Source organism: Podarcis gaigeae (genome assembly GCF_964106915.1).
Source record: "Podarcis gaigeae genome assembly, chromosome: Z".
NCBI lineage: Eukaryota > Metazoa > Chordata > Lepidosauria > Squamata > Lacertidae > Podarcis > Podarcis gaigeae.
Window position 1 is genome coordinate 29,763,265 of NC_139691.1, and position 144,179 is coordinate 29,907,443.

Genomic DNA, 144,179 nt, shown 5'->3' on the forward strand with positions numbered 1-144,179 from the left:
GGGGCTGTGCACATGCGCACACGCTGATGCGACCTCAGTTCATCCAGTGGCAAACCATATGCAAAAACTCTGTCCTCCAATTTGGGAAAGCCTGTTTGTAATCATCACACCAAATTGGGCAAAGTCTTACCAAAGTCACATTTTGATTCAACATCTTAATTCAAAATGGTGTCTGGTGTCCAAAATACAGATGAAGACCATCTTCGGAACATTGTGTTGAGCTGGGGAGCAATACCTTAAGAGTCACCCAAATCAGTGAGTGCAGTTGATCACACAAAACTGGAATATGATGTCCATACAGATGTATTCACATCAGACCCTCCAGGTGTCCCTATTTCTGATTTGATCCCAGAATGTCTTTCTTTTCCTTAGGATGTCCCTATTTGCATTGGAGAAATGTTGGAGGGGATGGAGTTATCCCATCCCCGAGCTGTCTGAAGGCAATCCTGTATAATGAATGTTTTTTATGTTTAATGTTTTATTGTGTTTTTATGTATGATGGAAGTTGTTCAGAGTTCTGTGGCAACCCAATAAGATGTATGGGGTATAAATAGTAAAATTATTATTATGGAATGGCCCATCCCTGTTTTCATCAGTGAAATGTTGGAGGGTATGTCACACCAGTGCATTTATTGTTTGTTAGTTTGTTAGTTTGTTGGTGTGTGTGTATCTCCAAACAATAAAATCATAAAAAGTAATTTAAAAAAAAGAGTTAAAAGCAAAAAAGAAACTAAAAACAAACCTCCATAAGCCTGGCAGAATAGAAAAGTTTTCAACATGCTTTTAAAAGTTGGCACAGAAAGTGGCCACTGAATCTCCATTGGTAGGGTGTTCCACAGAACTGGGCCAATGGCACTGCAGCCTCAAGTTATTGTTGCGTGTCGAGGTCCCCAATACACCCCAAAGGAAAACACAATTGACACTTTAAAAAAAAAAATTGGCATAATTTTGGCCACAACTTTATTCAAATACAGCAATGTGAGTGGTTGCTTAGGCATTGGTAGCACTAACTGCCCCCGCACGGGGACAGCTCTGACATTCTCACCCCCCGCGAAGTCAGGAAGGGTAAGTCACCTGGGGAGAGAGACGGGACTGGGAACCATGCCTCACCTCTCCCCAGCATGCTCCCAGGGGCGTGCGTGGCCCTAGCCCCTTGCCAGGGGGTTTCGGACAAAAGCATGGGGGAGCTCCTGGGTTCCTTTAATGGTAAAACCCTTCAGCAGCAGCAGCATTTTGGAGGGGCAGGCACAGCCGAATCCATACCCCTCCACCACCAGCAGCATTTTGGGGGCCAGGCACAGCCGAATCCATACCCCTCCAGCAACCAATTCCAGACCAATGCCTAACCGCAAACCTTACAATTTGCTACGCGGTAGGCGAAAACCAAGTGGCACACACTAATCAGCCAAATGGCAAAATTCCTACTGGGTCCCTGCCCCAAAGCAGACGACCCCATGACAGGCAATAGCAAGGCCAAGCAAACAGCCTAACATTAGGGAAGGGAGGGCGGGTGATCCGAAGCACGCAGCGAAAGAAGACGTCCGTTGCTGCGTGCCTTGTATTTAGCAAATAGGGCTGTCAATCACTAAATGCCAACATCTAAATTTCCCCAGCAACAGCCCGCCCCTGCTTACGAGTTGGCCAAACCATCTGCCCAGAAACAGCAAGGTGTCTTGGAATCCTCAACCGCAACATGTGCTCTCCGTGATGGAGAAGACACCTTGTCAAACAAGCCCCAGCTACTCAGGGAATGACCAAAAACATTCCTGCAAGTGATCTCAGCGAATGAGCTGGAAAATAAGGGTTGCGGCAATCCTTGGGGTACCCTGGGCCCATGTTCTCCAGGGCTTGAAAATAAACACAAGGAGAAAGCTTGATGGGGGATATCAGGCACAAGCATCTATCACCACCCGATTTTCAATCTGTTGCACCAAAAAATAGGCAAAGTCACACCAATGTCATATTTTAGTCTGCCACCTTGATTCAAAATGGTGCCCAGCATCCAAACATAGGTGTAGGCTACTGCCTGCATCTGATATGACATGAGGCAGATTCCCATGTACATATCCTCCACTCCTGCAACACTCCAGGTGGGATTGGCCACACACACACCAGGCCAAAGCTCTGCCAAACCTCCTTCTTTTGAGGAGATGTGTGTGGTGCTTGGAGGAGTTTAATACCAATGGCTGGCAGGCCATAGAGCTTTTTGGTCCTCATGCACACTGTTGCTACTGTATGGAAAGAGCTCTCCTAGCTTTGGGGAAAGCTGTTGTTCCTTGCAGTGACAATGACACTGCCTCTTCAATGAGGCTGTTTCTTTTCCAAGGTGCTAATCAAGTGAGATCAAGGCATTCTTTGCCACAGCTCCGTTGCTAAGTGATGATCACACTTTTGGGGCTCACCTTTCAAGACTTTGGAATTCAAACTATCATATTCTAACAACTGTGCCCAGGAAGAGGTATTCTGCACACAGTGTAAATTCCTTTGTGAATTTATCACATATGTTAACATTTCTCTTAATTTTTGCATCCTTGCTTCCTCTTCTTTTTCCTTTCCTTTCTAATGTTTCCACTCTGTGGATTTTGGAGGAGGTGGGGTGAGGGTGATTAAGCCACAATGCATTTAAAGAATGGTATAAATTAACTGAGGAGCTATGTTCAGGGTTGGCTCCAGCTTTGAATGGGTCCACACTCAGCAAAGTGCCTACTGATAAGGCCCTTACTTCACCATTTCCCCCTCCCCGCACCAGTCTATTTGGCACAGTGTTCCACAATGAGGGATGCGGGCAGCGGTGTGGTCTAAACAACTGAGCCTTTTGGGCTTGCCAATCGCAAGGTCAGCAAATCCGCGTGACGGGGTGAGCTCCTGTTGCTGTTTCCCAGCTCCTGCCTAACTAGCAGTTCGAAAGCACACCAGCGCGAATACATAAATAGGTATCACTGCGACAGGAAGCTAAATGGCATTTCTGTGCGCTCTGGTTTCCATCACGGTCCTCTGTGTGCCAGAAACAGTTTAGTCACGTTGGCCACATGACCTAGAAAGCTGTCTGTGGACAAACGCTGGCTCCCTTGGCTTGAAAGTAGAGATGGGCGCCACACCCCATAGTCACCTTTTACTAGACTTAACCATCCAGGGGTCCTTTACCTTTACCCACAATGAGGGTTCCTACATCAAGTGAATTGTGGAGAATTCATATAGATTATCCTGACTAATATCATACATATAATTAACTAGTGCATAACCTGACTGTCACAAGTTTATGAGTCTTCAAGGGCAGCCCCACAAAGACCAAATTGCCGGGAAATTACCAGAGCATGGAGTACCATGGCCAAGTCATCTCTGTCCCAAAGGGGCCTCCAAACACTTGTCTAGCCAGTTTGAGAGAGATTCAAGTGATAGGCTAAAAAGAAACACTGAAATCATTGCATCATAATGTCCTATCAGCTGATGTGACAATATAATGTACCAGATAAACTGATGACTTGTACTTTGCAACTTCCTGACCAAAACATCCAGCTGAAGGGGAAAAAATCAATGGAGCATCTAGATTGGCAAGTACTCACCAAAAACTCTTCATACCCAAGTAGCTCCCATAAACATTCCTAACAAGTGACTATTAGATTTATTTATTTGATTTAATTGCCACCCTTCACCATAAGATCTTGCAGCAGTTCACAAGATAAAAATACATGGTAAAAGCAAAAATAAATAGTTAAAACAACAAAACAATAACATACCCCTTCCACAAACACATTTAAAAGACAGTAGAATATTATTCAGACAATGGCCTGGATGAAAAGGAATGTTTTTGCATGATGCCTAAAGATATAATAATCATAATCATAATTTATTATTTATACCCCGCCCATCTGGCTGCGTTTCCCCAGCCACTCTGGGCGGCTTCCAACAAAACACTAAAATACAATAATCTATTAAACATTAAAAGCTTCCCTAAACAGGGCTGCCTTTAGATGTCTTCTAAAAGTTTGGTAGTTATTTTTCTCTTTGACATCTGATGGGAGGACATTCCACAGGCGGGTGCCACTACCCAGAAGGCCCTCTGCCTGGTTCCCTGTAACTTGGCTTCACACAGCGAGGGAACCGCTAGAAGGCCCTCAGTGCTGGACCTCAGTGTCTGGGCAGAACGATGGAGGTGGAGACACTTCTTCAGGTATACTGGGCCAAGGCCGTTTAGGCTTTAAAGGTCAGCACCTACACTTTGAATTGTGCTGGAAAACGTACTGGGAGCCATATATATCAAAGGTGCCAGATGAACCTCCCTGGGGAGAACATTCCACAAATTGGGAGCCACTGCAGAAAAGGCCCGTTCCTGTTTTGCCACCCTCCAGACCGCTTGTGGAGGAGGCACACGAAGAAGGACTCAGATTATGAATGCAGAGTCTGAGTCGGTTCATATCCTCTCTCTTGATTTTCACTTATTGCTAAGTATCGATTCTCAGAACAATTCAGCTAATCATTCACCACCTCACAACTTATGGCCAATGTAGTAATCCTACATTGGCCATAGGTTGTGAGGTGGTGAATGATTAGCTGAATTGTTCTGAGAACCTTCTGGAGGCCCCCAGGCAGTCAAAATCTCAAGGACCCCCTGACAGTGATGTAGGTTTCTGAGTCAATAGGGGTTTCTCTTCCAAATTCTTTCAAGATCAAGTCAATATTATTTGGATCTGTTGTCACAGGAACCCTAAAAGGCATGGGGGGCCATAGGTCAGTGGCTACTTTGCCTATTTGTTAATCTGGCACTGGCTATGGCTTACCACCTGCTTCCATAGTTTCACATAAAATTTTGGCTTCAGCTCATGCTAGGAAGCAAGTTTCCCCAAAGCATTTTTAAAGACTACTGAACATAGAGATTGCTGTGCATATGGGACCCAATCCAGCACTTTTCAGTCTCATTGATTCTAATGAAAATATTTAAGCACATGATTAACTCTTCCATTCAAACCCATGCTTTTTTAAAAGTGCTTAACTTTAAAGGCAGCATTACCTCAGAGAAATAATTTTGCTTCCCCACGCATTACAAGCTTGCTCCTAGAGATGCGAGATTGTAGCTCAGTCTCTTTTGCATGTCTAGGCCAAATGATCTGGTAGCAGGTGATGGGAAGATTATCTGCCTGAGATGCTGGGCAACCGCTGCCAGTCAGAGTACACAACACTGAACTACAAAAGGCAATAGTCTAGCTTGGTTAAAGGTACATTCTAAGAGTATGCCTGGGACGTGGGTGGCGCTGTGGGTTAAACCACAGAGCCTAGGACTTGCTGATCAGATGGTCGGCGGTTCGAATCCCCGCGACGGGGTGAGCTACCGTTGCTCGGTCCCTGCTCCTGCCCACCTAGCAGTTCAAAAGTGCAAGTAGATAAATAGGTACCACTCCAGCGGGAAGGTAAACAGCGTTTCCATGCACTGCTCTGGTTCGCCAGAAGTGGCTTAGTCATACTGGCCACATGACCCGGAAGCTGTACGCTGGCTCCCTCAGCCAATAAAGCGAGATGAGCACCACAACCCCAGAGTCGGTCACGACTGGACCTAATGGTCAGGGGTCCCTTTACCTTTACCTTTAAGAGTATGTTTGTCCTTTTCAGGACAGAATTGCTTGTCTGAAGTAAACAAGCAACTACCCCACATGTGCCTACTCAACTCCTTCAGTGAACAGAACTGGCACTACAGTGGTACCTTGGTTCTTAAACTTAATCCATTCCAGAAGTCCGTTCCAAAACCAAAGAGTTCCAAAACCAAGGTGCACTTTGCCATAGAAAGTAATTGAAAATGGATCAGTCCGTTCCAGACTTTTAAAAACAACCCCTAAAACAGCAATTTAACATGAATTTTACTATATAATGAGGCCATTGATCCATAAAATGAAAGCAATAATCAATGTACTGTACTATAAAATAAATAAGACAGTATTGTAGATGATAAAAATTAAGATTCCCCCCCCTCACCTGCACTGCTGATAGTCATTGTTTGGATAGGCGGCTTTTATCCATTTCTGCAGTCACACAATCAATCAATCAATCAATCAATCAATCAATCAGTAGCTGAACCGGGTTCCACACAGTCAAAAAAACAAATTAACCAAAAAAGCCTCAAAAACAAAAATGCAAAATAAATAGCAAAATCAAAAGCGCCAGACTTAATCCATTTCAGAAGTCCTTTTGACTTCTGAAATGTTTGAAAACCAAGGTGCAGCTTCTGATTGGTGCAGGAGCTCCGGAAACAATAGCTGACAGCTGAATCAGATGTTCGGCTTCTGAAAAACTGTCTTCGAAGGATTTAACTTCAACCAGCTCCCACAGAGCCATCTAGCCACAGCTTCCAAACATCTGGTCAATGTGTCTGGGGCTGATGACAGCCAGCCCAAAACTCTGATCAACTGGGCAAGAGGGCGCATAAAGATGCTAAATTTAATTTACCATCCTCCAGTCCTTATGCTTTAAGGGAAGTGCTTACAACTATGGAGATAAGCAAGCAAGGAAAAGAGAAGTTCCATATTACTGTGGTGCTTCTGTTTCCTTATATATATATATCCATAAAGCTATGTGTGGAAATTCAGGTAATATATTCATTGCCAGTCTTGCTTCATTCAGATATTACAGATAAACTATGCATTAAACTGATCTGTGAAAGTAGAATAAACGTTATCGTGGAGATGAGCTCATATGGCCTTTGTTATAATTTCATGATGGTTCAAGGAGGGGAAATGGAGAGAGAGGGCAAAAGAAAAAAGTGTGACAGAAAGAGAGAAAATAAAGTGCCAAACCCACTATTGGCTCAGTTCCCATCCACCCCTGGCATGTGCCGTCTAATAGGTTACCCCCAAGAAAGGACAGGAGAGAAATTTAAGACTGCATTTTCCCTAATTCATCCTTTTTGAAATAATAACCAACCAAAACTCATCCATCCTTCAAAATCAGCACTACTCCAAATTTTACAATACGGTTCTCCAAGTGACTACAGTGGTACCTTGGGATGCGAATGGGATCCATCCCAGAGCCCCATTCGCATCCTGAACAGAACGTAAGACGCGACTGCACGTCTGCACTTGCGGCGTTTTGCCACTTCTGCGCATGACGTCATTTTGAACGTCTGCACATGCGTGAGCGGCAAAACCCAGAAGTAACACGCTCCGTTACTTCCAGGTCGCTGTGGAGCGCAACCCGAAAATGCTTATCCTGAAGCGTAATTATCCCGAGGTATGACTGTAATGTGTAAAAGAAAGAAAAGCATATACTATGGTGAAGGGTGCACAGAGATGTATACATTGGTGATAATGACACAATGTTGTGTTGAGGAACATTGTTTTGTAAAAGTGTATATGTTAGGCAAAACGGGATAGAAATAATGTGTATATTAGGAGAAATCCACACTAAAATGATCATTTTTCATGAGGACTTTAAAAAAACAACATTGCAAACTTATGAAGAACTGACCTTAAAACTGGGAAAACAAGAAACTGAGAGAAACCAAAACTGACAGATTTGGTCATACCTCCTCCCAAGGCAAAAGTGAAACACAGCATTAGTGCTGGCCACATGCAAGAATTTCTAAATAGTGCATATGTCGCATTTCTAGATCTAGATTTCCTTTTTCTGGATCCCATTATTCTACCAATAATTATCATATTTACATTGAAAAAATATATTCAGCAATATTTTCTTGACTAGAAAAGATGTTGGCTATTCATAGGCAGAAATGTATTGTCATGTTTCCACATTTTGGGATCCCCACCACACCCTTTCTTCTGTCCCCAGCAATGATGATGAATTCTATGAAACCAAACCAGAAGAGTTTGTGGGTGATGTAGTAGAGACACAAAAGAATGAAGACCCGGAAGGTGGTGAAAAAGAGGAGTATGTTGATGATGAAATGGACTCTGGCTCAGAACATCCCAATGGAAATGATGAGGAACAGCCTGCCACCGAAGAATACACATCCAAGGAAGCTGATAGTCCACAACAAATAACCCAGAAAGCATGTATGTTCCACAATCCCACCTGTTCATCAATAGACAGACTTGGGGGCCTGCAAGAAGCAGTTTGCATAGTTCCCTTCTCACTTGGTGGTGAAGCTGGGTAGCACAACACCTCCCCTCTCACCAAGTTCGTGAGAGGGGAAGCATTCCACAGAGCTGTGCCACCAGTACCTCTCAGCTCATAGGGACAGGGGAAACTTGTAGTAAAGTTGGGCAGCAGAACGCTGTGCCGCTCTGCCACCACAGAAGCCTCCCTTACCTGGGTTGCTTCTGTGGCAGTGGTGGGGCAGGATGCTGGCAGGAGTGCTGCTGCTTCCATTTCTCCCACCTGAGGCAGCTGCCACACCTCGTCGCATGGGTGGGCTGGCTTGGGTCCACTCGGTGCCAAAAGATTCTCAGTCTGCTACATTCATAGCAGGGCACATTTCAGCCGTCTCAGAGTCAGAGGTTTCTACACTACCACCCACAGATCTCCCTCTATTCTCCATCCATAGTAAGCAAGAGGCATTATGACAGTTCAGCCAGGCAAAGGCACTCAGTGTGGATCAACAAGGGTGGATCAATGAAGTGTTTGACCTAGGGGATCTCATGGGCCTGATAGAGAGGCTTGGAGGGGCCTGAGTTTCTCTACCTTTGTTTTAGATGCTCAAGCAAGCCATTTTCATTCAACCTCATTTTCCTCCCGCCCCCAATCTTCAACATGTTCTAAACCAGTCGTCCCCAATTACCTAAGTACTGTGGACCCCCTGTTTTTCAAAAGCCAAGCCATGGACCTCTACTTTTGAAAATGTTGATATCTATGTGATGGTCTTCCAGGCCACGCTGCCATGCAAATCACATTATCTGTGTGACAGCACAGCACCCAAAATTGTGTGTGGGTTGCATGGACCCCCAGGGTCTACGGACCACCAATTGGGAACCACTGCTTTCAACATTCCATACATCATGTAGGGAAATTTATGTTCAATCCTGGTTGTGTCATTTCAAATAAATATGTTTCTGCAGGCTTGCAGACTCCTCTCCAGGTATTCATTAATCACTACATTGACTGACCACATATCTTTGCTCTGCTGATAGGAGGGACCACCAAGATGGCTGTTATACAAAACAGGCGTAAGCTGCAACTAAATGTTGTAGTGTTTTCCAAAAGAAGTGTGTTCCTGTTCAGAGCTTCTGCAAGCCTGAACCAACAGTCTTCTGGTGACATTCAGGCTTCTTTGAAGTGGGAGGGGAGTTTCTCCAGCAAGGCACAGCCTCATAGAGCTCACCTATCTGTAAAGACTTATTTCCCTAGTCATGTTCCTATGATTTCTTAGTCCTAGATTCCATTTTTGGTGAGCTGCCCCCAAAGTCCTTGATCAAGATCAAACTTCTGTTTCCAAAGCCTCCACATCCTCTACAAAGACCACAAACAAAGCCATTGTTTTTCACTGAAGTAAGTGAACAATGATATATGTTCAAGATTTGTGTGGTGAATTTGTGGGATCAGAGATTTGCAAAGGATCAAGGTAAAGGGACCCCTGACCATTAGGTCCAGTCGCAGACGACTCTGGGGTTGCGGCGCTCATCTCGCTTTACTGGCTGAGGGAGCCGGTGTACAGCTTCCGGGTCATGTGGCCAGCATGACTAAGACACATCTGGCAAAACCAGAGCAGCACACGGAAACACTGTTTGCCTTCCCACCGGAGCGGTACCTATTTATCTACTTGCACTGCATGCTTTCAAACTGCTAGGTTGGCAGGAGCAGGGACTGAGCAATGGGAGCTCACCCCGTCATGGGGATTCAAAGTGCTGACCTTCTGATCTGCAAGCCCTGGGCTCTGTGGTTTAGACCACAGCACCACCCTTAAAGGGTACATAAGTACAATTTTCAAACCCTTGGAGTTGCCCCTGTTTCAGAATTTTAGCATCCTTGTATGAGATCTGCAGGGGACACAGATAAATAAGAAACCAGAAGCAAGGAAGAAAGCTGTTTTATTTTCAGATGTGAGATGAAATTTTGCAGTGGATTACGTATTTGTTTTAAACAAGTTAAAAAATTATGTTATGTATGTGTTATAATTTATTGCAACAGTGGGGCACCCAGGGCCAATTTTGGCTTGCCAGGGGTTCCAGTTTTTGCAAACTACATCTTCTTGTCAACCAACTGACACCTGATCGGTAATGACAGCTAATGAGCAGGACGGTGTGGTTCAATTCTTTGTTGGCTGACAACAATAGTTCCACATGCTGCATGCAGCCAACACAGCAGGATTTAACCCTAACACTCATGAGCTAATGATTGGGCCCAGAGTGGCTTACAAATCAATAAAAATAACATACAGTGCTACCTCGGGTTACAGACGCTTCAGGTTACAGGCTCTGCTAACCCAGAAATAGTACCTCGGGTTAAGAACTTTGCTTCAGGATGAGAACAGAAATCACACGACGGTGGCACGGTGCGATTAGCTAAAGTGGTGCCTCAGGTTAAGAACAGTTTCAGGTTAAGAACGGACCTCCAGAACGAATTAAGTTCTTAACCTGAGGTACCACTGTAGTCACAAAAGGAAAAGGAGATGGGGAAGGCAGGAGTAGGAAGGTCATCTGGCTTTTGTTTTCTGTAAGTAAATTTTGGTGTAAGAATGTATCGCAGCCTCTTTTCTTCTGTTGTTAATTTTAAGGTTTCCATCGCTGTTGATGAAAGAAGACAGGATACCACCATGGATGCTCTTATAAAGGATGAGAAACAAGAAATTTTGAAAAATCATTATGTTCGCATTGGAGGCATGCTGGTTATGCCTGTACCTGTAGATGGTCCGCTCTTCACTGATGAGGAAAAGTGATTGGGAGTCAAGTGACCACCTAGAAAAGCAAGAGCTGCACAACTACATCTTAGATAATAAAGTCAAAAAAGACCCAAAATGTTGTCCTCCAGCAAGCAGTATGGCAACACTCATAATTATTTGCTGAAAAATGTGACCACAAATCAGAAATAGTCCAGCCAACTTCACACGTATTGGGACATCATGGTTTCCTCGTATAGGAACAAGCCATCGTGAACTTTGGGCTCATATACTAGATGCCCCTCTTTTCTTTCACATGCCAGAAAAGGGGTTTGAAAGCTCCACTTCTGGTTTTAAGCTAAACATATCTAACCTCAAGGAACTGTGATTTGTTCAAGCAGTGGTATAAGGACAAGACAGGATCTATAGTCACAGTGTGAACCTGGCTTATTGCCATTAACCATGGTGCTATACTCGGCCTCCTTCTTTGAGCAGTTAGAACTTCCAGCAGCAGTGCTTTCCTTAGAAAGGAAAGATCAATGGAGACTTAAGGTGTTTTGTAACCTTTGGGTTTGTGTACAAATACACATGTAGAGTATAGATGGAGGCAGACAGCATAGGTGTCATGACCCTGGAGTCCAGAAGTGGCAGTACACTTAGTCAGAGGCCACAGTGTCACCCAGTAAGGAGTCAAGCTGGTGGTCTGGGGCCCACTGAACCTGAGGTTAGCAGGGAGAAGCCCACTGAACCAGATGCTACACCCCCAATAACTAAAGCCAAGACATCCATTGGTACCTTCCCCTGATCTCAGGGAACTGAGTACCACCCACACAACCTTTCCAGGAGGTCATTCAAATACTGCTATTTTTAGGCCAATGAGATGGCCTTTTAAGAGGCTCTAGGGGCCCAAAGAGGGATGGAGATGATGAGAGGTGACCGGAAGTTAGAAGCTCAAAAGCCAGCCTCAGGTTCAGTGGTCCTCTAATCACCAACATCAGAACCAGAAACCTGGTCTGGCTCTGTAAGCAGTGACATTATAGGCAGTGTTTGCTGGTGCCTGGTGGGGCAGAAGGCAGAGAGGCCAATGGAAGGTGGAGGCAATGGCAGACTGAGCCAGCTAATTCTCATTTTGCCCTCATTCTCCTTCCTACAAAGGTATGCAAGGACCACACTGAGACTAAGTAGGCAAAAATGAAAGTCAGACCCACTCTTTTGGCTAGAAGTAAGTCAGGGGGGATGCAGGTGGAGCTGTGGGTTAAACCACAGAGCCTAGGACTTGCCGATCAGAAGGTTGGCAGTTTGAATCCCCGCAACAGGGTGAGCTCCTGTTGCTCGGTCCCTGCTCCTGCCAACCTAGCAGTTCGAAAGCACACAGTGCAAGTAGATAAATAGGTACCGCTCCGGCGGGAAGGTAAACAGCGTTTCTGTGCGCTGCTCTGGTTCGCCAGAAGTGGCTTAGTCATGCTGGCCACATGACCCGGAAGCTGTACGCCAGCTCCCTCAGCCAGTAAAGCAAGATGAGTGCCACAACCCCAGAGTCGTCCGCAACTGGACCTAATGGTTAGGGGTCACTTTACCTTTACCTTCAAGTCAGGGGGGGGGGCAAGAACTGGCTGAGGAAGAATTAAGGTTGGTAAGCCAACCTCCACAGACTGCAACCTCTGACTCAGGTCCTAACCAATTCAATTCTCTTCTAACCCCCTTCAGAACAAATAGCTCACTAGGAACTCTCCATGTTGCTGTGACCACCAATCTATCTTTTGGCTTGATTCTGTGGGCTCCTCTGCAGTAAAAAAGCAGGACAACAGTGCTCCCACAAATGAAGCTACTACATCAAATCCCCAGAAAGGCACTCCAGCACCAGAGCTAGGCATAATCCCTTACTTCTCTTCAAGGGACATTTTATAGGGATGAGAGCATGCTGGCAACTTGAGGGAATGCACGTGAAAGTCACAGGTGGGACTGGGTGTCCTGCTCTACAGCACAGCACAAGGAAAGGATCAAACTGAGTGTGAGGCTGGGTGGAATTCAGGCTGGAAACAAGTCAAAGCAAAGTTCAGGCAGGATTCTAGAAACACAGAACTGTTGAGCTGCTCCAGCAATGAACAAGCTGAAACAGCCCTTTTATAACAGTAGGAGCAAACACAACCTGCACCTGTGATTCAAGCTGCTGCTTGACTGAAAGGGTCCCAGCCTTCTCCAGTAATCTCCTAGTGTGATGGGATAATGTTAGGTCTTCCTAGGTATTCTGCAGTAGAGTGAGCAGACATTGAGAGGCAGCAGTTGCCTTCATTAAGGCATCTGTATGGCCACCATGGGAAACAGGATATTGAACCTGAAGGAACTTTGTCTGATCCATCAGGCCAATTACTTTCCTACAACAGCCAGAGACCATCCACCTATATAGCACAGCATAACCTTTTGGCAGTAACCCAACCAACTTCCTATCCCAGTCATTCAAGTTAAAACTTGCAGCAAATCACCCAGGTCCAAAACCCATCTGCAGGATCCCATGACTTGCAATTTAATGAAGGCAATGTGCTGTTGTCCTTTGGAGAGCTGCAACAGATGTTCTAGTAAACCACCACACAATATCAAGACCAAGAGTCACAAGGAAAAAGGAGTGTAAGTAAGATTTAACTTGAACTACCTCTTAGCATGGTATCTGGGTTGTACCAAATGGAATCTCAACCTTCCCCTTCATTCATTTTCTCTGTCTCTTTATGACATCAGCAGCAGCATCTCCTGCTCAGGCTTCTTCAGGATGACTTCACAATATGAATCATCAGCAAAAAGGGAAGGAAATGCCTGAAACAGAAAAATGAATTCCCCCGGTCTGGCTAGAAGGAACAAGCTGGTGAGGTGAAATAATCTTGCACTTCGGGGCATCGTTCTGAAATGTGGATAATCTCTACATGGAAACACCAATAAAATCTAGACAAGGTGTCAGTCCACATGGAGTTTATTATTCCCATGTATAGTGCCCAGTTCAGTATACAGGTGTTCAAAGAGCACAGGTTGATGTAAGGAGCACAGAAAGGTGTGCATTGGCCTGGTCACTATGCCCTTGGAGGTTCCAGCTCTACTCTGAACTTTCAACATGGAAGTTTGAAAAAGTATTCTTTGGGTGTTCAATTGAACATGCAGGGACTCCTCCCCACAATTGGAAAGCCCAATTGTGGGGAGGATTCTAAGCTCATTCAGATTAACATGCAAACCACCCCCCTCTGGACCTTCTGCCCAATGCATGAAAACCTGAAGCTGTAGCCAATGAGAATGTTATGGGTGGGACTAGCATGCACATCACTAATCTTCTCTCAATGTCTTTTCAGGCAAAAACATGCAAAGAACTGGAAAGTCCGTTCAGAGAGAGCCAGTACCCACCACCTTCCAGCCAAAACTCACTATCTTCCAGCCAATGCCCAGAACATTCCAGCCAATGCCCAGAATGTTCCAGCCAAGAGTTTAGAGCAGACACCCAAGGCAGACCAGCAGGTCAGGTAAGCCAAGTTATCTTCCAGCCCCAGGCACAGCTGTTAACAGGGTGTTTTGCACAATCTCGCAAAACAACTCCAAGATCATTACCATCTCCACATTTCCTCCTGCAGGAGGAAATGAAAGGAGTGAATATGTGAATGCATTTGAAGGGTTGGATCATCATCATCAACAACAACAACTATGACAATTACAGCAATAGGTCTACAGTTCCTAGGAAGGAGAGTTAACCTTTTCACCCATGTTGCAATCTCAGTGAAAATCCTCTCCACTCCAAAGCTCTAATCACTCTAATGCCTTCAATGCCCTTGGCAGCTTCCCTTCTGGATTAAGTAGCAATTACAGGAGGTAAAACTTCAACAGTACCACAGCAGTGGGTGAAGGGTTACCCTCCCTGTCTGCAAATCTTAGACCTGAATCTGATCACATGCCTCTTCTCATGGCTATTCTTTTGCACATGCTTTTTAAAAATAATCATGTTAAATAGATTTGGGTGAATGGGGCTCTGCCTCGATCTGCTTCCTCTTTGTTCAAGGGGTGACTTTGACTGTCATAGACTCTGGTTCCACCTACTGTTAGGCTTTGTGCCTTCTCCCTGTCAGTCTTGATGGGCAGCAATTACCACTAAGGCTGATGGGAATTGTAGTCTAACATCTGGAGGGCACCATGTTTCCAATCCTTGGGTAGGTAATTATGCAAATTTATAGACTTTTCCACTGTATAAAGCCATTGAAGCAGTATATATGATCAAACAGAACAAAACACCAAAATGCAAGCTCTAAAAGCAATAAAATCAATTCAACAAGCTCTCAAAACAACAAAAGCATACCAGCAAACTCCAGGAAAAAAAATAATCAGATGTAAAATTGATATTCCATAAGTGACTGGGTGCACTGCAGATAAAGCCTTCCTAAGCAAAAATTTCTTCAGTAGTTGACTAAACATTATCACGCTATGCACCTGTCTAGACAGACAGATAGAAAGAAAGAGATATTGTTTGCCTGTCTGCTAACACATTTAGGAGCTTGATGCTTTATAATATGTCTCTTCTGTACTATATATTTAAAGTATTATCATACAACTTTCAGCAATGATGCATTCCCCCAAAGAATCCTAGGAACTGTAATTTGCTAAGGATGCTAAGAGGTGTTAGGAGGTTCCTATTCCCTTCACACGGCTAAAGTTCTCTGAGTTCTCTGGGATGAGGAATTGACTGGTGAACCACTCTGAGAACTAGAGTCCCCAAGAGTCTTCAGGGGAAGCTAAGCTGTTTAAAGTGGCATGCTACTGTGTTAAATGAAGAGTGCTAATGGGACCAGAGTGGATACAGAAAAAATAGAATGAGGTAAGGAAGATGCAAATCAGAAAGGTCAGGTACTAGCTCTTTCATACTGTTACAAGTGTAGTTGTTGCTGCAGGCACTTATGGGAGGAGAAAAACCAGATCGTATTTTATCTCAGCCAGGGCAAGGAAAGAAACTTTGCTGTCTCACTCTGAAGTACAGTGGTACCTCGGGTTAAGAAGTTAATTCGTTCTGGAGGTCCATTCTTCACCCGAAACTGTTCTTAACCTGAGATACCACTTTAGCTAATGGGGCCTCCCGCTGCTGCTGCACCACCGCCTGATTTCTGTTCTCATCCAGAAGCAAAGTTCTTAACCCAAGGCAATATTTCTGAGTTAGCAGAGTCTGTAACCTGAAGCGTCTGTAACCTGAAGTGTCTGTAACCCAAATTACCACTGTAGTCAGGAAAAAATGGCTCTAAAAAAACCAAAACCAACCATCCTTTCTTGAGCAAAACTGGCCCTGAATTGTTGTCAAAGTATAATCTGCCCAAGAAATGAAGAGTTGTTATAGATCATGGGTATGCAAACTAAGGCCCAGGGGCCGGATCCGGCCCAATCGCCTTCTAAATCCAGTCTGCGGGCGGTCCAGGAATCAGCATGTTTTTACATGAGTAGAATTTGTGCTTTTATTTAAAATGCATCTCTGGGTTATTTGTAGGGCATAGGAATTCATTCATTTATTCATTTTTTCAAAATATAGTCCAGCCCCCTGCAAGGTCTGAGGGACAGTGGACCGGCCCCCTGATGAAAAAGTTTGCTGACCCCTGTAATAGATCTAGTATAAGGTGTTTCACACATGACATTTTTTTTCAAAGGGCACCAAAGTTTTTGGGTTGTTGTTGATTTTTTGGTGCAAGGATGGGGGAGCAATGCCCCATTCCCAATGCTTTTTGTGCAACGACCCCCATCATCCATGATTATCATCCATGCTTTCTGAGAGAGTTGGAATCCAACAGCATTTGGAGCCCCCCCCCCATTCTCTTTCAGATGCACATGCAAATCCTCCTCCTCTGGACCTTCTGCCCAATACTTGAGGCTGCTGGGAATGTTAATGGGTTTGGGACTAGCATGCACATCCCTAATCCTCTCTCAATGTCTTTTCAGTCAAACACCTGCAAACAACCAGAAAGTTCATTCAGAGGGAACTAATACTCGCCACCTTCCAGCCAAGACTCACCACCTTCCAGCCAATGTCCAGAATGTTCCAGCCAACGCCAAACACCTTCCAGCCAAGAACTTAGAGCAGACATCCGAGGTAGACCAGCATGTCAGGTAATCTAAGTTATGCTCCAGCCCCAATTACAGCTGTTAACAGGGCACAAATTCACAAAGCAATTCCAGGATCATTTCCTTCTCCCCCATCACATTCAGTTTGCTGCCCACCCCCCACCCACCCCAATCTGCACCTTTACTTACAGAAAGTCATAGGGTGGTTCTGGCTGCCATTGACTCTGGCGCCACCTACTGTTGGCCTCCGTGCCTTCTGTCCTGCCAGTCCCAATAGGCAGCAATGACCACTGCCCCAAAGGATATGAACTCAGCTTCCTCAACCTGCTTGCCTTGAACTGGGAAAGCCATTGTGTTGCACATTTTGATCTATGCACTGGGTATAGAAATATTTATCCGAAGAAAGAAGTGATGCTGGATAGAGACGAGTGGAGTTTCCAGATTTATCTATTTAAAAGGCAATGCATGTGCATTCATGTGCAACCTGCTCCCACCTGCAATCCATTCAGGGTCGGGCAGAAAAACTGATTTTGCAGGAACTACTTCGGGGATTTTTATTTTTATTTTTGAGCAGACCAGAACCAGAACCAGAGCCAGGTACAAAATGGTGACTCATAGGGTGGAGTGAATTACCTGCATCACCCGATGGGCCAGATGTTGGAGATGAGCTTCATAAACAGGCACACATTTAAAACAAGGCCCCTACATTTTCCCACGACATTTTCAGCGGGTTAGTAAAAGTGAATCCTGCACAAAACTTCTCCCCACCCCCCTCCAGGGCCATGTGATTAATCATACTCAATGGCCACCATTGAGAACAGCATGCTGGACTAGATGTGCCACTGGCCTGATCCTGCATACTCTTATTGTGGTCTTAGTAATGTATGCCAGAGGAAGCTTTGCAACTCAAATAATTGCTCCTACCTCTGTTTCAAGGATCCAGCTCATTACCCTCATCTCCTTGATGCAATATTAAGTTGCCACATTTTGCAGGTCTCCCACTCAAGCTTATTCAAAAGGCTTTCAACCACAGTTGTAATAAATCCTCTAAACAGTCCAGCTTATTCTTCAATTTTGTTTCTTTTCACTGGGCTAGGTCCATAAATTAAATCTTTCTCTTCCATGCCTGTTTTGGATGAATGGTTTAATTAACAAGGGAAGAAATGAAACAAGGCAACAAAAAGAGAGAGAAAAGACAGACGCCTTTTCAAATGTTTTAAAAGCTGTTGAGAAAAATCATTTCAAAGTTTTAGGGGGGGGTGCGGGAAGAATTATGAAAGTAACAAAAATCATTCTTCAGCTATTTCTATCAATTCTGCTGGTCCCACCAGAGTTGTAATCCTCCATCCTAACTTTGCTCCCCCGCCCAAACAAAATATGCTGATGAATGCAGTGGAAATAAGAGAAGATGAAAATGGGAAATATAGTATTTTATTACAGGGGTTGGAAACCTCAGGCCTGGGGGATCAAATGTGGCCCTACAAGCATTTCTATTTGGCCCTTGAGACTCTCCTCAGGCCACATCCCTCACCACCTCTTCTTCATACTCTCCTTGAGCATTTTTGCCTGGCTAGAATGCATCCTGGAACTCTGATATTGTCTCTTCCTTGCCTGGATGGTACAGAGAGAGAGGCCGGTGAGTGTGAAGAAAGGAGCCCATTGTACAGTGGCAAGATTCACATTTGTTACTCCCTTTGGTCATTCCCACCACTAACATGTGTCACCTGCAGGGTTGATGACGATGAAATGTTTCCTTTGCCTTGAAAGAAGTTCCCTGCAGCTGTTCTATATAGTGGTGCCTCGCAAGACGAAAAGAATCCGTTCTGCGAGTCTCTTCGTCTAGCGGTTTTTTCGTCTTGCGAACGCTATTAGCACTATTAGGGGCTTTAAGCGGCTTTTAGAGGCTTTTAGCGGCTTATCGTCTTAGCGGATAAGCGGCTTAGAAAAAGGGGGGAGGGGAAAAACCCCGCAGGAACTCGCAAGACATTTTCGTCTTGCGAAGCAAGCCCATAGGAAATTCGTTTTGCGAAGCACCTCCAAAACGGAAAACTCTTTCGTCTAGCGAGTTTTCCATCTTGCGAGGCATTCGTCTTGCAGGGCACCACTGTAACTATCTAACAATGCAACCTTCCCAGCATACATTATATATTAGCTGGCAAGTGTCCCTATTTTCCAGGGATGTCCCTGATTTAGAGAAGCCATCTTGGTTTCTGATTTGATCCCGGAATGTCCCGCTTTTCCTTAGGATGTCCCATAGGATTTTCATTGGAGAAATGTTGGAGGGTTTGGAGATACAGTATCCAAGCCTTGAGCTGCCTAAAGGCAATTCTGTATAATGAAGGTTTTTTAAAAATATATATATATGTTTTTATATATGTTGAGAGCTGCCCAGAGTGCTGGGCAACCCAACAAGATGTGTCGGGTATAAATAGTAAAATTATCATTATGGAATGGGACGTCTATATTTTCATTGGAGAAATGTTGGAGGGTATGTATTAGGCCCCATCACCCTGTAACCACTTGAAGTCATCATGGACTTCCCCCAATGAATCCTGGGAACTGTAGTTTGTTAGGGGTCTGAGGGTTGTTAGGAGACCCCAGTTCCCCTCATAGGGCTACAGTTTGCCAAGTGGTTTAACAGCCAGTCCCTCTTCCCAGGAAACTCTGGGGATTGTATGTAGCTCTGTGAGAAGAATATGGGTTTCCTAACAGCTGTCAGCACAGCCGGGGGTGGGGGGGTCAGCTTCTCAGTCTCAATGCTGCCACTAGCAGGGGGAGGAAGATGGGAGCAAAGTTTCAAGCACCAGATTAATTTCCTCCTGAGGAGAGAGCAAGAGACTTATGCTGCTTTGTAATATCCATTTACAAATATAAGGTTGAGCGGCGGGGTGTGTGTGTTGACTATCAGAATAGATGGTACTTATCTGTATCATAGAGGGACGCGGGTGGTGCTGTGAGTTAAACCACAGAGCCTAGGGCTTGCCGATCAGAAGGTTGGCGGTTCGAATCCCTGCGATGGGGTGAGCTCCCGTTGCTCGGTCCCATCTCCTGCCTATCTAGCAGTTCGAAAGCACGGCCAAGTGCAAGTAGATAAATAGGTACCACTCCGGTGGGAAGGTAAACGGCATTTCCGTGCACTGCTCTGGAAGCTGTACATTGGCTCCCTCGGCCAATAAAGCGAGATGAGTGCCGCAACCCCAGAGTCGTTCGCGACTGGACCTAATGGTCAGGGGTCCCTTTACCTTTACCTATCTGCATCATAGTGTCAGTTCCTCAAAAGCAAACCACATTGAAACTCCTCCTTTCAGCCAGCTGCAAATAAATAAATAAATAAATCTCAGTGTTCCAGGTCCCAACTAATTGAGGCATGCTTGATAGCTAGCAGTAACCAATCATCAATGGCCATTTTAGAAAGCATCTCCTAGCCATGAGTGCTCCTTAAAAAAAAAAAACAGCTTTAGCTATCAGCTGAACAAATGCCTAGAGGGGAAAAAAAATCCGTCCTCATTGCATGACCATAACATTATTAAATATTTCTCCAGCTAATAGTATCGCAGTAGTAAATATGAACGAGACCTTGCAGCCTTCAATTGTATTTTCATTTCAAATGGCCAATAGGTGCTTGTTTTGTTTCCACTTATCTAAATGACTCATGCCCAGACACACTGATGTTCTGGAATATGTACACCAAATAAGTAATTTCTTCTCTATTCGATTTGCCGCAGGCTCCAAGGTATCCAAAGGGATTTTGCATACAACCAGGTCTTTAGAATAAATCCCACCTGACTTCTGTTTTGGTTACCAGGATGAGTGTTGAAACGGTAGATAATTAGGATGACGGGGGTGAGGGGTTGAGGTGGCAGACAGAATTCATAAACTGCTACTACAGAAAAGAGAAGATCTCACTGAACCTTTGTAGAGATAAGCACTCATTTATTTGACTTTTCATAGACATCTGAAGGCAGCCCTGTTTCAGGAAGCTTTTAATGTTTGACGTTTTCTTGTGTTCTTTTATATTTTGTTGGAAGTCACTCAGATTGGCTGAGGTAACCCAGTCAGATGAGTGGGATATAAGAAATAAATTATAACAATATTATTGTTTAGGAACGTAACTCAATCATTCTATATCTATTCAGTTCCCAAATGAAGGTTGTTCTAAGGTAGGCTTCCTCAACCTCGGCCCTCCAGATGTTTTTGGCCTACAACTCCCATGATCCCTAGCTAGCAGGACCAGTGGTCAGGGATGCTGCGAATTGTAGTCTCAGAACATCTGGAGGGCCGAGGTTGAGGAAGCCAGTTCTAAGGCATACACTTATGGCAGTTTAAAAGCATGCCAGTGCAAGTATATAAATAGGTACCGCTGCAGCGGAAAGGTAAACGGCGTTTCCATGCACTCTGGCTTCTGTCATGGTGTACCAGAAGCGGTTTAGTCATGCTGGCCACATTACCCAGAAAGCTGTCTGTGGACAAACTCCGGCTCCCTTGGCCTGAAAGCAAGATGAGCGCCACATCCCACAGTTGACTTAACTGTCCAGGGCTCCTTTACCTTAACCTTTTTACCTTGTACCTTTTAATAATAATAATATTTTAAAACTGAAAAAAGGATAATGTCTTTAGAATTGGTAAAACAGTCTATATGACAATGCCTCTCTCTGTTGTTGTTTTTCTCTTGTAGTAAATATAGAGGATCTCCACTTTATGAAAAATACATTCCAGGTATGAAGGTGAACTTCCGATCAGAGAGTTTGCTGTGCAGGGGAGGGCACACACTTAAGAAATGTTCTTATTGTGTTATCTTGTAGGATAGAGAGGGAGTGGTAAAGAAATTCTGACTATTTAGATGAGTACAGTGGTACCTCGGGTTAAGAACTTAATTCGTTCTGGAGGTCTGTTCTTAACCTGAAGCACCACTTTAGCTAATGGGGCCTCCTGCTGCCGCTGTGCCGCTACTGCATGATTTCTGTTCTCATCCTGAAGCAAAGTTCTTAACCCGAGGTAATATTTCTTGGTTAGCAGAGTCTGTAACCTGAAGCGTATGTAACCCAAGGTACCACTGTATTCCCCAGTGCCCTCCAGATCTTTTGGACTACATCTTTCATCTTCCTTCGAAATTAGCTCACTGACTTGGGCTGCTGCAAGTTGTAGTCCAACAGCATTGAGACCAGACTCATTAAGACACACAGCCCACCCTACCAATATCTCCAGCTGACTGTCAACACTTGTATTTATTCTCAAGAGCCCAGTGAAGATTTATGGAAATGAGCCGTTTATTATTTCCCACTTGTAGTTTAGGGAAATGAATCTGGCATTTCCTCACAGCATTCAATGAATATGGGATTTAAAGCAAAGGTGGGAAACTGTTTCAACCCAGCAGTAGGTGGAGCCAGACTCTCAGATTAATGCACCAAAACACACATTTAACCTGAAAGATCCAATCTTGCTAGACCAGCCTTTCTCAACCTGTGGGTCGCCAGATGTTGTTGAACTACAACTCCCATCACCTCTAGCTAGCAAGGCCAGAGCTCAGGGATGATGGGAGTTGTAGTCCAACAACTTCTGGGGACCCACAGGTTGAGAACCGCTGTGCTAGACAGACCTGCACAGGTGTATAACCCGCACGTGTCCCATTTTTCTCCATGAGAGCATGGTGGCCAGAGGGGGTTGTTTTGGTTGTTTTAATTGTTAATGATTTATTTTTGCCTTTACCTTGCATTTTTATCTTGTGAGTCGCCCTTAGATCTTGCAATGAAGGGCGGAATATGTAAGTCTGATAAATAAATAATAAAATAAATAATATTTGGGGAATGGTTCCTGTTCTTATGTTAGCTGCATTGTTTTATGCTTTCAGGGTGTCCCATGATCATTTTATAAAGTAGCTGTATTCTGCATTATAAATCAAAACGCTGCTAGGAATTGTTACCTTCTGCTTCTCCGATGCATTTCTTAGCAATAAAAAATTCAGTGCGGGATAAGCAAACTCTTATTCAGAAAGTGTGGCCCAGAGAAGAAAGTTTGAGAAACTCTGCAATAGAGGATTAGACAATTCAGTGTGAGAAAGCTACCAATGGCACTACTAGCCATTATGACTATGTTGCGCCTGCACGGTTGGAGGCAATATGCCTCTGAATGGCAGTTGCTCACAGTGCTAGTTCCTCACAAGTGAGGAGAGGGCTGCTGCGCTCAGGTCCTGCCTTTGGGCTCCACATAAGTTGGCCACTGAGATTAAGATGGTGGTCTAGATCACAACTGACCTGATTCAGTAGGGCTATTCTTATGCTGTCCTTTTAAGCAGCTGTTAAGAACTGAACTCATAGGTGAATTCATTGAAACCACTCTTTACCATTGTGTTGTTGGGTTCCCCCCTCCCTCAAACGTCTTTCTTATTTCTATCTATATTTCAGATATCGAGTGCTATAATGCCATACTAAAGCCACGTGTCAGCCTAAGCTTTCCTCTGGACTTTCCAAAGCCAGTAAGACCTGGTACCAAAACAAGATCAAGGCCTTCTGCTTTAAAGGTAAGCAGAATTCCTCCAGGCAATTAATAAGACAATAATTTTTAATAAAGTGCAATATTAGGAGGGGGCAATGCATTGAAATTGATAAAGACAAAACTCTATTTTATTTTAGTTTAGTTTAGTATTTTAGAAGTTGTCAAAGCCATATGGGTATATTGGTTTCAATATAAAAGATGTGTCATATCTGCTACAACATAGTTGAGGAACCTTTGCTCTTATGGATGTTGTTGGACTACAACTCCTGTCATCCATGACCAATGACCATGCTGGCTAAGTCTGATAGGAGCAGGACCTGAAGGGCCAAAGGTGCCCAGCCATTAAGGGAGTGATCTACAAAAAACCCTGAAAGGTACAAAACTGCCAACAGAATAGCATGGTGAAATCTGCTTACAGAGCCAGGAAGTTCAATGGAAAACCCACCTGGCCTGTGACATTTCAATGTACCGTATTTTTTGCTCTATAAGACTCACTTTTTCCCTCCTAAAAATTAAGGGGAAATGTGTGCGCGTCTTATGGAGCGAATGCAGGCTGCACAGCTATCCCTGAAGCCAGAACAGCATGAGGGATTGCTGCTTTCACTGCATAGTGATCCCTCTTGTTGTTCTGGCTTCTGAGATTCAGATTTTTTTTCTTCTTGTTTTCCTCCTCCAAAAACTAGGTGCGTCTTGTGGTCTGGTGCGTCTTATAGAGCGAAATATACGGCATATATTTTATATTCTGCTAACTGGATGTTTTGACATGTGCTTTTTTGTGAGAATGCACTGCATCGTGGGCATTGTAGTCCACAGTAGCTGTATAAAAAATGATTACAATTAGAACTACACTCACATTATAGAAGCCCAGGTGGATTGTGTGCATCCTTTCAATCCTTAGCAATGGCCTTCCATGTTGGAGAAACTCAACAAAGATCCAAGCTGGTGAAGAGGACACCAGAAGGGTAACTTGCCACATTTTGAACTAAGTGAAGCAACACATACTGTATTACAATCAAAAAGTCCAGAGCCAAAGATTCTTCCTTGGGCCTCCAATATATGAAAGTCTCCCTGCTTCCCTATAGTTCCTCTTGTATGCTGTGATCAGCAGAGGGTAACCTCTTGGTAGTTCCATCACCTTCAGAGGTTTGTGGGGGACCCTAAGAGAAGGCCTTTCTTGTGGCAGCCGCAAAACTGTGGAAGACCCTCCCTACAAAAGTGCATCTGGCACCTTTATTGTACAGCTTCTGGCAAATGCTGAAGAAACACCTCTTTAACCCTGGCTTTTGACACGTAAGGTGTATAATTTTAGGGCCAACTTTATTTTTGTGATTCCAAGTTATTTTAAATTGTTTTTGATATTGCATTTTAATTTGTAACCCACCCTGGAACCTTAGGGTGAAGGGTGGCATAACATCACCACCTGCACCACTCTACCCATTTGCCCTCTCACTCTTGTTGGCTCTTGTCCTATCTACAATGGCCTAACATACGGTAAGTTTATGGGTCCAAGTCACATGAGATCACCAACTTTGCTGCCAGATTTATACTGAACACACACATGTCAACTGTGCCAATTCTCTAAGGTCAGCTCTCATTCTCCCTTTCCACTGATATAACACTGGCTTTTAGGGATGCTTTGTTAAAATATTGTTTGTGTGATTTGCTAGATAAAAACAGTGGTTAAATCCCCATACCCCTGGTCTATGGAAGTTAAATCTCTAAGTTATGGAGATGGGTGCATCTTGCCCCTAATGTACATCCGTACTGATGCACACCCATAAGCAGTAAGGTGCCATGTTCTGCATTGTCTGCCACTTCTCATGCTGATGAAGCTCATTTTTATAACAGATTGTACAGCAGTTATGAGAGGTTTTCTGAAGCATATCTTTAGCCAAAAGAACAAAAGAATGAACATCTTGGTTTTCTTGAAGCCCCAGATGTGCCACTGCAAATTAATGAATGCAGTATAGCTTTGTGCAGCTAGAGTTTTCTACCATGAGAAATGAAGGAGGTGTGAATGTGGCCGTGGAACAAGAGATATTCAGTATGAGAGAGTTGGAGGGTCTGCAGCTGTCCATAGATTCTCTCCTTATCTCAATCCCACTCTCTCTATGTCACAATTACTAACATGCAATTTGATTGTTGCCTTTCAGCGAGTCAACGTACCGCTAGCACCGGCACATGTGCAAGTAGACTTTAAGATCCCCACCACTGAACCACCCAAGCCAATTGCTCCAGGTGAATCTGATGAACCATCTCTAGAACCATCTCTAGAACCAAGCCAGAACCAAGCCTTAGAGAACTCTGAGAAAGCAGATCCAAGCAAGTCAGAGGAGAAACAGAAATTCTGGCACAAGTTGCCTTGTTGGAAGAAAAAGAAGGCCCCTGTATCAGACACTAAGGAACATACAGGTGATCATACCAAGGTAGATGCAGCTGATAATATAACAGTTACACCTGAAAATGAAGAAAAATCACACCACAGCAGTGTATCACCCCAGACCATTGTGGAATCACCATCACCACCACCAAAATCACCACCACCCATTTCCCCTTCAGCAACTAAACCTAGGAAAAGAATGAAAGATAAGAAAGATACCACACTGATGGTATCTCCATCAGACATAACCCCTCAAACATCTGCTGCGCCATCACCAAATGATGATGGGGAACAGTCAAAATCACCCAAAGGGATTTTGAAATCATCTGTGGAAAAAATGCAGCCTGGAAAATCTGTTTCCATCCATACACCACAAGAGATAAACAGCACCAAGCCTCCTCCAAAGCATTCAATGACTCATTTTAGAAGTAAGGAAATTTCACCTGTGACTAATGACAGTCCAACCTCTGAGAGAACACCAGCCACTGATGAAACAGAGCTGAGTTCTGCACCTACCACATCGCTCAAATCTCAGAGGCGCACACCTCTGTTTGCCAGAGCTTTTAAGCCACCACTAAATGTTTCCAGGAAACGTTTTGGAAAGGGAAAAGAAGAAGGCAAAGTTTCCACTGCTGCAGCTTCAGAAACACCTTTGCCTGAGTCTACTAATTCTGGAGATCAAGAAATTTCACCTCTGACATCTCAGCCGCCATTGGAGAAAACAGTGCCCACATCACCACCTGGCATGGTGCCTCCTGATTCAGCGCCCAGATCACCACCCAGAAATTTGTCATCACCACCAGAAGATCAATTGAACACAGAGGCAGCTTCTGCTCTCACTACCTCTCTCAGATCTCAGAAGCGGGCACGTATGTTTGCCAGAGCAAGTACACCATCCCAGAATGTTGCCACTACTCATTTCAGAAGTGAGGAAATGTCACCTACAGCTGACAGCAGCTTGCCTCGCCCAACGCCTGGGAAAACACCACTCAAATCACCCACCACTTCTCCCAAAGATACTGAGAAACAAACAGCGGTGCACAAATCTTTCTTCACCACAATTCCAACAGGATCTCTGGAGGAGGCGAAAGCTGCACGCCTAGTAAGTTGTTTCTCTTTTTCTTCAAATCTCATGAAAACGCAAGTCTGAAATGTTGGTGTAATAAGGTCAAATAGTTGGTGTAAGGCAGTCAAATATTATACCATAGGGAAGAGGTAATATTGGGTGCACCGCAATCAGATCTTCAATACAGGTAGTCTAAAGTTTAAAAAGCTGCAACATTGCTTGTAAATTACAAGTGCTCATTGGCCGAAGCATTAGAAAACAGGAGCAAATGTATTCATACTAAGCAAACTAGTAGAATCCTACCTATCTTGCTCATTCTTACATCTGGCATTCTTGTGAAATAGCTTAGCTATATAAAAGTTTCCTTAGAGAGACACTCCAGCATGAAATGGCTGAAACAGGAGTTTGTTTCTATGGATGCAATGAAGGGATTGAGCACCTCAAGCCTGAAATGGCAATGTGTGCACACCCCCTCAGCCTCTCTATCTGGCCCTCAGGATTTTCCCTAAGCCACACTCCGAAACTGCTGTGCTGCTGTGTACCCTCCTTAAGTCATTTTGCCTGGCTTGACTACATCCTTGAACTCTGATGATGCCTTGTCCCAAGCATACACAACTCACAATGAGGACATGTGATTGGATGTTTGGTTCTTTAGTGTCAAAGCACTCAACTACATCAGCTTCTAAGGTGCAAAAAATATGTGCACTGCTCCTGCTAAATAGCTAGCTAGGCATCTCCTTCATAAGGCTTGCGCTCTGACCCAGATATCTGGAGCAACAATGCAAACATGCCCCTTTCAGCACACATACCCACACTTGTGATGCCAGCGGCTGGTGACCTCCTGTACTACAGCTCCCGCTGCTCCTGTTCCTTTAAACCCCTCCTTGTCCTTGGAGACAGCAAGGGAAGAAGCAGAGGAGATTCTAATGGCCTAGCTGTCTCTGCCTCTGTCTCTTCCACCTCTGTGCCTTCCTGTAACTCTTCCCTGCCTCCTTTTCTCCCATTTCTGACTCTTCTTCTTCCCTCTGCCACATGGGTGGTACAGAACTCCACAAATCACTGGCCTCTTCCCCTTGATCATCCTTCCTGCTCCCCTGGCTCCTCTGCCCACCCTTCAGACTCCTGCCTGCACCTGCCATGCTTCTTGCTTATCTGGGTGGAGAACAGAGATGGGTGTGTGAGTACGTGTATATTAGTAGACAAAGGTAACATTTACATATATATTTTTCTCTGCCCACTTTTGTTTCTGGCCCCATCTGCTACCTGAAAGTGGCCCTCCGAAGGCACTACTCTCAGATAACTGTGTGCAGAAATGCATTCTTGTATGTGTATAAGGTGGCAAAACTTGCATGTTTCTTTCTGCAGAATAATTTGTAATTCTTCTTGTTGTTATTAATTCCATTCTCATGCCTTCTATCTTCCTCATTCCAGCCTGGAGCAAAATGGGTTCAAAAATTCCTTCAATAAAATGAAAGGAGGAATGATTTTTTCAGTTCTACCACAACACTTCTCTGGGGATTTTTTATGCAGCAGCTGGTATCAATGAATAGCTCTTCCTTTTATTAAAAGCTAACAAATAAAACATATCCACCAACAACCTGTGAGTAGTGAGTTTATTGGCATAACTTGGTAATTGCCTTGTTCATGCTCAGTCTGTAGATTCAAGCCCTGCATTGGGCAAAAGATTGCAATATGCATTGCAAAGCATTGGCCTAGATCAGTGTTTCCCAACCTTGGGCCTCCAACTGTTTTTGAACTACAATTCCCATCATCCCTGACCACTGGTCTTGCTAGCTAGGGATGATGGGAGTTGTAGGCCAAAAACATCTGGAGGCCCAAGGTTGGGAAACACTGGCCTAGATGACCCTTGGGGTCACTTCCTACTCTAAGATTCTGCATCTGATACCAGAATCCTCAGAGGAAGGCAGCCCTAAAGTTGCAGGACCATGGACAGCTCCAAGTAAACAGCTTGCACTCACAAAGGTCAAGAGTAGACTGAGTCTTTAAAAAAAAAAACAATGTGTTTGGTTCCTTGCCTTTTCCCAGCAGACATAGCATATGAGGTTGGGTGTTGCCACTGCAGCTTGCCAGGGCAAGGCAGGTTGGTGGTAAAGGCAGCCAGCTGCAACTTCGGATATTGGAATGTAGCTTTTGAGGTTTCTGCCCAAATCAGCCACTTCTGCACCATTCCCTGTGTACAGCATGTCTTTGTAGGAACTATGGTGCAAATCACTTCATGCTCCCGAAGTGGATCCTTTGAATCAATGTGTCAGATGGAGAAATGGTTGTGTGAACTGCTTTCCCCCCGGAATGCTGGTGTCACATCATGGGCATATTTTTCTCACTCTGATACAGTCTGCCAACTTAACAACACATTTCTCTGCAAGTTCTGGCTTTTTAGCAAAGACCAGTCATTACAACGTGTACTAGAGCAGTACTCCAATTTGGCCAAGTACACCAACAGAACAGACTGACAGAAATGTGGTGTCAAGATAGGCATATAGGAAATAAATGCAGTGTGTCCATCCTGGCTTTGGGACAAATGTGACAATATAGCTCCAGCAGTTAATGTGATTGAACACATTTTTAGTCTTGGGAGGTGGTGGTGGTTGGTTTCAACAACTCCAGCAATGCAGAAACCTCTTTGTAAATCAAACTCAGGATTTCCCTCCATGATGTTTGGAAAGGATATCATCACCTTAAGAAACAGAGGCTAGATCCAGACACATCAAAAAAGCGATTCAGTTAAACATGTTGTAGACTTCTTAAAGGGAAATCCCGTTGGCGAAAGATGGGAATCCACAGTGCCATCTGGTATCACAGTGTTATAACACATATAAAGTGTTTTTGGGTTTTTTCTTTATCAATGTGGCTGTGGCATAGAATCAGTTTGTAATGAGCCCTGCAAGAGAGCAAAATGCAGCAGACCAGGAGACAGTGCAAACATTCTTGAAATGCACACTATTTGGAACAGAGGTGGATGGTGCCCCTTGGGACTAGTAGGGCAGAAGGCAAGGGGACTAACAGTGATAGTCAGAGTCACCCCCCTGGTTGGTTTAAGGAGGGAGACTGGCTGGCTGAGGGCAGACTGAGCTTGCTGGGCCAGTGCCTCATTTACACTAATGGACCAGTCCACACTGGCTGGGGGAGGGGGCGGAGGCAAGGTACATGTGTAAAGTTATGTATGTTGTGGAAATAAGTGGATAGGACAAAGTTTTTTCTACTCACCTTCCACACTGTGAAACAATGGAATTTGCTCCCATAATGGCCAGCAGCCAGGGCAGCTTTAGTGGGGAGAGGTAGACATTTTCATGGAGGAAAGGCTGTGGGTTGCTACTAGCCATGATGGCAAGGTCCTTCTACCATTATTGTACTGAAAAGATTTCTAAAAACCATATTGATTAAGGGGTTGGAGCACCTTCCTTATGCACAACAACAATTATAACATCTGGAGCTCTTTCATTTAGAAAATGTGTAAGTAATAGTGTGGTGGGGGGGCAAGACATAATAGAGGAGTAAAAAAAGTAACCATGATGGGAGAAAGTGTATAGAGGGGTGTTTTCCCCACCCCCTCATAACACTAGATCTCTGTGGCATCCAATGAAGCAGAGTTTCAGAAGATTCAGCAGGCTGCCTCATAATACGATCGAAAGTCTGGCAGTGCAAAGCCACCTCTGCCTTTAGTATCTATCAAAATTTTATACTTGATTCTTCACTCCCCCTCCCCCCAGACAAATCTTGAAATATCTCTTTGCCATTCCCTAAAGCAGCTAGTGCTATTTGTTACTGGTATTGTTTGGAATAAGAACAAAGGTAAGATATTCATCTTTAAGGCTGAGATCCTTCCTAAAAATGATAGTTTCACCTTCCCCCATATTTCCAAATCTTTTTAAATGAGTTTCAGAAGATTCAGGGCAGACCAAAGGAAATACTTCATGCAGTACATAGTTAAAGTATGAAATTCCCTCCTGCAAGATGCAGCTAGACACTTTGGACACATGGAGACACATGGAGAATTAGGCTATACATGGCTTGGAGAATTAGGCTATAAATGGCTAAGGGGAAAAAAGTTAAGGACCCCTGGATGGTTAAGTCCAGTCAAAGGTGACTATGGGGTTGCGGCACTCATCTCACTTTCAGGCTGAGGTAGCTGGTGATTGTCCACAGACAGCTTTCTAGGTCATGTGGCCAGCATAACTAAACCGCTTCTGGAGCAACAGAACACCATGACGGAAACCAGAGTGCACGGAAACGCCGTTTACCAGTACCTATTTATCTACTTGCACTGGTATGCTTTTGAACTGCTAGGTTGGCAGGAGGTGGGACAGAGTAACAGGAGCTCACCCTGTCCCGGACTTGCCAGTCAGAAGGTCGGTGGTTCGAATCCCCACGATGGGGTGAGCTCCCGTTGCTTGGTCCCTGTGCCTGCCAACCTAGCAGTTCAAAAGCACGTAAAAGTGCAAGTAGATAAATAGGTACCGCTCCAGCGGGAAGGTAAATGGCATTTCCGTATGCTGCTCTGGTTCGCCAGAAGCGGCTTAGTCATGCTGGCCACATGACCCAGAAGCTGTATGCCAGCTCCCTCGGCCAATAAAACGAGATGAGCGCCGCAACCCCAGAGTCAGCCATGACTGGACCTAATGGTCAGGGGTCCTCTTTACCTTTTACCTTTAAGCCTCATGGTGCTGTGGGTCTATGTATCTGGTTGTTATCCAGGTGGCTTGGGTTTTGAGCCACCCAGGGACAGCTGTGGGCAAGATTCTTACATAGCAGGCAGTTGGACAAGATGACCCTCAGTGTCCCTTCCAATTCTACAATACTATGAAATTTATGAAAAGTCCCTTTTTTGGACTTTTATTATATCCGTGCCCCCCACCCTGCTGAAACCCTGCTCCATAATTCATTGAGTTACCTTAAAAGAATTAAATACCCAACTGCTCAAGGCTCAGAATGTGTTTGTAGAAGTGATGCAAAGTAATAAATGACAACAAATTCTTAAATATTAATTTGGCCTCCAGCACTTAACAGAATGCTTTGCATGAATTAATCTGAGACAAAGCTTGCATCAGTTTCGGTAAGGAATTTGCTAGGAACTTCCAGCTACTACGAATCTTTCAAAAGATGCTAGTTTGAAGTTCTATAACAGCATACTTCAATTCAGTCATGACCCCCCGCTTGACACATTAAAAAAAAAAACTTCCAAAGAGAAATTTCATAATTTCCTGGGAAATCATGAAAGTTTAACAAATTACTACAGAGCTTATTCCTAATTTTTGTATATGGTAATTTAGAGAATAAATGAAGGATATAAGGCTGAACCTCTGTTTTTCCACACAGAAGCACTTTTAAAAGTTAGGTCACATCTGTACTATAAATTTAAACCATTAGTTTTGGCTCCTCCAAATGATCCTTGGAACTTTAAGGGCCTCTTCCAAGGGACCTCTTGAGGATATAGCTTTGGAGAGCAATAGGGGTCTCCTAAAGCTATGGTTTTCCCGGTAGTGATGTATGGAAGTGAGAGCTGGAACATTAAGAAGGCTGATCGCCGAAGAATTGATGCTTTTGAATTATGGTGCTGGAGGAGACTCTTGAGAGTCCCATGGACTGCAAGAAGATCAAACCTCTCCATTCTGAAGGAAATCAGCCCTGAGTGCTCACTGGAAGGACAGATCCTAAAGCTGAGGCTCCAATACTTTGGCCACCTCATGAGAAGAGAAGACTCGCCGGAAAAGACCCTGATATTGGGAAAGATGGAGGGCACAAGGAGAAGGGGATGACAGAGGACGAGATAGTTGGATAGTGTTCTCGAAGCTACCAGCATGAGTTTGACCAAACTGCGGGAGGCAGTGGAAGACTGGAGTGCCTGGCGTGCTCTGGTCCAGGGGGCCACAAAGAGTCGGACACGACTAAACAACAACAACTCTCAGCACCTTTATAATTCCCAGGATTATTTCGGGGAAGTCATCACTGTCAAAGTGGTATAATAGTACTTTAAAGAAATGATAGTGATATGGCCTTAGACTGTATTGTAGTAAGGAACAGCAAATTTTCTTTTCTTGAGGTGGTTGCCTATTTCTGCCTTATAGTATGATCCACCGCTGGCAAAGCATGAATCACCTTTACTCGTGTAACATATGAAAGGGAATAATCTCCCTCCTCAAATAGCTAGCCAGACAAGGAGGCAGGAGCAGAGCTGTGACGGATTATCCATGTTCACTGTCTCTTCCGCAGTTAGCAGCAAAGCAGCTTCAGCAGCTGCAATGCTAAGCCTCATTTTCTAACAGGAAAAAGTATCTGGATCTTTCCTCATCCTTCATTTTGGAGGGGTGGGGTTGGAATAAGTGTCTTTCACCCCTCCCTCAGTGGTGTTTTCCCATTGTTTGAGAACTAATGATTAAAAGGGTATAGAAATTCAGGAGTGGGACTTAAAATAAGGTTACCCGAGTGACTTGCAGCAATCAGTAATAGAAAAGTTCCTGCCCTCAAGTATACAGTCCAAAAAGCCAAGGCACAAGAGAAAAAGGGTTTCGAAGGCAGGAAGAACAGTGCAAACTCGGACACTGCTTCTCACTAGCTAAGTTATTGTAAGTGTTCTTTCCAATAGGATTTGGTGGAAACAAGGCCATTGCTGGCGCTCCGTCATGGGCCAATGGATTATTTACCCCCATGCCATGATGACCTTTCTGGGAGACAGGGGAACAGCTTTCCAGTGGCCCTTGGTCCCCTGGCTGAGACCAGAGCATGCTGTCCTTCAGCTCTGCAGTCCTAGGACAACTGTCCATTGGACTCTGCTAGTCTGCTAGGGGAGGGGAGGGGAAACTAAACTGCCTGTATAGGAATACAAGAATCTGCTTTATCAGTTCATCTAACTTTATCAGTTTGTCTAACTCTGTATTAGGACACGGGTGGTGCTGTGGGTTAAACCACAGAGCCTAGGACTTGCTGATCAGAAGGTCGGTGGTTCAAATCCCCGTGATGGGGTGAGCTCCCATTGCTCGGTCCCTGCTCCTGCCAACCTAGCAGTTCAAAAGCACATCAAAGTGCAAGTAGATAAATAGGTACCACTCTGGCGGGAAGGTAAACGGCATTTCTGTGCACTGCTCTGGTTCGCCGGAAGCTGTATGCCGGCTCCCCTTGGCCAATAAAGCGAGATGAGCCCCGCAATCCCAGAGTCGGTCATGACTGGACCTAATGGTCCCTTTACATTTACTAACTCTTTATTATCTACACTGACAAGCAGTGTTTCACCAGAGTTTCAATCAGGGGAGATTCCAAGCACTGCCTGCCTGAGAATGAACCTCGGACCTTTTGTGTGTAAATCAGATGTTATTCCACTGAGCTATGACACCCCTTTAAGAGAAGCTGCTGGTCCTCTGGCCAATGGATGGGGGCAGGAGAGTCTCCCCTTTGCAATAAAGCTGCTTTTTTCCCCTTGGAGGACGTGGGTGCAGCCTCCCAACCACCTATAGGTACTAGGTTATGACACAGTCCATAGTGGGCTGACCAGAAAATGTAGCTCACATGGCTAAAGTGTGATCCTAAGCATACTTACCTGGGTGTAAACACATTGAACACAGTGGGTCTTACTTTTTAGCAAACATGCCTAGGATTGCATTGTGTGTCAACTCTTTCAAACTGATGGAAAAGTTACATTTTTATTTGCAAAAAAGGTGTAATTTTATTACATTTTTGAAAATAAAGAAAAGAAAGATGGTTAATACCCAGTAACAGCAGTGTTTTCTCTTATGTAAACTTCTTTCAAAGCAGTTATTTCATTTATATAACCATGTATGTTCAAAAAGGAAAGTAAAAAAGGATATAACACATACACACACACCACTGGGGGACTGGTTTATTATTATTATTATTATTATTGTTAATAATAATAATAATAATAATAATAATAATAATAATAATAATAATGCAATTAGCCACTGTAAACTGTTCTATTTTTTATTTTCATTGAATCTTTACTTAAAACATTCATTTATTGTTTTTATTATTATTTTAAGTATCTGTTTGGTTTTGGAAAGATGTTGGCTGGCCCAGTTTCAGACTGAAAATAAGAGTGAATAATCAAATGCTACTTTATAATGCCCTAGGGACTAATCCTGCTCTAGTTAAAATAGAGCAAGAATCATATAGAATGGAGAATGGCTCCATCTTCTGACCAAAGAAAAGAGTATGAAGAGGAAAAATACAGGGAAATTTCAGCATGAGCAAAAATATAGTGGAACAGTTTTCATATTATCTCTCTGGAACAGTTAATCTGATTTGGAGATCCACCTTGACTGGGGAGGGTTAGCCTCCATTGCTTCATGCTATTGACAAAATGAGCCTATGTGTGCTTACTTGAAAGTAAATCTCAATAGTTCAATGGGGCTTAGTTGATTGAAGAATTGTATTTCTATGGTGTTTTCCATTCAAATGAATGCTAAAGCTGCTTACAAAGAATAAATAACAGTACCAGAACAGAACATCGCAAATACATCATAAATCATATAATATAATTAACAAATCATCAGTTAAACAATTACAATCTATAAAATACTATTTAAAAACCGACAACTAAAGATAAAACAAAAGTCACCATTACAGTAATAATAATAATAATAATAATAATAATAATAATAATAATAATAATAAATTTTATTTATATCCCGCCCTCCCCAGCCGAAGCCGGGCTCAGGGCGGCTAACAACAATAAAACAGTACAAAAGTACAGCAAAAACAACACTCTAAAATCATTCATTATAAAATTAATTAAATTCAAGCCACTGGCCACCATTGGGCCAGAGCTCCATGAAGATTGTCGAAGGAGGGAGTCAGGCTGTGCCCTGGCCAAAGGCCTGGTGGAACAGCTCTGTCTTGCAGACCCTGCAGAAAGATGTCAAGTCCCGCAGGGCCCTAGTCTCTTGTGACAGAGTGTTCCACCAGGTCGGAGCCACAGCCGAAAAAGCCCTGGCTCTAGTTGAGGCCAGCCTAACTTCTCTGTGGCCTGGGACCTTCAAGATGTTTTTATTTGAAGACCGTAAGTTTCTCTGTGGGGCATACCAGGAGAGGCGGTCCCATAGGTACGAGGGTCCTAGGCTGTATAGGGCTTTAAAGGTTAAAACCAGCACCTTAAACCTGATCCTGTACTCCACCGGGAGCCAGTGCAGCTGGTATAGCACCGGGTGAATGTGATCTTGCAGCGAGGACCCCGTAAGGAGTCTCGCTGCAGCATTCTGCACCCGCTGGAGTATTAAAAAATCAGTGTAATGCTGCTTGTAATGCTGTTTTACATCATTTCCCTTTTCTGATTATCAGTCTCTTGTAATGATTGCTGCCTAAGGGGTGGGGGTGGGGTGGGGGGTGGGAAACAGAGCCCCACTTTTTGGGAAGCTGCATTGTGTTGGGAAACTGGTAACTGTTCAGAACTGGGTAATCAAGAGCAAGGGCAGAAAGAAAACAAATCGAGATCTCCTGGTAGACATCTGGTTGATTTGCAGTCAATCATCAAGAGTTTCTGATTTCCCTGATTGATTGGCATCTTGTCCCTCTGAACCTCTGCATCCCCCGCCTGCAAATTAGGACAAGTAGTGAAGATTGCTGACACAGCTTAGGTTTAAGAGAGAGAAAATGCTTGCCTATTTTAATAAATGTTTTAACCTTCCACCTTCTTCTGGCCAATGGAACTCAATGGAAGGCAGATTATACAGCAAACATTTAGAATAAAAATTAAAAGACAGTAAAAACACAATACAGCGGGCAGGGGTGGGTAGAGCTTTGTATATCCAAGGATCACATTTCCCTTTGGGGACAGTATACCAGTAGTGGGTGGAGCTGGAGACAAAAGTAGTGCCTATGTGTACATAGGCACATACTCTCTTCTTTGTGCAGACACAAACATCCATTCATATTTCCTTCCATACATTTCATACTCTTCCCCATCTTTCTCCCACCTCCTCTCTTCCATCCCTAGCTGCCTCCCATCCTCACTGCACAGTTGAGCTTTTCACAAAGGCTTTTCAAAAGCCTAACTATTGCATTTGGGGAGGGGGGGGAATCTGTGTTATGGGGCAACATATAAATGACGTATTAGTCAATCAATGTTTATTGTGCTAGTCAAAGGCAATGACACAAGCAAAAGAACAAACAGTTTCAGACTCAAAATATAAATCAAGGCACTGGCTGAAACAAACAGAATCATCAGCTTCTGGTGAGACTATAACCAGGGGGTCTCCACTGCTATATACAAAATGTATTTCGGATTTAGACCTCTGAATACCCTTTACAGTTCACAGCTATTTTGTCCAAATCCTTCTACCTAATCTCCTTAGCCACCAACGCAAAAAGGGTCACTCTATGTGTCACTAATGTGTTGGAATCACTCAGTAACCACAGAACGCACTCAATTGTGGGATGATTGCTTCCTTGAACAAACAAAGGTTTAAAAAAGCTTGGGGGGCGTGTATAAGGGGCAGTATAACAAATAATGAATAATATCTTCCACCTCCAATTACCTGCATATACAAAATCTATCTGTGTATGGAATCTTTTTGTAACAACCAACCAGCACTGCCGAGGGCATTGCTTGAAAGCGCAACTCAATAAAGGGGGATATTAATGATACAGGCAGGGGTTTTGACAAGTAACTGGCTCTAAAATGCTCCATTTTCAGTATAGAGGAACATGGGGAACATTGAGATGATATAATTGCTTCTAAGTTCCCTGGTATGGAGGCTGAGACCCTACCTGCCTGCGGGCTTTCTCACCAGAGTGGTGCATGCTCTAGTTATCTCCCGCTTGGACTACTGCAATGCACTCTACGTGGGGCTACTTTTGAAGGTGACCAGGAAACTGCAGTTAATCCAGAAAGCAGCAGCTAAACTGGTGACTGGGAGTGGCTGCCGGGGCCATATAACACCAGTCCTGAGAGATCTGCATTGGCTCCCAGTACATTTCTGAGCACAATTCAAAGTGTTGGTGCTCACCTTTAAAGCCCTAAACGGCCTCGGCCCAGTATATCTGAAGGAGTGTCTCCACCCCCATCATTCAGTCCGGACACTGAGATCCAACGCCAAGGGCCTTCTGGCAGTTCCCTCATTGCAAGAAGTGAAGTTACTGGGAACCAGACAGAGGGCCTTCTCGTTAGTGGCGCCCGCCCTGTGGAACGACCTCCCATCAGATGTGAAAGAAATAAGCAGCTATCTTATCTTTAAAAGATATCTGAAGGCAGCCCTGTTTAGGGAAGTTTTTAATATTTAATACTGTATTGTTTTTAACACTAGATTCGGAGCTGCCCAGAGTGGCTGGGGAAACTCGGCCAGATGGGCGGGGTATAAATAATAAATTTATTATTATTATTATTATTATTATTATTATTATTATTATTATTCAGGAGTCTAACTAGTGACACCAATCCCTGCAGTCCTGCAGGCAACAGTAACCAAGACTGCTTTGAATGTTTAGTTTCCCCCAATGTATGTTTAAATTAATGAAATCATTTCATTAATTTAAGACTTCTTCCATAATCTGCTTTCTTGTTCTTGAGCAGTTTCTTATAATCTGCTCTAGCATTACTCCGTTTTTCCATTGATTTTGCTACAGATTTCTTCTAGAAAGCCTTGATAAACTTTGCCAGAACTTTCATAACATCTTTACATTGTGCATCAAAACAACTGTATTGAACCATCTGAGTATATTGTTTGAAGTTTTTGAATTTAATAACCTGGGTCTGCTGCAATTTGTGGGAAGGTGTCCACCAGAACTGACAATTCACTTTCAAAGCTCTTGCACAGAATCATCATGCGATCACTAGATAATATCTTTTGAGCGTTATTGCTTAAATTGAGTGACCATTTCAATCTTTTCACACCCAAAAGCTCTCCAGAAACACCTCTTGCCTGGGGAAGACATTTTATTAAGGGAGCTAATAAAGGGAAGTGATTACTTTTGTTTGTTGTTGATCACTTGTTTGTTTGTTCTTGCACTTCAAATATTTTCACATAAGAAAATAATGAGGGTGGTACTCTAATATAATCAGCAACACTTCCACTGTTTAGATAGCTAGAATAGATCAGTTGGTAGAGCATGAGTCTCTTAATCTCTGGATTATGGGTTCAGGCTTCACCTTTAGCAAAATATTCCTGCATTGCGGAGAGTTAGACTAGATGGCCTTGGGGTCCCTTCTAACTCTACAATTATATGATTCTAACTATATGAAGAATGGGACGCGGGTGGCACTGTGGGTTAAACCACAGAGCCTAGGGCTTGCCAATCAGAAGGGCATCGGTTCGAATCCCCGGGACCGGGTGAGCTCCCATTGCTCGGTCCCTGCTCCTGCCAACCTAGCAGTTCAAAAGCACGTCAAAGTACAAGTAGATAAATAGGTACCGCTCCGGCGGGAAGGTAAACAATGTTTCCGTGCACTGCTCTGGTTCGCCAGAAGCGGCTTAGTCATGCTGGCCACATGACCCGGAAGCTGCACGCCGGCTCCCTCAGCCAATAAAGCAAGATGAGCGCCACAACCCCAGTTGGTCACAACTGGACCTAATGGTCAGGGGTCCCTTTACCTTTACCTATATGAAAGAATGTAAACTGACGATCTGAGGGTTCCATGAAGAATGTTCAAATCATGAATAAAAACCCTATCCAGCAGTTTCATACCCTGCGGATTGTATTTCTTGTCCAGGAAGTAGTGTGGTAAAAGAAAAATGCCCCCCAGCTCTAAACATAAGGGGAGTACGGCTCCTTCTGAAGCCCCTCCTGCAAACAAAGTAAGGAAAGGCATCTAAAACCACGAGAACATAAACACAGCCCTTCTGGATCAGATCAAAGACCCACCAAGTCCAGTAGCCAACTAGATGCCTTTGAGAAGTCCATAAGCAGGACCTGTGAGCAACATCATTCTCCCTACTCGCTTTCCCCAGCAACTGGCATTCAGAGGCATATTTCCTCCAACAGTGGAGGCAGAGCACAGCCATTGACAACCTAATCCACCATTTGCCTAACCCCCTTATAAAGCAATCCAAGTTGGGGGTCATTGCTACATCTCATGGTATTGTCAGAGAACTTATTGAAATTATAGCATGAAAATTGAAACGTGTGTTGGAAGGGTTTAGCAAGCGAAGGTTGGAATGTGAAGGCTGTTTTTGCAAAAGAACCATGAGAGAAGAACAAAGCAGCACGTAAGCAAGAGGAAGGAGATAAGGATGAAGGCCATTGCTATTTCAGAAGGCGGTTGAGCTATGCTGTGTGACTTAGCTGGCCAGAACAGTTGTTGTGTAGGAATGCTTAAAGTTTAACTATTGCTATGCCTTTTACATGAGGTGGCACTTTCTGCTCTAGGTGGTTAAATGGTGTCCACTGCAATGCTAAATAAACACCTTGTTTTGCTAACCTCTGGAGTCTGGATTTTATTGGCCATTCCGGCCCGAACCTGCAAGGTACTGGCTACTGAAACCCAATATTTCCCCATTAGTAGAACATTCCATAGTTTAACTACATGCTGTGTGAAAAACTATTTATTTTTGTCTGTCCTGAACCTTCCAACAATCAGCTTCATTAGGTGACCCTAGACATGAAAACTAGTGATCTTTCTCTATTTAAAAACATTATGTGAGACTTATTGCATATTTAAAATGGTTCTACAGTGGTACCTCGCAAGACGAAATTAATTCGTTCTGCAAGTTTTTTCGTCTTGCGAGTTTTTCGTCTTGCGAAGCACGGATTCCAACCCAAAATCCAAAAAACCCAAAAAAAGTTTTAAAAGTTTAACTTACCAAATGGCTGCAAAAGAAGTTTTGGAAAAGCTTCAAAAATCACCAAAGTCTTCAAAAACCTCAAAAAAGGCTCAAAAAAGGAAACAAACTTGCAAGACGTTTTTGTCTTGCGAAGCAAGCCCATAGGGAAATTCATCTTGCGAAGCAACTCAAAAAACGAAAAAATCTTTCGTCTTGCGAGTTTTTCATCTTACGAGGCAGTCATCTTACGAGGTACCACTGTACACATCTGACTTTTTTAAAAAAAATGAAATTGCAGTATACAAGTAACTTTATAAAGAAAGAAGAGCCCTTGCAAAAGGGTCTGTTTTTCATCTTGCATACTGTCATTGGAAGCAGGTTGGAGGTGCTTAATAAACAAGGAGTGGCACATTTTCCTGGTTCTGGTGTGCTCTGATCTGCTTGCAGTTATGATTAAGATGATGAAGAAGATGCACCCTTTGGAAGACCAGGAAGAAGTGCCATTGGAAGGAATTGATTTTGCATGGCAAGCAAGATAGGGCCCATGAGCTATGGGTGCACCGTACACAATAGCTTTCATTTCTTTTCGTTAACACAGCTGTGAAAATTGGCTTGGAATCTCTTTTACCTCCAATCCTTTAATATCAAGATATGGCATGGTTAGAGTGTTGCTCTAGGACCCGAGAGGCCAAGGTTCAATTCCCCATTCGGCCATGAAGCTCACTGGGTAACCTAGGGCCAGTCACTGTGTTTTGAGGATAAAATGGTGAGTAGAACCACAGCGGGTGGCGCTGTGGGTTAAACCACAGAGCCTAGGGCTTGGCGATCAGAAGGTCTGCAGTTCGAATCCCCGCAACAGGGTGAGTTCTCGTTGCCAACCTAGCAGTTCGAAAGCACGCAGTGCAAGTAGATAAATAGGTACCACTCTGGCGGGAAGGTAAATGGCATTTTTGTGCGCTGCTCTGGTTCGCCAGAAGTGGCTTAGTCATGCTGGCCACATGACCCGGAACCTGTATGCCGGCTCCCTCGGCCAATAAAGTGAGATGAGCGCCGCAGCCCCAGAGTCGGCCACGACTGGACCTAACGGTCACGGGTCCCTTTACCTTTAGAACCATGTATGCCACTGTTCCTTGCAGGAAGGGGGGCATATAAATGTAATTTTAAAAATTGCTTTTTAAAGAAAAAAGCATGTCAATACCTGTGCAAAGTGAAAAGCTGCCTAGTATATATTTTTATAAGCAGAACCAATGTATGTTGTGAGTTGGTGGCAGAATAAGATCTGGAGGTTGTGATGTTACTTTTTTGAAAATCTTCATGGTTTTGAAATATTATTTTGACTTATTATTTGCCATGAAGCATAACTGTTACTGGCACTGCTCTTGAACAATAAACGAACCAAGGGCATTCTAGAGCATTCACTTGGGGCAATGGTTCACATTTTAGTTTTAAAATACCAATTGCTGCCAATGTATCTTTGCTTCCCCCTATCTGCTTATTCAGGTGTTGCTCTCCCCCTTCCCTCCATCCCCTTCTATGTATGTCAAAGGGACTATTAATAGGCTTCAGAACTGCCAGAACAAGGACATCCAAATTTGATTCTCATGGGAGAGGAAATAACTGCTCCAGCTTGATGCAGATGGTGAGGTTTATTCCAATGCCACACATTGGGTTTTTGCAAAGTGTTGCAAAAGTGACTTTAAACACACACAGAGAAAGAGAGCAGTGTTCTAGATCTAAACCAATGTGCACGTAATTCTGCAAGTCAAGGCTGGTCCAAGACATTTTTCTATCTGAAAGGACAAGACAACCCACCCCCCACTTCTATATAGGAATTCACAAGGCCAGTAATTGAATATTACTTCAAAACTGGCAATAATATGCTTTCCTCTGCCATATCCAAGAGCAGCAGACTAAGGTGTGCAGAACACGTTGTGTGACAAATAAATTATCTTCCAACCATGCACATCTGCAGGAACCCCCACACCCATCCCATGAACCATGGAACTTAAGAACATAAGAAGAGCCCTGCTGGAACAGGCCAGTGGCCCATCTAATCCAGCATCCTGATCTCACAGTGGTCAACCAGGTGTCCATGGGAAACCCACAAGCGGGACCTGAGGTCAAGTGATTCTGTGCATGGCATCCAAGACACGCATTCCATTCCCACGAGGACCTATGCTAGTGCAATGGAATCCCCCCCCCCATGTGTGCCCTGCACTCCCCCAAGATCTGTTCTGCAGGGAAGAGGGAACCCCCATAACAAATTTAGAGGAACATGGGTGAGGGAGGAGAGGGAGTTCTATTGTGCAAGGGGATGTCACTATGCTAACATAACTAGTTACCTAGAGCTGCACTCGATGCAACCACTACCTTCCTTCCTTCCTTCCTTCCTTCCTTCCTTCCTTCCTTCCTTCCTTCCTTCCTTCCTTCCTTCCCTTTTCAAGCAGGTTTCTAGCATTTGTAGAACCCAAGATACGAGACAAAATGTAGACAGTATTCTTCTCATTTTTTGTGAGGTTAGCCTGCTCCCCACTCAGTATTTTACTTTGTGTCCCCCCACTCCTTCCCGGGGGGGGGGGGGATCCTATGCACACTTGTGTCCAACACCTTGCAGCTGCTCCCTGCTTCCCATCTCAAGCAGCTACTTCACTCTTCCTTATAGTAGGGCTGACCCTGCAGAAGATTTCATCGACCTTCACATGATCCCCAACACCTGTGGAGGAAGGGCCAGAAGGCTGAGTGCATTCCTTAAAAAATAAATGAAAAAAAATAAAGGAGCCCCATTTAATTGTTATAGAAAGAAGTGGGAATTGAAACAAATGAGTTCTGAATGGAAAGTTTTATTTCATTTCAGTTGAAGCCCTCCTAGAACAGCCCATACAAGTCACAGAAGGGTTACAAGAGGATTGAAGAGAGCAAGAACACAGTGTCATTTTTAGATTACTTATAAAATGGTGACCCCTTGCTATGCCTTATTATTATTATTATTGAAATCTGATGAGTTGGGAGATAGTATTAAAATGCATAACCATTTCATGCCATCCAATAGGATGGAAAACATAGAACTTACAAGCAGAAGAAGAACTGGATCTCCTATGGAAAGCAATAAGAAACATAAAGGATATGCCTCTTTTAAAACTCCTTCTAAAGCAGGAAATCTTTCTCTAATATATCTGCAGTATTGACTTTTTGATGCTTTCAAGGAATAGGGGGAAGTCTGGATGTATCTTCAATACCAAAGCTACAGGCAGCAGAACACTGGCTAGCCCCCCCCCCCCCCCTGAAAATAATAGCAAATACAAACGGCACTAATGGAAACAAAATGAAATAGTTCCAAAGTTATGAAAAAGAACAAAAAGGAAACAAATAAAACATTCAATACTGGAAAAAACCGAGTAACCCTCCCCAAAAAGACCATTGTACTATGTGAAAGTGAGCAGTAAGCCAATGCACATATGCAGATGTCAGATCTCACAGGCATGTTCTATCACTCACTCAGCATTTGCTGCGTTTGTCACAGGTGTTCTCCAAAAATTGGATCAGGGTCAAGTCATCCTACTGCTACTGACACATGCAAGTGTGAACATGTACATGCAGCAGGTCTTCACACCAGTTCTTGTATGCAAAAATGCTTCCACGTGGCCTGGAACCCTGAGTGTCTGGGGCTCCAGATCAAGAGGATAAATCTTTGCACAATACATGAAGGCCCTGTCCTTGCAGATGTTTGTACCGTACGTATAGAAAACAGTCGGGGGATAACGACTATTTATTGGGCATGTAGGGGAAGAGCTACCTATTCTGGCCCAGTTCCCCTCTCATGTGTTGGGAGCATGCATGTGGCATTCTTCTGAAGAGGGTCAAACATGGACTTGTTCCTCTTTATGTCAAGCATCCACACCTGTTAACATGAAGTTGCACTTGTTCCAGTCACCCTGTTTTTGTAGCACTCAAACCCAATGTTCTGTGCCTGGGGGAAAGGAAACACTTTACACAGACATTCATTGTGATTTGAGGTACGTAAAGTAGGAGCCTGCTTCATAACCTTTCTCAGCCTCTGAGGCCCTTCCCAGTGTTGCCAGAGTGATATTGGATGGTGGGGACGAGAGGATGGACTTTTTCCAGTGTGTATTTTGTTTACAGCATTTATATCCTGATCTTTAGCCAAGAAGGCTGTCAGTGTGGCTTCCAAAAATCTGTCCTAATAGGGTTTGTACCCATATCTCTATACTATACTCATCTACTGTATTTTATATTGCTGATTTTATACTTTGGCACCATCTTGAGTTGGATTGTGTCTTGAAAGACAGGGTATAAGTTTTATTATAAATATGTGTTGGCACAGGAAACTTATCAAATACTGCTGTACCTTAGTGAGGAACCACCACTACCTGATGAGCTTAAAGGGTTTGCTTTTTTAAAACTTATAAGTCCTTTGAAACTGTATAATTCCAACACTGGTGCTAACTATGGGGGGGGGGGCGCAATTAAATGACATCTCTCTCTCTCCCTTCTCCTCTGAGAAGCACATATGAAGCCAATAGTGTGAATGACACTCTTTTTATGAAAAGGCTTACAGTCCCAAGAGGACCAGTACAGGTATATGCTATGATTAAGCCCTATAAAAATAAATTAGGGCAGGGGTTGCCAACAATTTTTGCGTCACTGAGCACATTTGAAATTTTGAGAACAGCAGTGACACCAGTTGTACAATGGTGCCACAGGGGTGTGGCATAAGGCAAAATGGCTAGTGTAGAGGCATGTCCTAACACAAAACATCTACCACATCTAAAAGAGCAGAAAAAAATAGACCTTTGAAATCTGCTCTAGGGTTGTGGAACTTTATGGAGCACATTAGAGGGGGTGGGCATGGGAAGAGGAGGAAAGGGAAGTATTGTCTGAGTGGAACTCTGATTGTGTAGAATTGGATTTTATGTTAGGAAGAACTGGTGCTGGCAACATGCTCCCAGAATACGACACCTATTCCTGTGTGACAAAAATTTAAGAGGGCTGAAGAGAAGACGTAAATGTCAGCAATGCAGGCTTTGGCACAATCTTTACCTTACTCTTACCTCTGAACACACACACACACACACACACACACACTATTCCACAGCATGTGCACAATCTTAGTGGGGCCTCTTACAATTGAGAGGAATTTAAGTTCAAGTAACTGTAGGAGCTTTGATGAAAAACTAAGAAGATTCAAAACTAAAAATGATCAAAATTGTTTCACTTGGCAAACCTTATGAGCGAGTGTGAGTGTGTGCATTATAAAATATATCTTGTACCCATGGACCCTTAAATTTAAAGATGTTCCTCACAAAATTTCAACGGAAGCAATAACAAAAACACAGATTTCTATGCTGTCTTTGGCATATGTCATGATTCAGAGAGAGAAAGCATACACTGTCTTTAGCAGCATGGATGCAAAGAACAACATACTATGTAATACAATACCGGCTACATCCTTAAGTAGAATGTAATACAACACAAACTTTAATGTCAATATATACAGAGCCTTAAAAGAAAACTTTTTTTTAAAAAAGGAAGACAACCTGAACAAAATAAATACAATATGATACAAATCCACAATGTTTTGAGAAATGAATGTTATAACGTTAACAACAGGGTTGAAGTGGGTAGGACTTTTTTGTGACTTTAAATCTGTAAGAAAATGCTGTACCCTCAAATAGCATGTATTTAAACACTGCATAATTTGCTGTCACATGGTGCTTTTTCCAGGTTTTGAAATTCACAGCCAGGCACATGCCCAAACAGGTTCAAAAATGTAAACTAGGCAATGGTCTGGTTCCGACATAACACTGAAGACTACCTAGGTTAATTAACCATAGGTTCCCATTATGTCTGAAAGGGGGAAGCTATAGTTACAAAGCTCAGGACAAACCAAGAGCTTCAAACCTTGTTCCAATTTTAGGACCTATAGTTTACCACTTTAGATGTAAGAGGAAACTATGACTAACTCAAGTATGAAGAGGAAGGAAGCAAAGAAAGGGCAGTGAGGACAAGGCCCATGCATATCTTGGCTTTATACACAGAGTTGTGTTATGTCTGAATCAAACCATTCAGTGCAAGAATGCCAAAGTGCTTGGGACGGTGGAAGAATGCAGCATAAGTAAAAGTCAATTGCAACCACAGTTTTCCCACACCCCTTTTAATATGAACATTTCCATCCTAGAAAAGGGATACCGCTTCTGCTCATTTCTTCAGCAATTTAACTCAGCACAAATTTTCAGTTTAATAAAACATTTCTGAAGAGGGTATTCAGGAACTATATCTGGAAGAACTGCCCATTTGTAATTTAAAACTGCATTTACTTACATGAACCCCCCTCCCCAAAAAAGATGGCTTTTGACTTAAATTTGTTTTTTTAAATTCACCTATTAGTTTCAGCTACTCAGTATCTCTACTTCCACTGCAAGTCTATATTAACACAGATAACTAATTTTATAATTATCCTCTAGCAATACTGCAGAGTGGGAGCAACCATCCCTCAATCCTCATAGGAGACAAGGAGCTAAAAACCACTGAGACCTTTCCCTGTTTAAGTTGTGCTAAAATGAAGGCAACTCTGCAAGGATTCTAATGCATCTGCACAACAACTGCTATTAAGTTCAAAGGGTGTGCATAGTAGAGTTTTCTAGCGGGTTCATAAACTTAGCCATTGTGTAATTGGAAGACCCTTCCCTTGTTGTCTAACACAGATTGGGATCATACTGCCAAGTGCAGAATGAATACATATCTGTACAGGCACAACCACCACTTTCCACCAGCAGGACTATTCTAAATATGGGCAAAATTGGTTTGCCAAAAAATATAGCTCCTATTGGACCACATACTAAAAGTAATCCCTGTATTTAATGCTAATGTATTTAAATGACGTATTTACAACAAAATTAACTAGTGGCTTTAAAAAAAATGACAAAGAGTGCCCATTTTCAATAGGGCAGATTCAACAAGTACTATAATATAATATCTGGACTTTGAAACACATATAATTTGGTTTACTGAAGCCGTCTTGAAATCACACAGGTTATTTCTCTTTATATAATGCATCTGAATACAAGTGTGTGGATCCTTTGCTGCCCCATCAATTGACACAGCTGTGCCTGTAGACTTTTCATGCTACGCTACTGTGTACTTGCCAGGAAACTGTTTCTGGCTTCCTACTTTTTCAGGGCTTCCTCCCTGCCCCAAAGTCAAGGTAGAAAATCAAAGAGGCCATGTGCTGCAAGTTGCACCAGCATTACCCAATCTTTCAGGGTACCACTACCCTAAAAGGAGATCGTCCTAAGCAAGCAGCTTTGCCATGAAGATGTCAGTCACTGTTTTTTTCATGCAGTTTACCAAAGCAAGAGGCAAGAAAAGTGGGCCACAGCTTGGAGAAAGACAAATGTGATTAAACAATACACTGATTTTCCAACAGGTATTTGGGCATGGAGAGCCTCACAGAACCCAAACGATGGGCTGTGATATCATGATAATTTTGTCACATGTCTATGATTTCTTCAGGTGCAGCCTATGCACATGCACCCCAAAGGTAATTTTCCAAATTTGCATTGCATTTTAGCAATGTGCAATAATATTTCAAGATTCCACCTATATATTCAAATTGGAGGAGACAGTATGTTAATCACTCAGCAGTGGTGCTCTGAATGCAGTAGTCCTCGCATTGGGAGCTCCAATTAAGCATAGGTAGATTTTTAAAGAATATTTCATGAGAAGCAACACTTTAGATGACAACCAGGACACAGTTGGTGATAGAAAACTCTATGGGGAGGGTGGGAATCTAATCACACAGGCACAATGGAGTCTCAGAGCACATAATCAAGACCATCCAACTGGGATTAGTTGACTCATAGAATGGTTACACAACAGCCAATTCACACTAGTCAGTGGTCCTCATGAATGCTTGCAAATGTACAGGGCCACATTTGAGCTTTGGGTTAGGAGATGCCATTTATATGAACAGACAGCTCCACACAAGGGGCTGTGTTGCAATTTCTACAATGACAGCAGCTCTAGAAATGGGGTTGCTGCAAGTGTGGATGTCAAAACATCCACACTTTGTTTGCCACACAAAGGTGGCAGTTCATTCAAATTTCATCTCCGCATAGAGGTCCTTGTAAAGGTGCCACTACCTAGTGCAAACCAGCTCTAAAATTCATTCTGAGAGCTAAAAGTCAGGATGCTAATCCACTTTAGCATATGGCAACCTATGGTATGATCATTCAGTGTAGGGCTATCACTGTGGATGTTCTGTATGTGCTGATGGCACACACACAGAAATAATTTAGTATCTTTCAAATTGCCTGTCATGAGTCTCTGAATAAGGCACTTCACTCTTTCGGCATAAAAACAAAAAATGAAAACAGAACAGCTTTGCTTGAATCAAAGAAGTGGTCCATTTAGCATGGAACCCTATTCTGGTTTTATAAGGAAGTGCACACTAAATCCTATACTCCATTCCCTGGTATCCACTCTTCTGCCTTTTGGTGGTGAGGATGAAGGGCAACAATACATTTGGCTGAATGCCCTGATCCCCAATCCTAATTGACCGCGATGTTTCTAACTTCCATTACTGCTTTCCCTAGAGAGAATTATCCATGTTCTAGCCATCTTGCAGGAAAACAAACAAAAGTCTGGTGGCACCATAAAAAGAAACGCATTGTGGCAACTTGCATGGATCACAGTCCATAAAATACAAGTGATGTAACATCACTTTTCAAATCTGTTCCACATTACTTTTGAGGGGGCGGGGAGGTTTAAGAGGGACAATGCCAGTACCCAGGGCTTTTTTTCAGCCGGAACTCACTGCAACTCAGTTCTGGCACCTCTCAGGTGCGCTCCATTGCCATTAGAAGTGAACAAGGGAGGCATTCATGGTGAATTCTGGCATCTCTTTTTCTAGAAAAACAGCACTGTCAATGTCTAGTTTTCCATTGCACAGAAGGCACTCTTGTCTTCTCCTACTCTATTATATTCTGTGCTTTATGCTATGTAAGCATAATTACAAACGTGAATAATTTTGTCCTAACAAACAATTCCATCTGCCACCCTCTTCTTTCAACATAGCTGGATGCTTCTATTACCTTACAGTCTCCCACAGATTTAGCTCATTTGGTATTACCAACAAACCAGCATTTGTTCATAGCAGCTAGCACAGAATAAGGAAGTTCTGAGCTCAAATCCCCATTCAACCATGGACCATGAGCGAGTCACTATTTCTCAGCTGGTTAATCTCACATGGTTTTTATGTTTCAACTCTAGTTCAAAGGATCTGTTGTGAAAGGTCCCTGCCCAGGACCCAGGAGAAAGTCATCCTGTCAGAATAGACAACACTGGGCTATGTTTGCTGACAAGGTATAAGGCAGTTATATAGATTTGGGGAAAGGGAAGGACACACCAAACACACTATCCAAAATTCTTTGGAAGAGTGGGACTTTAAACTGTAAAATGTTAAGTCACACTTTCACTGATGAAATAAATGAGGGATCTATAATCCTCTTTACTCATATAATTTTATGCTCATAAACTAGGGTATATTATTGTAATGATTTATTGAATTTAGAAACTGCATTCTATTTCAGGTGTTCAGCTCCAGCTGCTCTGTTATTCCCAACAGAAGCATCAACAAAAATGATATGATCTCCCAGCATATTTAACAATATGTAAATAGTTAAAACTAGTTAAGTTCTTCATATTTAGTCACATGGAATGGAGTTTCTTTTCCCTGACTGCATTAGTGGTTATTTCAAGAACTCACAATAAAAAAGGTGATCATATATTATCAACATGAGGGTTTTTATTGGGGGAAGGTTCCATCTGATCTCATCTTGCAACATCTCAGAAGCATATTCTGTGGCCAAATATTGTGAGATCATTATAAAGTCTAGGCTAAGGCTTACTGAAATGTGCTTCTTTTAAAATTCACATCTTTGGGGTAACATACACCAGTTTGTAAATCCAATGTGGGCTAACATGTTCAGCTGCTGACCTTATGCTTAAGATTGGTTATGGCCACAACAGCAAGAAACTGCAGACTTTTCTCTACTTTTTCCATTGAGACAAATTCTCCAGAACAGATTAAAAAAAATATTTAGAACACATTTCAAAGTTTAGATCTGATCCAGGACTTCGAAGAGCTTAAAATGGATATTCATCTTTGAAATGTTTATAAAGGGTCTGAAAAAAACCGATGTACTAATTTCCTACAGAAAGTATGAATAAATTTTAAAACATTATGAAATGTGAATATGTGGTTTTTTTTAATAAAAAAAATCAGTATCTTATAATTCATGGTGAAATAACATCTAACGGTGGAAAGGGAAGGAAACAAGAAGAGAACACAGTGGACTATCAAGGCAGCTTCAATTGCCTGTCAAGAGTAATAATGGTAATTCTATAGGTTCTTGCTCTAGAGGGCTTGTATTTAAAACCTCAGTGCAGAAACAATTATCAGCCCTTCTACAGTAAATGAAAGGGCACAGCCCATGTTTTGCAAATGTATACAGTACTGACAATGGAACACACCTAATCCCTTATCACAGAATGATAATATTGTTGGAGGGGGGCTCATCTAGATCACCTCACAGTCCTAGATATTCTATACCTAATTGTCTTATTCTATTCCTAAAGCATACCCAAAATGCCTACTCACCCTTTTCTTCAAAGCCTCTGAGGATGGAGATGTCACATGTATGTTAAAAATATAGTAGGCTTTATCATTCTAACCACCAACACCTCACAGCAGTCTTACACAAAAGCACTCCCAGGCTGACCAATCCTACAGTTCTAGTGATGGCTTTCACACTACGAATGAAGTGCAGGTTCATGGCTGATTCCCTTTGTTCATTTTCTTCAGTTGCCTGTTACCAGGCATACTTGGGGCTTCCATTTTAGCGTACATGAGTTTTGCACCGGCACATCCTTTTCAGTTATCCTTATCTTGCTGTACCAATGAGTTAAGTGAATGGAGTCCATTGGTAAAGTGACCAATTTACAAAACTAGAGCACATAAGTTTGATTTTGTTTCGTTATTTTACAATAGGGCCAGATAGCAAAAATACTAAAACACTGACTATTTTCTTTCAATTTTAAATTTACAACTTGAGCAGTGTTGATGGTCCCCTAAACCATTTATTTATAAACTGGGAAAAACTATACAGTATTTAAAAGTATTAACATAATGCAACAGATCTTTGAAAAGGACCGTGTACAGAAAACTCTTCATGATCATTATGATGTACCCTGATGCTTTGTTTCAATGAATCACTGACACTTCCTACAAAATGTGTGATGAATCCCACTGAACCTGTGGATATCTTCTTTTTCTTCAACAGAATTCAAGTAGTGTAGGAGGAACTTGTATATGCCTTTTAAATCACAGGCCAGGCAGATACAGAGCCACTTATTGAATTTTTTCTCTTGCTCCACTTTGGTTAAGTGCCCCGGTGGAACTATAAGTCGGTTGATGTTAGCTTTTTCATGCTCCGTCGTTGAGCTAAGCTTGAAGCTGCAACAGGCTCCAACACAGGCTGAAATGTCTTGTTATTCAGTGCAGAATAGGTGGCAGCCATGGCACCCTAAAAGATAATGAAATTAAAATAGATCATGATACCCTCATGAAGAATAACAAAACCAAAACCCCAATCTCCCACAGGTAACAACAGATTAATTAGTTCCAGTTTTACCTTTACTAGATGAGGTGCGTCTTGCCTGTTTAGCTGGTAATGTGGCAACTGGTCCCTACATGCTATCCACGAATGCTTAAGAACTTGCTCTGCAGTATATCGCTGATGTGGATCTACATGCAGCATATGAGATAGCAAATCCTAAAGCAAATTGGACAGATACAACTGTTACAACCAAATCTAAGCAGTGAGAGATTGGACCCTTTTGGTCTTATCAATCATATAATGACATTCAAGTGATCTTTCTTCTGAAGCAGTTAACACTCATACAAAGAGAGAAGCCCAAATGAAAAAGAGCACCATGTGTGCATCAGAGCCCACATGGGTCTCTGAATTTTCCTCAGAGATTTAAACATATAGTAAATTCCAAAAAAGCAATAGAGCATGTTCTAAATTTTAATTTTGTATAAAACAGTCTCATGTTGCTTTATGTTGCTTTTGGCCAACACTCATAACCCACTTAGGCATGCTGCAGATGTAATATTTCCATCTCTTACAGAGAACATTCTATGTGAACTATTAAAAGTCTCAACTGCATTTCATAAAGTCAGTAGAATAGTTTCCGAAGTAGTAAATTATACATGTTATCGACTTTTAAATAATTATTGATCAAAGGTGCTATATGTGATGAATATATATACTGTTTGCATTTATTCTATCCTATGGGTGACATCAAATGTTAGTCATACACTGAGTGGAACCACTGACGTCAATTGACTTACGTCCATTTATTTTAATAGGTCTATTCAAAGTTTGATTTAGTTTAATGTCACCCTATGCTTTTAAATGTGACCTTTCATACAGTTTTAAAATTCCACTACTTACCTATAAATCTAAGCTAAACAAGAACTTCTGATTTCAGAGATAAGGTACAGTAAAAGTCTCAGACATCAAATGCCATAGGAAAACAGGATAATTGAATGTCAAAATAAATAGGCTCATAATTTACATACCATCTATTCATATATATAGAAATTTAATGAGTTTTTAAATAATTAAAGCTCATGCAACACAAATTCTACAACAGCGGCTTGGGTTTGAGTTTCGTAAATAACAAAACAGGTTGCTTTTTCTACCTCCGATAAATACCTTAGGAGCCAAAAGTGACAGAGACCAAAGTGATGCTTTCAGTTCTGCTTCAATACAAAATTACCTTTCAAATGCTTACAGAAAAAGGCCTTAAAGATAAGTTTGCTGTTGATGTCATGGTTTGAATTACTGATCCTATCCAAAAATGTTATTCTGATGTTTCACACAGTTACCTGTATTTTATAAATTATAAGATAAAATACATTTACACCTTTGCTGCGTCTGAAACAGTGTCCCAGTTGCCTCCACTTAAAGAAAAATTCCCACTGCCTATTCGTAACAGGATTTCCTCAGGGGTATCATTGGGACCATTGGCAAAAGGAGTATACCTGGGTTCCAAAGCAAAAGAACAAGATTAGAATAATACAATAATTTTAGCAGACCTCACTGAAGCCTATTGACTATGAGGTGTCAAATTTCATGTAGGATGGCACTTACTTCACCTGTGCTAGACTATAGAGAAATAGTTACAGCCACATAAAAAACACCTGTGTGATATAGCGGTTGGTGTGCTGACTAGGACCAGGGAGACCACTCAGAGATAAAGCTCACTGCATGATCTTGGCCAGTCACTATCTCTCAACCTAACCTACCTCACAGGCTTGTTGTGATGGTAAAACATAGAGAGGGAAAAGTGTGTAGGTTTCAAGATAGGAGTTGGAAGCAAGTCCGCAAAAACTTACAAGGTGTCTGTGAAGTTAACTCTTTATTCAAAGAAACAAAACAGGGCAGGCCTAGCGATCATAGCAACTCTTCCCAGTAGGTCTTGCCCCAATTAGGCCGTTACGAGGACTGAAGGTCCTCACCTTCCACTGCTCTCTAAAGGTTCCCCCTCCCTTGGATCCTTCCCTAGGAACCTGAAGCTCCTTCATTTTGTCTCTCTTTGCTCTGCCCTATTCATCCCTCTTCATGTTCTGAGAGACCAGGGAGGAGGGGAGCTGGTCACAGCAGCAGGAGGAAACATATTGGCTTCTTCAGCAGCCTGTTTCCACTCTGCCTCTTGGTCTCCCTCCTCACCAGCCTACGCTTCTGCTTCTGGACTGCTCTCTGCCACAGCCTCTTCCTGCTCACTAAACCCTATTAGCTCTTCAGCTTCTGAAACCTCATCTTCCCAATCTGCTCCCTCTTCTACTACTTATCATTGTCCTGCCACCCATCCCATGGCGCTGAGCCTTCTTTCCCTGGGGGACCCCCAGCTTGTGCCTCCCACCACTCTTCCTGCATCCAGCCAGTCCATGACAGTACAACACCTTGAGCTCCTAGGAGAAAAGGTGGGATATAAATGTAATATTATAATAATAATAAAACATTCAGTGCAATGATTAAATGAAAAACACTTCTTACCCAGCCAACATTGTATAAAGAAGGACACCCAAGCTCCAGATATCACAAGCAGCATCATATCCCTGTCTCATGAGAACCTAATGAAATAGAGAAGAATAAACAGTTCAATTTTTCTGTCATGAAAAGACTATAATTTGAAAGTCCCAAGTAACAGCTTAAAAGAAAATCTCAAAAACATGCTAGTTACAGTAGCTATGATTTCAGAAATGTTCCGGTTAAAGATGACAACAGTTAATATTGAAAATTGGTTTCTATGCATCTGCTTTAACACTGTTAAAAGAACAAAACGTATTCTTAACATATTTATTTTGCAAAGCTTTGTTAACTGCCTTGAGCTATGAGAACAGCTCTCTATAAATGTAATAAGTAAGCAATTTGATAAAAAAGTAACAAAACAATTAACCTTTTGCAATTAGAAGATACAAGGCAAATAGATAATATAATGTAACTTCTTTCTTGAGATGTCACAAGAGCATGTGCAAATAATGTACAAGAAATTAAGCATACCTCTGGCGCTACAAAGTTGGCAGTGTAGCAGGGGGTTAAAAGAAGCCCATTCTCCCCCCGAAGTTGTTTTGCAAAACCAAAATCACAGATCCTGATGGAGTCAGCATTATTTGAGTCATCCATATATAAAATGTTACTGGGTTTAAGGTCTCGATGCACCACCTTAAAAATACACAAATGTTAAACTGAAAACTGAAAAAAGCAGGAAATGATCATTTGGAGCTTTTTCAAAAAAAATTTAAAGAAAGAGACAAATACTTCAGATGCAGAATCAATACAACACGCATGTGGGCCCAATATGGGTAATTTAATTAGATACTATTCATAGCATAAATGCAACTTAACCAGGCTGCTGATTTAGACTGCAATCTTAAGAACACGGGATAAGGAATAAACCCTACTGAGATTGATGAAATTTATTTTTGAGTAAGCATGCTTTCATTAATTTTTTAAGAACTGATGCTTGCTTTTCCATCATGAAAGCAGATCCAGATTTTAGTCACTAGTGAAAAAAGAAAAACTACACATTTTTCTTTTGCCTACAGATTTCAGAATAAATTACTATTGTAAATTTACTTTTACGTTATTGCTTACCTAATCAAACTCTTGATCACAATATCCTACAGTCCTGTTTACTATGTACAGTACTGCCTAGTTTAAAGTTCATCCACAATATTAACAACATATTAGAATGTATACGAATGTAATTATTATACAATAATCAAAATGGACATAACTTACTCCTTGACAATGAAGGTAGTCAACTGTTTTAGTGATCGTAAACAATACAGCACTTGCTTCCCGTTCTGAGAAATATTTTTGTCTGAGTATACGATCCAGTAGTTCACCTCCCTTCATTAATTCTGTGACAAGGTAGATATATTTACCATCATCATACACCTGTGGAAATTAAATGCATATGAGTAATGTAAATATTCCCAGGCACCTGATTACTTGAGAAAAGTGAATCAGAGTCATATAATATATTCAACTAAGTTTAACTTAGCATAGACCTACTAAAGTTCATATCCCTAACAGTCATGCTTATTAATTTCAATGTATCTACTCTGAGTAAAATGACCCAAAAAAATCTGAATTACAAAGTCAAATTCCAGTATAGGAAGGGCATCCCTTCCCTGGCAGGAAACAAGATCATGCAGCCCAGGCAGCAGGATTTAATCTCCACTCAGCACCAGATGAGCAGAGATAGAAGATCAGCCCAAGACTAGATGATTTAAAAGGGAAAGGGGAGACTTGCAAAGGCTTTTGCAAGGCTCCTCTGCTTCCAAATACCAAATTGTGTGCCAAACATTCAGGCAGCATTTTGCAAGCAAAGGCAGGGTGCAAGAGAACTCCTCTCCATTGCATTTGCATGCAAAATGCACCTTTCTTTCTCCCCTCCCAGTTTATTGATGTGGAAGAGAAAAGTGGATCCTGTCTTAAAGCACACTTTGGAGCACCCACCCCATCCTTTAAAGGAGGTGGTCACTACTTCAAAGGGTGCTTTGCAGCTTTAAGATAGAATGCTAGAGTGTTTACCTTTGCAAGTCTTTGTGCATTTTTCTTTTAAAACTTCAACAGTGGCTTGAAGGAGAAGTGAAAGACAACGTGCAAAGCTGCACAAGAGATTTTGACAGGTGGGTATTTCTGTCCACCTTTCATTATTATTATTTATCCAATTTATATACCACCCATCATCTGAAGATCAGAATGTGGTTTACAAAAACCACTAAAAATCATAACATAATAACAAACGCACTCCTCATACCCTGTTTAAAAGGCCATAGGTGGTTTAATTAGGCAAAGGCATAGGGACATAGAAATATTTTTGCCTGGCACCTAAAGATATGCAACGAAGGCACCAGGCAAGCCTTCCTGGGGAGAGCACTCCAGAAGCAGGAAGCCACCGCACAAAAGGCCCCCTTCTCATGTTGCTGCCCTCCGGACCTCTTTCAGAGGCAGCACAGGAAGTAGGGCCTGATATGATGATTGCAGGGTCTGGGTTGGTTCCTATGTAGAGAGGTGGTCTTTGAGACATTGCAGTCCTAAGGCTTTATAGGTCAAAACCAGCACTTAGAATTGGGCCTGGAAATGAAATGGTAGCCAGTTTAGTTGATCCAGGATGGATGTTATATGCTCAAACTGCCTTGCCCAGTGAGCATATTGCTGACAATGTACTCCAAAATTCTGAATGACCCTACTCAGCAGTTTCATGTGGATGTTAAAAAGCATTGAGGGGGATTGAACCCTGAGGAACCCCACATTCCAGGCTCCAGAGGAGTGAAGAGCACTCCCCAAGCATCTCCTCTGGAAATGACCATCCAAGTAGGACCAAAACCACTGGGTGCTACCCAGCCATAATTTTGACAGCAGCTCCAAAAGGGTATCATGGTCGATGATATCTAAAGCCACTAAGAGGCTGAGAAGAATTAACAAGGACAAATTTCCCCTGTCTCTCTCCTGAAAGATGTCATCATGCAAGGTGACCCAAGCAATTTCTGTCCCACAATTCCGACTGAAATGGATCTAGAAAATCAGATTTTCTAAGAAACCAGGTGATTGGCAGGTGCTCACCTGTCAAATAAGGCCCTGAGTGGCCTGGTAAGAATCTGTCTTCTAGAACCAAAAATATTATCCATCCCTAGTTCTAGCAGATTCAAATGCACATTTACTAAGGCCACATTGGTGTTTCATTTCACTATCTGTGTGAGTCCATAAACCAAATGAAACCACGTGCAAATGAATTCCAGGCAATGCTAACATACTACCAATTCCCACAGAGATTACATCATTTCATATGCAGGAAGGTGCACAGATATATGTGCAGACCTCTATGTATGTCTGTGGGGTTTAGCAAAAAGGCACAGTCTCCCCTACAGCAATAGTCACATGGGCAACTGAACACATGGCATAGCATTACAGTGGAACCTCCACTTAGAGACATAATCCATCCCGGAGGTCCGTCCACTGGTCAAAATGGGATGCTAGAAGAGGTGTCTTGTGCGCTTTCGCGCGTGCGCAGGCGGTGGCCGCTTCTGCACATGCGCAAATGGCAGAAGCCACTTCTGCACCTGCGTGAATTGTGGCAAACCCAGTGTTTACTTCCGGGTTTGCCGCAGACGCAACTTGGAACGTCCGTGAGACAAGGCATATGTAAGTCTAGGTTCCACTGTACATTCAATTATGGTAATGGGCTTTTAATGAGGCACAGTGAAATATTTTCCTGAAAATTATTAAAGAGGTTGAACTTTCTATATTCTAGTGAAGAATAGCAAGAACATGTTTTACTAAATCCATGTTTACAGACAGTATGCTTTTTCAGAAACCAAGAAGAATACATACATCTTTTAAAGTAATAATGTTAGGATGCTGTCCATAGCGCATCAGAATCTCGATTTCTTCAGAGGGATCTCTTTTACTTTTGTCAATTATCTGGAAAAATTAAACGGCATGCAAAAGTTACACATTAGTTTTTTAAAATGAAAACAGTTTTATAGTAACAATAAAATGTAAACAACTTTAAAAACCTGTAAACCACAATAAACATAGTGTTTGTAGGCATACATCTGAGCAAGTGCTTTACCTCTAAGAGAGGTCATTTCAAGGAGTGCAGTCCAGTTAAGAACATGTAAACAGTATGCTTTTTCAAATAAAATGATATTGAGTTGGAATACAAATGACTGGCTTGTTTATATGACAAAATGAGTTCTTGCCACACTAAAAGAGAAGGAATCCAGGTTGGATGTTCTCTGTACTACTCTCTGCTCATGTAACAGCTACTAAGATCAGTAACATCTTTCCAGTTTTTAGAACTCTGCAACCAGCATAAAATAATCCCAATTTTAGAGGGTTTCAGAATAATACCACAGAAACACAGAGAAAATGATTCCTCTCAATTTTTTGTTCAGTGATAATATTATTTCTTTAAAGACTATGTTACATAATGTTTTCACTGCTGGGCGGTTACATACGAGGTGCCAATATGGGAATCTTCCATGACAATTCCTCCAGCACACACTGTATCTCCCCACCCCATTTTTATTGTGAACCAATTTCACAGGTGACCTGTGAGCTAGCTTGAGAGTCCCCCCTGCACCATGCCGACTGAAACATATATTAAAAGCTTCGATGCCCATATTTTATTCAATTGGTTTGTTTTTAATTCCTCTGCAAGGCCTTTTCCCCACACAACTTTCAATCCCAAGAAGGAAAGATAAGTAGTATTTTTAAAAATTGTATAAATCTTTGACAGCAGATCTTTCAAAGATGTTCAAAAAATGTGAGAGGATGAATCACCTGTTTTAAAATAAAGGAACTGGAGATAAAAGTAATGAATTTGCTGGAGAATTAACAAACCCATCAGGGTACCTTGCAGTTGGTTTTTTAGTTGCTTTTCTGACAGTGGGCTACCATTAATATAAGAACATATGAATCTATAAAGGCCTTTTCTTTGAAATGCCTTGAAGGAAGTTATTTTTTCTTGACAGAGTAATTGTGTTAAATGGGAAGGACACAGTGACAACTTCTGCCATTTACAGTGGTACCTCGGGTTATAGACGCTTCAGGTTACAAACTCCGCTAACCCAGAAATAGTACCTCGGGTTAAGAATTTTACTTCAGGATGAGAAAAGAAATTGTGCGGTGGTGGTGCGGCAGCAGTGGGAGGCCCCATTTGCTAAAGTGGTACCTCAGGTTAAGAACAGTTTCAGGATAAGAACGGACCTCCAGAACGAATTAGGTTTTTAACCTGAGGTACCACTGTATACCAAAATTCAATCAAAGAAGATAGGAAGAGATTATTCATGTGTTGTCATTTCTTAAAAGAAGAGGATGATATGTTCACTTTCTAGCCTCTTAGGAATTATAAGCATGGGGAGGCATGTAGCACTGCACACTACCACCTTATCTACTATTGACCATCAACTGAATACAGTGGTACCTCGGGTTAAGTACTTAATTCATTCCGGAGGTCAGTTCTTAACCTGAAACAGCACTTAACCTGAAGCACCACTTTAGCTAATGGGGCCTCTTGCTGCCGCTGCCCGCCAGAGCACGATTTCTGTTCTCATCCTGAAGCAAAGTTCTTAACCTGAAGCACTATTTCTGGGTTAGCGGAGTCTGTAACCTGAAGCGTCTGTAACCTGAAGCTTATGTAATCCGAGGTGCCACTGCACATCAGTTGGTGTTCACAACTCATGCACTCAAGGTTTCTCTTTCGCCTACATGTCATGATGCTCTGAGAAAAAAGGACAGCAACAGAAGTGAGGATCTGATCACCATTTCGCCAATGTAGGTCTTCTGACTGGAGGACCACTAATGACTGAAATATTTACTTGTTTCAGTTTATTATCAGCTTTATCCCCAAGTGCTCTGTTGATTATCAGTTTCAAAAATATTTTTATTTGACTTCTGCTTTATTTTGAAATATGTATAGAATGCTTAATCATAAAAATCTAAGCAGTGTACATTGTTATTTTAGTATTAATAAGCACAGATGAGATCAGCAAAGCATAAAAACAGAATGTACAACACTAAATTATATGTCTGGGTTGGCATGCTGAAAGAAAAAGATTTTCAGCAGGTGTCTAAAACAATACAGTAAGGCCACTTGCCTAGCATCAATAGGCAAGGTGTTTCGAAACACAGATGTGACCGCACTAGAAGATTGACACATAGCTACTGTGGAGCATTATATAGCACTTCCAGAAAGCTGTGCAGAAAGTACATATGAAGGAAGGCAATCCTCCAACGAAACTGGTCACAAGCCGTTAAGGGCTGTATAGACCATTTATTTATAGAAGATAAAGAGTACTGTGGCATCAAAGAGACTAAATCTTTTTAAGTGTCCTAAGCAACTCCAGCAGGACATTACAAAGATATTCCTAAGTTGCAGGATACTCCCTTGGGTACATGAAGGTAACTATATGTAAGCAAGAATACTGAGTATTTATTGTAAAGCTTACAGTTGAATAATGTTTTAATAACAGGTTGCTTTATAAACATTAGAGTGAAAGGTCTTTGTTTTAAAAATGCAGATTTTTGTATTCAGCAAAAAATAGTTAAGTATGGTTAGAGGAAAGAGATCGAAGATCTATTAATAGATTTGCCAGTACCAAATATGGAGAAAGGAACTCCATATATACCTTCACAGCAAACTCCATGCTTGAAGCCATGTGGATGCAGCGCTTACACACTGAATATGAGCCAACACCAATGTCCTCCTTAAGTTCATAAGCATCTGTGAACAGTGTACTGTTCCCATGAAGTTGCTAAAAGCAAACAAACTGTTGTTTAAAGCTATACACAATTCTTAACAATCATTTCATAAACTTCAGTAAACGATTCAGTTCCCAAACATATGGCAAATATACTTTTATTAGATGCTTCTGCAGTGTGCCCAGAGTAGTACAATAGGGCAGCAATGAGAACCATAAGGGCACAGAGCTGCAAAACAAGATCACAATTTATTGGCCTAACTTAACTACTGATAGTTTTGACTGCCTCAAGTAGGACCCTAAGGACAAGAAAATATAGCCATGAACTGTAAGGGAGATGCAGAGATCTAAATAGAGACCATTATTTGTGGTGTGACACCCCTTTTGTTTATATTTATTTTTGATTCAGATTTGTCATGGCCAATAGCTAGTACAATAAAGATATTTGGATTGGATTGGACATTGGAAGCCTGATGATCTGCACCTAAATGTTAATTGCCTTATGTAAGATGTGAATAAGATATTCTACATAAGACATGCTCCCCGCCCCCTGAACCTCTAGAAAAAACAATCCTCAGCTGGGAAAATGTGTGTACTAGCTAGAATTTTGAGACTGACAAGTTTCATCCTCTATGTTTATTTGTGAACCTGCTACAACAAGAGTGGGCAACCAGATCCAGTTGGCAGGCTGGATTCTAAAATCCCTCAACCTTCCCTGTGGGCCAGCTTTGGAAGACGGGTGGAGCTGCCCACTTGTCAATCACCTGACATCAGATGATGACTTCAAGTGAGTTCTCTCTCAGTGCTAAATTAGGAAACACCTTTAAAGTCTGTTTGCAAGTATGGTATGGATTCAAACCATGCCAGCAGGTGGACATTTTTCCTCTGCCGCTCTTCACATTAAAAAAAATGACGTTTTTGCTCTGCAGATTGACAGAGGAAAAAACACTGTTTTCAGGCAGAATTTGAATTCCTACTATGCTTGTAAATGGAGCTCAGAGGAGTTCCCTTTCTGCACCCATCGGCGGATAAAATTGAGAAGTTCTTTTAAAAGCTTGCACTCAGCACAACTTTAAAAGGCACTAGATTTCAGCACACGTTAGCTGATTGGCTCAGAGAAAAGCCCTACCAGCTTACTAGCAAGTTCCCAGTGCAGCTGATTCCAGTCATGTATTCCAGCCTTGTATTTGCCTGCCCCACCTCTGATGTTACATATCCATAGCTGTCAACCTTTCCCTTTTCTTGCGAGGAATCCTATTCGGAATATGGGAATTTCCCTTAAAAAAGGGGAAACGACAGCTATGCATATGACATCTCATACGATGCTACATATGATGTTTGGTGCAATACAGATGGGTGTGGCTTGGAAAAAACTGCATCGCGGGCCAATTTGATCTGTAAGACAGAGGTCTTCCACGGCTGTGCTGGAGGATTAATATTCAGAAAATAGAAAATATGCATCTTGTATAAGCAATATTTGCTTAATAAGCAATTACTGCAAATTTTATCACTACACCACTGGAAGAAGCTATTTCAATATATATGTGTATACAGGACCCAGGGTGAGAAAACGAAACCTTTTACCTGTACTATTGGCAATATGTTGTTGAGAGGGGAGATTTTGTGGTCTTCTATGGCCGTAGTTGCAACAAAGCTAAAGCCTTTGAAGAGCTGGTGTGCATTAGCACTAGGTGGAACTCCTGGAGAATCTAATGATTAAATTTACAATACGTTAGACAGCCCATAATACATTTTTTCCACTGCAGTTATGGATTTTTATTTCACAATATAAAAAATAAAGATAAGTATAAATAGTAAGCTCATTTACATTTATAAGAATTTAACAGATCTATAAGAGGAAGAAACTGACAAAGGGAGAAGGAATAAAGAGCCACTTCGTCTTCTTTCTGAGATTTGTTTTTCAAACAATTAACTTGACGATTTAATTTCCAAAGAGATCAAAAAGCATATTTCATTTTATTGTTTTTAAGCAGATTAGATCCATTCCAACACTGCTTGGATTTTAACTGAAATTTACACTGTAAATGGGCATGGTAGAGAAAAGAGTTTATATTGTTTTTTGCTTGTTTGTTTTACCGTATTACCTTTTGGTGTTTTTGCTGTGAATTCTGGATCAAAACAAAATGTGTCTTCTGGCCTCCCGGAAGCAGGTTTAAATGGAGGCAGAATCTCTCTCCTGTATAGTTTCTGAAAATGGAATTGCAATATATTATTTCCTCATGAACGCAAACACATCACATGCAAAATTAAAGCATCAAAATGTAAAGTAGGTACTTCTCTTTAAGTTGGGTTCACCTGATTCTCTAGTGTGAATCTGAAGAACTTCCAAAAGGCTACAAAAAACAATTCTCTGCATGCTTGAGTGGGGGAAAAAGACAAGAAAAATATCTTTCTCTCGACTCACTTCTTGCACATAATGGCTGAACTTGCACATTAATGCTAAGCCATGGCTTAACAGTACATGCATGAGTTGTAGTGAGCCCCAGTGAAACATTGGTTTTCTACTCTCACTTCCTCTTCTCTTCCTGCAAAATTGGAAAAAGGACTTCCACAGAGAATGGTTTTATTCTAATAAGATATAAGGCTATGAAGATCTTAAGATAGAGACAGGAAATGTGATGATACTGAATTGTTAATAAGATCAAAAATATTCAGTATGGCAAGTATATTTTGGACATTCCACTGACTGTTGGCATCCATCAGCAAATGTTTGGTAAGCAAATAAAATTGATTAGATCAAAGGTTGATCTAATAGTAAATGAAAGCAAGCCAGAGACAAATGAAATGAAAAGTGGAATCAAAGATGATACAGAGACTTTGGAGAAGAATATGGGTAAAGGACTGGCAGAACCAGAGGGTGAAATGGTAGAGTTGGAAGGAACAGATAGTGAAATAGAAAAGCCCTTCACAAGGGTGTTTGGAGGAAAGAAACAGCCAAATGGTGGAGTTCGATTCTACAGGAATGGAATGAAGTCATGGATGGAGAGAGATAGGATCTGTAATCAACAGAGCTGAGAAAGAAATGCTCTCTCAGTGTAAAATTTTGAATGAACTCAGAAGAAAAAGCTATCAAACCTCTGGCCCTTTTCTTGGAAATGTTTTTTAGATAAGGATGCAAAGCCACATCAAACCCAACAGGAAATTGGAACAGATGACACTGAACTGGGTATGAATTAATGGTTACATAACAAAAAAAGAACTATGGAATAATATCTCAATATAACAGCAGAGAGACTTATGTGGACAATGACAGAATTTTTATTGTTATTGTTAAATATGGAGGCATGATTGTTGAACTTATTGGAGGCAAAGTTGATATGTTTGATCAAAGAAAAGCCATTGCTGTCTTTTATTAATAATAACAATTAGATAAAAATTAGAGTATGAAATGGGAAAATGAACAAATTTTAGACATTTAAGACTGAAGGTTGGAAATGGCCGCTTACCTGGTGCCAGGGTGGGTGGCAGGTGTGGTGTGTCGCAGCTGCCCCTCTACTCCCCATGGGACAAGACGCCACTTCATAGTGGCTGATTGTTTGGGGATCCACAGGAGAGCACGTCATCCTCCAAATTGCCAAATCAAGGGCATCCTGGAGGCTGGGATTGGGCAGTGACCAGAGTGGATATCTTCACTCTGGTCTGACACCTGAATATTTAGACTGGTTGTGCCTGAGTTCAGGACCACTATGGTTTAATAATTGCTGTATCTGGAGCCAGGAAGGAATTTTCCTGCAAACAGATTGGGCCCTATTGGGGTTTTTGGCTTCCTCATAGCAAAAAGGCACTGAGTTGAGATGAAGTGGTGCATCACCTCTACCTCAATCAGGTGTGATCTAAGGATATCCCATTAACAGGGACTAAATGGGTCTCTGTCCAATTTAAAAGGCCATAGATTGTTTAATTAGCTAAAGGCCTGTGAGAAAAGGAGTGTTTTTGCCTAGTGCCTAAAGATACAGAAGAATGGCTCCTCAAACATTCCACAACTGGGGAGTTCCCACAGAAAACACTCACTTTCCTGGAGGAGATACATGAAGAAGGGCCTCAGATGATGACTGTAGGGTCTGGGTTGGTTCATATGTGATTTCATCTCAGTCTCCCTTAATGGTTTTTTTCTTCTTTTCTTTTTAGAAAATAGGTTTTCTAAATAGATGCTAGAAGTACACAATGTTTGGCTGCTTGAACAATTTGATATATCCCACATTTATTTATTTTTTGAAAGGCAACATTACAAAAATGGAGTGTTAAATTTCAGCCTTCTTTTATGTACTCACATTCCAATCAATGGTTGAAAAGAAAGGATGTCTCTTGATTTCTTCAACCCCATCAGGACCAGCTCCTGTCATTGGAGGAAATGAAAGGTACTAAATCAAAGAGCGTAAAGAAAAATATTGTGGGGCATCCAAAGAGGCTTTGACTTTTAGTTTCTCAAATAGCACCTCTCTACCTTACCTAAAATATATTGGAATATCATTTCAAAACTAAGGGTTTTGAGTGATAAGTTTTGAATAGCAGACTGTTGTCTCTTAGTTGACATGCCTCAAACCTTGGGCACTCTTTGAATCCCAGCCTATATTTAGTAACCAGATTTAAGAGAGTCTGAGGATATGGAACACATCTACTTATAGCATTTGAAGTGAAATAAAAATTCCAGGATTGACCACATGCAGTTTTTTCACCTTCAGGTGTACCATGAAAATGAAAAAAGAAACAAGATTGTTTATATCAGGTACTTTACCCACACATACATCACTACCCAAAACAAACAAGCCCCTGTCACAGTTATTAGCCGACTACTATAATTTTATCTTTGGGAACACAGTATTTTATTAGTGCATTATACAAGCTCACAACAGAATACACCCCAAAGGAGCCGCATAAACTACATCAAGGTGAGGAACCTCTATCCCTCTGTAAGTTATTGCAGACCAACTCCCTTCAGCCAGAGCCTGCAAGTTCAATGGTCAAAGATGAGGAGTTTTAGTTCAGCAACATCTCCGGGGCCACAGGTTCGCCACCCAAACTACATTATTTTGAATGACGGCTCATTCTGATGAAGCAGAGTATGATTCATTATAACTTGAACACAAGCATAAATTATAGTCAGGCTGTATCAGAAGACAGAAAAGAAGGGATGTGAGGCCACCATCTGTCCTGTCATCTGGCAGCAGTCATTACATCAGCTGCAGCAAAGAAAGAACAAGAAGAAATGCAGAGGACACACCATTGACTCCACTGAAAGACCAGCAATGCTACTGAATTTTTCCACTCAAACAGTTCATTAGAACAACTTGAACACAGTTTTCTTATTTCCTCCTTTTTCCAAATCTATTTTCCTGGGGAAATAGTATAACCTTTGCATAAGCCAGGACAGACCATAAATGCAAAGCTAGTGAGACAACTGAATAGGAACTTAATATTTAACACTCAAGGAAATGCTTGGTTCGAAAGCATCTTTAAGACATATCCTTCTGTGGTTTTGCTAAGATTCAACAGAATGAATCTTTGATAAACAGGCCTTAGTTGCTTACGATATAGGCCAGTGATGGTGAATCATTTAGAGACTGAGTGCCCAAACTGCAACCCAAAACCCACTTATTTATCATAGAGTACCAACGCGGCAATTTAACCTGAATACTGAGGTTTTAGTTTAGAAGGGGAGGTTGGTGCATCCATGTGGAGAGAGAATGGAGCAAAACAGTGGTACCTCAGTTTTCGAACAGCTTAGTTCTCGAACTGCTTGGAACCCAAACACTTCAAACCCGGAAATTAAGTGTTCTGGTTTTCAAACTCTTTTTGGAAGTGGAACGTGCTCTGTTCTGAGTATAACTTCTATTTTGAGTGCCACACTTCCATTTTCAGAGTGAGGGAAGGCAGGCTGGGTGGCAAGTGAGCAGGCACCTGCCGCCCTCTAGCGCTGGATCACTCTGCCGCCGCAGCCGCCGCAACCACAACAGCAACCACCCCCTCCTCCAGCTCTGGAGGCACTGAATGAGGGAAGGCTGGGCTGGGGCGGCAAGCGAGCAGGCAAGGGATATCATCACCACCCGCATCCCTCAGCCTGCTCCAGCTTGCAGCCAAGTAGGAGTGCAATCGGACTGCTCTGCTAGGCAGCATTGCTGCTTGCACGGGAACAGGAGCTGGATTGAGGCTGCTCAGCTGGGGAGGTGCAGGCTCCATCACACTTTCCATTGAGAGGTTTGCAGCTGCACTCCCCTCAAGGGAGAAGTTTAAAGGATCCCCCAGCTCTGCATCAGATCCCCTGCAACCCCATGAAGGCAGCCAGGCTGAATAGTTGCTGAGGTTGGGGGAGGTGGAGGCAGCCCAGAAGCTGCATCTGAGAGCCCCTGTACCACCTGAAAGCAGCCCGGTGCTCCTCAGCTGAGCTGCCCAATCCCACTTCTATTTGCGTGCAAGCAGGAGTGGAGGCAGGGATCTCTCAGAAGTGGAGTGGAGTGGGGTGGAGGCTTCACGCTCCCCAGCTGAGCTGCCCGATCCTGCTCCTGCTTGCTCGCAAGTAGGAGTGGGATCGGGCAGCTCAGCTGGGGAGCGTGAAGCCTCCACTCCACTTCTGACTCCGTTCCCATTGGCCCTGGCCAGAGGGTATGCGAAGCCTCAACCTCGCAGCATCAGGAGGAAGGTGGCTGCTTGGAACTCTTGGTGGCCCACCAACGCAGCAGCGCACTTTTGAGCATGTTCATTGTGCTGTGCCCTCCCCACCCACAGCGGAGGTTCCCCAAGGGAAAATGTGCCCCCCAAAGGTTGTGGCTACGTTTTGCGTGCACATACACACACCCCAATGCCCCATCTGAGGCGCTTCTACTAGGATACAAGTTGAGCTGAGGACTCGACACGCTGCCCTTTCCTTCTGCCAGCTCTGTGCTGGGGCAACAGCATGCATGCCCACAGAGAGGGCTCTGAGTGACCCCTCTGGCATGCATGCCATAGGTTCACCAACACTAATCTAGGCGATACAAACTTACCTAACCTGTTTGAAGGATTCCTTTTAAACAACATCCGGAGAAGACTTTGAGCTTCAGTACTAAGAAACTGTGGCATGCCTAGTTTTGCTCTAGAAAAAGAGAGAATTCATATTCAAAGTATACTCACTAATTAAATAAAACATAGAGTATGATCTGTGCAATACACTTCAATGCAACAAGGAAGTATGCAGTTCAATTCATTTACCCTAAAGAGCACATTTAAAAGGGGTTTAACTATTCATGTCATCCACTTTCTATATTGCATCTTACACAGAATTGCATATTCTTGTTCATCTATTCCAGACAAACAAACAATTTTCTGGGAATACAATACACCATTATGCTTTCTTGAGCTGACTATTTAATCAGAGTTCTTTGCAAAGCTTTTCTCCCCATTCCATAGTCCAAAATCACTGAGCAAGTCACCAGAACAGATGCTCATTCCCTATGTAGAATCAAGTCCCAAAAGCACTCACTGTGGCTGGAGAGGGGCAAGAATCTAGTATACAATCTGGCAAGTAAAAGTGTTCATCACTTTTCCAAGAAACATATCTGATACTATACAGAAGCTTTTTAAAAGGGGGGGGGGGATGAACACAGTGATCTTAACCTTTGCACAAAAACCTGCCAGCATCGCCAGAGCAAGTTTCTTGCAACACTAACCAAAAGCTAGGGTTTGCAACCTTGTGTGTCTGCTGCTGGCAAGCTCCAAACTAATCCAATTCTAAAGATTAAACCGTTGACTGTAAGTTTAATAAGCAAAGACCCTCTAAAGCAGTGGTAGTCAACCTTTTTATACCTATTGCCCACTAATGCGTTTTTCTTGATGGTAAAATTTTCTTCCCACCCACCCGTGTTCGATGGAAGGTGGATTCAGCTTGTGCCGTAGAACCCCCTACCGCCCACCTAGAATCCTGAAACGCCAACTAGTGGGCCGTAGGGACCAGGTTGACAACCCCTGCTCTAAAGCATTGAAGACATTAAAATTTAAAGAAAATGCCATCTCCAAAATGTAATTTGTTCATTTGTAGAATACATTTTCTAATCATTTAAGTCATAAAGAAAACTGTATTTTTACTCTATATTTTCTTTCATTCAAGTTAAAGATTGTTATATGATATTAGTCAAATATAATTTGTATTATACTTCTTAAGTTGGAAATACTTAGAAATAGAAATATTTTGAGATAGAGAACAGAAAAATACTTACTTGAGTATCATATTCATAGTTTCATTTCGATCTTTACCTTGAAATGGTAGTGTACCAGTAAGCATTTCAAACTGGGAAAGAAACAAGCCCAGATCAAACTTTTAGAAAATCTAATTTTAATTTGGAGGAATTCTGAACTGGGGATAGGAAAGCAGCAAGAAAATAATAAAATAACTAAACGTGGAATTTATGATATATTGCCCTATGAAGTTTGGAGGGCCATTAGTTAAAATGCAGCAATACTATTGGCAATTGATAGTTTGTTCAGCCATAGCACATACAGACAACAACAAACAAAATGCCCTTGGCTAAAATTCAGTCCATGAGTTTGTTGTAGTAGTTCATTGCCACAATAAAAAAGCACAAAGAATATGAGATTCTTCAATCAAATGGTTATGCTAAAATGTATTAAGGTTTTCATTGTCAAAATATTGTGTGGTGAAATGTTTTCAGTTGCCATACTTCAGTTATTCAACACAGAAAATAACTACAAATCTCACACAGAAGTTAAGTATATTTTAAAACAAAAATTTTCTCAGATTTTAAATATGTGGACAATGGCAACAACATGCAGCACATCTGATTGTCATGTAAAATTAGGTAATGAAATATACAGTACCATAAGAACACCAAATGACCACCAGTCAGCACTCTGGTTGTGGCCTCGTCTGTTTACAACTTCAGGAGCCATGTACTCTACAGTACCACAGAAAGAATAGGCTTTCTTTTCTTGATCCACAGATTCTTTGCTAAGGCCGAAGTCTAAAATAGTATTATAAAATAGTTCACATAAAGAAACTTTGTGCCATAGGGGTTGCAAAACATTACAAACTTGAACTGTGTATTTTTTAGGAGTACATATACTATCCTATAGCCCATAGGACAGAAAAAATGGGATGCAAAACAGCTGATCAAGGAACTCTCAAATTAAACAGAAAAATGACTGAAACATTTGCAAACTGCATGATAACACAGTATTCTTTTACTGTGTTATTTCCTGTACAGTGGTACCTCACAAGACGAATGCTTCGGAAGATGAAAAACTCGCAAGACGAAATAGTTTTTCGTTTTTTGAGTTGCTTCGCAAGACGATTTTCCCTATGGGCTTGCTTCGCAAGACGAAACGTCTTGCGAGTTTCTTTCCTTTTTCTTAAAACCGTTAATACCAGGATGCATCCGTGCTTCACAAGACAAAAAATCCGCAAGACGAAGAAACTCGCAGAATGAATTAATTTCGTCTTGTGAGGTACCACTGTACTATAATGGCTTCATGTGCTCAGGGTTAATTAATATGATATTATTAGCCTAAAGGCAAAATGATGGAAGATACAAACAAAGTGGTTGCCATACTGTTCCACAAATATATGAGCTTCAATGACTCATGTGAATATTAATAAGTCACCCTTGGCTTATTATACTTCAAACAAAATTAAATAGTGTTTTTTTTAAGTGGATCTAAAAAAAAAAGCACTATGCTGGAAGACTGAACATAATCTGTACATACAATATAACATTTATTTTCAGGTATGCTTTCAGTGCTGCTCAGCAGTGAATTCAAGGACAGCACAGTTTATTAAATAAATTGGCCTCCTAACAAGCCATTCTATATACACGCAGGTCCCACTATCTGCCCACTTGTTACCCGCAAATTCACTTATCTGAACACAAGGAGTTATGCCCAAATCTTGTTATATGCACAGCTGACTCAGAAATCCCAACAGCCAGAGTTTGCTCATTTACTTATTTGTTTGTGCTTTGCTCATCAGCGGCAGCCATTTTGGGGCAGAAATCATGGACAGAGGGAGGGGAGAGTGAGATAAGACAACTCAGAGAGCAGGATAAGTTGGACAAATCAGTTTTTCCTTTGTAATTCTTTTGCTGGTTGGTTGCAGCCATTTTAGGAAGAAACCACGGTGGGACAGAGCAGAGAAAGATCATGGATTATAAATGTTTTCATAGGAAAAAAATGGAAATCATTAGCTCATTGTGTGAATGCTCACCCAACAAATGATTCCCTGGGAACAGTAAGTGGGATCTGCATGTACAAACCTCTTGCCAAATTCTTGCCGCACAATATAACATTAAAATGTTCATCAATGGCAAAACTATTACTGAAAAGTCTCATTTTTATCTAACATAAGGAATTATGGCTGTATTTTTAAAGCCATGTAGAAACATGCCAGTAGCAGCTCATATTAACAAAGCTGCTGCTTGGTTTAAAATCAGTTTGCCTCCAGCTGCTGTGTTTGAAGTTTCAAGGAAAGAACAGGTTACAAGAATCGATCATGTCCAATTTTCTGTAAAGCTTTTTCAGACCATTTTTTTAATCTTTACATGGCTTCCACCAGTGTCCAGAAGCAGTCTGCAAGTTAATCCAATGGTACAAAGGCAAATCCAGCCAAGAAAAAGTAAGGGGAGTTTGTGTGTGTGTGTGTGTGTGTGTGTGTGCGCGCGCGCGTGTGCGTGCATGTTTAACTGTCATCTGTAATACTATCTCCCTCCCCCTCAAGATATAGTTTAAAGCTCTCCTGATCAGGTTCACGACACTCTTAGCAAACATATTCTTGCCAACTGCTATGAGGTGCAGCAAATGCCCGTTTACAAGTTCACATTATAATAGCATTCAAACATAATATCATACAATCATATTATTAAATCAACCAGCCATCTCATTCAATCATAGAATCATTCATAATTATAATAACATTGCAATACAATACAATGCAATACAATTATAATATCACAATTACATAATCATAAACACACAACACCATACAACCACACAATCAGATCAATATCATATAATCATAATATTTCCCAATCACAATATCATAACAATGCCATCACCAAATATCATAGCCCTCACCTCCCCAGCCCACATACCCCACCCCGGCTGGCCGATGCAAAATGAATTTCAAGGAGGGAAATTAAGCCTCTCCCATTTTACACTGGTCATCAGCAACATGTGTTGGTGGAGCTGGATATAGGTTAATTTCCTTCATTAATGATCATATAATATGATTTAATGATTGTACAATATGATAGTGTGATATTGTGATGGTATGATATTGTTACATTGATTGTATAGTTGTGTGACCATATGATATTATGACTGTATGATTTTGCTATTATGATAGTACGATACCATGATTATATACTATTATATGATATGATTGATATTATGATTGCAGGGTATTATATTATGATTGTATAATTTGTTTTAGCTCCTTGTGCCCCTTTAGAACAATACATTTCACAACTTAATGTTGTCTTCTACAAAGATTCATTGACTTTGCTAACAATGCCACACCAAAAGCTGAGTAAGCTTGACCAAATAACATGTTTTCACATTTCTTTTGCTGTGGCTATGTGAAATACTGCCAAAATTCACTCATAAATGCCTACTTTGCTTTTTTGTCCCTTATAATAAAGCTGAAGAGAATTTAAAGTGTGCTTCCTAACAAGCAATTTTCAACTATATTTTAGCATTTTTCTTTCTATTAAAATTGCAGCCTGCAAAATAATGCAATATTTCCCTCCATGACAGAAAGAACATTCTGTTCCAAATTCCAGTTCCCCTACGACCTATCCAAAGAACAAGACCCACTAACTGCTATTCAAGAAAGAATGCCAGCAAGTGAAGATCAACCAGGCCCAAACTGGATGTAAAGACATGCTTAGAGACCGGTATTTGTTCAACTGACCAGAGGTACTGATCTTTCGCCTCCCCTTGTCCCTTTTCTCCTAAAGCCATTCTCTTGCTTTTTTTTCTTATTTTCTTTTTAACTGAGGTGAGACACTTTGGGAGAAAACCATTTTCTACAAAACGTGACAAAAATAAGATAAATGTAAACCATTCACATGGAACCCAAAGAGGGATTTTACCAATCCTCACTCATCCTAAATTTGGGGCGAACTAGCTCCTCCCTGCATACTATTTTTCCTGTTTTATCAAGAGTAAAAATTGAAAATTTTGAAGGACTCAGATGAATTTTCTCTCTTTTGGAATGAATGAAAGACTAAACTCAGATTGTTTAGTATGAAGGTACTTAAGGCAATCTACAATGATAATACCTCTACCTCTACTTATGCAGGGGTTATGTTCTGGGGGTCACATGTAAAGCCAAAAGCATGTATAGCCAAAACTCATTAAGTTCAATGACAGGTGGAATTGCCAAAGTATTTCTTCCTGAAACCCTGCTCCCTTTTCGATTTTTTTAGTCCCTCCCACAAGTGTGTAAAGCTGAATCTGCGTAAATAGTACTTCTATAGACGTATACAACATTTAAATCCAAGGTGCATTTCTGCACTTATACAACATTCCATCTACATGAGAGAAGTGTACTAGGTCTTCTTCCTGCTTGTCTTTGATGACCTTTAATATACTTTGGAGATACTAGAAGCAAATATTCTGTGTCTGCTATCATTCTGACATAATCCTTCATCTCTCTCATCAAACAACTGTGACACACAGATCCTGATACAAAACTAAGACATTAATACTTTTGAGGCTACAATCCTTTGTGTGCTTACTTGGGGAAAAACACCACTAAACAGAGTCTTACTTCTGAGTACACATGCAGTGGATTATTCTGTAAATTTCAGCAAGATGTCAGAAGGTATCCACCAATGAGTTCTTAAATAACTAAATGGTCAAACTGCTGAGCTTCTATTTGAAATATTTCCACCTGATTTATACATTTCACCTAAACTTTACAGTTACTATGTTTAACTGCTTAGGTTTTTTGTTATTTTTACTTTATGTGTCTTTTTTTATTAAACCACTGTGAAGAAAAGTGTCTAATACATTTATAAGCTGAATAAATATATATGAGGGCAATCTCAATAGCAAATGAGCTACAACAAATAGAAACCATGCCTGACAAACTGGGCCATCAAACTGGAACATAATATCTGCTTCCATCATAATTTTGGACCAAGAAATGGATCTAACAGCTGACATCCTCTGCAGAAAAGCAGAAGTAGATTAAAAGAATCATGAGGATATTAAATTATACTTTGGGGTTCTAACCCACTCAAAAAAATGCAGACAAGAACTGCTTCCACTTCACTGTTGAAAATCCAAGGGTACTATTGCAAAAATAGAAGGCATTTCTTTTGGGCAGCTTTGGTCTCAATTTCAGAGACCCCTCTTCTTGATGCAGCCTCCGAGCTCAAATGCCATTCTGTTTCAGCGACTCCTTACAATAATCAGATGATTTCGCAGAAGCAAGGCATTGGTGGTGAAAAATTATATTCAATTCAGAAGCTAAGCCAATATATTAAAACATATTGTTGCAGAATAAGTGCTTTGGCCCTATATACCTGAATGACCATCCCCACCCCCATCATCCAGACCGAACAATGAGGTATCACTCAGAGGGCCTTCTAGCAGTTCCCACATTGCGAGAAGGGAAGCAGGTAGATTACCTGCTCAGTAGTTGCACCTGCCCTGTAGAAAGCCCTCCTATCAGGTGTTAAAGAGGGAGAATCTACACACATAAAAACACTGTGAAAATGTTTTTTTTAAAAAAATGTTTTGAAAAAGGCATTGAATTTTGCATAGCTCACTACGTATTACTATCTAGTGTCACATTTCTATATTGCACTTTACAACACATTTAAAATGTTTTATTTGCAGCTGTGTAGCTGAGTCCAGAGATAAACAATTATATAACTTTCCGTAGACATCTGAAGGCAGCCCTGTATTGGGAAGCTTGTAATGTTTGATGTTTTGTTGTGTTCTTTTATATTCTTGGGCAGGGTACAAGAATGAACGAACAAATGAATGAATGAATGAATGAATGAATGAATGAATGGAATTCTTCTTCATCTTCTTCTTTTTCCCTGATTTAATTAAAAATCTCCAAGAAGTGCTTAACAGTCAACAGGATGGTGCATGAGAATATGTGAGCTTGCTGGCTAGGACACTGGAGGAAGTCACAACAGCTTACAACCTGGCTAGAAGAAAGTCATTTCTGGCTATATGCACAAGATCCTGGCATGCAATAATCTCTAAGTCTAAAATGATTGAAAATGCACAAGAAAAAATGCACATAACAACAGCTATGAAAAATTCAATGCAGTATCTCCTGCTATAACTTTTCAAGATACTTATATATTTTTTAAAAGTTATGTTGGTAAGTTCCACCTACCTGTTAACTTGATATGTCCTGCTTCATCAAGCAAAATGCTGAAAATTAAAATCCACATTCACCAATACACATAACAGGAGAATTTATAATACATTTAATTTAGCAAATTAAATAATAATTAAACCAATATTATTTATATACAGGCATTTCCCCCCCCCCCCACCTTATGTGGAGGTTATGTTCCAAGACTCCACACATATATGTGAAAAATGGGGGGCGCTATTGAGAGACGCTGGAAAACAGCTCTCTCTCAGCAGATCCCATCCATCCCATCAGTTTTCCCCGGGCAGCTATGTACCCTTGGACATGCATGCCCTGCCTGCCTCCAGTGACCAGAAAGTTGAGCTGTGGGTTGGTAGCTGTTTGGTTGCAGGTGCCCAACACTGCTGCTGGGCTTCTCAGCACTCTTTCTAGTAGTCTTGGAAGTTGCTGTAGACCGTTTATTTTTTATCTAATTTCTCCCCCACCCCTCAAGAAATAATGTTGCTGCCTATTTGTTGGGCAGCAAGGGAGAGGGCGATCAGAGGGCAGAGGGACTCTCGGATACTGTCCAGGAAACAAAACTGACACAAGGGAGTGAGCGAGGGACGGGCAGGTGGGCAGAGGCATGGAGCACCCCCACCCCACAATGGCTCTGCTGCCAAGGAAGAAGAAAGACAAGGAGGGTGCGTTAGTGGAGGCGGCAAGACAATTGGAGCGACTGTGCAAGCTGTTTTCCCACACTCTCCAGGTCTCTTTTCGCAGTGTTTTGGCACCATTTCCTGGTTTAAATCATTTATTTATTTCACGGTGATGCATCTAAACATGGTCACATGTGAGTGGAACGCGCGTAAGTGGGGGGGTGCCTGTATTATATTAACAAATATGCAATACTCTATTTTCAATATATATTAGAAGAATAAAATATCTAAACTTCCATGTGATTCTATATTCTGATTACAAAAAAGGCAAATAAATCTTCGAACAAGAGTACTGTAGTAACGGATAAAATACATTTTACTTTACTTTTCTGGCTTCAGGTCCCTGTACACAATTCCCAAGCTGTGCAGATGATCCAAAGCAAGGGCCAGTTCTGCGAGGTAGAATTTCACATCTTCCTCTGTAAACATAACCTAATAAGAACTATATAGATTTACATTCTGATCTTGTTAAATTTCTGCATATCTAAGATGACTATAAACTCCCGTAAGATCTAAAAAGCTGTGATGCATGTATCCCCCATAATCCAGGATGATGGGAGCTCAGGCTGTATATAGGCCATCAGAAAAGACAAGCTAGAGAGGGCTAGCATAAATCCTGCTAGCTCCCAACGGAACAGATATTCAGATCATTCCTCCTTCTTCCCCTCACCCCTGCTAAAAGATGACTGGGATGGACAGAAGGGAAGTAGAATGATGCTAAACTCCCTAACAGATCATCATGTGCTCTACTTGCACACCCACTCCCTCCACATGAAATAAAGATCTGAATGCAGTCCAGATTCTCCTTGGTATAAAAATGCTGATAACTGATTTCAGAAAACAGCTATTTTATAAAAATATTCTGCAACTTGGAATGAAGTAGGTAGAAATGTAAATGCCAAAGTAGTATATATGAAGTATAAAAATATTTATAGAAGAATATTTATAACAGGTGGAAGAGATTCAAAGCAGAGTCAAGATTTTCATTTTCTCTTGTTCCAAGGAAAAGTAAATACTTAAACACACATTCCCGTTTTAGGAATGAGCAGTTGTAAATGGGAGGCATATTTCTCAGTCCATACTGTATACTGAACGAATTACAGGACAATCCTATGTATACAGGCGTCCCCCCACTTACGCGGGGGTTACGTTCTGGGGGCCCCGTACACGTAAGTGAAATTGCGTAAAATGAGGAGCGCCCCACTTTATTAGGGACGGTGTGTGGGGAGGAGAGAGACTAACCCTAGAATTTGCCCAAGGCTGCTGCCAAGCCTCTCTCAAGTCTGTCTTTGTGCCCGAGGGGAACCAGTGTGAACAGTGCTGGCAGCTGGCCACAGAGAGCAACGGCCAATAAGAGCACCCAGCAGAACTATCACAAGAATGGGGACGCGGACACGCAGCCGAGTGGCAGGGAGAAGGTATCTCCCGACCCCACGTCAATTGAAGGCTGCCTTCCCTTATTCAGTAGAAGCCCAGAGCGACTTCAGGGCAGAAGCCTCGAGCAAGGGAAGGTCGGTCTGTCTGTCTGTCTGTCTGTCTGTCTGTCTGTCTATCTATCTGTTTATTTGTTTGTTTGTTGGCTATCCACATAAATGTGGTCGTGCATTAATGGGATGCATGTAAGTGGTGGGGTGCCTGTACTGCTCAGAAACATCCCACAGATTGAGTGTGCATAGGATTATAGCCTTCAGCTCATAAAAACCAAACAAAGTTATTTAGGTTTAGAAGGAAAAAAACTTTTATTGGCACAAATCAAGATGTCACAGAGATGTGGCACGGTTCTGAGTTCTCCAGAATTCAAGATCATGGAACAGAATCCAGAAGCTGACCTCACGGTTACTACATTAGCCTTATTTTTGTACTCTTTTGTTTTTCTTCACTCTTGTCACTCCCTACTTTGTGCAACATCTTGCTTGGTGAACAGTCCTGGATAACTCAAAAGCTTGCTACACTTCTGTGACATTTTGTTTGGTCCTGGTGAATGTTCTTCCCAATTTCGGGTTCAGGAGCCTTACCCAAAACACACCCATTACTGGAAACTCTGCTCATTCAATTAAATAGGCCCAGCTACTTACAGTTTTCTAAGTTGCTATGTCTTTATGATATATGTACTAATGTATATTCAATATATATCATGCAATGCACAAATGTGGAAGGACAGGGTAAAAATGTAAAATTATAAGATAGTCCATTTTGCCTAATATAAATATTAATTTTGTTTTCAAAATTATAGAAATACGTACCTCTTTGGATAATCTTGTGAACACATCTCCTCCCCTGAGAAAATCCAATATTAAATATAGCTTCCCTTCAGTCTGAAAAGCTGATTTGAATAATCATAAGAATACTTCATCAAAATACTAAATTAATACCCGCATGCTTATCTAGAACTCTAAATACTTTAATACTATTTACAAATTAAAAGTACTCAAGACTTTTCTACAGCAAAGATCTAATTTTGTATCCAATTTTACATTTAAACCTTTAAAGACAGCAGACAAAAGCCATGAAAGTTAAATTCATCACATGCTTGCATTCTTATTTGCATAAGTAGAAACCTCAATCTAAATTCAAGTGAAGTTTATTGAGACAGGAAAGCAAACATGTAACAAATAGGCTTCATGAGGGAGTAGAATTAGCACTACAATTTGGTCGTGTTGAGGCAAAAATTCCATATTTAGCAATATGGTCACAGGTTACCAAGATGTCATACATTATCAGTGGTGTGAAGGGTCCTTTTAAAAATAGCTTCTTATAAAACTACAGCTATTTCCAGATTGGCCAAGAACAATTTTAGGACAGACCAAATAATGCATTGAAGAGCTCATTCAGTTCAGGGATTGATCATTGCTAGTTTCATGCATGTTCACTATCAGTTTATCATGCATTCATTCATAATTAAGTTCTATTTTGCTTTCCCATCAGTCAGCAAATTTCCCCCCAAAATCTGTAAGAAAATGCTTATTAGAATTTTCATTTAAATATGCATTTCAATGGACACAAAAATACTCACCATAGTGCAGTTTGACAATAAACGGATGATTTACTTCTACTAATATATCTCTCTCCATCTTTGTACGAACTCTATCTCGAACTGCAAACAGAAATGGCTGTTATCTATATTAAGCAAGCTACCTGAATTAAGTCAGCCACAGAAAACTTTATAAACAACCAGTTTAGTTAAATGGGTATTTTGACTAAGAATTTGAGGGGAAATATATACAACAGGCAGAATTCACCAAGGAGTTTCTGTACACAAACCACTAATGTTTATTCTACAAAATGAATCTCCTTCACTGGAGAAGGTTGGATGGCCATCTGTCAGGGATTCTTTAACTGTGATTCCTGCATTTCAGAGAATTGGACTAGATAACCCTTGGGGTCCGTTCCAACTCTACAATTTATGATTGCACTGGGTCACCAACCAGATTCACACACACTGCAACAAAAAAGTCAAGAGAAATTCACTGCAGTAGTATGATTTACAGGTATAACACGATATATATGGAGAGGCCATATTTTAAAATCCATAAATCACTGCCATATCTGTTTAAACCTTTATTAAAACAAGCCCTAAAAATATGTCATTTAAAGCTAGGGAATAAAGACATGCTTTTGAAGAGAGTGTAGTCTTCAACCTTGTTTTCAGTGTTCAGGATAAATACTGGAACAAATGCCCCTCAACATGTGCAGAGTCCTTTTCACTTAACAGGGATATTCTGTCACTATATTTTACATCAAAATGAGCAACTGCCAGGCAGGATAAGCCCAGGCACTTTTTAGTCAGGAAATCAAGCATTGATTTAAGATGAAGGAAACAACTGGTTTAAACAGAACTCTGCCATCATTACGCCACACACTTTAAAATAATCAATAAGCAAAACCCATTGAACTATTTCAGATGTATGCTCTTGAGGACTGCAGCCGAACCCTTCAGTCCTACAACATATTTACTTAGGATATAAGTACCTTCAATTGAACTTGTAATTAACTTTAATATAGGAATGATTATTGAACTATAAAACAAGGCATGGTTATAGAAAAATGTTTTCACCTGGCACCTAAAGATAAGTAATGAAGGAGTCAGGCAAGCCTCCCTACAGGGAGCATTCCACAAATGGGAGCCACAGCAGAGAAGGCCTATTCTCCTGTTGCCACCCTCTGGGCCACTAGTGTAAGGGGCACATGAAGAAGGGGCTCTAGCCAATGTACTGTATTATTTTTTTAAAAAAATGCAAGCAAACCTTTTAAAGAAGCTTTCTTCAGAACTTTCATTGCATACAGCTGTCCAGCATCAGGACCAAAAATTTTCCTCACGAGGAAAACCTAACCAGAGAACAGAGATTAAATATTTTACAAATGCTTACTGAATTATGCACAATTATTGCTTTTGAAAAGCTAATGTGAACTTGTAATCCTTTAGTGCAGATGTTTTCAAACTTTTTGGGTCCATGGCTCTTTTGACAAACTACATTCTTTCTGCAGCACTGCAGTGGGGCTCAAAAGCCCAGTTATGTCACCCCTTGCCTACAGAGCCAGCAGCCCCTCATCCCTCAGCCTCCTTCTCTCCTCTCCTTGGAAGTCCTCTGGGCAGCTACTGCTGTCGCCCCCCCCCCCGGTCTCTGAGTTGCCCCCCCTGGCCCAAAGTGAGGTGCCTCCTCACACTGCCCCAGAGGGGCCTAGGAAGCACCCCCTGGCCAGCCCCAGAGGCAGCATTCACCTGGAGAGCTTGCAGTCAGGACTGCTGCAACAAACAGCTGTGCAAGCCTTTGGGAGGAAGATGCAAGAGGGCATAAGAGGAGGGAGGGAAGGAAAGTGGGACAGAGGCCAGTGTTACCCACAGCACCCCTGACCATCATTCAAGGCACCTCAACCTTAAGTTGTGTTGAATCTAGCAACTCATTCCACAAACACACACATTTTAGAGTTTTAATAGTAGTGGAGATGAATACACATCCGTTTAAGGGTCACTTTCATAGCTTTCCAATTATTAGTTATATGCCACCCATCTGACTGGGCTGGGCCAGTCACTCTGGGCGCCTTCCAACAAATTATAAAACCACAGTAAACATCAATTGTGTTGGCTAATCATTTACTCTCAGTAAATCAAATATGCCTTTTCCATCTTCCACCAAAAACAATTATGTATTGTTTCGTCATAAAAATGACTAAAATACTTTCGAAAAGTAAAACATCTTGTGAAAGCAGTGGAGAAGGTATTAGTATATGTCCTTTGTAAATTTACTATAATAACTCCCCAACATGAATAGCTCACTATAAAGTCATTAAATACAAATCAAGTATGTCTTTAGATGAATGAACAGGACTAGAAACCAAATATGACATGAAATTGTATTATTTAGAATAAAGTTCTAGTTTTGTCTTACCTTTCCAAATGATCCTTGACCAAGGACTTTAAGTAATTCAAATTGTGCAGGATCTGCTTTTTCACATCCTTCTTTCACATGGTGAGTAATAGGTATCTCTTTCACAACTCCTTCATCCTATTCAAATAAAAATGAATAATAACGACCACTGATATAATAATCTTTACTGCCCCCATCTGTCTACTTTACTGTTTGTGAAGGGGAAATTATTTATAATTTATTATTCATACAATCTACAGCTAGTGCTATAAAAATAAGCTGCTCTGCCCATATATGTATAATCATAAACAATATAACACTACCACCTATCAGAAGCGCTACTACAAATTATCCAAAAAGTGAGGATGGGTGATGGGCTGGATGTTAGCCAACAAACTGAAGCTGAATCCTGAAAAGACAGGAGTGTTATATGTTCAAATTTCTGAAGTCGAGAAGGAGAGAAAACAGCCTGTTCTGGATGAGTTGCATTCCCCTGGAAGGAGCATGTTCGTAGCCTAGGACTATTCCTAGATCCAGCATTGTCACTTGAGGCCCTTGGTGGCTGGGTTTGCCTATTTTCAGCTACAACTGATTTGCCAGCTACAGCCTCTTTTGGACAGAGATTATGTGGTCACTGTACTCCATGCTCTGGGAAATTCCAATGTGCTCTACATGAGGCTGCTGAAGTAAACTTCAACTAGTCCAAAATGCAGTGCCCAAATTATTGGCTGGGGTTGCTATTAGAGCACATATGATCTATAGAACCCCTTGTTTTAAAATAGCTGCCTGGGCTACCAGTTCATTACCAGGCTCAAGGTGCTCATTTTAGTATTTAAGCCCAACAAAACATGGGCTCCAAATATCTGAAAGACCGCTTCCTTCCTTACAAACCCGCTTGGTTGTTAAGATCAGCAGAGGGGAGCCCCTTGGTAGTTACACTTCCTGCAAAGGTTTGGTTGCCAATGGCCTAGGAGAGGTCATTCATTCCCTGTGGCATCCACTTAGTGGTAGAATTCCCTCCCCATGGAGGTATGTCTTCACTATACAACTGTTCAGGAATACTGATGACACACCTCTTTAACCAGGCCTTTGGCACCTGAGATTCATGTTTATAGAAACCCACCTATTCTGGTGAATGTAGAATGTTTTAATTGTTTTTAATTCCGAATTTCAAAATGTTGTAACACACCCTGAGACCTGCTGGTGAAGAGAAGTGATAAATAATATTTAAATAATAATAATGGGAAGGACAATTCAGGCCTCTATGATCCTTTCATAGTAGACTGTTCCTTTTTCTATTGAAAAGCTCCTGTTTTTAGGGAGCCACTGAATGGGAAGGATACTGCAGGCAATAGTTACAACATTGTCCAAGTCCTCTCAGAGACATAGTCTCTAGTAGATCCTTATATTGGTTGTGAGGAAGCAACGAGATTATCAGACCTTGAGATTAATTCATTGTCTACAAACAGAAAATAAATGCTTAGGATATGAAGCATGTTGCTGTTTTATCAACATAAAATTACAAATCACTGTGCAAGGTAGTGTAAATTTGGGACTATGGGTAAAATGTTGCTTAAATGGGTAAAATGTTTGACAAAGTGTTTACAGTTTAAGTAGGCTAAGTGGTTAGAAGTTAGGTGTGAAACGAGGTGAATAAAACATAGATGATAGTCTCATAGTCATGGGGGAAGGAGAAGGCTAGGAATGCTTTTCACCACTTTCCTCTGGTTTGCCAACTACAGCTGTTCCTGGACAAGGATAGCTTAACCACTGTCGTCCACACATTGGCAACTTCAAGGCTAGATTACTTTAATAGGTTCTATATGGGGCTGCCCTTGGGTCTGATTCAGCAGCTCCAGCTGGTGCAGAAGCTAATATTTAGTTATGGTTTATTTAGTCTGCCATCTTGATTCAACATGGCACTTGGTGTCTAAACATAGGAAGTCTGCCTCTTCCACCCTGGGAATCCTCATGCCAAGTTCAGTGAAAATATTTTCAGAGGCATCCAGAACTGCATAGGTTGCAACTGTCCTGCCAAATTTGGCAATGCTATCTTCAGAGCCATCCAAATTAGTACTGGTTGGAACTATTGGTTCAAATTTGGCAAAGTCATGGTAAACTGGGTAACATATCTTCAGAGGCATACAAATGGATGCTTAACGCCAAATTGGGCAAAATCACACCAGTCATGTTTCTGTCCAGCATCTTGATTCAGAATGACAGCCAGAAGCTCCACGTTAACAAAAATTGCTATCCCAACGTCAGGAACCTTCATGCCAAGTTTGAATCAGCGCAGTTTGTACCAGTCATGCGAAAAATCAGACAAAGTCGTGCCCAAGTCACGTTTTGGGCTATCATCCTAATTTGAAAATGCATCCAGTGTTCCAAGGTTGATAAAAAAAATAGCTGCTCCCACGTCAGGAACAATTGTGCCAAGAATGAAATTGGTGCAGTTTGCACCCACTGTACTGAAAATCCAGTGAAGTTATACCAAAGTCATGTTTCAAGCTGCCATCTTGATTCAAAATGGCATCCAGTGTTCCAACATCAACAAAAACCACCACCCTCACCTCAGAATCCTTCATGGTTTAGCAATAATAGCTCAAGAGGCATCTGCATGGAGAATAAACAAACCACTTTCCACAATATATAGTAGATAATGAATATATACAATGTTCTCAGACATTTACTGCTTGAATTACATAAGATGGTATTAATCAACAAAGCAAGTTATTACCTCAATATGCATAAAACACCTTAGATACCTCAGTATCTGAATAAGTGTTCCAGTTCCTCACAGTGATGAGAAATATAGAAAATAAAAGGCTTACATTTTCAAAACCGAATATTTAAGATGTGTAACAACAAATCTGCTTTGTATTTAAAGAACTCAGTTTCTTCCAACAATGCACTGAAGATATAAACACCACTAAGAACTTCAAATGTATATAAATGATGACATCAGAGCCTCCTTCTTTCCCTCACATAAGATTAGAAGGCATCTAAGTACTGTCCTGACACATATTAAAAATCCATCCCTCCTTTTCTTAAGGAAAAAACAGTTAAAATGCTAGTATTCATGTTACCTAGTGACAGAAAAAACAGAAGTCATATCAATAAGCTCTAATAAAATCTTTAATAGCTACTGATGCCACACACAAGACATTCAACAATGCTGTTTTCATATTTCAATAAACTGGAACATTTGCATGAAAAACCATTTTAGTCATTCATCTGTTACTATTTTCTTCTTCCACCTTAAGTTACTATCCTATGACATCACAATTTGTTTCTGTGGAACTTGGCAACAGTCATTAAATAAGAATTCAACAGGAAAAAGCAATCACACAATTGTCCATGGAATAGTCCCCTGTAATATAAATCTGAGGTCCTGGCTGAGTAATTTTAGATCCCATGTGCTATTCAGTTATATTCATTAATTTGAAAAAACTACATTCAGTGTATCCTAAGAATTGAGTAGCAACCACGTAATGTAACAAAAGAAAAGAACTTGGTCACTCAACAGCTGTTCAGTGTAGGCAGCAACAAAAGAAGCAGAGCATAAGTATCAGGGAGAGAAACCAGGTTTTATCAACAGTATAGTGCTCTCAATCACTTTACTTTTGTTTCAGATTTAGCCTTCTGCACATTTTGTTCCTTGGTCTACAGCTCTTTAAACCTCTGTTGTCTTCTACTTTCTTCCTGCTATTGTAGTCCTATCTTCATCTACCTACAAGTTTGATCTGCTAAAGCCAACTTCCTTTAGTTTCTCCACTCCAGCCCCTTAATTAAGATGTCACAATCCAGAACATCTGCAACATAAATGAAGGTCCAAGGGAGTAGTCCAGAATGTTGTACCAATTCTGCTGCAGGTTATCAAGCTGGTCCCACAGTACTATTACTTCCTCTTCTTCCCCCACCCTGACTTTAAAGCCAAAAAAATCAGATCACACAACCACCATCACAGCCAAAGTTGAGCAACCAAGCTATGAACAAGTCATCCAACCTTTTCAGGTCCTGATTTGAAGAACTTGCTCTGTCTGCCCTATGATCCATAAACACCAACCTCACTCATTGTTTCCTTGAATACTCATTGTTATGTAATTTAGAACTGCATGTGGTATTTTATTGCTTGTAAAATAAAGTATCAGGTATGAATATTATGGTGTGTGTGTTTTTAATGCAGATACTCTCCTTGCCTAAACTAAGACTTCTTCCGTTTTAAAATGAAGCACACTACTAATACGCAGGAGTCCGCAGCTTAATATAGGCGGCAACAATTTTGCACTGAGGTTCCATTCCTGGCCCCCACACGTATCAGCAGAGCATGGATAAGCACCTCCTGCCCCAATTCAGCCCTCATTTTGCCTTCTTCCAGGTCCAAAAGGACCTGTGCATTGGCAGTCGTGCATCAATTGGACACACCTAAAATGCTTGCTGCCTCTATCACACTGCTTCAGTAACAAAAGAAGCCACAACTAGCAGAAGCCACCTTCTAACAAAGGTGAGACAATAGTTCCGTCAGATCTAGAGTCCACAATCCTAGGACTATTTGGCACCTGGCCCTGTCCTCCAAAGCTCTTACTTTCCCACTTCTTTCCTGTTCATACAGCCTTTTATATTACCCAGGCTTTACATCAGCTCCTATACAGCCCGCTGCCAAGTCGACTCCACTTCCTTTAGTTACTCTATTCTTAACTCCAGTTCCTCTCCATCCCCAGCATAGAACTATTCCTCAATTCTAGACTTCTTCAGAGTTGCCTTTCACCTAAATTTAGCTATCTCTTTTGCACTTTGTAACAAAGCACTCTTGGCTACAACAACAAGCTGCTTATCAAAAAGCAGGACTGAATCAAAAATAACTCCCAGGTTCCAAAGCTGTTCCAGTGGGGAGATTAAAGCCCCATAAATTATAGGAAGATCTATCATCACTTCTTACTTGTCTGAATTCAACTTCAATCTGTTACCCCTCTTCCACTTAACCATAGCTTCTGGACACTGATTTAGGACAAAGATAACAGCATTTGGAAACTTAGTAACTTAAATTTAGAGCTGGATGTCATCAGCATATTTGATTAACACTGTTGTAAAACCTCTAATGAAGAAACTCTCTTCAAACCTTGAAGATTTTAACCAATCATCAGCTGGTCAAAAATACCCACAAATCACCTTCTTAGGCAAGCTACTTGAGCAAGAGGATGAAACTGATTGTCTCGTTTCATTTCAGTCTAGTTCTAGGCTTGTTTTTGGCACAGAAACTGCCCTAGCCAACCTAATGGATAACATATGCCAGGATAAGGGGAGTGCTTCCAGAAGCAACGAAGTACTGACAGTTATTTATAAAGCACTTCACAACACTAGGCACCTACTGGAATAGCCCCTCACCCACCAAATACCATGTTGGAATGATTGCAGAGATAGGGGAAGGCAGGCAAAGACCAGCTCCAGGGCTGGGCTGCTCTTATTTTAAGCTTGTGTGGCTTTTAACATATTAATTACATTTTATTAATATTGAAAACTGGACTGGGGACATGTCTCAAATATTCTCTATCTCCAGTCAGACACAGAAATCTTTTTCTGCCTTTGTCCATGTTTCAATGCCTTCCAAACTAACAACTTCCCTTCCCTTCACAAAATATGCACTGTAAGGATTCTGTGTTGCCTCAGCAATCATAATGTTTGTAAATGATATTTCATGCCATCACATCATCTGAGCCAATCTATGTATTGCCACCAAGTGCAAATAAGGTATACTGCCAGACATTAGAGGAATGGGCAATATGAAACATCCCCTACAACAGTCTTCCCTAACCTGGTCCCCTTCAGATGTTGCTGGACTAGAACTACCGTCATCCCTGACCATTGAAAAAGCTAGCCAGGCTGATGGAAAGACACCAGGTTGAGGAATCCTGCTCTTAATGTATGCAATACTCAGAATCATGTGTGCCTAATATCCAAGATAGCACTCATTGCCTAATATCCAAGATAACACCTAGGCTATGCATTCCATAGATTGCTTATGTAGTCACTATATATAGCACTAATATATAAACCAAAGAAGAAGCCAACTAATAAAAAAGAATTAGACCCAATAGCACATCACTCAGATGCCAGTACTGATGTTAGAGACCTAGAAGTTTTGCTTACAGGTCAAGCATTAGAAAACAAAAAACAGTATTTAAAATAAAACACTTTCACTGGATCCCCTGAGAAAGAATTTGGAAATTATTTCAGGCATCAGAACTTTATGATTATCAGTCAAATGAAAATCAGAGCAAAGTAACACCACACAGAAAGTCTAAGGAAATTAAATACAATCCAGAACACTGTCTGTATACCTTTACTGAACAGAATGCCTATAAAATTAACATATTTGCCATAAACACACTTGAGTCTATTTCAGGCTGGCTGGTACTGCTCAAAAGTAATTTAAATATCAGAAAATGTTGTAGCATTCAAAAGTGGTGGTGATGATGATGATGGTGATTTATTTATTTATACCTCACCTTTTCCCCTGGTGGGACTCAAGGCAGCTTACAGATAAAAGCAAACGCCACTAAAAACATAGTGTCTTATGTCAAAACATTTTAAGAACTATTTTTTTCTTTCAACCAGGCTTGTAACTAGCACCATCTAAATTGCCTATGGCAAATAAGCATGGTTCCATTCCAAGTGATCAGGAAGAGCTTTGCATAACAGGCCCTCTCCATTTGTTAAGGCTATAAATGACTAACCAGCACATGTAAGCAGGCAGGCGGGCAAAAAATAGTTCTGTGAACTATTAAGTATTAAGCATTTATTTCCAAGACTGCTTTCAGTAACAATAAAAATAGATTCTAAAAATTATAATAATTTGTAGTTACTTCTTCCTTCTGAAACAAAATGTCATTCAGGCTGCCTGCTGCCAGTATACGGCTTTCCTCACCCAAACAAGCATCAGATATGTATCCAACACATATGGAACAAAACTTCATTAAAAATACTACTTGATTTGCATCAATACTCCAAATCTTGAAAGTCAAACTATTTCAAGCAAGGTTACACATCACCTATGTGCATCACTTATGTCATACACTTGGGCACATAGGAAAAAAATCCTGAACTTTTCTACTGAAAAAGCAGGGTAAATTTCTTTTTTTTAAAAAAAAATTATTGCTTTTTAACATACATACATATCACAAACATACTTACACAGCCAAGAAAAAAGAGGAAAAAAAACGGAAAAAAAAGAAACATGTAATACATAAAAACATAGACAACTCAACTTACATTGACAAACACTCATCGACTTCCCTTTATCTCGATTTCGGAAAAAAGTTATCATATTTTTTTATCTGCAGTGTCTCATTCTTCAAGCAATTTTTACGTAGTAAGCGTTATCTCATACCTACTGTGATTTTTTCAAATATATATTTGTTTTTTATCAACATTTTTATTTTCCTTTTATTTCTGTTTCCATATATATCTTGAATTTATCCCATTCATTATTAAATTTTGTACTTTTTTGATTTCTTATTTTCTGTGTCAATTTTGCCAGTTCTAAATAATCAAATAATTTAGATTGCCACTTTATTATCGTTGGGATTTTAGACGTTTTACAATACTGTGCTATGAGGGTTCTGGCAGCCACTGTTGCGTATAGGAAAAATGTTTTATCTTCCTTTTTGATTTCTTCACCAATTATCCCCAGGAGGACGGCTTCAGTTTTTTTGCTAAAGGTGTATTTGAGGACTTTTTTAAATTCATTATAGATAGATTCCCAAAATTTTTTAAGTATCTCACATGACCACCACATATGTATAAAGTCGCCCTCCTTACTCTTGCATTTCCAACACATTTTATCACCTGTTTTATAAATTTTATCCAATTTTACAGGCGTCATGTACCATCTGTACATCATCTTATACATGTTCTCCTTGAGTGTTGTACATGCCGTGAAGTTCATACCTTTACACCATAATGCCTTCCATTTGTCAAACTCTATATTATAACCTAAATCCACTGCCCACTTCACCATCACCTCCTTCACTTCCTCATCTTTGGTGTCCCACTCAAGTAACTGGTTGTACATTTTTGATAGTAATTTTGTTCTTCCTTCTATTATTTCAATCTGAAATCTAGATTTCTTCTCATTTATCCCAATCTTTTTATCTTCCGTCCACATGGAGTTAATTTGGTGATATTGAATCCAGCTAGTCAACTTATTTTTTATTTCTTCCTATGGTCTGATTCTCCACCCGGATTCTTTTTTAACTAATAGATCTTCATATGTCCATCTTTCCCCTTCAGTGTTTATTTTCTTTTTTGTCAGGATATCGATTGGTGATAACCACCAGGGGGTTTTCTGGTCCAATAATTTTTTATTCCTTTCCCACACTTCTAACAGTGGCCCTCTAATAATATGGTTAGAAAAATCTTTATGTTTCTTTCCTTTATCCCGCCACAGATAGGCATGCCATCCAAATCTTAAATTAAAACCCTCTAGATCTAACAAATCTTTATTTTTAATGACAATCCATTCTTTTACCCAACAAAGGCATGCTGCTTCATAATATAACTGTGAATTTGGGGCCGCAAATCCCCCCCTGTCTTTTTGATCCGTGAGCAATTTGAATTTAATCCTTGGTCTATTTCCTTGCCAAATAAATTTAAAGAGTAGTCTCTGCCAATCTTTAAATAGTGAAGTTCCCCTAATTATCGGTAAATTTTGGAATAAAAAGAGTAATTTTGGTAATAGATTCATTTTGATCGCAGCCATTCTCCCCAACCAAGAGAGGTGTATTCCATTCCAAGTATCCAAGTCCTTTGTTATTTCTTTCCATGTGTTCTTGTAGTTATTTTCGATCACATTTATGTTCTTCATGGTTAACCAGATTCCGAGATATTTTACTTTTTTGGCAATTTTAATCCCAGTTTGAGTTTCGAGATCATTTTTTGTCTTTTCTTCCAGATTTTTGCTCATTATTTTGGTTTTTGCTCTGTTCAATTTAAAACCGGATAGTTTTCCAAATTCCTCTAGTAGTTCCAATACTTTGCCAACACTCTTTTTTGGGTCTTCCAGCGACAACATAAGATCATCAGCATATGATTTCAATTTGTGTTCTTTCACTCCAATTTTTATACCACGAATCTCTTGTGTTTTCCTTATCTTATTTGTAATTATCCTTAGCACCATAATGAACAGTAACGGAGACAGAGGGCACCCCTGTCGGGTACCTTTCGCTATCTTGAACGGATCTGTCAAATTGTTATTTATGATTAGTCTAGCACTTTGTTGTGTATAAATCGCTTTAATTCCTTCCAGGAATGTGCCCTCTATCCCCGACCTTTCCAAACATTTTATCATGAAAACCCAAGACACATTATCAAATGCCTTTTCGGCGTCAACGAACATTAAAACTGCTGGAATTTCATTATGGCATTCTAAATATTCAATGATGTCTATTGTATGTCTTATGTTGTCTTTAATTTGTCTATTGGGTAGGAAACCGGCCTGGTCAGTATGGATGAGATGACTCAGACACTTTTTAAGTCGGTGTGCCATTATATCGGCAAAGATCTTATAATCATTATTCAATAATGAAATTGGTCTGTAGTTCTTGATGTTAAGTTTGTCTGAATCTGGTTTCGGAATCAACGTGATGTATGCTTTCAGTAACAATAATGCTTTCAGTAACAATAAAAATAGATTCTAAAAATTATAATAATTTGTAGTTACTTCTTCCTTCTGAAACAAAATGTCATTCAGGCTGCCTGCTGCCAGTATACGGCTTTCCTCACCCAAACAAGCATCAGATATGTATCCAACACATATGGAACAAAAATTCATTAAAAATACTACTTGATTTGCATCAATACTGCAAATCTTGAAAGTCAAACTATTTCAAGCAAGGTTACACATCACCTATGTGCATCACCTATGTCATACACTTGGGCACATAGGAAAAAAATCCTGAACTTTTCTACTGAAGAAGCAGGGTAAATTTCTATTACTTCTCTTTTACCTCTCATTTTGTCCTCCAGGTTTTCTCCTAGTTTGGTTCCTAAATAAAGCATCCAAAAGAAAATACGAAACTCAAAATATTTTGATGGCAGTTCCCACCCTTAAGAACTTATGCATGAACTTACTTCATAGGAATATGGTTCTCCTTCCTCCATAGGTTCATCCACCACTCTAATGCCATTCAGCTGCAGAAATAAATGAAAAATGTGGTTAAACAGAAAACTTGAATAGAATTGCAGAATATATCCAATACAAGTGTACTGGTCATTACATAATCCCTAATTAAATATCTTATTTTATAACCTTTCCAGAACACTGCTCAGAAGGGCAGAAATCTTAACTTCCCCCATTAATTTCAATAATGTACAATTGCCTGACGCTCCTCTTAAAAAATGCATGTTTTCTGCAGAGAAAAAGACATAAAGCTGAACGATCAGAAGTTTCAGATTATTTATACCTCTAAGTAGTATAAATAGATAATGTCAAATGGGTATTTTTAAAATTAAAACACCAATTAGTACGGATTCCTGTTCTGGAATTATAGTTGGAACCTGATTTGTTTTTTGTTTTGTTTTTCTTTTTAATCAATTACTTAAATTGCCTTGATTTAAAAGTCAAATCACCCAATTGACAGTTTTCAAATAGGTAAAGGTCATAAAAAGGGGAAATAACTGTCTGTCCATATGGCTTCTATGGTTCAAACTAGAAGAAGGAAATTTATTAAGAAGCATTAGAAAAATTCTTAAAAGTTCAACAGCTAAGGAAGAATATGGCTTTCAATGAGTAATCATGTATGCATGTTTTGTAACAGAATCGCCTGTTTGAAAGCAAGATAATTAGCAAGATGGCTCAGAGGGTCTGCCTCTACGAAGGAAACTGCCCTATACAGAGTTAGATCATTGGTTTATCTAGTTCAGTATTGTCCACACTGACTGGCAGAGGATTTCCAAAGCTTTTGATTGAGTTTCTCCCAGCCTCACCTGGAGACACAAGGAGCTGAATCAGGGATCTTCTGCACACAAAGCAGATCTACAGCAGTTCTCTACTAAATCTAATTTTATTACAATTGCCTCCATTTAATAAGAGCCGTAACTGTGCTAAGATACGAGTTACTAAATTTGATTAAACAGTTGAATCATACAAACAAGGATATGCACTTGCTCCGACATGTAGAATAGTAATAATTAAAAACTGGAAAAACCTGCTAAAGACAATTATTCATTTTGCTATATTAATTACCAAAGTCACCCTCCTATGGTGTGCATACATATATATCATTACAACAAAACTACAAAATTTCCTGAGAAGTTCTTTCCCATTTTATCCTCATAACAACCCTGAGAGGCAGCATAGGATAACAGATAGCAATTTGCCTATGGGACTGAATGGCTATTTGAACTCTTTAGTCAAATGTTTTTCCAATGGAAAATTATAGAATTTAATATACTTACAAAAGAGAAGATATATATTACTTGGAAAATTATTTCCACTGCAAGAAAAAAGGGGAGACTCTTCAGCCAATCTGGATTCAGTTCCAGCATCAGCAGTCAACAAAGAGGGCACCTGCAGAAGCCCACTGCTGAGTCAGTCAGCTACTGCTCTCTGTGGAAGCTGTGGCCAGGCTGAATTCCCAGTTGAGCAGCAATAATACACAGACAATTTCCCACTACAAGGCATTCCTGGCGCCTGTGCTCAGACCATATCTGAAGCTCTGTGTGGCTTCCTGTACTAAGATATTGAGTTTGAGTGTTGCTGGGAACAGGAGATTGCAATCTGTTGCACAAATCCTCGGCGGGATTTGTAAGGATCTTGCCTGCCTCCTTCTCAAAAAACGGTGAAGGTCTATTTAGACTCTAAGTTTACTTCATTGAATCCTTCTCACACTTTCAGTTTAGTAAAGTGTAGAATGTGTTATGCTATAGCAAAGATAACTTTCTTCAGTTCACACATTGAGCATTGTCTCCCAGGTAGCACTGTTAATCTTAGATCTAGTTTTAAAAGTGCCCAAAAGGCAAACTTGGAAAATACATGGCCATGCCACACTTTCAATAAGGTAAAAGCAAATACAGGAATCATATAGGCTTCCCAAAGTATACTGGTGAGTAAGAAGGGCACTTAGTTTCTCCTGCACCTGCAAAGTCTTCCTTGCAAATGCATTCCAGCATCAAAACAAAAAGACTGTGTTGAGAACCAAATGTTATTCTTGTAACATCTAGTTGGCCCTAAACTTTGACTTCATTTAAAGAAGGGGAGAATACTTCAAACAGTGCTTTTGAGAAACACATTAAGGCAACTCCTGCAGTCCCACTTCAGATGAAACAGGAGTATAGAGACTGCTTTAAAACACTTCTCAAAAGTGCAGTTTGTGCACTTCTCCAGCAAGACCATACATAGACAGCAGCACAGTTACCACTGCTGCTCAGCCAACTGCTGGAGAAGTGTAGGAACTGCTTCAAACAGTGCTTTTGAAAAGCATTTTAATCCCCACCCTTCAGCAGATCAGTGGAGAGTAAATCCTTCTGCCTTGCCCATGCAATCTTGTTCCCTGCTGGGAGCAGGGCATGCAGCCAAGGCAAAATTAAACCCTGACCTCCCACCCATCAGCTAACATCATCAGTCACATCAGTGGATGGGCATGGTTAAGGGAAATGGTCTTTCAGGTCAAGATTGGTTCATAGACCAGAGGTTCCTCACCCCTGCCTTAGGAGGTCTGCCCAGCAAGTGTGCTTTGTCCTGCCACCACCACCAACTGATCTGAACGGCTTCAAAAGCATCAGCAGTTAATTTCTACTGAAAGAAGTGAAATACATTCACTGCATTCTAATATCTGGATTTGGTTGCTCGAATATGACTTTTCAATCTCAAACAACTAACTTCATTATCAACACAGACATAACAAAGTTATCATGTAAACCAAGTCCACTATTTGATTATTATTTTCAACAAAAGCTTAATATTCAAAGCACCATTCAATCACCGCAAAGAACAAATTAAATGCTTGCTATCAATAAAACAGCAAGTCTCAAAAGCCTCTTGTGTTTATGTTCACACATAAAGCAATTAAGCATTTACCTAAAATAAAATACCTTTCTGCAGATGCCAGCCCAATCTACCCTGTAAGTAGTAGCAGCTTATATAAATTTTGATTATTCTTACTAAATATGTTTTAAATAATCTATTTTATATACATTAAATTTCTTCTGGCACAACAAAAAAATCATTTCTTGTTTTGAAACCCTAAATCTATTGATACATTAGCTCCCCAATAAAGACACATTTCCAGCAAACTGAAAAGTTATGGCAATTGCTTTTCCATGCAGAGGCAAACAAGGGGCTAGTGAAAACAAATACTCATATGGAAGAGAGAGTTCCGCAACATTAATTGAACACCCCCCCCCCCTCCTCATATGTGGGTCCATAAACTGAGTTTGAATTCTGGAAAGACGGAGGCATGGTGAATGGCTCCTCGATCTGAGAAATAGTCAGTTGCCTGTATTCAATTGGTTCAACTCCCTCTGGTGAAGCAGGTGCACAGTCTGGGGGTACTCCCTCACTTCTAGGCCTCTACAATACATATCCTGTACGGGGGGGGGGGAGGGACGTACTGTGAAACTAATCAAGCTTAAGCTTCAGGGCCCCTAATCTCAGAAGGGCCCCTGAAAGAACTTTAGTCCACATTGTTTTAAAAAAATGGCCTAGTAGACCCAATTTTTTCTGCACGACTCAGATTGATTTTTTTTATGTATATATTTCAACAATCTCAAGGTTTGAGAGTCAATAGCACAGATGTTTTGAAGGAGTTGTGATCTATCATAGAACAACCCTACTGAAGATAATAGATTTTTAAAAGTTTAAGTGAGGTATGGAGAATCTTTGACCCTCCAGACGTTGCTGAACTACAACTCCCAACAGCCCCAGCAAGCATGGTCAATGGACTAGGATGATGGGAGCTATAGTTCAGCAACTAAGTTTTCCCACACCTGTTCTAGGTACACAATGTCAACAGGATGACCTATATCTATATGCCTGCTGACACTCTGTATACTTTCTTTTACAAATCCTGCACTGGACCGGATTGTGTTGTTGCTAACACAAAGTGGGAATCAATGGGGTAAGTAACAACGGGTAAGATTTAGACAAGACCCAAAACTCAGAACTACACTGCCTGAAAATAGGTATAACACATGGACTTCAGTGTGAGCTTGAGTGTCACTATGGCTTCATCAAAGATTTTTTCAAAAGCTTGAGAAAACCTTTCTTCAAAAGCTTTAGAAAACTATGGTTGTTGCAATTTTTTAACCTAGCTCCACAAAATTCCCACCACTCTAGAATTTTATTGGAAGGGGCAAAGCATAACCACCAAATATTGTCCACCAATATTTTGGACCGGGGGAGAAGAGAATAAGTAATGCAAGTATTGTACCCCTTCCCTGGTTGGATCATTAAGGTTTTCAAAGGTGCATCCTCTGGCTTTAATAGACCAATACCTGGGATAGCACTGTGGCTCCTAGCCAGAGAGAATAAGTGAGGTAGTTTGCCTCTTGCTGCTTGTATAGTGGCAACTAATGCTTGCTCTAATATTCACCTATAATGCGGCAGCAACTATTTTCCAATCTAGTCTAACTTTAGTCAAATTAATTTTTTCAGCATTTAATGAATTTAAAAGTTGGCAATAGAAGAAGTGGCTGCCCTTCCCCCCCCCCCCCTTCTTCCTCTGGAACTTATTGTAAATATAAATGTCATAATATTTTGGAAAACGATTTGTAAATAACAAATTACAAATCTAGTAAATAAGATATATAGAAGTCTGAACCGTGAAAGGATAGGTTTCAAAGATCGAATACCACCTTTCAAATCCCTTTAAACACTATGCTTTTCAGTGGATTTATTTCACACATTCAGCTGCAAGTCCTCATCTTGAGCTATCAAGTAAATGTTCATGCACATGTGAGACATCAGCCTATAACCATAATAGAAGTGTAAAAGATGCACAGTACCTTACCAGTGTCCTGACTGTCACTGTTTAAAAGCAGAAGGTAAATAAAGATGAAAAAAGATTTATTTCTCTTTAAAAATATTTCTTCATTTATCCAGAATTCTTTAATTCAGCCCTTAATTTCAAAAGAGGGCAAATGAACTCTAAAATTACAGCACCTAAGTAAATTTCCAAATATAGAGTTATTACTATTAGACATTTGACACCATTTGACACTACCTATGATTGTAAGAGATATAAATTCCTAAAAGTTCTCTTGCACACACATAGTACTTTTTGGAACGTACAACTTTGCCAGGGATGTTCACCATAACTGTGTTCTGTTTTGGTGAACTGTGAACCAAGATAAATGAGAAGAGTTTCATAAAATTAATCTAAGCAAAGACCATTGTAAAAAGGCTACTAGAAGAATTTATTTCTATCACATAATGAATATAGGGACAAAGTTGATAATCCAAAGATGCACTCTTCTTTCTCACCAATTCAACAATAAGAACACACACAAAAGAGGCATTGAGCTGGCAAAGCAACAGAAAATGCAAGGTTCAATTCATATTCATGACAATATTTGCTGTCTCCAAATCCAACAGCATTGTCCTAAGTAAACATCCTTTTTGTTATGGCTGAATAATTTCATTTCAGGCTACAATGTTAATCTGGCATTTGACTTCCTCATAAACTTCAAAGAGTGAAGAAAACATTTCCCACGTACAATTCTAATTTTTAGAAAGAATAAAATAAAATAAACTGAAATTTAAGTTTTGCCTTAATAATCTACTAAACCAAACTAAACCAAAAAGCGTTCCCTCTCTCTCATGCACACACACATCAATTTTACATTTTAAATGCATAATCCTGTCTAACCCCCCACACACACACACACCTCCAGAATATTACAGGAGGAGCAGTTCCTGTAACAGCACCCACATACCAAATGTGCAACTACTTGTAAAGCTCCATTAATTGTCCAACAGTGATGTCTGAAAATGGACACTGAAAATGTTGCATGTGAACTAAGTTTACAAATTTTCCATAACTATCTACAGTGATGCTACCTGCAAAACTCCATTACTTGTGTGATAGCATCTGAGAATGGATACTGAAAATGTTCCAAGTGAATCTTAATCTGTGCTCTGTTAACAAATATACTGTAACTGATTTCAGACATTTCACAATTTTAGCACAGATTCAACAGAGATGTCATCTGTTTCTTTCTGTATCATACATGTATCTGCTCAACATAAAATTAGAAATCAGACTAATAAATTATTTCTAGAGTTACGACTTTAAACCAATGTTAATTTCAAAACATTTCTGGTTGTTTTGATAGTATGCAGAACCTGTACAACAATAGCTAAAGATCCATAAGATTAATTTGATTTACATTTAAATCCTTGATTTTAAAGCAACTAACAATTTGTGGAATATTTACAAGTATTTTTTAACATTTAATCTAAAACTCCCAGATTTGTACATAGTAGTAGCCCCATACTCCTAGTACTTCACTGAAAAATGATCCATTATAAGCGATCTTCTAGCAGGTACCAGTTGGTACCTTTCAAATAGTAAGAAGGATAGTGAAGTTGGAGTGGGGGGGAACAGGAGGTACTGCGGAAACAGCACCTATTTATGCATGAACATTCTACTAGATTTCTGGGTAGGGGAATACAGTGGTACCTCAGTTTACAAACTTGATCCATTCCATTCTTAAACCGAAACCATTCTTAAACCGAGGCACACTTTCCCTAATGAGGCCTCCCGCTGCCGGTACCCTTCCACTGTTTGGATTCCGTTCTTAGACCGAGGTAAAGTTCTCAAAATGGGACCCTATTTCTGGTTTTGTGGAGTTTGTAAACTGAATCATTCTTAAACCGGACTGTTCTTAAACTGAGGTACCACTGTAAATTAAAACCATGGTTTTCCAAAGACAGATTTCACCAGTAAGACACAGTATTTAAGGCATGCTTAGGATACAGGCAAGCTTGACCTGCTTTTCCTACTGCAAAGTTTTGTCATCAGCTATACCCCCCACTGTTTCATCTTTCAGAATACAGTGGTGCCTCGCAAGACGAAATTAATTCGTTCTGCGAGTTGTTTCGTATTGCGATTCTTTCGTCTTGTGGAGCGCGTATTCCGAGTATTAACGGCTTTAAGAAAAAGGAAGCAAACTCGCAAGACGTTTTCGTCTTCCGAAGCAAGCCCATAGGGAAAATCGTCTTGCGAAGCAACTCAAAAAACGAAAAACCCTTTTGTCTTGCGCGTTTTTCGTCTTGCGAGGCATTCGTCTTGCGAGGTACCACTGTAGATCATAGTATACCAGAAAAAAAATATGGGGGGGGGGGGACAAGAGCTAGAAGGGCACAACACTTGCCCACAGAGGTTTCATGCTTTTGCTTCTAGGCGTTGTTGCCACTGCTTAGAAGCAGTGGGACTGGCAAACAGCCCTGCTTGGCAACTGGATCCTTTGCACATTAGTGTAATGTGTAATTTGGCCCTACACCTGACAAAGTTCAGTGGCATTTACTTCCACATATGCATAGGACTGTAGTGTTAGAAGACAGTAATGACTATCAGAGGTGTGACATGCATATTAGTTTTTTGTTCAAATAAGTAACTTAATTAGTTACTTTAGAAGAAGAGTTTGGATTTGATGTCCCACTTTATCACTACCCTAAGGAGTCTCAAAGTGGCTAACAATCTCCTTTCCCTTCCACCCCCACAACAAACACTCTGTGAGGTGAGTGATGCTGAGAGACTTCAGAGAAGTGCGACTAGCCCAAGGTCACCCAGCAGCTGCATGTGGAGGAGCAGGGACGCAAACCCAGTTCACCAGATTACGAGTCTACTGCTCTTAACCACTACACCACACTGGCACCTAACAATATGCTACTTTGCACACAGGTTCTTTAAAAGAAGGCTAAAGTTGTTTTTAAACAAATGCTGCTATATTGTATTTTAATAATTTTGAGTGTAAACACTAATCTTGTTTTTATTTAGATACTCAATAATGAATTTTATTATAGTATTTTCCTAAATTACTAAGGAACATACACCATGAGGGGAGTGGGTGGCGCTGTGATCTAAACCACTGAGCCTCTTGGGCTTGCTGATCGGAAGGTCGGTTGTTTGAATCCGCATGATGGGGTGATCTCTTGTTGCTTTGTCCTAGCTTCTGCTAACCTAGCAGTTCGAAAGCATACCAGTGCAAGCAGATAAATAGGTATAGCTGAGGCTGGAAGGTAAACGGTGTTTCCGCATGCTCTGGCACTCGTCATGGTGTCCTGTAGTGCGAGAAGTGGTTTAGTTATGCTGGCCACATGACTCGGAAAGCTGTCTGTGGACAAATGCCAGCTCCCTCAGCCTAAAAAGTGAGATGAGTGCCACAACCCCATAGTTGCCTTTGGCTGGACCTGACCATCCTGGGGTCCTTGATCTTTACCTTTTTTTACAGACCATGATTAAGGATTCAATCACAAAAATATTTCAAAGTGTATACTGCTATAATAGAGAATTGCACAGTAATTCAGTGCTCAGGAACAGCACTATGAACACATAAACAGCGAAGGTATAAAACACTAAGGATACAATCCTGCACTGTCATGCTGCTTAAATCCCACTGATTTCAATCCTATGCACACTTACTCTAGAGTTCAGCCCCATAATCTGTATGACTTACTTCCATGTATAGAATCTGGTGATATTTAAAACTTCCTACCTCACAGAGTAATAAACTTTCAATTTATAGTCTCATACATTTACAACATAAAAAAATATCATCTTGAGCAATGAATGAGTTCTTCTAATAGAAGTGGACCAATAAAAACACTTGAAGAACAACCAGAGACTAGTCCGACCAGTTTTTGAAACAGTATTTAGATAAGAACATTCATTAACATAGCATATAAATTTGCATTTAAGGCCTATTTTTTATTTATTAAATTTATATATTGCTCTGCATCCGATCTCAGGGCTGTTCACAAGATAAAAATACAGGATAAAAGAACAAAATAAATAGTTAAAACAAAAACAAAACATTAACCCCCCCCCCCCAACACATATATTCAACTCTCTTCTACCAATCTCAGGAACATGGGGTCTAGCACAAAGTTTCTATATTCAGTGGTATTCTGTACTAGAATATTATTACTTGTACAATGTGAATTTTTTTAACTCACACTATGCAATCAATTTCCAGCAATAGCTACATTAGGACTAAGGAGATTCCAAAAGTTGCTGCTTATTTTTTTACCATGAAACTGCTGAGTATCTTTTTTTTTCAAAAAAAAAAGTGTTCCGACATTGTTGAAACTATCAATTTTAATGCATCTAGAATGTTTGTTTAATGACACTTCTGATGGTGCCTGGGACAAAGGGAAAAGTCAGTCACACTGCTAAAATTAAGCCACTGAAAGCCAAACAAAAGCCATTCTGACAAAAGCTGTTACAACTGTTAGAATGTAAAAGATCCTGACATCAAACAGTATTTGATAACACCCTGGCAATGGTAGTATATGATACAGAAGTTGGGCATACCACTTTACAGAGAAGATTTTATTCATCTGAACAATACTTTGAAGACTCTAACCTTGTACAGTGGTACCACGGGTTAAGAACATAATTCATTCTGGAGGTCCGTTCTTAACCTGAAACTGTTCTTGAAACCTGAAGCACTTTAGCTAATGGGGCCTCCCACTGCCACCGCACCACAATTTCTGTTCTCATCCTGAAGCAAAGTTCTTAACTCAAGGTACTATTTCTGGGTTAGCGGAGTCTGTAACCTGAAGCTTCTGTAACCTGAAGTGTCTGTAACCTGAGGTACCACTGCACAAGCTGTTTTCCATAATAAATGAGCTCTTGAGAGAATAAAAGGTTTACCAGCTTCTCCTTGGCTTAGAAACAGTTACTAGATAGGTTCTTAGATCCTCTAAGGACAAATAAGGCTCAAAGTGCAGGTGGTTTATAAGGATAAAGAAGAATCTGAAAGATGGGACAATTGAATGGCTTTTAAGCTGAACCAGTCTTAAAGAGATGTTTAAGGAGTGGGGGCTTGTTTTGAGTGAAGCTTGGGGTGGGGGGTCAAGACTATGTTTAAGAACACATGATGCAGCACCCTTGCTGAAGCTATGCAGGTCTAAGTCTAATGCACTGCCTCATTGCGAGGCCAGTTGCAGAACATTCCTTATGTCTGTTCCCAATTTATGTAGTTGACAGATGTCACCACACCTCTTGTTTTTAAAATGGAATGTTAGCATCACTCCGGTAGGACTGATACAGGAAATATGGCAGGAATCTATAGGTCATTAGGGCTACTTAGAGGAGACACCTCAAGGGCAAAGAGCAGCAGGCTCTTTTGAGAAGTTCAAACAAAATTTGTGGAATGGAAAGGACAATTTGGAGCCTTTCAGAATTAGGATATTAGATGCAAACCATAGCAAGATATTTCAGCAACAAATTCAAAATAGTTCATCTTCTTAAGTCAACAAACACTGAAGCAAAGAGAAGTAACTCACTACTGCACCATGGTGCCAAATATGTTTTAATGCTGAAGTAAAAGAGGTAATTTTTGTGAGAGTAAAGTACAGTATTAGTTAAGTAAGAACAAACTCAAGAGTCAGTGCCTTGTTGTGAAGGGGAGACAGCTAGCAGGGTAGAGGAAGGATGCATCAGACCTTGATGTCTGGGATTAACTACCAAGAGAACTAGGGTGAACAAAGTAGGAAGTGGTTGTCAATAAAAATAGATGGAGATGGATATAGAAGTGTAGAATGGAGGCATCTGGCAACTGTTTAGATCAGAGCATCTTTAGGACGCAGAGGTTAATTTGTCAAGGTAAGGATGAAAGACAAACAGATGTGGACAGGATCTGCCTTGGAGAGGAATCTATCTGGTAAAAGTACTTCAGTGGAAAAAAAGTGAAACCTGAGGCAGCAATAGGTAGATGGACAAGAAGAAAATGATAAGGCAATACTTTTTTGAAAACCAAGTGGTTGTAGAAAGGGGGGGACAGTTTTCAGAGACTTTTGGGTGTCACTGGATCCTGTGCAGTAAAAGAACAGAGACCTGGAATTCGGAGCTAGAGAAGATGGAAAAGAGAAACAAAAGGGAACAGCTTTCCGTTTCAGGATTCCCTTGCATTCCACTACAAAAAGTGAGATAGCTCTAAAATTCCCGTTCTCTGATGGGGCTGCTAAATCGACTTTTGAATAAGTCGAGGTTCTCAGTCCTCTCAGGGGGGCAAGGACAATTAGCAAGGCCGGAGTTAGTGAAAGAGAAAGAGAAGGTGCCAGCCAAGAGGGCAGGAAAACGGGCGAGCGGAGGATGCGCGCAAAGAAGAGATAAGAGAATGACAGCGCAAGTTCAGCTGTTGATGGATGGAGGAATCTATAGAGGATTGACAGGGAAGCATGATGGAGAGGGACAGGTCAGAATAACGAGGGTATTGAAAATAAATAAATAAGGAGGCGGCAGGTAAGCAAGCAAAAGGCAAGTTGAAGGACCAGGTGGAGTCAAGGAAGATAGGGGGGGGGAATGGCATGAAAGATACCGTAGGGAACGCATGAAAACGGGGTAGGGGGTGTCGAGTCGGTGTCACGAAACTCCTCTCACGACCCCGGCCGCCCCCCGCCGGCCCCTTCTCCCTCAGACCCCTCCGGAACCGGTTCCCGCATCCCTGCAGGGAGAGGAGGAGACGAAGCACCGAGGGCTGGGAGAACAGCGGCAAGCCGGTACTTTCCCCTCCGCCTCCCTCACTGCCCACCACCGGCAGCGCCACGCACGCCCCCTCCTCTTAAGCCGGCGCTGCCTCTGCCTGCCGCCCGCCCGATCCCCCCTCAGAACCTTTTACCTCAAGTTCCCTCAGAAAACCCAGCCCGGGACTCCCTCACCTCTCCGCCTGGGCTGCTGCTGCTGCCGCCGCCTCCTCCTCCTCCGCCGGAGATCTCCATGAGGCCGGCGGCGGCGGCGGCAGGAGGCGGGGGCGGAGGAGGGCAGGAGGAGGGCTCCGCTTCGGGCTCAGGCTGAGGCTCCTCCGCGCCCTCCGGCGGCGCGAAGGGCACCATGACTGTGTGGCGGCGGCGGCGGCGGCGGCGGCTGTCGTCGTCGTCGTCCTGGTGGCGGCCGCCGCGCTCCTCCTCTACCTCCGCCTCCTCCGCCTCTCCTCCTCGTTCTCGCCCAAGCGGCGCCGCGGCGGGCAGGGACGGGGCAGCCGTTCATGCTCTTCCCCTCCCCTCGTGCTGAGGGGACGGGAAGGAGGAGGAGGGGGAGGGAGAAAGGAGGGAGCTTCGCCCTCCCTCGCTCGCTCTCCTTTCCCCTAGTCAGCCGAAGCCTCCAAGGCTGTTGCGGTTTCGCTCATCGCTCCCAGCCTTTCCATGCAGTGGCCCGTCGAGGAGGAGGAGCTGCTGCTGCTGCTACCCGGGCAGGCGGGGGCGGTTCCGTGTTACGCCGACCTCCCCTCCTCCTCCTCCTCCTCCTCCTAACATGGCGGGAGGAGAAGGCCGTCGCTAAACCGGCGTCTCTGCTTTGGTGGGCTGTTGGGTGAGGGAGGAGTGATGTCAGGCCCGGGTAGAGGAGAATTCCCCCTGCGGGAGGGGGGAGTTTGCGAGCATCACGCGTAGGGTGGTGGGAGGGGGTGAGAAGGTAGAGTTGGGGAGGGAGGGGGAGGTGTGGCGTCAGCGATTGCGTGGGCTCGGGGAAAGGTGACGTCGGTGGCGATGACGTCGGCACCCGCCGCTTTTCCACCGCCACCCATCTCGTCTTCCTCTCTCTCCCCCCCTCCCCCACCGCACCACCACCGAAATGTGCAACGCTGCTCGGATCAGAAGAGGAGGGAGATTTGGCTGTTTTAAATAATAAAGGCTATTTTATACTCGTTATGAGTTTTGGGTTGGGTGAAAGGGGTAGCGGGGGGGGGCGACAGGCAAGCAGTAGAAGAACCTATTTCCTTTTTTAAAAAAAAATTAAATAAATAAATCCAGATGCTATTGAGACAGTCGTGCTGCTGTTGCAACTGAAGCACCCTGAAAGTCTGGTGCCGCACAGTAAACCGGTTAGGGCTGCAGCTCCAAACGTTTGCTTCCCACCCCCACCCCCTTCAATGTTCCATTTAGTTATTTCGTGGAATTTGCATACCTCTTGACTAAGAAGAAGAAACCTCAAAGCGGTTTACAAAAAGAATAAAACAATAACATCAATAAAACAGCTGCGACATATTAAAAGAGTGATTAAAAAATAGCTATAAGCTAAGGACCAACCAAGTTAAAATACACCAACGTGCTACATATTTGGGCAGGCTTGCCTAAACAAGAATGTTGGGTTTTGTGTTGTTTTTTTAAAAAACGCAGGCTTCAAAAAGAGTACAGTGAAGGCACCTGTCTGACGTCAATAAGTGCTGCCACACGTAAGGTGGATTTCTTACAAGTGCAGAATGGGTATTATGTGGCACCTGTAGCAGTGCCAGTTCCACAGATCAAAGTAAGTCAGGTATATGGCGTAAGGCAATCTCACACGTAAACTGCTCCCAAGTTGTTAAAGGATTTACATACTTGAACTTGGCCCAGTAGCAAGTCAACAACCAGTATAGGTCTCTGAGCACAGGCATTAGATGCTGACAAGGTCTCACTCCTGCCAGCAGTTGTCCCACAGCCTTCTGGATCAAGTGCAAAGGAAGCCCCATATGGAGCACATTGTTGTAATCCGATCTTGGATGTAAGCAATGCATGAACTACTGTGGCCAAGCTTTCCCAGTCCAAGGTGCTTCTAGCCTCTGAGGCTGCCTTGGTCTCCAATGACAAAAGTCAATCCAGGCAAACCTCCAGACTGTCAACCTGCTCCTTCAAGGGAAGTGCAATCCTATCCAGAAAAGGCAATTGACCAATTTCTCAGACATGGGAACCACTCACCCACAGTGCCTATGTCTTGCCAGGATTCAAGTTCAGCTTGTTTTTCCTCATCTATCTCATCACTGTCTCCAAGCACTGGTCTAGGTACTGCGTGGCTTCTCCCTGTTCAGATGCTCACTATGCTCCAAAAGTGGCCTAAATTACATTGAATGAATACACTTACTAGAGAATGTGCTTACCAAGTCCCAATGAACACATGAAGCAGATCCTGTAAAATTAAGTAGCAACAAGAGTCTTTGACGATTTTGTAGTCTTAAGACAACTACCTCTCTGAAGTAAAAAGTGATGGGTGAAAAGATATATGCAAACTGGGGCCTTTCTTCCACACCAGGTTTCAAGGATCTGCTTCTAAGAATGTTCAGAGTGCCTTTCTCCAACACTAAGGCTGTGTACTTTACTGCTGATTGCAAGGTAGGCAACCAGTAAGACACTGGGCTTAGCGCCACATGCAAAGTTCAGTTTTTGCCACACCATATTATCCCTATCTCCATAAGCTCTTGAAGGGAAATGCGATGTATCACAAGACAAATTTTGTATGCACTGGTTGAAGATATGCACTGGTTGGCTGAAAGTTGGTGGAATAATATTTATATAATACTTACCCCCAAATGCTCAAAGAGTGTCACATGAATTCTGATAGTTATTGTTAGAACATCCCTGCAATGTGAGTTACTATTATTATCTTTGCCATATTGGGGGTGGGAAAGGTTTAGTGACAGCAGGCATACAACTAACTCATTCTTCTTTCGTAAAGTAGATTCAAAGCTATTTAGAACTTAAAAGTTAAGAACCAGTACCTTGAATTGTGCCTGAAAGTGAATAAGCGTACAATGTAATTCTTTATGAATTGATCTAGTAATATGCATCCTGCTATCCACACCAGGCAGAATTCAACTTCAAGAATTCTGAAGTTTCTAAGTCATCTTCAAGGGCAGCCCACATATAATTTACCACAGCAGTACAACTGGAAGACTAACAGGGCTGGAAGACTCACCATAGCTAGGCTATCCCCAACCAGGAATGGCTACAACTGGGCAAATTAACATAAGCTGGTAAAAGGGACTTAGTACCACTCAGAGCTGGATCAAGGAGTATTCCCAGACTGTGCACCTGCTCTTTCAGAAGGAGTGCCAAAACATTCAGAACAGGAAAAACAGCAAGCTCCCAGACCTGAGAACCACCTACCCATAGCACTTTAATCTTGTCAGGATTCAGCATCAGTTTCTTGGCCCTTATCCAGCCCTTTACCTAATCCAGACAACAGTTCTGAAATCCTTTGAGATGTTTGTAGGCTGTCAACCTCCCACACACCTCTCCCTGGCATTTTTCCCTTTTCTTTTCTTCAGCCTTCCAACCTTTTGCCATCGTGTTCATCCTGCTCGTCTCCACCCCTTGCTTATAATATATTTGCTTTTGGGTGAAAGGCAGTGGTTGCGGCAGAGCAACTGCAAATGTTCTTGGGCAGTAATAATTATCTGGGTTTAGCCCACGTTTTGGGACTGAACCAGCCTTGATCTCCCTGATAGATGTCCTTTATGAAAAGCAACCCTGTGTTACTCAATCTTTAAGTGGTGTTTGATACCATTAACCATTGTATCCTGGACCTATCAGGATGCCTATCAGAATCACTGTATTACTTCAATTCCTGCCTGTGTTGCTGAGTCCAAAGAGCATTGGCAGAATGCTCCTTGGTGGCTGTCATTGTGCTATGGGGTTCTGCAGGGCACTATTTTGTCCCCAATGCTATTTAGCATCTAAATAATTGAGTCAGGAGCAGTCATTCAGAGTTTTGGAGCACAGTGTCATCAGTACACTGATGACACACAGCTCTATTTCTCCATAATATCTTAATCAGGACAGGCTGTGCAAGCCCTGGACCAGTGCCTGAATGCATTGAAGGACTGGCTGAGAGCCACTAAATTAAAATGAGAATCATAGAATTGTAGAGTTCAAAGGGCCCACACGGATCATCTAGTCCAACCGTCTGCAATGCAGGAATCTTTTACTCAACATGGAGCTCAAACCTACGACCTTGAGATTAAGAATCTCGTGTTCTACTGACTTTATGTTTTGCACCACATTGATAATTTATATGCAGGGGCTATCTATAAATATTTTAAATAATTACTAAATAACTATTTAGCTAAAATTACTCAGTGCCTACATCATTTCCAACGTTATTTGGCCTCTAGAATATTGGTCCAACAAGTAGATTAGGATCCACACATGGTCTGATTTATGGTGGGTCTCATCTCATCTCATCTAGCATGATTTCTGTTTCTTTTTTTAAGAGTAGCAGCAAGGGAGAGTGCTCTTGTGCTTGAATCCTGCTTGTGGGTTTTCCACAGGCATCTGATCAGCCACTGTGAAAACAGATGGGCCATTGGCCTGATCCAGCAGGCTCTTCTTATGTTCTTATCAACATTAAGATGAAATCTTTAAAAGGTTGGTGTTTACTACTCTGAATGCTTTATAATAAACCTTATAAAGTGCTCTCAATCTTTTGTAATGACTCTTCCTGAGCTGAGATGCCCTGTAATCAAGGCCAAGTTTGCCTTTGGATGTGTGAAAATGCAAGCAATGCAGAGAGGTGTACGTTTTCCAGAAATGTGCATTCTGCAGATTTTCACACTTCAGACGGTGCATTCCCTTTCTCTGAATATTGTGGTCTCTTGTTAGGCTTCCCACATTTGCATTTGTAGGTATCTGTAGATGTGTGCAGCCAACCATGGCTTCACAAAGTAATATGATAAGGGCCCAAAGATGCAAATCCCCAGTTTTCAATTGAGGCATGGCTAGGCTTCAGCAAAAATTTTAGCACCATTCCTATGATTAATTCTCTCTCCCACCATTTCCTGTGACATAGCAGAGGAAACAGTCACTGCAGCCACTTGTTTGGGCATCTGGCTTGGCTTCTTTGTAGGAGCTAAAAGGTGTAGGAGAAGCAATATTTATTCCTCCTGCCCTTGCCATTTCCTTGAAACAATCTGTGTCCAGTGACCTTAAAAACCCATGCTTGGGTGACTAACTAGAAATACATAATGCAAGGCAGGGACTGTTTTGGGCAGATTTGCACAAATACTATGTTTGTACCACATTTGTGATGGTACACACTACACAAACAGGGCTCCTCCAGTCCTGATGACCATTCATTCTGATTCGCTTACACAGTGATTAGATTATGTCCAGTCTTTATTGAGCATTCATTCTGATTTTGTAGGTGGTAGTTTCACAACAATGAATATTCATCCTGGTTTGCTTGCAGGTGTTTACACGTGTTCTCATTGATTATGTTTTTCCCACACTTTTCAGTATTTGCACATTATTTTCCTAATAGCAAAAGTCATTAAAAGTCATCATCTGAGGCCTCCTTCATGTGCCTCCTCTGAGAGAGATCTAGAGGACAGCAATAATAGAATGGGCATTTTCTGCAGTGGTACCCTGTTTGTGGAATGCTCTCCCCAGGGAGATTCACCTTTAGGCACCATGTAAAAACATTCCGCTCCTCCCAGGTCTTTGGCTAATTAAACAATCTATGACCTTTTACACTATGGGGGACGTTATTTTTGTTTGTTATTATGGTATGTATTTTGTGTGTTTTTTATTGTAACAAATCTTTGGGTGAAAGGCAGCATAGAAATTTAATAAATAAGAATAAGAATATTAAGAAATGGATTTGTTGCATTAGGAATGCAGAGCATTGAATCCAGTTTAATTGTACAAGCTTAAATTTCCAGTATGCACTTGAATCTCTCCCAGAAAATGAGAGTCATATGTAAAACATTTATTTCTGCTCTCCACTGTTTCCCAGCTAAAAGCAGGGACACACTTCTGTGATTTACCTAACACATGATATTTTCCCCTATCCCCCTTCAGCCCCATCAAAACACTTTATTTTTAGGGCTACAGTGCTTAGTATATTACCGTAATTTGTTAGACTAAAAGCATCTTTCCTCAATTAATCAAGTAAAAATTGCCCTGATTCAGCGCGCACGTGTATGTGTGTGTATTATGAAAACCTAATAAACTACAACAGAAATTCCAGAGGATTACCAACAATCCAGAATTAAATACATTATGAATCAAGGTTTTCAAATCATCACACACAAACACACACACACACACACACACAGAGAGAGAGAGAGAGAGAGAGAGAGAGAGAGAGAGAGAGAGAGAGTTTTAGCCAACTAAAATGTTACTCAAAGTAGATCCACTGAAATTAGTGGAACTAAATTACTTGTGTTCATTAATTTCAATGGGTAAATTCTGAGGAGGACTAACATTGGATATAAGGTAGCTAGCTAGGAAAACTGAAGATAATAAGCATCATTTTCTCTTTTGTCTTATATAGGAAGGAATGTGCCTTTTGAGATTATGCCTGCTATAACTCACACATGCATCATTTTAAAACAAAGAATGCATATTTTTGGCATCATACATATATTTGTTTCCTTATGCAAGTTTAATTGACTGCAGCTCATACAATCAAATGATTAAATGTTTTTAATGTTCTCTACCTGTTGTATTTACCGTATATTTTGCTGCCATTGTGCTGTCCTTACCTGTGTACTCCACTTTCAGCGGAGAGGCGAGGCATCACCAGCTTCTGGGGGATCTCATTCTACCTAGCTGCTGCCAGGAGGGTCACTGCTGCTGAGTTGGAAAGGGAACTGGAGGTGCAAATGAGTGCTGGAGGACAAAAGGGGTGGTGACACACAGATGATCCTGGGAGGTTTTCCAAGCAAAAAACAAGAAACTTTGTTGATTTCAACAAGAGAGGAGGGGTTTGAAGGTGAGTAGCTTTCCTTGGATTTTCAGTTGTGTGTGGTTTTTGGGAAGCCAATCAAAAGATCTTCTGTAAGACACACACACTCTCTCTCTCTCTCTCCATATATATATATATAAAATAGAAATAGGTGAAGGCAAGACATTTGCACAGGTCCCAGGTTTCTGAACAGCAGGTGTGGTGAGCCACTCCCTTGTTCATGACAATGAAGAGATTGTGGTGGGTAATGTTCTCCCATTGGATTTTGTCCTCTGAAGTCAAGTTGCTGCATAAATGCTATGCTTGTTTACAAGCAAAACAAAATAGCAAAACAAGCAAAACAAAACTGTGTGAGCCAAGGTAGCAGGGCAATACCTGGCAACACCTGCTTACAGACAGACCTCAAAATTTCATGGAAATGTTGCCCTTTAAGATTGGCTCTACCAACGCACATTCGAGGGTGTCTTGATAGTTTTGCTTTCATATGGCATCACTTGTGACTTTAGAGCATCACAGAAAAAGCTAGCAAGTGAAGGAAAAACAAAGCATTTGGGTCTGTCATTCCCCCCTGCCTATTTTTTTGTAACATTGGCAAGAATGATGGAACAATCTGGTCCACCACATGGTTCAGGAGAAGATTCTCTCTCTCTTGTTCAAAGGCAGTGTTCACATTTGTAAATCTGGGTACAGGCTCCAGGCTGTTGTAGCATTGTTTATCTGAAAATGTTGGGAAGAACTACATGTTTTATTCAACTAACCATAATAATACACTGTAACACAGCTATGTGATTCTAAAAGAGAACTGCAGTTCATGGGTGCTGATATATCTGCCTTCATGTAGTCACATCACAAATGGCAATATGAGTTGTTTTAGCAAAATATATATGGTGACTTCTTCTGAAGTTTAGAAATTTGGACTGAATGTTGTTTGTTTATTTTTAAAGGGCATTTGCAGCAGCATTTGGCAGGTTGCAAGAAAACTCAACCTAGAATTCAAAACAATAATGGGTGTAGGTCATGGGACTTTGGGATACAAGTATCACAGGTGAAGATAACCAGCAAGCAAAGTAAACCATGTAAAAGCAAAGTAAAGCAAGCCCAAAATAAACCTTGGTTTCTGCTCATTGTTTGGTGAGAAACAAACCATAAGCACTGGTTCAGATATAATGGTAAGCAAGCCTATGAGTTGCTTGCTTGTTCGTTTATTACATTTATGTCCTACCTTTTTCTCCAAGGAGCTCAAGGGGGCATACTTGGTTCTCCTTCTCCTCAATTAAGCTTCACAACAACTCTGTTAAGCTGAGAGGCAGTGACTGGCACAAGGTCACCCAGTGAGCTTTATGGCTGAGTAGGGATTTTAACCCTGGTCTCCCAAGTCATAGTCTAGCATTCTAACCACTACACCACACTAGCTTTCACTGTGTCAGAATCTGGGGAGTAGCATAGGAGCCAGCTTTGGCCCCCACAATAAAATATTTGAGGCTGGGCCCACACACAGTTGATGGGCATTCTCATTCAAATGGTGTGTGTGTACTGTGCCATGTGATCAGTTATGCAGGGCGGGCTTATCTGGGCCCCCACAATATTTTATTCAAGTTGGCACCCCTGGGAGGAAGTGAACCTGGCACCAGTCATAAGCGGCGCACCCACACACACACACACACAAACGGCTCATTCTCTAAATATTTCCCAGCCTTATGTTACAGGGAAGACCTAAAAAGCAGTTATTCCTAAAGCAACAACATTTCCCATATTTTCCATGATGAATTACTGTCCATTGGCACATATATTGGCCTGTATTCAAGTAACTAATCTCTCTTGTGGCCAAACAAAGCACTTTCCCACTAATTTTTTCACCACTGTTAATTCATCTACAATCACATTAAAGGTTAAATTGTTGTCCATCTGGATGTTGTCCTTTATCGGACTCTCCTGCCTTGCCTTGTCCTGCTGGCAAATTTCAATATGTCCAGATCATGGGTATCCTTAAATCTACTGGCAGTTCTGCAAAAGGTCCTTTCTTCCTCTCCTTCCCAATCTTGGCATAGATTGGAAGGAGCTAACTCCTTCCATCATACAAATTGCTAATCAAAGGTCTCCAGAGATATGATCAAGAGGGTCAATCCATTCAGATTGTCTGCCAGTAATTCCCTTTCCACCTCTTCCCGGCCCAACCCAGTCACAGAACAGCTGTGGTATGAAAAGAAATAAAAGCAAACAATGAAACATATCCTCGAAGTGTCCCTATTTTCCAGGGACAGTCCTGGATTTACAGAAGCCGTCTTGGTTTCTGATTTGATCCCGGAATTTCCTGCTTTTTTAAGGATGTCCCATGTCCCTATTTTCATTGGAGAAATGTTGGAGGCTATGGAGTCATGTGCCCCCCCCCCCCCGAGCAAAGGAAATAAGTAACTATACAACCTTTAGAAGACATATGAAGACAGTCCTGTGAAGAGAAGATTTTAATGTTTAATGTTCTATTATGCTATGGTTAAACCACAGAGCCTAGGACTTGCCGATCAGGTTGGTGGTTCGAATCCCCGCGACGGGGAGAGTCCCCTGCTCCTGCCAATCTAGCAGTTCAAAAGCACGTCAAAGTGCAAGTAGATAAATAGGTACCGCTCCGGCGGGAAGGTAAATGGTGTTTCTATGCGCTGCTCTGGTTCGCCAGAAGTGGCTTAGTCATGCAGGCCACATGACCCGGAAGCTGTACGCCGGCTCCCTCGGCCAGTAGAGCGAGATGAGCGCCGCAACCCCAGAGTCGGTCACAGCTAGACCTAATGGTCAGGGGTCCCTTTACCTTTTACTACATGTTTGAAGCTGCCCAGAATGGCTGGGGCAATCCAGTCATATGGGCTGGGTATATATAAATAAATATTATTCCATTATGGAATAGGACACCCCTATTTTCATTGGATAAATGTTGGAGGGTATGATGAAGCATCTACAAATAATATAGGGATCGGCCCCTACCTTAGATTTATTCATCCATTTAACAAAATTTATAAACTGCTTGGCTGCAACAAAACCACTAAGTGGTTTGGAGGATATATTGAAACTATAAATAAAAACAGTAAAATCAAGTATTTAAAAATATTTTGAAAATAATTAAAATCAGCAGTAAACTACAAAGGGAAGAGAAGTAAGATAGCGTATGGAAGGGACTTTGCTATGCAGTTATGCATCCTGGTTTTCCTTTGCTTTTTCCAAATCTGGGCTGTACGTAGACAGGGACTGGAGTGCATGAACAACAGCCAATTTCCTTTGAGATGTGCCGTTTTTCGTTCCATTTTTAAATTATCCATTATGAGACAAGCCTTCAGAGCTATTTGCCCTCTCACTTGATGCTACATTATGAGGCGAAATAATTGTAAGTGCACTTTTGCTGTATCACCTTCATTATAACAGCTAATCCATACTACTCCCCAGCTCAAATGTTATTGTTCTGTTAACTGGTTTCCTATCAGAGAAAGTGGAGAGAAAAATCATTTTAGAGAGACCACTCATTTTAGACTGATTGCTTTGTTTCTCAACAACCTTGGTTTATTAGCAGTGTGCTTGTTGAGTTTTAAATGAGAACCACTCTCTCTCAAAACAACATGGTAGAAAATGTTCTCTTTGCAATGTCATGATATTGCGATGAATTGTTAGACTTGTTACTGACTTTCTTTGTGTAACTTAACAATGAGTTCTGATTGCATGCTATTACTGGTGGTTGACAGGAGGGCATGGGAAGCTAAATGAGAGGAGATTGGGATGAGAAACAAAATTCAACAGTCCTTACTGATAATAGGCACCACAGAGTTAATAATTTGTCACAGCACCCTGCCTCTGGTGCCACTTTTAAGAGCAAGGGCCAACGTTAAGATTTTCTGAATAGACTGAGACCTAGAGAAGACAGGGTCCTAGTAGGAAGTGAAAAGATTAGGCAGCTGGCTAATTAGGGACCAGAGAGAAGATCAGCAGGGGAAAGCCATGCCACAGGTTGCTATTTTATCTCTATGGGAATTAAACATTTAAATGAAGCTGTTGGGTGGGGTCATTAGAAGGTCTGGGGTAAGGTACCATCATTATGCTGGTGATACTCAGCTCTGTTCCTTCCCAACAACTAAATCAGAAGAGGCTGTGCAGTGCCTGGGCTGTCACCTGGATGTAGTGTTGTGAATGAAGAAAAATAAACTGGAGGTAATGAAATGCAGTCTACTGATGTTTCAAATAAATAAACAAATGGGAGTAAAGGAAAGGATCAACCAAAGAAAGGGGCACGCACACACACACATGTGTGTGTGTGTGTGTGTGTGTGTGTACTCAGAAAGGTTAGAGATGAGGGGGTCTAAAAATGGGAAATTTGCAGCCAGGTGGCCCAATGTATAAATGAAAATTAGTGGGGTGGGAATTGTTTTGAATTAGCTAGTGAAGGCTGAACCTTGTCCTTGCCAGGGAATTCGTTTGCCCGCGTCCCCAGTGCCGAAGAGAGAGAGAGCAAAAAGCACCAGGAAAGTTTCTTCTTTGGAGAAAAGAGTTTATTGCAAACTGTGCACAGGACAGCCAGCAGGATCGCTCCTGCAAACTGGCTGTAAAGGAATACATTTCAGCAAGCCTTCTTATACCTTTTGAGCATTCCCCCCCTCCCATTCCTTCCTCAAATTTTCCCAATCAGCTGGCAAATGTTCAACTTATTCCCTTATATGGCACATCTATCTGCTGGGTAAGCACTTCCTCATACGTGTCTTTCTGCTAGCTAAGCACTTCCCCCTCCCCTCTTGCTTGTACGTGTCTTTTCTTATCTTTGCATTACTTAAGACAGGAAGCGTATGGCAGGAAACATGGTGATGATTCGCCGTGGAAGAAACTAGAAAGTTTTAAAAATTAGTTTCTTCCACTAGATTCACAAAATGTTTAGGGGTATGCATCCCCCTAGAAACCACCTTTTTGCCAAGGCACCCAAACATGGTTTGTAGTTTTGAAATATGAAAACAAATGCATGTTATAAAAGACAGAGTGAGACCTCTTTGGCAGGCTGGTTAAATTTGCAAACAGCTGCAATTTTCTGGCTAGCTGGTAAGGCAGGAAGCTGGACTCTTGACCTGCCTGACTTTAGCAAACACCCATTGTTTGGTAATGCCGCAACTGCAAAAACAGGATTAGTACAGGAATTTACTGCAGGAAATATTCGAGAGCAACCCCTACAAAGTACAATGGTACAGAGAAGGTAGAGAGAAATCCTTCTCATGCCCTGCATGTATGTCTTGCATTTCTAAAATAGATAGCACAAAAACAGGAAACAGCTCCCAGTCTGCAGAGCTGAAAACAGGAAGCAACTTCTGGCCTACAGAGCTGACGCATTTGCGTTTTTCTGCCTAACCACAGCTTTTAGCTTCTTTGCCTTATTAACCCTTCCTTCTCCCTTCACTCCCTCCTCTTTTTATGAACAATCTATTACTTAGATTCGTTCTGGGGTAAGGGTCTATATTCTCTCATAAAAGCAATTACACGAGGTCCCATCGTGCGGGATATCATCTTTTCCATCATATGTTGCATACATTGCATCAAGCAGGGAATACAGAAGCAGAAAAGCAAAAGGATTATAAGCGGCCCTGCTATCAATACCATAATATGCCTGATCCAACCACCATCGGGGAGCCAAGAATATAACCAATTCCATGGATCACCTTCTGTATTTTTTAGCGGGTTTTCAGCTATCATTGTTTCCATGTGGTCGATTGTGGCCGAAATGCTGACATTATTATCTGGGATAAACACGCAGCAATGAGAATGAACTAACGCACAAACTCCTCCCTTTGAGGCCAACATTACATCTAAAGCATAACGATTTTGCAAAACGACCTCCCTCATAGCAGACACCTCTTGATTGAGGTCCTTTAGTGCCTTAATGGTATCATTAAATAGCCCTTCTGTCCAATTGGCGAGCAAATGAAGATCTCTATAATTCATGGCTGCCCCTAAGGAAGGTAGTAGGCCCCGCGATACCTGGGTCCCAACATAGTGGTTAATGGGTGTATTCACTGCCCTGCGGTTACGCAGTCTGAGAGATGTTGGTAACTCTCCTATCTTATATAAAAGGGGAACCACCACTCCTAGGGTACAAACTCCAGTAAGATCTCGGGGAATAGATTTGAATGCTGCATCGCCACAAATTAGCCAGAGTTCTTCCGGAAGAAGGTGACTGGTGTTTCGTTGTTGCTCCGACCATTTGAAAGCTTGTGAAAACAGGAGGCTTACGTGCCATAACTCCTGGGTGAAATTTAATAGGGGCTGAACAGAAGAATTGGATCTAGAGCTTTTGTGGAGGTGGTGCATATCAGTCATTAACTTGGCGCTAGTATCGGATTGATAACACCGTGAGGTATTTCCATAATTAACAAAGGCAGAGCAGGTCCTATTAAATACAAAATTCAATACATATAAGCAATCAGGATAAATCCCTCGTGGGGTTGACCCTTCAGAGAATTTTAAACAAATAAAAGCTGGCTCGGACAGGGCCAATTTTACGGGTGGCCACTGAGCTTCTTCAGGGTTTTTTCTATTTTTTACATTGTAGATATCATCAATGGGAATTCCATGTAGCATCAAACCTGGCCGTTGAGCATAAGGTGGTATGTGCATACACAGCCAACAATTGGAGAGATTTAACATTGTGGTGAACTTAAACATATCCTTGATATAAATATTGTCTTTCCACATCTTATGATAATTTTCTCCTCGTGATGTTTTATTCAATAATCTAGTCCCCATCTGCCCATGTTCACCAGGTGCAGCACCTTCCTTGTCTCCTGCAACTATGAGAACGAGGAATACTAGGAGGATCATCAAGGGGGTAGAAGGTTTTGACCGTTGCCTCCCACAGAACCTGTGACGTTCATGCCAGCAAAAGAAAAGGCACATCCATATGGCAAGGGCGGTTGAGATAACTCCCACCCACCAATATTTGGGGGTCATTTCTAGCTTTTCTTCTTATCGCTGAAGGGCCCACTGATATTCGTATTCAATTATTCTCCGGGCCTCAGGGGTGACTTTCCACTTTTCTGCTGAAGCACCCACTATATGGAGCAATTTCCCTATAATCCCTTGTTGATGGGCTGGGCCCTCGTGCTGTCTTTCCAAAATATTATATCCAAAAGGGGCCTCTCCCTCTTCATATATTAACATGCACCCACAGGAATATATCCACCCCTGCAACAGCCTGACACATGGGGTGACTATATCAAGGGGTTCTGGTCCTAATACCAAAAGACCTACTGGTGCCTCTAAATTTGCTGGAGAGCAAGTTTCTACGTTGGGGACACTGCCCGCGGGCGCCCCTCCCATCCAATTCTTCAGCTGTGCGTAGAGATATCAGCTTCCGGTGTGATATCAGCAGAGCGGTCGTCTACCAGGCGTCTGGAGATAGTCAGCCGAAGGGAGTTCTCTGGATCTGGTGTAACTGTCCAGTCTGAAATGGCTTTCTTTACTCGAGTATGGTGGACCCACGGGGTGATGCCAGCAACCTTCACAGCAGTAGGTGTAGAAAGTAGCACAGTGTATGGTCCCCTCCAACAAGGCTGTAGGGGAGCTCGCTGCCAGTCTTTCACCCACACTTCATCACCTGGCTCGAACTGATGGAACGGTTCAGTTAACACACATGGGGTGCGAGCCTGGGTCCACCTGTGGAAACAGGAGAGAACTTGGGAGAGTGACTGCACATAATTATTCAATTGCATATCTTGGCTAGCATATGGAGTTAACATTCTAACATATGGGACTGGTCTCCCAAACAAAACCTCAAAGGGTGACAAGTGGGTCCGCTTTGAAGGGAGACTGCGGACCCTGAGCAATGCTAAGGGCAACATGGCCACCCAATTAGACCCGGTCTCCTGCGTCAGCTTGGACAGCTGATTCTTTAGAGTTCTGTTCATTCTCTCTACCTTTCCAGAACTCTGGGGTCTATAAGCAGTATGCAGCTTCCAGTTGATCTGGAGCGCTTTTGCCAGTCCCTGTAGGACTGCATGAACAAATGCTGGTCCATTATCAGATCCTATGGACCTTGGCAATCCATAGCGAGGGATGATTTCCCTAAGCAGGCACCTGGTTACTTCAAGTGCCTTTTCAGTCTTGGTGGGCCATGCTTCGACCCACCCGGTGTAGGTACACACTGCCACCAGCAGGTAGCGGTATAGTCCACAACGGGGTAATTCAGTAAAGTCCACGACAAGATCTTCCATAGGTGCAGTTCCACTGTGCTGAATCCCTGGGAGAGCCAGTGGTCCGGCTCTGGGATTATTCTTTTGGCATAGCAGGCATTTCCTGGAGATCTGGGCTGCCAGTTGGTAGAGGTGGGATATATATAAGCACTTCCCCAGCTGCTTGGTTGTAGCATCTGGTCCTATGTGGGTTGATTCATGGTACCTCTGAACTATCTGCCGAGAAAGAGACTCTGGAATCCATATCCTGTCATCAGGGGTAAGGTACCATCCTTCCTTGGACAAGGTCAGTTCCTGGGCGTCTGCAGTGTCCTTTTCCTGCTTTGTGTAAGCTGGTTTATCAGTGGTGCTTAAAATCTCTTCTGGGACCAGTGCTCCGATAACCAAGGTGGGGGCCAGTTCCCGGGCTGTTTCCTTGGCCACTCTGTCTGCCAATCGATTTCCTCTGGCCACTTCCCCTGGTCCAGTCTTGTGGCCATAGCAATGGATAACTGCCACTGCCTCGGGCTCCCATACAGCATCCAGAAGGTTCAATAGAGCTTGCGGGTGGGCCACCTGGTTTCCTCTGGAGGTAAGCAAACCTCTTTCTTTCCATAAGGCTCCATGGGCATGTAAAGTCAGGAATGCATACTTAGAATCTGTGTAAATGTTTATTTTCTGTCCCTTTGCCAGGCTCAGGGCTCTGGTAAGCGCAGTTAGTTCTGCCAGCTGGGCCGATGTTCCAGGCGGGAGTGACTTTGCTTCGATCACCTGGTCCTCCAGGGCCACCACTGCATAGCCCGCCTTCCGTTGCCCAGCCTCAACAAAACTACTTCCATCTACAAACCATGAAGGCCAATGGGGGTTTGCCTCATCTTTGAGATCAGGTCTGCTGGAATATACCTCGTCCATTACTTCAATGCAATCGTGCGTCTGCTCCTCACCTTCTCCTACCGGCAACAGGGTAGCTGGGTTGAGGGCGGTGGTAACCTGGAACTTCAAACGCGGGTGCAACAACAGCATCTGACACTTTCTCATCCTTGCTTGGGAGAAGAAATAGGTACCCTTCATGTCGAGTAGAGCTGGGACTGCATGCGGGGTCACACAAACAGTGTCTTGGCCAAAAGTAAATTTGTCTGCCTTGTTCAGTAGGGTAGCTACTGCCACAACTGCTCTCATGCATGGCGGTAAACCTTGTTCTGTAGGTGTCAGGCGCTCGGATAGGTATGCCACAGGCTGTTGCCAGCTTCCCAATTTCTGGCATAGCACTCCCTTTGCTGTTCCCTGGTCTTCATCCACAAACAGGGAGAAAGGCTTTTCTGGATTTGGGATACCTAGCGCTGGTGCTTGCTGCAATGCCTTTTTCAAATCCTGGAAGGCCTGTTGCTGTTCTTCTCCCCACACAAAGGGGTCCTTTTCCGTCCCTCTGGTTGATTCATGCAGAGGCTTGGCAATTGTGCTGTAATCTGGTATCCATATCCTACAGAATCCTGCCGATCCCAGAAAGCCACGTAGTTCTCTGCGATTCTTTGGCTCTGGAATCTGGATAATGGCTTGCTTCCTTTCTTCCCTTAGGGTCCGTCGCTGATAGGATATATCAAATCCAAGATATTTCACAGTGGGTTGGCATATTTGGGCTTTTTTCTTAGATACTCGGTATCCTGCTTCACCCAGATGGTTCAGCAAGTCCTTGGTGGCTTCCATACACGTGTCTTTGTCTGAACAAGCTAAAAGAAGGTCATCCACGTACTGCAACAAAACTCTGCGTGGGCTGGTGGGGAAGCTAGACAGGTCTGATGCTAATGCTACCCCAAAAAGGGTTGGAGAATTCTTGAATCCTTGTGGAAGCCTCGTCCACGTATATTGCACCTTCGTGCCTGTTCCTGGATCTGTCCATTGAAATGCAAACAGGGGCTGACTTTCCTCTGCCAGGCGGCAGCAGAAGAATGCATCCTTCAAGTCCAATACTGTGAAACAACATGCAGTAGGAGGTATTAGACTAAGCAGCGTGTAAGGATTGGGCACATTGGGGTGGAGGGTTTCCACGGCCTGGTTGACCAATCGAAGGTCTTGGACCGGACGGTACGTGCCATCTTCCTTCTTCACCGGCAAGAGTGGGGTGTTCCACTGAGATTGACACTGTCTCAGGATGCCATGGCGAAGTAACCGTTCCAAATGTACCCATACTCCCTCTGCAGCTCTTCGGGGGATAGGATATTGGTTTACAGCCACAGGGTTGGCGAATGGTTTGGGCTTGACTATTATAGGTGGGATGTTCTTTGCCATTCCAGGCGGGTTGCTATCTGCCCACACATCAGGGTTAACTTCTTGCAGGAGGTCCTCTGAAATAATCCCCTCCTCTTCTTTTACCATCATTAAGCGCCAGTGTTCCCTTAAAGGTACCTCTAAGGAGAATTCCCCTGCTGGCCCTGTGGTCATTGTTACTTCTCCTGTTGGTTGGAAAGAAATCTGGGCTTGCAATTTTGATAGCAGGTCTCGACCCAATAATGGGATGGGACACTCCGGTATATACAAAAACTTGTGTTGGACCACTTGGCCGCCCAAGCTACAGGCAACAGATTGCAGGAATGGGGCTCTTTGTGATTTGCCTGTAGCTCCTATTATATTAATCGTTTGCTTGGTGGGCTTGGACACTGGTACTGGCAAAACAGAGTGTGTGGCTCCGGTGTCCACCATGAAGGGGATGGTTCGGTTCCCTGTTTGTATTTTGACCATGGGCTCACGGGAACCTAAATCAGCTGGGCCCGGTCTGTCCTAATATTCCTCCTCTTCCTCTCTCAGGCTCATTGCGCCGGGCTGCCTTTGGGCTGGGGGGTGCCAGGGGGGTCCCTGTCCACGTCCTCTACCCCTGCCGACATTTGCTGATGTCCAGGGTCTCAGTTCCTGTCCAGGTCCCATGGGGATTGGCCCTGGAACTCGTTCTCCTCGTCCTCTTCCACCTGAATGAGCCTGTGGGCATTCTCTTTTCCAGTGCCCTTCCTGCCGGCAGATGGCGCACTGGTTCCTCCCCAAACGGCCTTGCCCTCCTCCCCGGGCGCTTCCTCTTTCATGAGGGGTGGGTGTGGTAACCTGTAACGCCATCAACTTTTTTGCTTGATATTTCTCCTTCTTCTTTTGTGCCTCTTCCTCCCTCTGATTATAAGTGGTTTGAGCCAATTCTAACATCCACTCAAGGGTGTGGCCCATGAAAGCCTCGTGCTTCTGGATTTTTCGGCGGACATCGGGTGCTGCCTGAGCTACAAAGGCAGTTTTTATGATCGGGGCATTGGCAACCTCATCTGGGTCTACAGGGGTATACTGGCGGTAAGCTTCCTTTAGTCTTTCCAGATAGGCACCTGGGGGCTCCTCACTCCCTTGCATTATTTCCCTGATCTTGGCAAAATTAGTAGGCTTCCTGGCTGCCCTTCTCATGCCATTTAAGACATTCTGGCGATAAGTGGTGAGGGTATTTTGCCCATCAGTGGTCTGATAATCCCAATTCGGTGTATTTTCAGGATATCCTGTTGTAACAGCCGGCTCTCCTACCCCCTGCGCTCTCATGTGTGCTCGGGCTTCAGTATGAATTCGCCTAACCTCCTCTGTAGTTAGCAGGGCATCCATCAAATACTGTACATCATCATAAGTGGGATTGTAGGTTTTGAAAATTCCCTCAAACAGCTTAATTATTTTTGCTGGGTTTTCCTCAAATGAAGGGTTTTGATTCCTCCAATTACAAACATCTGCACTAGAGAAGGGGACATGTTGAACTGTATAAGTTCTATTGGGCACAACTCCGTTAGGTCCCGCGGGGGCCGGAGGATCATATACTCTACGTAGAGGCATCATTCCAGCCCCACCCTTTTTCTGCACCTCATGGGACTTATGGAGGGCCGCCCTGGTTGCTGCTTCTATCCATTCCTTCTGCCATTTCTTCCCTTGTGTTGGGAGGCATTCTGCTGCGGCCAACAAGTGGGGACCAACATCTACTTTTTCTGCATAAGGTTGTACATACCGTTGCAATCTTATCGACTGATACTGAGTCCACCCTTTTCCTTTCTTTGCTAGTTCAAGTAATCCCTTTAAAAATTCCTCATCATCTTCTTCTTCATCTGATTCATCAGCCTTGGAGGGTTCAGGCTGGGGGCTAGCTCCTCCCAGTGCCTGGGGACCTGGGTCTGGTGGATTTGCCTGAGGGGCAGTTGGTGGAGCATAGGGTGGAGGTGGTTTAATAATTCCTCCCTCCTCTTCTTCTGGGTCTGGTATCACTGGGGGCCTTTCTGACTTCCCTGCCGGTCGAACTGTACAAACTGCACTTTGTGGGGCGTTGCCCCGGCAGGCTTTCAACCATGGTGGGTTCTTCTCTACATTGGTTTTCCAAGTAGAAATATAAGGGATCTGGTCTGGGTGGACATTCAAGATGTTCTGATATAATGGACTGATTAGCTGCAAATCAAAGCTTCCTTCTGAAGGCCAAGTAACTCCTTGTAAGGGCCAATCAACTTCACACAATGTCTTCATTCTCTGTCTTCTTAATTTAATTCCCCAGTCATCATTTTTTGTGGCTGCTTTCCAATTGTTTAAAAAGCATTCCAGGGGACTACATTGGCTTGCCCCAGACCCCTTTTTTTTTTTTTCTTCAGATACTCCTCTCCTAACCGGGTTATAAATTCTTTCACACACCAAATAATACAGATTGTGGCCTGCACGAGGTCGCCCTGGCAGAAAACGCACAACCCTGCAATCGCTCGGCCAAGGGGCACTAATACCCCGGCCCACACTCGACAATTCAATCACTGGAGTATCTGACATGCAACACACACAACATACAAATCACATCAATATAATTTCCCCTCCTTCCTCTGTTCCAAATTTATGCTGGTGGCACTCTCCTGCACAACCAGTCCCCTTATTCCTGGTGGCTAGTACTGTACTGTACAACCAATCCCCTTATTCCTGGCTGGCACTGTACTGCCACAGCCAGGTGAGGCTGATCAGGCCTCGCCCTTTCCCTTGGGCTTACCTTTTTTTCGCTGCAGACCCCTTCTGGCCAGTTCTCTTTTCTCCCTCGACCTGTGTCTCCACTCCGGAGCGGTGTGGCTGGTTCCCCCCACGAATTGGCAGGGTGCGCGCTTGGAGCCTGCAAAACGCCGATCCGAGCTGTTCACCGAGGTCGAGCCTGGCCCTCCCCGGCCCTCTGGGGTGGGGCAAAAATTCCCGGCCAACGCACCAAACTGAAGGCTGAACCTTGTCCTTGCCAGGGAATTCGTTTGCCCGCGTCCCCAGTGCCGAAGAGAGAGAGAGCAAAAAGCACCAGGAAAGTTTCTTCTTTGGAGAAAAGAGTTTTTTGCAAACTGTGCACAGGACAGCCAGCAGGATCGCTCCTGCAAACTGGCTGTAAAGGAATACATTTCAGCAAGCCTTCTTATACCTTTTGAGCATTCCCCCCCTCCCATTCCTTCCTCAAATTTTCCCAATCAGCTGGCAAATGTTCAACTTATTCCCTTATATGGCACATCTATCTGCTGGGTAAGCACTTCCTCATACGTGTCTTTCTGCTAGCTAAGCACTTCCCCCTCCCCTCTTGCTTGTACGTGTCTTTTCTTATCTTTGCATTACTTAAGACAGGAAGCGTATGGCAGGAAACATGGTGATGATTCGCCGTGGAAGAAACTAGAAAGTTTTAAAAATTAGTTTCTTCCACTAGATTCACAAAATGTTTAGGGGTATGCATCCCCCTAGAAACCACCTTTTTGCCAAGGCACCCAAACATGGTTTGTAGTTTTGAAATATGAAAACAAATGCATGTTATAAAAGACAGAGTGAGACCTCTTTGGCAGGCTGGTTAAATTTGCAAACAGCTGCAATTTTCTGGCTAGCTGGTAAGGCAGGAAGCTGGACTCTTGACCTGCCTGACTTTAGCAAACACCCATTGTTTGGTAATGCCGCAACTGCAAAAACAGGATTAGTACAGGAATTTACTGCAGGAAATATTCGAGAGCAACCCCTACAAAGTACAATGGTACAGAGAAGGTAGAGAGAAATCCTTCTCATGCCCTGCATGTATGTCTTGCATTTCTAAAATAGATAGCACAAAAACAGGAAACAGCTCCCAGTCTGCAGAGCTGAAAACAGGAAGCAACTTCTGGCCTACAGAGCTGACGCATTTGCGTTTTTCTGCCTAACCACAGCTTTTAGCTTCTTTGCCTTATTAACCCTTCCTTCTCCCTTCACTAGAAGAAGCTTTCATTGCAGGAGCCTAGAAAATATACAGGTTTTACAAAGCGTGTTCTCTTTCACGGAGAGCATGTGTTGCGGTGGGGGCCGAAAGGACACTCCAAAGTTGTGGGGCGGGCTAATTGATCATTGGCCACTGTTGTGATTGGGCTTCCCTTGTTGTTGGGAAGAAGTTAATGTTGCCATTTGTTGATTGACAGCCAGAAATGCTAAAATTCCCTGCAGGAGGCGTAGAGCTTCCTCTTTTTGCCCGTGCATCGGATTGCCCGTCCCCCCTCCCTATATTTAGGGTTGTTCGCATTGACCTTGCTATGCCTGTCATGAGGTCGTCTGCTCTTGGGGCAGGGGCCCGGTAGGAATTTTGTCCATCTGGCTGATTGGCTGGGGCCATTTGGTTTTTTTCTACTGTGTAGCAAATCGTCACAACTTGTAAGGTTGCGGTTAGGCATTGGTTTATGGTTTGGTTGGTTGAGGGACATGGATTGGCTGTGCCTGCCCCTCTAATGCTGCTGCTGCAAGGGATTCCGTTAAAGGAATACAGGGGCTCACTATTGCTTTTGTCCAACCCTGTCAAGGGGCTAGGGCCATGTAAGAGCCCCTGGTTGCATTTGGGAAGGGCTGAGGGCAGGTTCCCTGCTCCGTCGCCACCCCCAAGTGTATTCCCCCTTTCTGACTTTCACAGGCATGCAGAATGTCAGTCTGTCCCCCACTGGGGGGCAGATAGTCGCAACCAATGCCTAAGCAACCACTCACATTTTTGTATTTTAATAAAGTTGTGGCCAAAAATTATGCCAAAAACCTTAAACAAAATTTCTGTGTGATGTGTGACTTATTTGGGGTGGCCCTGGGGACCTCGACATGCAAGCTGCTGTTATGACATAAAGTTCCATACATCTGCATAATTTACCTAAATTGCTTTCTCTCTTTTTTCATAATGAAGGCTTTAATCACACTCCCTTGCCTTCAGATTCATCGGTGGGTTATATCCTCATTGTTATTCTTAGGCCCACATTGCTTAACTGCATCAACTTTACTCTCAGTGATGTCACCCACTAATGGACATTTAATCTTTCCTTCACATTCCAGCTCCTAGTTTTGATTTACTGTCATAGTACCCAGTACCCAGAATTCTCATTAACGCTCCATTTCAGGAATGCATTCTTTTCCAAGAAAGCATTTAGGACACTTTTATGTCTGTGGTTATACATGATACGAAACGGAATGCATCTTAAAGATACATATAAGGCTAAATTTGTTCACAAGAGTTTTCCTAGATCCTAGTCATCATTTAAAATTATTGCGAGAAAAATCTCAAGTTTCTCTTGCATACAAAACAGATTCTAATAGGAGAGAGATAACAGACATGTATTGCATTGATTTTCTCCCCTTCCTTCAAAGGGATTGGGGTTGCATCCATAGGGTCACTCTGTTTGTCCCCATAATGACCCCCCTCAGGTAGAAACAACAAAGAGTAGCACCTTAAACACTAACACATTTATTGTGACAGAGGCTCCATGGGCTCAGGCTCCCTTCATCAGCTGAATGCAGTGGAATCTTAGTTAGCAGGTATATAAAGGTGAAAATAGTAAGGTGGGAGCTGAATGGCAATCACAGTGAGTTACTTACATGTATGTTAAATAGGCAAACATTTACTTTTTTACAGCAGCAGATTTGTGCATGGATTATAGTGACAAGAGATTCCAACTAAACATCAGGAAGAACTTTCTGACAGTAAGAGATGTTCAACTGTGGTGCAGACTTCCACAAGAGGTGATGGAGTGTATTTCCTTTGATGTTTTTAAGCAAAAGTTGGATGTCCATCTGTCATGGATTTTTTAATTGAGATTCCTGCATTGCACGGGGTTGGGCTCGATGTCCCTTGGGTTTCCTTCCAACTATACAGTTCTGTGATTCTACTTTGCATTGCTGAGATGGTTGTGTTACCACCTATAGTGCAGCTGGAAGGAAAAACAACAACAACAAAAGCAAAACAAAAAACAGCAGATCCCCTGGCACTGGTAAGTTAATTAAAACCTGTAGCGTGACCAAATAAATAAATAAATAAATCTGAGTCAATTTAATGCACAAGTGATGACATGGAACTTTTTAATGAACCTCTGAGGTATGTTAGGCACTAGGAAAAAGAGAGAGTTATTTATTTATTATACTCTACGTGCTGATTTTCATCAACAACAAGAAGTTCTTAAAGCAGTTTACATAGTACAAGTTGGTTTAGGAGAGGTTTCGAGAGCAGTGAGTTTTCACACGTGGATCTCCTCCTGCTGAAAAGACAACAGTCAGCACCAGTCTAGTATACAGTACTTGCAGAGAGCATTCCACATCAAGGATGCCGTCACTGAAAAGACATCCTCTACACCTCACAGGTTCTCAGTGAATATGACATGAAGATATATCAGAATGTATAGTACCTGTCTTCTATGTAACACACACACAACCTGTAAAGGAAATGACACCCCACACACTTTGGAAAAACGGACCCAGAAACATAGATCGTTGTATTTTAATATATCATTGCATTTTAGTATTCTGCTGGAAGCTGCCCAGAGTGGCTGGAGAAGCCCAACCAGATGGGCGGGGTATAAATATATTATTATTATTATTATTATTATTATTATTATTATTATTATTAGTGTTGCCTTATATCATCCTGATTCACACATTAAGGTGGATGAATAGCTCAGCTGGTAGAGCATGGGACACTTACCGTATTTTTCGCCCTATAGGACGTACTTTTCCCCCTCCAAAAATGAAGGGGAAATGTGTGTGCATCCTATGGGGCGAATGCAGGCTTCAGGAAGCTCTGCGCAACCCTTGGGAGACTGGCGCGGCTTCATGCTGGGCTCCCAAGGGTTGCACAGAGCTGCCTGCGCTCCTGGGCTTCGCGCAGCTCTGTGCAACCCTAGGAAGCCCGGCGCGAAGCCTAGGAAGGTTGCGCAGAGCTGCCTGCATTCCGAAGCCTGGAGTGCACTGAAGAGCGTGCCCGCGCTTTGCGCAGCTCTCCACAAGCCTGAGGAGACCAGCGCGGCTCCCTAGGCTTGCAGATAGCAGGCTGTTCTGGGGCCTGGGGGGGAAATAATTTTTTTTCTTTATTTCCTCCCCCAAAAAACTAGGTGCGTCCTATGGGGTGGTGCACCCTATGGGGCGAAAAATACGGTAATATCAGTGATGTGGGTTCAAATCCCACACTGGGCAAAAGATTCCTGCAATGCAGGGGGTTGGACTAGATTACTCTTGTGGTCCCTTCCAACTCTGCACTTCCATGATCAGCTATGTGTGTTCTATGGTCCATGATCACTTTATACCAGAGGTCAGCAAACATTTTCAGCAGGAGGCCGGTCCACTGTCCCTCAGACCTTCTGGGGAGCCGGACTATATTTTGGAAAAAAAAAAAATGAACGAATTCCTATGCCCCACAAATAACCAAGAGATGCATTTTAAATAAAAGGACACATTCTACTCGTGTAAAAACACACTGATTCCTGGACCGTGGGCCAGATTGAGAAGGCGATTGGGCCGGATCTGGCCCCTGGGCCTTAGTTTGCCTACCCATGCTTTATACTGTAAAAAACAGCAACCTGGTTTAATGTGACTACTACATGCAGGCTGCTACATGCTGCTGAAATCACATGTGCTTTGCTTCTCTGTTGCTGCTGCTGCACTTCTAGGAAACAAGCCACAATGTGCTTAGCATTATGTTTCTAAACAAACCAGGATCCTGCATTCATATGCAATGCAGGCCAGAACAAGGTTTATTTCCTGGCAGTGCAGGCTCGGGGCAGAAATGAAGCATCAGCATGATGTGTATTCACAATAAAATGAAAGGGCCTCTGACCATTTGGTCCATCTAGCTCAGTATTGTCACAGACTAGCGGCAGCTCTTCTGGGTTTCAAGGCCAAGCTACATGAGACGATAAATGCCATATTTGCATCTAATGTGCAAGGTTTCTAAAGTAGAAATTGAATTAGCTGGAGGAATTGATAATCCACAGTATCACAGCAGGCATGGAGAAGGAATTTAATCCTTTCTTCCCCTACTGTGATCCTGAGGAAAATCCTCTGAATAACTTGAACGTGAGTTGGTTTGTTTCCTTCTCCCTCCCATCCTTTTCCCTTTCGTGTTCTGAGGGCAGTGACTGTAATTTGTAAGCCATTATAGGATCATTTTTTTGGCTGAAGAGCAATGTGTGTGTGTGTGTGTGTGTGTGTGTGTGTACAGTGGTACCTCGGGTTACATACGCTTCAGGTTACAGACACTTCAGGTTACAGACTCCGCTACCCCAGAAATAGCACCTTGGGTTAAGAACTTTGCTTCAGGATGAGAACAGAAATTGTGCTCTGGCAGCACGGTGGCAGTGGGAGGCCCCATTAGCTAAAGTGGTGCTTCAGGTTAAGAACAGTTTCAGGTTAAGAACGGACCTCCGGAACGAATTAAGTTCTTAACCCGAGGTACTGTGGATGCGAACGGGATCCATTCCAGAGCCCTGTTCGCATCCTGAAGCAAACACAACCCGCGTCTGCGCTTCTGCACGTGCGTGGGTCACGATTCGCTGCTTCCACACATGCTCGTGATGTCATTTTGAGCGTCTGCACATGCGTGAGCGGCGAAACCTGGAAGTAACGTGCTCCATTACTTCTGGGTCACCATGAGCGCAACCCAAAAATATTCATTCCAAAGCATATTTAACTCGAGGTATGACTGTGTGTGTGTGTGTGTATATACGCAAGCAAACAAACAAATGCAGGCTTGTGCATCAACAGGAAGGCAAGTGTTTAACTACTGCTATCTGCTACAGTGGAGGAAATATCCCATGAAAATTCCTGATTGGTGCAATGTTGCAATGATCCTATAAGAATCTCTGCACTTCTTGTGGCCTTGAAGTCTGCATGTGTTTATTATATGTCCAAACACACATCTCAGCCTTTAAAAGAGATGGTGTTCATCATGTGGTGCATAGTGCATGCATTTTGAAGCATGCTCTAACAAGTGAATGGGAAAGCAATGCCTGGAAAGTTCACTTTTAAAAAGAAACTAGTTTAAGTTCATCCTGTCCAAAAAGGAATAAGTTCCAGATTGTCCTTTTGCAAAATGAACTAGTTCAGTTCTAGCTAATCCAGATGAACTTTTTAGTTCAGTCTTGGCAAAAGAAATTCAGCATTCAGCATGTTGCACAAGTTGATATGTAGAACTTTAGGATCCAAAAGTAAATCAGGAGCCACACACAAGTAATAAAATGTCAGACAAAATGTCAACAGGCAAGGCTTTCCCCATAATATCATTTTCAAACTAAAAATGGTTTCTCCTGCTTAATATGTGCCAGATACAGTGGTACCTTGGGTTACAGACGCTTCAGGTTACAGACTCCGCTAATCCAGAAATAGCACCTCTGGTTAAGAACTTTGCTTCAGGATGAGAACAGAAATCGCAAGGAGGCTCCATTAGCTAAACTGGTACCACTGTACAAGGTTAGAGTCTTCAAAGTATTGTTCAGATGAATAAAATCTTCTCCCACTATGCACAGATGTTAAAAGCACAAGGTACCATTTGCTGATCCTGTTGAAAGAGCATGAATTTTTTCAGCAGGGAAGAGATAGGAAATGCCTCACATTCCTTTCTTCCTTCTGATTGCTCAGCGACAGTGATTACATGACTAAGTGATCTTAAGAACATCACTGCCTCCAAAGCTGCATAATAAGCCTTAGAGCTTTGCCTCCATGTTTCCATGGACATCCAGTTGACACAACTGTTTTTATTTATTTAATGAAAGCTAAGAGTCTGGGCCTCCTGCTGCATGATGCGGGTGTGAAGGGAATGAACATGAATACAAACTAGAAATTGTTAACTGTTTTACTGCAAAATGAATTTAATTAATCTTTAGTTCACCTGGCAATTTTGAGAACTAGGACTCAGCTATACAGCTGCAAATAAAATGTTTAAGTGTGCTTTAAGTGCAATATACAATATGCATTAGATGGCAATGGTGAGCCTTATGGAAAACTCAACATATTTTTGAAAAAGCATTTTCAGAATGGTTTTTTTTATATGTGTGTAGATTCCACTCTACTTTCAGGTGTAGTTCATATTTTTTTTGCTCTAAGCACTGTGGGAAAGTAATGCAGATTTTTGTTATCACCGTGTGACTAAGACAAAAAGGGTGGTAGATACCAGCAAACTATTGTTCCTGAAATAGAAATCTTGCAATCAGAATCAAAAGAAAAGAAAAAATCCAGTTTAACTAAAATCTTGATAGCAGATACTTCCTACTGCTATTCTTGCTGTAAAACAGGGGTGGAGAACTTGTTGTTGACAAATTCCAGTCAGGCAGAAGCATTTGAAGAGGAAGACAAGGTGCAGGGCCAGTGAAGGGTGTGATCTGGGGAGAATCCCAAGGCCTGAACAGAGATGCCTGGAGGGCCTCATTACTGAAATTCTCACTTCCTGCCGTAAAACATCAAGTTAACAAAGCATAGAAAAGATCCTGACTATTAGCAAGGATGACCAATGAACTTACCTTCAGGCTTGTTGTTTATCTAAGCTAGGGGTGAAGAATTCTTTTCATCCTGAGGGCTGCAGCCCCTTCAGAGGTAGGCAGGGCCAGAGGCAAAAGGCAGTGGAGCAATTAATGTAAATTTTACCTTTGTATAGTAGGCTAGTTTCTGCACACACTCACAGTCCCCTCTCCATCCTCCAGCCAGTCAAGCAAGTGGCGTATTAGAGTTCAAAGGCACGTTCCACCTGGCAAAAATACTCAAAGACAGTGCAAAGCAGTCTGGGTAAAGAGGGTGTGACCAGGGAGAGGGTCTGACCTGGGGAGAGTCCCAAGGGCCAGACAGAGAGGCCCAACCCTGACCCAAACTATGGCTTTCCAATTGGAGGGACCCTAGTGTTTCTCAGTGTCAATATATGAAAATGAAGGACAGGCTTCCTGGTTGCCTACTAAACTTTCCCTATAGTGTGTAGCCAAATGAGGCTGCATTGGGTGTGTTCTAGGCAATGTTTCCATCCATTTGGAGATGTGGATGAGGCCCAGCAGGCTTGGACAATGACCTGTGTAAGGAGTTTGTACACCAACCCCCCCCCCCAAATCTTCTGCAACACAGAGAAGTTCCCTGGCAGTTGTTCAGAAAAAGACAATGTAGAAAAGGTTTCCCAATGGCAGATCATAGAATCATAGGATGCAGAATTGGAGGGGACTCCAAGGGTCATCTTGTTCAATTCCCTGAAATGCAGGAATCTCAACTAATGGATCATGTCCTAAACTAAACTGCAATCTTAATGTGAATATCGGAATCACCAGGATGCCTTGCCCTGTTAAGCACCTCACCTTGAGTATTAAGTATCATTCACTGTTGGAGATACAGCATCCAGTGGCGTAGCTTGGGTTGTCAGCACCCGGGGCAAGGCAAGTAATTTGCGCCCCCTAACCCGTGGATTTGCGCCCCCTAACCCTAACCCCCAGATGTTGCGCCCGGTGCGGCCGGCCCCCCCACGCTACGCCACTGACAGTATCTCCCGGTATGTCCTGTAGAGGACCCTAAGGTCCATGAATAATAATATCTTAAAGGTCCCAGGCCCTAAGGAAGCCAGACTATCCTCTGCCAGGGCCAGGGCTTTTTCAGTGTTGGCTATGACCTGGTAGAATGCTCTGTCCCACGAGACTAGGGCCCTGCAGGCTTTGATCTCCTTCCGCAGGGCCTGTAAGATCCTTTTCCGCCTGGCCTTCAGTTTGAATTAGCCTGATCCTCTATTCCCTTTTCCCTTTCCTCTTCTATGAAGAAACCCTTTCTGGGACCCCAGATTTACATTCTTCCCTCGTCTCCTTGCTGGCCCTAGTAGGACCAACTTGGCCAATTAGCCCTGGTGATCATTCGATGTCTACTGACTGGGGTTCCCCCCTAAAAAAAAAATGACCCCTGAATTTTTGAATTTTATTGATATTGATGCTGCATTTTATGTTGTATTCTATGCTGTTTTATGCTATTTTTAAGTTGCATTTTAATCAATGTTTTATATTTGCTGTTAGCCGCCCTGAGTCTGGTTTTTAAACCGGGAAGGGTGGGGTATAAATAAAACTTTGTTGTTATTATTATTATTATTATTATTATTATTATTATTATGGACTATACAAGTCCCTGATACATATTTGTATGGCTGTTGTCATATGAACACCGCTCACTCCTACCCAGTGGTTGCCAGAACAAGCAACCGTTGTCATGATTATACTTAAACTTTATCTGACTGACTTTTTTCTTTTTGCTTGCAAGATTTCTATTTCAAGAACAATAGCCTGGCAATTTCTATCAATCTTTGCATCTTAGTCATACCTTGATAACAAGCTAACCTCAGCTCCTTTCCATTCTTTTCCTCCTCTTCCTGAAAAGTGCTTTTAATATCAAAAATAACTAGATGCCATGAGAACAATATTTTCAGGAAAAGATATGTATATGGCATTGAACATACTTTTTAAATATTGCTCTCAGGAAGGTTAGGGTGACATGTATGTTCTCACATTCACAGCAGTGCTTTGAGACTCTCTATTGCTGCATATGTATAGCTTGCTTAAGGACCAAGTCCTTGAATGCAGCTATTTTAATCCTGTTCCTAAGAGCCTTTAGTAAGAGTGTATGTAGAGTTCCAATCACAATTTGTTGAAAGGTGTGAGTTCACAGTTAGGGGTACTCATTATACATCTCTGTCACTTGGGACTCAAGGGACTTCAATACCTAGGAGTGCCTTTTACCAGTTTCAGCTATTCCTGGGCAGTGGTCCATGGATTCATAAAAGATTACTGAAATGTACCAAAAGGAAAGGGACGGGGGTGGCGCTGTGAGTTAAACCACAAAGCCTAGGACTTGCCGATCAGAAGGTTGGCAGTTCGAATCCCCACGACGGGGTGAAATCCCGTTGCTCGGTCCCTGCTCCTGCCAACCTAGCAGTTCAAAAGCACAAAGTGCAAGTAGATAAATAGGTACCGCTCCAGTGGGAAGGTATACAGCGTTTCCATGCGCTGCTCTGGTTCGCCAGAAGCGGCTTAGTCATGCTGGCCACATGACCCGGAAGCTGTACGCTGGCTCCCTTGGCCAATAAAACCAGATGAGCGCCGCAACCCCAGAGTCGGCCACGACTGGACCTAATGGTCAGGGGTACCTTTACCTTTACCAAAAGGAAGAGAAGAAGCTGCCTTATACTGAGTCAGATCACTGGTCCATCTAGTGGTATTATCCACACTGACTGGCAGTGGTTCTCCAGAGTGGAATCTTTCCCCAGCTCTACCTGGAGATGCCAGTGATTGATCCTGGGATGTTTTCCATAAAAGGCAGGTGCTGTATCTGTAAGCTACAACCCTTCCCTGGGCTGCCCTTGTAGATGATCTAGCAACTGCAGTTAGAACAAAATGCTGCTGCTGCAATGTTGCTGTCCAAAGCAAACCATCGTCAACACATGACATCTTTGCTGAATCAGCTGCATTGGCTACCTATATGCTGCCAGGATAGGTTCACCGTATTGCTACTTGTTTACAAATTCCTAAGCAACTTGGGACCAGGCTTCTTGAGAAACTGCCTCTCTCCTTACACCCCTATCTATCCATTACATTCGATGGTAGAAGACCTCCTGTTACTGTGGACAGCTCCTACTCTTTGCCTTGTGTCCACCTAAAGTTGGGCTTTCTGTGTGGTGGCCCCTTTAGTGTGGAATTCATAAACACTTAAGATAAGGCATGCTCCAAAATCTTTTCTATGCTGAAAACATTTTTTTTCCTTACCCAAATAATTTACCCAATTTTAAAAATAATTTGTCTGAATTATTGTTCTTTTTTTTAAAAAAAAGTCACCTGATCATCTTCTTGTGTTTTGCTATTATTTTAACTGCCTTATTTTTTTCATGAATATTTTATGCTGCCTTTTGGTTTTCTGTGCACTACTGTAAACTTTTAAAATGTGAGTGGTCTATAAACCTTCTTAAAAATAATAATAAATATTAATCAAGAGGGAAATATAGAAGAATGTTATTCAAACTACAGGCTGGTTTAGCATTGTCCAGATTTCAGAAAGCAACTCTAAATGGCAAGAGGTCAGCTGCCAGTGAGGCTTGGAGAACGCCACTCCAAGCTACAGATCAGTCCAAGTGAAAATAAGCCAAAAACAAGACGTTCCATGCTCAGTCCTAAGTAGACGGTAGTGACTGACACCGACACAGAATCCAAACTACTCCAGCACTAACTCAGCAGCTACTCAAGCTCCCTCATTTAGAGGTAGGGCCATAGTTCTGCAATAGAGCAGATGTTTTGCATGTAGAAAGTCCCAGGTTCAACCTCAGAGAATGGATTTGTCCTGATTTGCTTGCACAATGCTTACGTGGAGGGGTCAGACAGTACCTGGTCTCCACTGCACATTCATTCTGATTTGTTTGCAAGGAGGTTACAGTATATAACAACAATTGTTATAATAATAATAATAATAATAATAATAATAATAATAATAATAATAATTTATTATTTGTACCCCGCCCATCTGGCTGGGTTTCCCCAGCCACTCTGGGCGGCTTCCAACAGAGATAAAAAATACACTAAAATGTCACATATTAAAAACTTCCCTGAACAGGGCTGCCTTCAGATGTCTTCTGAATGTCAGGTAGTTGTCCATCGCCTTGACATCCGATGGGAGGGCATTCCACAGGGCGGGCGCCACCACCGAGAAGGCCCTCTGCCTGGTTCCCTGCAACTTGGCCTCTCGCAGTGAGGGAACCGCCAGAAGGCCCTCGGAGCTGGACCTCAGTGTCCGGGCAGAACGATGGGGGAGGAGACGCTCCTTCAGATATACTGGACCGAGGCCATTTAGGGCTTTAAAGGTCAGCACCAACACTTTGAATTGTGCTCGGAAACGTACTGGGAGCCAATGTAGGTCTTTCAAGACCGGTGTTATATGGTCTCGGGGGCCGCTCCCAGTCACCAGTCTAGCTGCCGCATTCTGGATTAGTTGTAGTTTCCGGGTCACCTTCAAAGGTAGCCCCACGTAGAGCGCATTGCAGTAGTCCAAGCGGGAGATAACCAGAGCATGTACCACTCTGGCGAGACAGTCCGCAGGCAGATAGGGTCTCAGCCTACGTACCAGATGGAGCTGGTAAACAGCTGCCCTGGATACAGATTTGACCTGTGCCTCCATGGACAGCTGTGAGTCCAAAATGACTCCCAGGCTGCGCACCTGGTCCTTCAGGGGCACAGTTACCCCATTCAGGACCAGGGAATCCTCCACACCTGCCCGCCTCCTGTCCCCCAAAAACAGTACTTCTGTCTTGTCAGGATTCAACCTCAATCTGTTAGCTGCCATCCATCCCCCAACCGCTTCCAGACACTCACACAGGACCTTTACGGCCTTCACTGGTTCTGATTTAAAAGAGAGGTAGAGCTGGGTATCATCTGCATACTGATGAACACCCAGCCCAAACCTCCTGATGATCCCTCCCAGCGGCTGCATGTAGATGTTGAAAAGCATGGGGGAGAGGACAGAACCCTGAGGCACCCCACAAGTGAGCGGCCAGGGGTCTGAACACTCATCCCCCACCACCACTTTCTGAACACGGCCCAGGAGGAAGGAGCGGAACCACTGTATGACAGTGCCCCCAGCTCCCAGCCCCTCAAGACGGTCCAGAAGGATGTCATGGTCGATGGTATCAAACGCCGCTGAGAGATCCAGCAGAACTAGGAAACAGCTCTCACCTTTGTCCCTAGCCCGCCGGAGATCATCAACCAGTGCGACCAAGGCAGTTTCAGTCCCATGATGAGGCCTGAATCCCGACTGGAAGGGATCCAAATGGTCCGCTTCTTCCAGGCGTGCCTGGAGTTGTTCAGCAACCACTCGCTCAATCACCTTGCCCAAGAATGGAAGGTTTGAGACAGGGCGATAATTGGCCATCGTGGCCGCATCTAAAGATGTTTTTTTAAGAAGCGGTTTAATAACCGCCTCTTTCAGCGGGTCTGGGAAGGCTCCCTCACGGAGGGAAGCATTCACCACCCCACGAAGCCCATCGCCCAGTCCTTCCCGGCTAGCTTTTATAAGCCAGGATGGGCAAGGATCCAGGAGACAGGTGGTTGGCTTCACTCGTCCAAGCAGCCTATCCACATCCTCGGAGGTAACAGATTGAAATTGATTCCACACAACTTGACCAGACAGGACTCTAGCACTCTCCCGCCCCGGCCCTGCTCCCACGGTGGAGTCTACTTCTTCCCGAATCTGAGCGATTTTATCTGCAAAAAAATTTGCAAAATCATTGCAGGAGAACATGTGGCCCGTACTGGGCCCCGATGTTACAGGTGGTTCCGCTAAATTGCGAACCACCTGAAAGAGTCGCCTGCTGCTGTTTTCTGCAGATGCAATAGAGGCGGTGAAGAAAGTCTTCTTCGCCGTCGCTATCGCCACTTGGTAGGCTCGACGTTGAGCTCTAACCCGTGTCCGGTCAGATTCAGAATGAGTTATCCGCCACCGGCGCTCTAGCCGTCTCAACGATTGTTTCATTGCCCTCAGATCCGTGGAAAACCACGGAGCTCTCCGGGCTTCATGCAATCGGAGAGGGCGCTTCGGAGCCAAACAGTCAATAGCCCTGGTTAACTCCACATTCCAGCGGGCCACCAGGGAATCGGCTGAAAGGCCATCAACATGGGATAAAGCATCCCCAACCACTCTCTGGAAACCATTTGGATCCATTAAGTGGCGGGGGCGGACCATCCGAATCGGTCCCACCTCCCTGCAGAGGGGATGGGTCGCAGAGAAGTCCAGTTGCACCAGGAAGTGGTCTGACCATGGCACTTCTTTCGTTTCGCTTTTACTTAGTGTCAGATCACCAACATCCGTAGAGGTAAACACCAGGTCCAAGGCATGTCCGCGGCTATGGGTTGGGCCAGACTTATTCAGGGACAGCCCCATGGAGGCCATGCTTTCCACGAAGTCCCGAGCGGCCCCTTGTAAGGTCGTGTCGGCATGGATGTTAAAATCCCCTAGGACGACCAAGCTAGGTGTCTCCAGGAGAACATCCGCCACGACCTGAAGCAGCTCGGGCAGGGAATCCTTGGTGCAGCGGGGAGGTCGGTACACCAAAAGGAATCCTGTACTGCCCCTATTGCCCAACTTCCAGAACATGCACTCAGAAAACTGGGTCTTCCCAATAGGACGTCTGGTGCAAACTAATGACTTCCTAAAAATCACTGCAACCCCCCCTCCCCGCCCACATGACCTGGGTTGCTGCGCGTAAGAGAAACCTGGTGGACAAGCAGCGGCAAGGACAGGCCCATCTGCTTCATCCAACCAAGTCTCTGTTACACATGCCAGGTCAAGTCCTCCATCCATGATCAAGTCATGGATGGCAGTGGTCTTATGAATCATTGACCTGGCATTGCACAGCAACACTTTCAGGTCATGTGGGTATCCCTTGCTGATTCTAGTATTCATCCGGTCAGGACCAGACCCAGAGGCAGGGATAGTCCTCAGACAACGACTAAACCTGCCTCCTCTGTAATGACATGGTCTGGTCTTAGCGTAACTCCTCCTCCTACCCGTGATCACTGAGATCGGTTGTCCCAGTGCATTGTTCATCCTGATTTGTTTGTGCAGCAGTTATATGTCTTCTCATCAATCAGTTGTTCATCCCACCCTTTCTTCCTGCGCTTCTCTGCCACTTTCCTAAAGTCAAAAGGTCCATGTCCCCCCCTGCACAAACCTAAATCTCCAGTATGTGACTGAAGTCCTCTCACAAATAGTGATGCTTCAGGCCACCTTAGAATTAAGTAGGAGCTAGCTTCAGAGCCAGTGCCATGGTTTCATCCCTAGGAAACATGAATCAGTCGTGAAGAAGGGCGACTCAGCCTGTGAAGACCACCTTTCTTATAACCTGGGATAGGTGAACTTGCAACTCTTGGCTTGTCTCAGTTTCTCATTTTTCTTATCTTAAGTTCAGTTTTCCACATTTCCACATCTCTTTGCATTTATTTTCTTTAAAAAGTATTCACCAGCATTTTAGTTCGAGTTTCTCATGACATGCACATTTTTGTATGCAATTTTGTATTAATATCACATTTTGGAAAGCAATTTTCCCCAGTACAATGCATTTGTGTATGGTCCCCCCCCCCCTCAATACAGTGGTACCTCTGGTTATGTACTTAATTTGTTCTGGAGGTCCGTTCTTAACTTGAAACTGTTCTTAACCTGAGGTACCACTTTAGCTAATGGGGCCTTGTGCTGCCGCTGTACCACCACCGCAAGATTTCTGTTCTCATCCTGAAGCAAAGTTCTTAACCCAAGGTACTATTTCTGGGTTAGTGGAACCTGAAGTGTATGTAACCTGAAGCATATGTAAACCGAGGTACCACTGTATATGCATTTATTTGTACACTTTAACACCAGTGTATGCATCTTTGTACACATTAGTTGGCTGAAGAACTGCATTGCAAAATTCAGAGAATTTTGAAAGATGAGCATGTTTTGGTTCACATATTGTTTTATAAATTATCAAATAGGTAAAGTCACCTTTAAATGAAAACCGAATTGAATTCCTCCCTCACCCCAACCCATAACCACAGTCACTTTTATACACATATTGGCTTACCAATTGGACTTTGCAGCTTCAAAACAGAGTGACGCTCGAGGACCTCTCCTTTTTGAAATTAACTGTGGGGACTGACTGTTCTAAATAGTTTCGTCTTGTATTGAAGCACTGTCCATGAAAGCTGTGCCATTCATTTTCCTCTTGTTTTGCTTTTAAAGGACACATCCGAAATAGCAATTACTTTTGCTATGTATTTTTAAATTACAGCTTTGATACAGAGAAGGATGGTAATGTGAATCACAGCTCATGTAATTGTCTTCCTCCCACTGGTGACTTCTTCTTTTTTAACCAGGAAAGGAAGAAAGAATAATAATCCAGGGAAGTCAAAGGGCTAACAGGCAATCCCTAGTTATTTGCAATAGTTTTTATTACTTAAAAAAAAGAGAGAAAGAATTCATGATCGGCACAGAACATGAAAATGCGTCTTTGACAGTTCAGGGTCTCCCTTCCTAATTAATAGGAAGGGCTAGACAACGGTCCTGCAGGCTGCTACATGTCCCTGACTTTTCTTGAATATCCAGTTTCAGCTGTATTTTGTGTGGCTGAGTGAAGTGACCTTGGAGGTGCTATTTTTGCTTTGTTACTTGTTTTGTTTTGCATTATTGAGGCCAGCTACCTGGGAAAGAATGGGGGGCGGGGAGAGTTCCACTCCCACACAGGATATTCTGTCACTTTTTGAATTACTTTATTTTATACAAAGATTCATATCCTGCTCTTCTGGTGCTCACGCAACACTCATGGTAGCCAATAATTTTTTTGAAAAGCAAAAAACAATAAAATACAATCATACAATCTAAACACAATATAATAAAAAGCAGAGATTTTCATGGCACTGAAAGAGTGGCAAGTTGGAGTGAGTTTTCATTCCTCTCATAGAACTCATGGTCATCCAGTAAAGGTGAATGTTTGAATGTTTGGGACAGAGAAAAAGGAAGTGCTTCTTCACACAGTGCATAGTTAGCTATGGAAATTGTTCCCACAATATCTGGTGATTGCCACCAACTTGGATGGCTTTAAAATAGGAGTTATTGTCAAGATTTCTTTACCACCAGAACTTTCTGGAACTCAGTTCTGGCACCTCTCATGTGGGTACCATTGCTATTATAACAGAACAAGGGAGGCATTCATGGCGAGTTCTAGGGGAAAAAATAGCACTGGTTATTGTTATTACAGTGGTACTCGGGTTACATACACTTCAGGTTATATACGCTTCAGGTTACAGACCCAGAAATAGTGCTTCAGGTTAAGAACTTTGCTTCATGATGAGAACAGAAATCGTTCTCCGGCGGTGCGGCAGCAGCAGGAAGCCCCATTAGCTAAAGTTGTGCTTCAGGTTAAGAACAGTTTCAGGTTAAGTACGGACCTCCGGAATGAATTAAGTACTTAACCCGAGGTACCACTGTATTGGTATATTTTAAACAGATTTTATATATGTCTATAGTTTTCATTCTATCACTGTTTAATTGTATTTTAATGATTGGTTTTTCTATGTTTTAAGCAGTTCTTGTTTATATCTGTAAGCTGCCTTGAGTTCCGTCAGGGAAAAGGTGGGGTATAAATAGTAATAGTGGTAGTAGTAGTAATAATAATAATAATAATAATACAGTTTCATGGAGGATAAGGCTATAAATGACTGCTAGCCATGATGGATTTGTATGACCTTCACTGCCAGAGGGAGTATTCCTCTGAATACCAGTGTCTAGGAATCACAATCTGGGATAGTGATGTTGCACAAAGTCCTGGTTGTGGGCTTCCTTCCCATAGGCATCTGGTTGGCCATGATGAAGACAGAATACGGAACTGAATAGGTCTTTGCTCTGATCCAGCAGCAGTCTTCTTAAATCTAGCCCTATGGACCAATTCAAAGAAGTAACAGTGCAAGAAGTAGTGATAGTGTCCGAATGACTGACTAATAGATTATGATCACACTTCATCTGAAGCTCTTAAAACAACATATAAAAAATAAAGAGAGTAAACAATAAAAATCACTGTGGCGATCACACCGGGTCCCCGGACGTTTGATGGTCTATTGATCCCTGTGCCACCACTGTGATTGCTTTCTTTGCTGCCACCAACCCGTTTATCTCGGGTATACACGGAGCCCAGACAGTTGTTAACATTAACAAATAATCAAGTTTATTTTATAGGCAGGGACAAGCTTATGGTTTCAGTTAATTTTTCTTGGCAGTTTCTTAATCTTAGTTTCTTTCAACTTCAAACTGATTATCCCCAACTATCTATCTGACTCCACCTAACAATTCCTCTCACTCTCTTGCAATACAACTCTACCAACCCACACCCAATCCTCCCTCTTCCTTCTTCAATTCCCAAACCTCAACGGACTTTCAAAACCTCCCATTCTAACTTTTACTCCTCCCTTGCATTCCCACTGGCCAATCACATCACACTCATTTTAACCCTTTCATTATGACCCACCTAGGAGGCAAACACCACAATCACCAAAAGAAAAACAGTTAAATAACTAGCATACTCTAAGAGGCTTGTGCAAACAGAATGCTTTTCTAAACCTGGTCCGCAAAACTGAGATCTAGATCCAAGCATAGATGCCACCACAGATAAGGCCCTGTCACCACCCAACTCACTTCTGGACATGGAGGAGCCTAGAAGAAATTCATCCCTATATGTCAGGCAAAGCCCTCCTCAGAAACCCCCTATTCCCCTAGCCATAGCTCTGTGGCAGTAAAGCACACATATTGCATGAGAAATATCCCAGGTTGAATCCCTGGCAGCTCCAGGTATAAAAAAAGGTGGTGGGTTATGGCAAAGACATCTGCCAGATACCTTGGAAAGCAGTTCATACTAGTGAGCAGATGGATAAATAGTCAGACTAACATACTTTCTGAAGATCAGTGAGCTGAGACCAGCACAGGTTTATGCCAACTTTCCAAGAGATGAAAATTTAACACGGCTCAGAAGCTGATGCTGCTCTCTCGCCCCCACGTCAAGGGACAGCACAATATTCTTGTGCAAGGGAGACAAGACTGACATAGAAGCAGAGAAATGGAGTAGTGTTACAGGAAAAATCCGAGGGCTCCCTTGGACAAAACAAAGACACCAACCAGGATAACTTGGAGCAAAACAGCAGCCTGTAGGCTTGGCCTTTATTGAACTGTTGCAACAGGGTATTCCCCTCACTTGCAGGAGAGAGGAAAGACCCAGAAGAGTAGTGTGCAAGGTCTTATAAAAACTTTTGAAATTCCCCTCCTCTAGATCAAGCCCACCCCCAGAAACATCATGCATACATTACAGAAAGGAGGGGTTGAGGGAGGAGTTGGTGGTAACCTGAGTGTCTTGTCACCTGGCTGGTTCCTCCCTTCCCCCCTCCCCCTGAGTCACTTCCAGGAGACAAAGGGGAGTTTGCAGTTTCCTGCCCCCAGAGGGAAGATCTGATCATTGTCCTTTGTTTCAGTCCATGCTGAATCCACTCCCATATGCAAGTTCTTTGTGATCTTGATTGTCTTCTGTCTGGGATCATCAGGGTTGGCATGGGCAGGGCTCCTGTGGATGTGCTGAGATTAAGGGATTATGGCTGACCAGGACTAAGTCACCCCCCTTTGTTAGTTCTTGTCATATGGAGTAAAATAAAAAATGGAACAGTGCAAATCCGATGTATGGTTGATTTTCTATGAATTTATAACAGAAATGTGGCGTATGTAGTGTGTGTGTGTGTGTGTGTGTGTGTGTGTGTGTGTGTGTGTGTGTGTGAAGTTTATACAAACAGAATGATTGGGGTGGGGGTGGGGGGTTCCTGCTACAGTAGGGTGACCTGCTCCTTATATATATAAAAAAACATTTCAGGCTAGTGGCTATCACAACATCCTGTGGCATAATCATTTTTTTTGGGTGAGAGAGAGAAAGAAAAGGACAAAATAATTTCTGCTTCTCCATTTCCCCAACCCACACAGTTTACAATTTATAAACGTTTATACATGTCACACTTTTGATTCCCCCCCCCGCCCCGCTTCAAATTAAAAGCTCCAACTTTGTAGGTCATTTCAATTGTCTTGACCAGCCTAAGATTCCTATCTCCTATTGTCTGTTCTGCTCAAAAGCCTGGAAACACAGTAAGATAGCATTTTAAATTACTACTAATAAAGACCTTTTGTGGAATGGCTGTTTGCTGATTCACAAAGGTGACCTTTCTGTTTCTATGGTCTTGTGGGACATTTTATATAATGGAGAACTAAATCTTACAATTAAATCCAACTATCTTTCCCATGTTCCTAAAATGCAGAGGAAACACCCCCACTCCCAAAAAAGGCTTTTTCAGTGAGCTGTTATCTGCTGACTTTTCTGCTGGCAGAACGCATTGTATTTTATCTACAACCACACTGCTCCTTTGGTCTTTTGTGCAACTGAAGCTTTAGGATTAACCCTGACCCTGTATGCATAAGTCAATCCCATTGAGTTTAATGAAGCTTAAAAAGGCAAAGGGACACCTGACTACTCATCTCACTTTATTGGCCGAGGGAGCCGGCGTACAGCTTCCGGGTCATGTGGCCAGCATGACTAAGCCGCTTCTGGCAAACCAGAGCAGCACACGGAAACGCTGTTTACCTTCCCGCAGGAGCGGTACCTATTTATCTACTTGCACTTTGACGTGCTTTCGAACTGCTAGGTTGGCAGGAGCAGGGACCAAGCAACGGGAGCTCACCCCATCACGGGGATTCGAACTGCCGACCTTCTGATCGGCAAGTCCTAGGCT

General features: G+C 42.3%; 2 protein-coding genes and 1 long non-coding RNA gene across 6 annotated transcripts; 2 read left to right on the top strand and 1 right to left on the bottom strand.

Annotated features, from left to right (window-relative positions):
• The first annotated feature begins 3,453 nt into the window (after positions 1 to 3,453).
• LOC310836637 (uncharacterized protein) lies at positions 3,454 to 28,357 on the top strand. 2 transcript variants are annotated; one of them, XM_083722248.1, is made up of 11 exons: positions 3,454 to 3,551; positions 7,774 to 7,997; positions 9,311 to 9,429; positions 10,655 to 13,381; positions 13,490 to 13,618; positions 14,089 to 14,256; positions 16,700 to 16,867; positions 21,498 to 21,538; positions 23,224 to 23,339; positions 25,468 to 26,796; positions 28,192 to 28,357. In XM_083722248.1, exons 5-11 carry the CDS (start codon positions 13,578 to 13,580, stop codon positions 28,225 to 28,227), a joined length of 1,899 nt encoding a protein of 632 aa, XP_083578374.1. In that variant the 5' UTR covers positions 3,454 to 3,551; positions 7,774 to 7,997; positions 9,311 to 9,429; positions 10,655 to 13,381; positions 13,490 to 13,577; the 3' UTR covers positions 28,228 to 28,357. The 2 variants fall into 2 exon arrangements, with proteins under 2 accessions (XP_083578374.1, XP_083578373.1); XM_083722247.1 differs by lacking the exon at positions 28,192 to 28,357 and adding an exon at positions 27,806 to 28,042.
• Positions 28,358 to 43,307: 14,950 nt separating this feature from the next.
• On the bottom strand, positions 43,308 to 104,399 carry RPS6KA6 (ribosomal protein S6 kinase A6). Of its 2 annotated transcripts, none has more exons than XM_083722169.1 (22): positions 103,648 to 104,399; positions 91,893 to 91,952; positions 81,786 to 81,902; positions 80,643 to 80,724; positions 79,412 to 79,492; positions 78,642 to 78,721; positions 76,724 to 76,830; positions 75,719 to 75,756; positions 70,183 to 70,325; positions 69,564 to 69,634; positions 68,355 to 68,443; positions 65,646 to 65,710; positions 63,459 to 63,561; positions 62,938 to 63,062; positions 61,282 to 61,407; positions 58,481 to 58,570; positions 55,880 to 56,038; positions 55,139 to 55,300; positions 54,632 to 54,708; positions 53,499 to 53,616; positions 52,199 to 52,339; positions 43,308 to 52,090 (listed from the first exon to the last, which is right to left on the bottom strand). In XM_083722169.1, exons 1-22 carry the CDS (start codon positions 103,819 to 103,821, stop codon positions 51,965 to 51,967), a joined length of 2,334 nt encoding a protein of 777 aa, XP_083578295.1. In that variant the 5' UTR covers positions 103,822 to 104,399; the 3' UTR covers positions 43,308 to 51,964. The 2 variants fall into 2 exon arrangements, with proteins under 2 accessions (XP_083578295.1, XP_083578296.1); XM_083722170.1 differs by having other exon boundaries at positions 103,608 to 103,680.
• On the top strand, positions 102,413 to 112,979 carry LOC310836840. Of its 2 annotated transcripts, none has more exons than XR_014560255.1 (4): positions 102,413 to 103,199; positions 105,992 to 106,071; positions 110,247 to 110,452; positions 111,370 to 112,979. It is a non-coding gene; the product is annotated as an uncharacterized lncRNA (long non-coding RNA). The 2 variants fall into 2 exon arrangements; XR_014560256.1 differs by lacking the exon at positions 102,413 to 103,199 and adding an exon at positions 103,402 to 103,488.
• Positions 112,980 to 144,179: the final 31,200 nt, after the last annotated feature.

Bases quoted from the DNA above. Each gene is read 5' to 3' on its own strand.
- LOC310836637 (XM_083722247.1), top strand. From the start codon at position 13,578: ATGAATTCCCCCGGTCTGGCTAGAAGGAACAAGCTGGTGAG. The intron at 14,257-16,699 runs GTAAGCCAAGTT...ATGTCTTTTCAG, and splicing joins AAGGCAGACCAGCAGGTCAG to TCAAACACCTGCAAACAACC. The intron at 16,868-21,497 runs GTAATCTAAGTT...TTTCTCTTGTAG, and splicing joins GAGGTAGACCAGCATGTCAG to TAAATATAGAGGATCTCCAC.
- RPS6KA6 (XM_083722169.1), bottom strand. From the start codon at position 103,821: ATGGTGCCCTTCGCGCCGCCGGAGGGCGCGGAGGAGCCTCAGCCTGAG. The intron at 75,757-76,723 runs GTAAAGTAAAAT...TTTAATTTTCAG, and splicing joins AGGGACCTGAAGCCAGAAAA to CATTTTGCTTGATGAAGCAG. The intron at 65,711-68,354 runs GTAAGTTTGTAT...CTCCAATGACAG, and splicing joins GAATCCTTCAAACAGGTTAG to GAGCTGGTCCTGATGGGGTT.